Source organism: Zosterops lateralis (assembly GCF_965231275.1).
Source record: "Zosterops lateralis genome assembly, chromosome: 1".
Lineage (NCBI taxonomy): Eukaryota > Metazoa > Chordata > Aves > Passeriformes > Zosteropidae > Zosterops > Zosterops lateralis.
Genome location: NC_139762.1, coordinates 43,934,746 through 44,060,572, shown reverse-complemented (window position 1 = coordinate 44,060,572; position 125,827 = coordinate 43,934,746). Strand labels below are relative to the sequence as shown.

The window sequence follows — 125,827 nt, the reverse complement described above, 5'->3', positions numbered from 1 at the left end:
GCAAGGAGAGCTGTACTAATGGTATGGGACAGTGGGGCTGTCTCTGTTTGGTGCTGTTACAAATACTGCTGACCTGTGAGGACACAGTCTTATTTTTTTATTATTATTTTTATTTTGCCTCCTTCCTCTCTAATGGCACATTCACCTGAGGAGGTCAGCGAGTAGGTAAGTCCCAGATTCCCATAACAATTAATATCCTCCCCATGTCTGCATCCAGCAAACTAACAGAGCCCACTCACAACTTACCAAGACGGTCAATTTGCATTCCTTACCACCATCACTTGGGCTTTATCTGTTTCTCTTCAGTCATATCAGCACTATGTCTCTGTTGATGTTCCTATCAACCTTTGTGGTTTGTATCAGTTTGTGACTCACTGGCTAACTCTTTGCTAACACAACTATGTGGTTTAGGAGGGATTTGCTTTGGCTGAAGCAGTATCCACCTTTTCTTTCTTCTTGAAGCTCACTATCCTCCAGTCCAATCAATACTCTTTGCATTTCTCTAGCAAATAATATAACCTGTGGGTGTTTTTACATCCTTCTTTCAAATGCTGCATTATCTTGGCTAACAATGTTTGCCAAAGTCTCTACATCAGCACATTTTGAGTTCTGGCATGCCTTTCTGCATTTCTTGTAGTTTTTAGATTTAATTTTCTAGTACCTCCACAGTACTGGACAGTTGTTCAACCTTCTTAAGTTTCCTAAACCAGCCTGGGGGTTTCCCTCTGCCTTGCAAATTGTAATTGATCCATATAACTGGTCAGTTTTGTGTTGTCTAGTAATAATGTTCTCTGATGGCATTGTCTTGGACCCCAGTCAGTTCATAGCAATTCAGCAGGGACCATGTTAACTCCCTCAATGGAAAAAGCTGGTGTCTCTGTTTGCATTTTCAATTTATATTCACATACTAAAAACAGAACAAGAAAATGCACTCTTCACCCCTTATCTTTACTTGGTCACAATTCAAAAGTCTGAGACATATCAACTGATTCAGAATGAGAGGAAAGAAAAAGTCTCATGACTGTCTTCATCTTTTGCTGGTACCCACTGCCTGCATAAAAGGCTTTTTCAGTTGGCCTCTGCTTTTCCAGAGCAACGTCAGCTGTGGTGCCATTTTTAGTGGTGACATTTTCCCCACTCAGAATATTTTCTTAGTCCATTATGCCCCGCGTACCATCTGCCGTACAATAGTCACCCAGTGCCAAGAAGCTTGGTCACAGTTTGCTTTATTCAGTGGACAAGCCCTAATTGCTTAGCCTGGCACAATATGAGCCTCCACATAGCACAGCATCCCATTCCAACTGCTCGTGCCACGGTTTCTCCAGGGTACAACAACCCAGCAGAGCCTTGGCGGCAGCTGTGACCACCGATTAGTTCCAACACAGACCAGTCGTGCTTCCCTTCATCTGCTGTGAAGGCAGGAGGGAGCAGCCACGCTGCAGCCCTCCAGATGCCCTTTGTTCCCAGTTTCACGCTGAGAATGGGGCAGAAAGGAAGAGGCTGTGAGACTGGGAGCCGAGGAAAGCACTGCACATCCTGGATGCAAATTGTCCCGGTGATTCTACTGTCCTGCCTGCTGCTAAAGAGTGCTGGAGGGGTGGAGAGCAGGAAGGCTGGGGTTTTAATGTTGTTTCTAGCTTTGTATTGGATGCAGCCTCAGTAACGTGAGCCAGGATCATATAACCTGTTGAACAAAGGGCAGATGCCAGTTTTAGTACCTCCCTTGCAGGCTACACAGTTGTTGGCTCTGAACACCTTGGTGCCAGCACTGTAGGATGCAAATATCCAGTCTCATCCTACTCCCCTGTGAGCTGGCCATGGCTCCTCAAATCCACAGGCAGTGGACACAGACCAACCTGCCAAGAGAAACACCACAGGGTAACCCTCAATACTGCTGCTCCACCTCTGTTTCAGTGTTTAGTGGAAAAAGATGCCAAGGCTGAACACAATCCTGACATAACTAGGGAAACTTCACAGTCCCACAGCTGTAACATCCCATCAGCCTGTGTTAACCAAGGAGGGAAGAGTTCTTGTTCTGCCCACAATACACCAGTACACTCTGAGCTGCTGCTCTCTCTAGGCCTATTGCTTTCTCAGCCTGTACAGACAAATGAATGTCTGATACAAGAGTGACATATTTTCTTTTTGATCATTGGGTATTTAGAGAGGAAGCAGTAGGCCAGATGCATGGTGGAAATCAGGACAAGTTTAGGGGAAAGGGAAGGAAGAATAAATAATGTACCAGGAGTCCAATACCACGGTATTAATACTCACTTGTTAACCCCTACTGTAGTTCCCAATCAAAGTAACTTTTCTTGAAATGTCTCAAGGCCCAAATCTGTGGTATGGTGTGGTCCCTCCATGAAAGTCAGTAGAAACTGATGGCACAACTCAATATTTTCTTAGATCAGGCCCTTGATAACAAGTAAGATGGCTCTGAGCAAGAAAGCCCAGCAGGTGCATTAGTAGATAGGCATAGTGCTTGGAGAGGGGCCAGGAAAGAACTGTGCCTGAAGAGGAGGCAGGTCCCTTGTGACACTTCTCCTGGGCTAAACATACCTGCTAGTGTCACTCACCACTGTCTTGGGAAGAAGAAAAAGCAGCTGTCAGTCTGTTCTGCATCTGCCTATCATCCAGTTACTGGGAAGGAGCCATTTGGATACAGCCTCTGCACTTTGCTTGGTGATAGGTTTCATTCATAGTAGCCTTTCCGTGAAGTCACTTATTTTGGGGTTGGCAGATCCTACTCATTTGTACAAAAGGCAAGGAGAAGCCAGCGCTAAATAAAGAGAAAGGAAGGTGTAAGAAAGGCAAGGAGACGAGCTGTGTTCTTACAAATCAGTTTCTGCACTGGCAGCTAATTAGCATTTACACTAATTCAAATATTTAATATCCAAAAAGAATTACTGTTGCATAGAATGGAGTGGAGACAATTTTTCATGTAGCTTATTAGCAGTAATGGATTATACTGAACACACCATGCCTAAAGTGAGATATAAAGCCAACAATATGTAAATGTAATTTTTTTCTATTCTTCCTCTTTCCCTTGAAATGAGGGCTTGCCAGAGACAAAATGGGGGTTACTCAAGTAGGAGAAACTGTAAAATGGCAAACTAAACTGCAGCTGACTTCACACTGTAATTAATGAGAGAGATACTGCCTCTCTGGTCATGTGCATCCTATGCATCCCTGCTTGAATAGCTTGTCTATAAAACAAAAGAAGTGGGAAAAAATGGGAGCAGTTAATATAAACAGAGATTTGTCTAATATTCTTGTGGAATTAAAGAAATATTGTATTAAGGCACTGCATTTTGAAATTTGTATAAAGCACTGCAGTTTCTAAGGTGTCAATATAGTGGGACATAAATGAAACAGAAACAAACAGCAAGTTGTCAATGCAACAAATTATTGTCTCATGGGTAAAGACAATTAGAATCCCAGCTGCCATTAACAGTAACAGTATTTCTTCACCTTACTCTCCCTCACATTATGCTAAGAACACTCCCTCTATATAACAAGTATCTCTGAGGTGCAACTCTATTTTCTTAAAAAAAAAAAAAAGAAAAAGAAAAAAGAAAATCTTTCTTTGATATCCAAGTGCTATTTAAGTAGACAAAAAGAGGACTTGACAGTGTGTAAGAAAACACTCTTAGTTGTCTGGTCTATAGTTAATTATTACCAGTTCTTCCTACCACACTGTTAAAAGATTTAGACAATTCAGTGCTGGGACCAAAAGGAAGGTAGCACTGGTTAGTGACTAGTGCCACCTTGTGAACAAAATCCCAAATACTCTTTCTTCACCCTTTCTACCAAACTACTTATGCAGCAAAGTAGAGTAAAAAAATTCAACTTTTGCAGGAGTAAGTAACTTCATGGTAAGATCTCTATATTTAGGGATAAAACAAGAGGCTAAGCCTCCAACCAGGCCAGACAAGAGCTTGACAAAACTGAGACAGTCTAGAAAAAAGATAACTATTTTACAGTTCAGCTGATGGTAAAAGAAGCTATTCCTTTTTCACTGCATTTCAAACAATACGAACATAGGGATAACCAACCCTCCAACTTCCCGATGGACTCCAAAAGAGTGGGATTTGCAGTGTTCTGACCAGGAACAGATAGAAAAGACAGGAGAGATCAGGCAAAAGCAGCACTGACACTTCCCATAACGTACTAACAATTTTTCTTACAAGGTCCGCGCCTGGCACCATGCAATTCTAACTGAAACTGTGCCACTAAAACTAAAATTATTTTGTATTACTTAAGGCACTTCAATATACTTTTTTTTCTCTTCACCACTTCTCCTACACCCCCGCTCCATCACATGCATTTTGAGTACCTACTTCATCAGATTTTTTGATCAAGTTTGTCTGTATCAATGGTTCCTCTTTTCCCAACATTAAGGGTCAGCAAGGACAGGGATGCATTAGATCTCCTATCCTAAAGTGCAACCCCTTTGCCATCCCAGAGGTACAAGCTGCTCTCAAGAAAGTCAGATGAATTATCCCCTCAACTTTGACAGAAGGAGCCTTTTACTGTGCCCATTTCTAATTTGGGAATGTACTTCCAGTTTTGTCCTTTAACCCAAACTTTTCCTTTTCAAGGTTGTGGTTAACTCTTCATATCCTACACTTTTAAGACTTGCTGTTTATAGCAGTAGTAAAATAAAAATTAGAACTCACACCAGATGTAGCTCCTGGTTTCTTATGAACCATTTCCTGCAGGGGACTTCAACTTACCAGGTGTCTGCTGGAAAGACAACACAGCAGACAGGAAGCAGTGTAGGAGGTTCATGGAGTGTGTGGAAGGTAACTTCCTGACACAGGTGGTGAGGGAGCCAACTAGGGAAGACATTGGACCTGTTGTTTGTGAACAGAGAAGGAGGGATGGGTGATATGATGGTCCATTTTAGCTACAGTAATCACAAAAAATGATAGTTTTCTATTCTCAGAGAGGGATGGGGATCAGCAGAATAACTAACTTGGATTTCCAGAGGGTAGACTTTGGTCTGTTTAGGAGACTATGATTGAGTCCCTTGGGAAGCAGTCCTGAAGGGCAAAGGAGACCAGGGAGGTTGGACATGCTTCAAGAAGGAAATCATAAAGTTGCAGGTGCAGGCTGTCCCGAGATGCCTAAAGAAAAGCTGGAGTGGAAGAAGAGAAGCCTGGCTGAACAGACAGCTTTGGCTGGATCTCAAGGGGGTGGGGGGAGAAAGGGAGTTTTGGAAGAAGGGGCAAGCCTCTCAGGCAGACTACAAGGAGATCTTGGAGCTATACAGGGAGAAAATCAGAAGGGTCAAAGGCCAAGGAGAACTTATTCCAGACATTACCATAAAAGACAGTAATAAGATAGTAAACATCAAAATGTTCCTATAAATACATTAGCAACAAAAGGAGAGCTAAAAAGAATCTCCATTCTTAACTGGACGAAGGAGGAAACATAGTGACAAAGGATAAGGGCTGACATACTTAATGCTGCCTTTGCTCCAGTCTTTAAGGCTAAAATTAAGTTTGTCTCCAGGTACCCACTGAAGTGGAAGACAGGAACAGGGAGCAGAATGAAGATCCCATAATCCATGGGCAAATTGTCAATGACCCACTAGGCAAGTGACCATTCCCCTGTACTCAGCACTGGTGAGGTCACATCTTAAAACCTGTGTTCAGTTTTGGGCCCCTGAGAAAGACACTGAAGTGCTGGAGCATATCCAAAGAGGGGCAGCAAAGCTGGTGAAGGGTCTGGAGCACAAGTCTTGTGAGGAGCAGCTGGGGGAGCTGGGGGTATTTACCCTGGAGAAAAGGAGGTTCAGGGGACATCTTATCATTCTCTATCACTGCCTGAAAGCAGGGTGTAGCCAGGTGGGGATCAGTCCCTTCTCCCAAGTAAAAAATGGTAGTACAAGAGGAATTGGCCTCAAGTTGCACCAGGGGATGAGGAAAAAATATCTTCACCAATAGGATTGTCAAGCACTAGAGCAAGCTCCTCAGGAAAGCAATAGAGTCACCATGCCTAGTAATATTTTGGAGACTTGTAGATATGGCACTTAAGGACATGGTTTAGTGGTGGACTCGGCAGTGCTGGGTTAACATTTGGACTGAATGCCCTTAAGAGTTTTTTTTCAACATAAACAATTTTATGATTCTTCAGTTTTTCCTTACAAGGCAGAAAGTGAGAGTAAAGGCTTGAAGTCACCCAGGAAGACAACAGTAGGGCTGGTCTCATCATTTAAATTGCAGTGACAAGTCATTCAGGAATCAGGTTTTCCATCATTGGAGCCAGTATCTCTCATTAACAAAGGATCTGCTCTGCACTGAGATGGCTTCCTAGCTAGATACTGATCCAAGATATAGGAGATAATTTCTTCAGTCCCATTTTCACATTAACTTAAATTTGAAGTAGGGAAAATATCAATCTCTGTGTCTTACCACAAGGGGGATGTCTTTTCTTCCTCTTCTTACCCACCTTGCATTGACTGAATTATTTTATTTTTTAGGACAGAGATTGTCTCTTACTCTCTGAATCCACAGCATCTAGAAAAATGCTGTCCCATTCAAGGGTTCCCAGACATCACCACAACAAGCATGTAGTGAACATTTGTAAAGGGGTTTGTTCAATAGATTCCTTGTTGGAAGATGGCATGTGTTAAACTTGGCATTTGGGCTCCATTCACCCTGGTTTCTGAGACTCTCCTGTTGAACTGTACAGTCTATAATTCCCATAACTTCTATTTCTTTCCACGTCTTGTAATATTCAAGACAAGTGGCATAAAAATAAATAGCAATATAAAATTAGCTAAAGTAAGAATATATGAGATAAAAGGCTCCAGGAATTGTCAAATCAAACCACAAAAGAAAATATCTCATACTTTGCTTATATTTGTGCCTCATACTTTGCTCATATTTATGAATGTAATCAGCAATAACATATTCACAACTCTCTACAAGGCTACATGAAACAAACCCAATATCATCACAGTAACAGAGAGTTACACTACTGCTACCTATGCTGTAAAACCATTTGAGTGTTAATGGAGCAAAGATTAGCATTGCACATCTTCAGCTTTGTTTGGTATTTAAATATGAATAATGCCACTGTTGCAGTTTTACAGTTTTAGTTGCCAGGCACATTCAAGCTCCTCTCTTGAAATTTTTGAAAGATGCCCTTCTTTCTTTCTCTCTCTCTCTTTTTTTTTTTTTTTTTTTTTTTTTTTTTTTTTTAAGACAAGCATAGTAATTTTTGGATTTTTTTTAACAGTACTACAAAATACTGCCTGACACTGAATTTCCTGCCAAACAATAGGCTGGCCTGGCACATGAACAAACTATGTTGCTGCTAGCATTACCAAAACAGTCTTGCTCCTTCCTCAGTCATCCACAGGTAATCTTTTTTTTTTACAGAAGTACTAATATATCTTAAGATCTGTTCTACCTGCAAAATCATTTTATCTCACTGATCTACTGTTGGTGATTGAATCAGGCAAAAATCTCCCATAAAGAAGTCTGTGAAAATGAAGTACAAACTGTGTATTATGGAATTGAGGTTAAAGCTCTCCGTTGCTAAGCTTACCCTCTCTTCAGTGGGCTTTTGAGAACATCACTGCCCTACTTTAAGAGATGCATGTGGTTAATGCTGTAGAGTCTGACTGTGGTATTTTGTCTTCCTGTAAGGTTTCTGGGTTTTGGAACTTGGAAAGTAGCTTGGAAAGGAACTCTTAAGCCTAAGGGCAGGTTAGTATTTTGTATAGAGGAAAATTTGTACGAGGAAGATTTTTCGTTATTTCTAAAATACATTCTGGCTCTGTATTAGCTTGAATGTTTCAGTTTACTTTGAGGTGGGTTCTTGTCTTTTCTGAGTTTTATTTCTAACAGGCTTTTTCTAAATATTTCACATCATATATTTTTCAAGCATGCAAGTTAAGCCTGTGTCTTTGGCAAAGACCTTCAAAAGCAACCAAATTTTCCAAGTATGAGACCTAAAATTTGCTAGGAAAGAGTGTAAATGGTCAAAACCAGAATCATTTAAGTACAAATACACAAAATCACTATTCATTTAGAAGAATCATGTAGTCTTTTTCTTGTGCCTTTGTCTTCCCCGATTTCATGGCACCCTGCTGCAAACACAATGAATGGTGCACATCAGCCCAGGAAGTGGGAATGAAAAAGGCTCTCTAATGGAACATCTTACCTGGCTAATAGCTTCTATCTTTGCAAGCAATGCCTCTGTGTGCCTCCCCACAGTGCAGGCACACCATCTGCCTGTGCTCTAATAAATGAACTCACATTACAAACACAGAGCACAAACATACTCATATCCTGAGCCTACTGCACCCAAGGGTCAGATGTTTTTGCAGTATGCATAACTAGCAAATGTTTGCTCCCAAATGTTTGAAATTGCTCACAATCTTTCCTAATAATAACCATAACCAGTGAAAAAATCATCACAGCTTATTACCACATATTATGGTAAGGTAAAACTCCTTAAAAAAATACTTACCTGTTTTCACTAATTCTTTCAATATCTTTCCAATATAAAATTCTGCTTCCCACAGAGTCTTGCATGTATCACTAATACCACACACAATCAGACACCACCTTCCTGCCTCCCTGAAACACCAGTCTAATTTTGGAACCTGCAGGCTTTCATTTCCAAAATTTCACTTTTTAGATTAACCCTTTATTTAATTCTATGTAATCCCTGGTCTGTGAAACTCAGGATTTTTTTTCCCCAGAAACTTGAACATTATCTTGCCATTTTTCCTTCACACACTGATGCTCAACACTGATATCCTCTCCAAATATATACACATATATATATATATATATATATGTCATTCAACTAAATCTTCCATAAAGCACTTCCTAATTTGTATCTCTTAGTATATTCAGATGTATGAACCATTCAACAGATCAAGCAAAAAAATTATAACAGGTGAGCACATAGATGACCTTTTTTGACTTCATGTACCAGTTTTCTCCTAGGAGATCAAGGCTGTGTGTTTTACAGTTGACTGCTGATGCTTACAGCTGCTGGAGTTTCAGGTCCCACTTTTATAGCACTTGGCTTCATAGAAGTGATGCACAATCAACCATGGCTCTAATATTATATTAATTACTCAAATGTTCTGCCTTTAGAACCCAAGGAGCTTTCGGGTACTTGAAAGATGCACCTGAAATAGCTTTTTAGCTATCAAATGAACCACATAAAACCTGCTGTGATACCATCACCTTAAAGTTCAAGTACTTTTTTCTCAGTAGTGCATATTTCTAAGGAAAGAAAGATCACCCATCCATATAGTATAGACACAATACCTGTGTGGATTTCTGTCTAGTCATAGCTTGTTGTCAGACATCAGACAACATCAACCAAATTTGACAGAAGCTGTCCTTTGACAGAAAGCACACACAATGTCAGATAACTCAAAGACCTCATACTTCTGCAAACTTGATGAAAATAGATGACAGTCAGACCTTATCCATGTCCTCACTGAAGCACTGCTCATTAACATCATTCATAACATACATGATGTCCAATTCCAGAAGGAGACATCAGAGGATCCCACACTGGACAGTGGCATTTAGGATTCCCTGACTTCCAGAAAAGCCTTAATTCAAGTTCATACTTCATTAAACACCAGAAAATGTAAACACAGGGCACCAAATCATTTAAAAAAAAAAAAAAAAAAAAAAAAGTGTGGGGGAGGGCGGTTTCTCAGTCCCATTACTTCAACAATTATTTCCTTCTGTCCTAAGTATTGCTCAGAACAGGGTTTTGGCATAAAGGAACTTAATACTTATGCTTGCCAAATAGAGCAGCTAGCTCATCTTAAAGGGAAAAAAAAAAGTAGGTCTTCTTCTACAGACAATTGAGTCATCTCAGCAGCCTCCACTGATTGCAGACAACTTGAAGAACAATCAGGACATTTATTACAATCATGGCATAGAAGCTTGCTTGTGCAAGGTGAGCATGATTCAGTGCATATATGCTTTTTTCAAGTCATTTTAACACCATTATCCCTGATTACTACATCTCCCCAAGGACAGTTCTACACAGAATGGTTTGGGTTAAACATCATCTAATTCCAATCCCGCTGCCATGGCTGCTCAGAGCCTCATCCTGGCCTTGAACACTGCCAAGGATGGAGCATCCCCAGCTTCTCTGGGCAACCTCTTCTGGTGCTTCACCATCCTCATGGTAAAGAATTTCTTCCCAATATCTAACCTAAACTGCCCCTCTCTCAGTCTAAACCAGTAACTCCTTGTCCTATCACTGCAGTTTGTTCAAGGATACAAGGTGTAGGTATCCTTAGCATGTGCTGCTGGTGAGCTTACTTGAGCTTGGGAAGGCTGAAGAGTTGGGGGGAGTGGATCCACTTTACCCAGCACTACAACAACCACATGCACCCCATCAGTCACTGTGTCTCACATGATGAGGGCAAGAATTTCTTAAAGCTGACTCAACTTCCTCAAACTTTACCACAGTTAGAAAAAAAATGCCATGATTTAAAGTCCACAGAAGCAGAGTCATAGAAACCAAATTAACCTTTCTGACCATTCATCTCAAAATAACATCTGCTTTATGTGAACCAACGCTCTTTCTGGCAGGGACATTAATGCATGCTACTTCATTTTGCAGGTCTGACTGGAAATGAGACTGAACGAGATACAATAAAAAAGTTAGAAATACTGTTCTCCATTTAACATGCTGCTACATGAAAAGTGTACATGGAAATACTGAAGAAATATACACAAAAACATTTATTATTGTTCTGACAATAGTTCAGTGTAAAAAGGAACTTAGTGCCTCTCTGCCACTAAGACTGTAAGTGTACTGGGCTGACTCAGGTCTTCTGATTAATATTTTTGATTCTTGCCTACATCTCATTTCCTTTTGGGGATGAACACTTCATTGCACTTGCCTTTGCATATGATGACAAGCACACAGCACCATGATAAAGCATTCCTTCAGTCTCATTTATCTGCTGTTTACTCCAAAAAGACCAAGCCTCCAGTTCTGAAAGGCACTTGGAGTTACAGGCTGCAAACACCACTAAATATCAACAGAGCTCAAACTACATGTAGTCATTGCAAAACTGCTGTGCTAGAGATGAACATGTGCTGATGAAAGCCACCAAACAATGATAGCTCAGACTAGCACAGTGCTGTCATTGTTATATCCCTTTTTAGCATAGCTTTTCATTTACTGTAAGTGTTACTAGATATTTATTACTAGCATGGCAGAAAGAGCTAATGGGTTACACAGCAGGGGCCAGCAATGCATAAATCTCTGGGATAATACTTTCCATAAAAAAAGAAGATGACATGTAATAACCCTTCTTAAAGAGTCATTAGGAGAATTGTGAATGATTTAAGCATTTTTTCCTCTGAAGCTGAAGATTTGTGATCTGTTGCAAATTTATTTCTAACCATATCAACTCCATAAGGCCTTTGCATCTCCAATTTGTTAAAAAAATTTGACTGGTTAACTTTGTAACATTAAGCTTCAGGCTGAAAAATTGTTACTTCTCGCGTTTCATGTATATACACCCATGTGTTAAGAGCCTGGGGGAAAAAAAAATCATTTTTCTATCTTATGTCATAAACAGAGGGAAAAAGTCACCTCTGGTCCACATCAGATGTGTGTGACTGGGTCATCTAACAACACACAATTCCAGTGGAATGACAGCTTGAGTCATGAACTCCTACTCAGAACAGGGCCACCCTCAAAGTCACAGGATGCTCAAAGCCTTGGCCAGTCTTACTCCAAGTGTTCCAAAGAATGAAGGCTCCACAACTTCCCTGGGCCTTGCCCCAGTATTTGATCTCTTCTTAGTATTTCATTGGAATTTCCCCCGTTGCAAACTGTGTACATTACACAGGATCAGCACAGGCCATTGCACAACTCACCGGATGCTTCTGGGCTTCCTCTGCTGCAGTGCAGCTGTTCAAAATGCAGGTTAAAGACCCAGGCATGATTTTGAAACTATATCATCCAAGAACACAGAAAAGGTCCTGCAGTGCAAAGTGCCACAGTTGTAAGGAAAGGATGAAGTTCCTTCAAGCAGTTACATCTGCAGCAGCAACAGTACTGGGGCTTTTAGTGGCATGAAGAGCAAAGAGCAACAGAACTTTCCTGAGAATGATGGAAAGGAATTAAGACCTCTGCCCAAGGAAAGAAGCAGCTGACTATACTTCATATCAGAGAAAGTACTCCCAATTTGCTGATTTCAGTTTCAAACAGGAAACTGACTTGCTTCAAATATTTCTGCACATTAAATGAAAAATATCTTAAACTAATTAGGGATAAATATAACCTGATCCACTAACATGCTTCTACAAGCATGAAATCAGATAAATTAGGATCTTACTTAAACATTTGTTTACACGTCTAAATGCCAAGCCTATCAAAAAGATACTATTATTAAAATATTAAGGCAGTATACTTACACCATACTGCTCACTGGGTCTGCTTCATTCCTGTATCTGAGAAAGTACACTCAGAAGTCCTCAGAAGAAGTATTGAAAGTAAATTAAATACTCTAACTTTAACAAGCCTCAAAAATCACAAGTGACAGGAAACACAGAATACTTATTTAAAATAGTTTTTAATAAAAATGGAAGTTTATTTATATGCTTTACCTGATTCTCCAACAATGTTGCACAGGTTTTATTTTAGAAACAGGAATACAGATGCTCAACAGGTTGCCTGCATTACTAAACAGTCTTAAAATTGAATTAGAAATAGCATTCATGTTTTGTATCCTAGGATGGACACCAACCAGAGGTACTGCATGCTGTCACTTTTGGTTCACCAGAAAGATGAGCACACAGCTTATGTGCTAGCTTCCATTTCAATCAGGCAATGCTGTTGCTAATCAGCAAGAACTTATGTCTCACTGAAAGGCTTTTGAAATTTGCCTTGAAGAAAAACTCTTGGAACACGCAAGTCTTCTTTCCTATTCACAGTTTCTCGCTGCACATATTCATTGACCACTTGCTCATATCCCTCAGCCTTGAAAAGCTGAGATAAGAACTCTGGAAGAGAATAATAATAAAAAAAAAGATTAAATATTATGTTTAAGCTATTTTTAAAACACCAGACAGCATTTATATAAGCATATGCTCTTATGTGTTACAGTGTGAAAATCACACAGGCCTTCAGATTTCAAGCTGTTCTATGTGGGCAGACTGCTGAACAAAAATCAATAAAGATCTCCTTTAGAAACATCAACCTAAGCAAAACAGCTTGTAAAACTGGGGCTTAAGCTAGTTACTCAGTTGAATTTTCAAAAATTGCCACATCTCTTATTTTTATTAAGCCTTGTCATTCTTGTTGTGACTGACACCACCAATGCATCATCCCTTTGTGCAGCTGACCTTCACTACCTGAATACATCACTTACTGTAAATATTTCAAAGGTAATCCAGCTGTGCAGATGCACCTCTGCTCAGGAAAGAATAACACCCTATGTTTCATGCAATTGCTCAACAGAAAAACTGACAAAATACAAAGAGGATATGGTGGTACCAAGACTCCACTAAGCTGAATTGAAAGTATTTTCCATAAACAAAAACATTTTACTCAAAGCTTATCTCTCTTAAGGAAGGCAGAAGCACCTCACGAACAGGGTGACCTGTGCAGCAGGAAGGTCTGCTCATGCTATTGACTTGTCATGTTAATGAAAAATTATCATTTTTCCTTTCCTGCACCTCAATTCACTTACTCAGGCAGCAATTTCACAGTAAATTTAAGCCACTCTGAACTTGTGTTACTTGATAGAAAACAAAGACATTGCATTTTTCACTACTCAGGGGGATTAGCTTGATGAAACAGCAATCATGAGGGTATAGGAACCACCAGAAGAGATGAAGTGTTGAGAAAGATGGGACCACCCACTTTGGTGGCACTGCAGGATTGTATCAACCCAAGGCCACCGTGGCTGTAAACATCCTGTGTTCATGTAAAATGGGGGACCCACACCAATGAAACATAAATAAACTGCACTCAATTGTGGACCTACTGAAATCTTATTGTAAGGAAGTTGCACATATTTCATAATACAAAACTACAACCATGCATTCCTTCACAAATTTAGTATTATTTCAAACAGTAGAAGAATGGATTTGTTTTTCCCATGGAATAAGTTCCATGTTGTTATCTGAGGCCAGACATATTATAAATAAGTATCATTCAAATCACCCCATGCAGGAATTACTTGGTGTACTTGTACTTGTACCAATGTAGTGCTAAAGAAAAGAAAAATAGCAAGGGTTGCAACCTCTGTGGAAATAATGGGAGTCATGTTACCAGTTATAAAAGAATTCTCAAGCATGAAGCAATGTTTATATGAAAATCTGTGAAATGAATGAGATCATAATGATTAAAAATGGGATAGAAGTGATCTGTGAGACAATCACAGGCCAGCTCAAGGAAAAACTGGTGACATTAGCAATATAAAATAAATTCTCTCTTTTCTCCTTCTTTCCTCTTCCTCATCCCTACCTCAGTTCTTCTCCCAAGGGAAACATGCATACTAGCAAGGAACTTCTCATTCAGAAACTATTCTAAAACACAATAGAAATGAGATCTAAAATTCCACAGCTAGGTCAGTCTCTTATTTGTTCCATTTAGCATCCATTCTCTTTCTAAGAGCTAATTGTTTAAACAGAACTAAAAATCACTCAATAAATAACAGTTCTAGAAATGCTTCAATGAAGCTGTAGCAGTCTGCATTATCTTAGATTTCATCATTGTCCTATGAAGAATAGGGGGAGCTCAGACAAGATTAATGTTTTTTATATATCAGAAGCAATTAGGTAATATGTTATGGCATAAAATATGAATAACATTTACTTGGCTCCAAATTGGTCTCTTCAGCAGCTGTATTTTGCTTTAGACTAAGAACAAAGAGCCCCGTAGAAATAAATTCACAGGTCTTACTACACAATGCCCTACAAGTGATAGGGGGGAGTAATGAGTTTAGCATGAGGAACTGGGAGTTAGAAGCTATAGCCAAGCTATCATCCCAATTCATTGTGAGAGTCTAAGCAAATTCCTTCACGTCTCTGTGCTTCAAATTATCCACCAGTAAACTGCAATAACTACCTTCCTCCTAAACCATTATGGGCACTGAACAAAATCTGAATACTGCATCACATGGAAATGGTTTTTTGCATTGTCTTCACTAAAAAACAAACTCCAGAAGACAGTGACCACAGCTAGTCAGTGCTATCCCAGCAGGATTTGTGCATGAGTTTCTCAACGCTGCAGACATGGCTCTGCTTTTAGAATTCAACAGACCTCATCCTGCTCACCAGAAATAGCCCTGCACAAAGAATGATGCCAAAAGAACTGCTTACTTGCTTCATGAAGATCATCAATTCTCTTACTGAACATAGGTCTTTTCTTCTTAGATAACAAATCTGAGTAAAATTCAGCAAATTCAGAAACTGCTGCTCTTGGAGAATTACAGCACATACAACAAGCTTGTAAACAAGAAAGTGCTCTACCACGTTCTGCCAGTCTAAATAACTGATTCTTACCAAAAAGAATGGTAAACAAAATAAACCACAATTTAACAGTTCATCCACACAAAAAAAAACTTCCATGGGCATTTTGGCAGTTCCCTGGAGAAAGCTGAAACAGAAGATTCACAGAAAAGAAAGCACTCTACAGTATTGTCTTACCTACAGTAAAAAAATATGATCTTGTCCCATCTTGTCTGACATAGAAGTTTTCCCCAAGTTTGTTGCTGGATTTAAACCTGAGCATTGCATGATCATACAGGCCATAGTCTCGGAACAGGACACACTTGCCTGGTTTTAATACCTGTCACATAATACACACATGCTTTAATAAGCTAATCATAGATTAGATTTAGTCATATATAGGTATATTTATTTGTGCACACATACAGACATAGGTAACTAAGACAAGGTAGACTAATATAGTCAATACAACAGTGAGATAAATATCTACACCTGTAAATAGATACAACAATATAGATATAGATCTATAGATATATAGATACAATTCATTCCCTGTGCAACAAAAAGGTTGTGTAAAAACTGGATTGACTCTTAAAAATGTTTCCCCATGAACAAAAGACTACAAATAGTTTTAGAATACCTGTTTGGGTGCTGATCAGCTAAATCAGCAACACTCTTCAAAGACAGAAGAAAGAAGAAAACATACAGTTTAACAAAAATTCCCATCAGGGTAATTTTTCTGTTGGCTAGTATCCTGTTTAGCACCTGATTTTGTTCAATGGTTAACAATAAAATTTAGAATATCAGGACATTTCTTTTTTCACAAGAGAAAGAAAAATGTTGCAATATGTTGAGAAATTAATAAGGAACCATTTTAGGAAAATGCATTATGGATTTTTAAAATTGATTTTTGGTAAAGAAAGCAAGCTATAAAGAGTTTAAAATTTATACATGATCATTGCCTGTGCTGATTTTACATATCTAAATATCTAAATATTTATGTGAACTAATCCTGATTTTGGAAAACAGCTGGAGATATACAAAAAAAACCCCCTAATATCCCTTTTTCATACTACCGATAATAAGCCAAATAATATAAAAACATACAAGATCCTTAATACACACATATGCAAAAGTAAAAAAAAAAATGCTGTTTTCCTCTGCAGGAAATATGTCAATATATGACATCTCAGGAAAATTCAGAACAATCACAATTCAGGTTGTTTAAGCCACCCTTTGGATGGGCCTATCCTAGTCTATCAAATCACATAGACAGCTTAGGGGAGTGAGTCTCTCTAGAGAAATGTTGACTTCTAAACATTCCACTTTCAAGTCATCACAGGTCAAATATTTTTAATAATAACAGGAACATTCTAACTGCAGGTCATGGGATCTCTGGAAGTTAATTCTGGCTCACTATCCTTTGGCTCACACTTTATGAACACAGACATCTCTGCAATATATGAACATTATTCACAGCATAGAATCCAAGTCACAGCTTTAAAATCATAGAGTCATAGAGTGGCCTGGGATAGAAGGGGCCTGAAAGATCAACTGGTTCCAACCCCCTCTCATGGACAGGGACAACTTCCACCAGATCAGATTGCTCAAAGCCCCATCTATCCTGGAATTGAACACTTCCAGGTGTAGGCATCCACAACTTCTCTGGGCAACCCAATTCTTCTCCCTGAAGAATTCTTCCTACTATCTAATCTAAACCCACTCTCAGTTTGAATCCATTCCCCCTTCCCCTGTCACTACATGGTCTTTATTGTAAAAATTCCTTTCCATCTTTCCTGTAGGTCCCTTTCAGGTACATGGAGGCCATATTTTATATATCTTTTTGTTACACTCAATGGCATGAATTAAGCCTCAATCCAACCAATCTCACAAAACTAGGAGAAAAAAAAAAAGGACATTGTAAAACATATTTTAGTCCTGCATATTCAGCAAACTAATGAAATACATCCATGGAACATAATGTGAAAAATCACCATTGCAAGAGAGGAATTTTCTCAGAAAAGAAATGGACATTTGAGCTAAAAAGAAGGAAAATGCTTTAAAGGCTGTAAAATCAGCTGGTTTTACCTTGTAAATGTTCCTCAGGACAAGATGCATTTTGTCAGGATGAACAGCAGAAAGCACAAATATAAGTGTGACAACATCCACAGAATCTGCTGGTATATTGTCTAGAAGATCATCTTTGGTAAGGTCACACTGGAACACTTTACATCTTTCAGTACTATATAAGGCATTTTTCTAGGGAAATTAAAAGAGGAAGCTTTCACTGAAAATTAACAGCATTTGTTGCTACAATAAAGACCTTGTGAAATTAACCAGTAGAGAGACACAGTGGCAAGAGAATATTAACTTCCAACAGGCGGCTACTGCAATGAGAAATTCTTTGCTGCTAACTACAATAGTGAAACTACAACTAGTACAAGAGTCTCTTCCCATGAATTTGAGAAGCAATGTGCATTAAGACAATTCAGAAAACATACTATTTCTGTTTTACCCCTGCTTCTACTCTTTAAAGAATACATAAATACTACTGAAAGAAATTATGTATTACAGGGTGATGACAGTAAAGCTCTGGAGCTACAGGTAGGCTGCAAATGGTTGGGGTTTCTGTCACATAATCTGCAGCTGAGCTGCTCTAGCCCACAGTTTGCTGGGAAAAAAAATAACCCAAAACAAAAAAACCCTGGTCTTGGCAAAAAACAAATTCAGCAAGGGCTGTGGAGGCAGATGCCATTAAGTCATCCAAAATCCAGGGTACACACTCAGCCCAACCTCATCTTGGGGTGCAGCCACAGCATCCCAGGGAGCTGCTGTCCTCTTCTGTTTGCCACAGGTACTTCTTCCCATCTTTCCCATGACAAATGCTGGCTGTGTCTTGTGGTTCTTGGTCACAATGCTTTCAGTTAACAGATATATAGAAATTTACCTGTGATTACAAACTTAATAAGGACTTTTAAAGCCCCAAAGCCCCCACCAGCCCTGCTGCAAGGCTCGATTTTGGACTGCAGCACCCACGACTAAGTGTAAACACACCGACTCCTAATCAGGTTACAAATTTCTTTAACAATAACTTTCCCAGCCTTGTTTTCAAGGTTCTCCTTGGGATTCCCTCTATTAAGGGCAAGCTTCCATGATAAATAAATTTGGCTTGTTACTGCACAGTCAGCAGAGACATAGTAGTGCTCCCAAAAACCACTATCTTCACAAAATCATTCAAGTAATATACCATAATGCTCTAATTTGACACTGAAAAGCCAAGTCTTGAGCAATGATTTGGCTTCTTACATAGGATCTCCACTGAAATACATCACTCTCAATTTTTTTTGGCAAAGCATATTCTATCATTCTTACAAAAAGAAAGCCAAGAGAAGTCTGTTGTTACATTCATTTCGAATTTTAGAAGCTTCTAAAAACACTCTGGAAGAAGTTTCAGATATCACACCAACCTTCACATACTCAACAGCTCTAGGAGAGAAATCACAGGCATATGCAAAAATATTCAGATCTTCTTCTAAGAGTGGAAACAAGCAGTTCCCAACTCCGCAGCCTGCTTCCAGAATGGTCAGTTTTTGATCTGCAAACTGGGGAGGAAGCAATACAAGACAAAACATATAATTTTTGTTTTCTCATCATATGAGCAGAGGCACTGTTCAACCAGCATTTTAAAAGCTATAATCAATTTTAATTATGATTCTTCAAATAAACCAAAGTAGACAGCCACTGCATAATCTGACACTCAAACCCAGACATCCTGATTTCTGCAAAATTATAAATCATTTTAGAACATATTAATATTTCTTCAGTCATCTACCCCTTAAGTTATCAACAGATTTGTGCCATTTCTGTCTTGTCTTTTATTCAGCTATAAGGAACAACAGATGCATCTGGCTATTCCCCTTAACTGTGTTCAGCAATTAGCCTGCAATTCTGGATGCTTTTCTTTAAGGCAGTGTACTGAAGTGCACCAGCTTGCACACAGAGAGACAAGCTGTCTACTTTGGGACTCGAAAACCAAATATTCCAGACTTCATTCTCAGCATCCAGGATGCTATGAACAGCATCCCTACCTAGTAAGGGCCAATTATAAACTGAAACTGAACTGATCCATCTGATTCTGAGAAGTTATCTTTGATTTTAAAAGTAAATACACAGAGCACTGCAAACTTTACATAAGTCAGCTCTTACACAAATGGCTTTGTCCTAAGTAGTATTAACTCCCCTGGAAGCAACTGACTGGAAACAATCAATCCCATCTTTTACAGCAGAATTGCAGATCTCACCTCACGACATGCCTTTAACTCTTGAAACTCTCTGGTTGTCCAATGTCTGTCTTTGAAGAAGTTGGTGCTGTTTCTTTTGTAAAATAGATCCCAGTTCTTCTGTGCCTCTTTCTCCAGTTTTAGTTGTTTGAACTCAGACACCAAAACCTTATCATTTGCCAGTTTTTCTGCTTCTTCTGGGCTAAGGACTCGAGCACTGTGGCCTTTTCTTTGGAAAGCACTATCTTCAGTAGCTGTTGTTACTATATTTAAGCAATTGGCTGATGCTTCTTCTTGGAACATCCTAGATTCTTTCACACAAACATGAACACCAAAGACCCAAGGATGATTTCTTTTCTTTAGTGTATAGCTCCATCACTTAACAAGTAAAATAAGTGAGGATCTAAAAGAAGAATTAAAAATGAGAAATAATTACAGTATGCACTTACTACAACTTTAGTGATCTGTCCTACCTGATGGACTTACATGTCACCAGATTTCTCTTAATTTCAGAAAACCTTCATCTAAACTAAGTGTATACAACATCACACTGATGTCAAAGTTAAAGGAGATACTTCAGAGTCTCCTGGTCTTCCCTCTGCATCCTAGAAAGCTACCCAACAAGAAAAAGATGGTGTAGCTCTAACTTTACTTTCACTAAATGAGACCTGAGAGGCAAAGCAAGGGCTTTGTTTCTCATTAACCTCACTTAGAACACTTCAGAAAAACAGGTAACTGAAGAACAGATGACATTTAAATGTCACATTAAAATTAATGAAACAAAGTGTATTCGTGTTAGCATTTCTCCTTCCTGCTCTCAGCTCAGTGAGAAAACACTGCTGAAAACAACAGCATTTATAACACCACGTCGCCTAAAGAAGAGAACAAAACCACTCCTGTGGCTGAAATGCCCAGAGCTGGCCTGTGCCAACATTCCTCCCACTACCTCCTCCTGAGGATTCACAGGTGGTTTTATTTTCAGAAGTAAAAAGAGCTGTGCACAGGCTGGGAAGGGACTCAAGTATTTTCTCTGATGTTAAACTGGTTCTGACATCTGCCTTGTCATAAACGTGCAGATCCTGGAAGATGGAACATGTAAATTAAATCCTGCATGGCCCAGTAGCTCCCAGGGAAGCAAACACACACCACTCGTGTACATCAGTGCCCAGAGCCAGGCACTGGTGTCAATTTACCAAACAGGAATTGAGAAAAACACAACACACATCCTAAAACAAATAAAAAAAGAGTACTTCACTTATGTATTTTATCTTATGATACATACCATGGATTGTATGTACATGTTATATATGCTCTATATGACGCTATCATGATATATACGTGTTACGATACAAACACAAACGTAAAACAGAAAAGCGTGCAAATGAAAAAAAGAACTGTCAGAATTTCATCAACTGTCAGAATTTCATCGTGTCCCAAGCACACCACCCCCTTTTTCCTCCAAGAACAGCAGGAGAGGTTATGGAAAAGAGACGCCTTCGAAAGGATGTCTCTTCAAGAAGAGCATATTCTCAAAAGAAACAAAAACAAGCTTAATCAGCAACATTCCTGCCGCGTTTCTGCGCAGGCCCGTGCTGCGGGCAGCTCCATTATCCCCTCACAGAAGGCGCGGGGGACACCAACAATCGCAGGCCGCTCCCGCCAGTGACGCCTCTGCCGTGCTGGGAGGGCAGCGATTGCAAACCCAGCTGCAACAGCCCGTGCTTAGGCTAAAGAGCCTTTTAAATGTGTTTCATCCAGAGCTAAGGCCACAAGCATGTAACACCTCTGTGCGATCGCCCGCTCCCCCCACACGGAACCGGCTTCCCTCTTAGCAGCTCCTGCCCCAGCGCAGCCGGGCTTGGGCACCCCGGCGGGGAAGGGAAGGAAAGAGAAGGGAAGAAAAGCCCCTCCTGCCCTGCCCTGCCCTGCCCTGCTCTGCCGTGCCGAGGGCAGGGAGCGCTGGGCTCCCGCCTCCCCGGGACCCTCCCGGGGCAGCAGCCCCAGCCCGGCCCCGGCCCCGCCGTACCCGCCGCCGGCCCGGGAGGGCTCCCGGAAGGGAAAGCCAAGAGTTTCCGGGAGGACGCCGGGCGGCCGCGCACGGAGGAGAGGGACGGGAAGGGACGGGACCGGCCGGGCCGGGAGCGGGGCCATGAACGGCTCGGCGAACTCGCTGCTGGACAAGGAGGAGCACCCGCTGCAGCTGGGCGAGAGCTTCGAGCGGCGGCCCAAGGCCTCCTTCCACACCATCCGCTGTGAGCGCCTCCCCCGCCGCCGCCCCTTCCTCCCGCTCGCCTCCCGTCCCGTCCTGTCCCGTCCCGTCCTGTCCCGTCCCCGGCCGCTTCTGCCGCGCCCCCCTCGCCCCGCCACTGCCCCGCTCGCCCCCCTCGCTCCCCCAGCGCGGGGCTCCGTGCCCGCTCTGCGCTTTCCCTACCCGCTGCCCTCCTGCCCCCTTCCCGCCCATCTCCCCCATCCCCTGCAGCGCCCTTCTGCCCCCTGTCCCTGCTGCCTCTCCCGCTCCGCCTTTCCTCTCCACGAGTGTTTTCCCAACAGAGCGCTCCAGCCCGGGAAGAAGGGGAAGGGGGATGCTGGCAGGGAGGAGGTTTGAGCGGGGCAGGCCAGGGCGAAGGAACAGCTTTAGAAAGTTTGTCATTAATCGCTTGGGAGCATAAAGAGCTCCCTCCATAAGGGGGTGGCTTTGCCGTTTTGTTTTGTGCCCTTTATGGCAGTGGATTGCGGGGCTGGAGAGGCAGCGGGAGCACCCGGGGTTTGGGGTGTCACTGGATGCTCTCCTGATGAAGCGGCTGTAGCCCAGCAGAGCTGTCCCTGCTGTCATAAGTCAGTGTCCCAGGAAGACAAGCAGAGAGGACTCAGACACATACAGTAATGCCTAATAAATGCAAGATAAATCCTGAGGTAGATGGTTTTCAAGAGGAACTTGTTTTATTCCCATACTTGAGTTCTGTGGACAAGAAATCTGAGCAAAACAAGTCCAGGTTTATTTTACTATAATGACTGGTAAATCATCAAGAGCAAATGTAAAGAATACCAAACTTATAATTCAGTAGTTTTCTATAGAAGTGGGGAATTGATACAGAAAACAGTAGGGTATTTTGGTTCAGGATGCACGAATATAGGCCTGGACTCATTGCCCATGTTCATACACCACAAACAGTAGTTTCAGTGATGCTGGTCACCCGAGTGCCTGATCCTCTGTGAATTAAACCCAAGCCATATCCAGGTGGAAATATACTGGATTTCTAGAATGGAAAGTGCTTCAACAACCAATTTCCTAAGGGATTGCAAAGCCGAAGCTCTTCAGACAACAACTGGAAGAATGCAGTTTTATTTCAGAAGATCTTTCTGAATGCTCTGTTTTCCATCTGTGACTTTCAAACGAGATTTCTTCATTGTCTTGTTATATTTTTTCCCCTAACTCTTGTTCTGGAATGATTTATCTGGGATCCAAGCATTATATTATTTCCATAATCCTCTTCACACAAACTACAATGAGAGGATTTTGTAGGCTACATTTGTTTCGATCTTCTTAAAGTACTTCATTCCTTTACGTAATGTTTTTGAAATACTGAGAAATTGGATTATCCTTGGAAAACACATCTTAAAAACATTTGATTTTTGGGAAAAGAGCTGCGGGTGTATTTGGAGGGAAGTGCGTGCTCTTGATCTACATGTGGATTAGCCAAGCATGTACTAACAAAATGAAAACAATCAGTTGAGTGTTTGTTTAGAGTAACTCTATATTGCTATACCTAAGAAAGAAATCTGATATTCCTTTTAAGTTAGTTACTGTGCTGTTGAAACTCTTGATCCCGTTTTGGCAAAGACACCAGCTCTTGTACAGCTGGTTTGTTTTATTTAGCAAGCTTGCACATAAAGTAGGTGGGAAACAATAGCTAGAAACAGATTGCTCAGATGAAATTGAAGGCTATGATTTGATCTGGCAGTTAAGGCATGAGGATTAAGTCAAGTGTGTCTGATTCTGCTTGTTGTGCTGTCAGAGTAAAACTCAATTAAACATTAACATCCTCTTAATGAGAATTTATTACAAGCCAGGGTTTGGGGATTTTTCCTGCAAATGTGTTTTTCATAGTGGAATTATATTTTAAATTTGTTCTGAGGTGTTAATTTCATAACTAATGCAGTAATTAAAAACCTTGATTGTGAATATAATTGCACCTCTTCAGATGCAGGGATGCTAGAATTGAATGCAGGCTTCTGTTAAAAACAAACACAAAGCAAACTAGCCTATATCTGTGTAATTTTATTTCACTTTGTCTAGATCCTCTCTCAAGGTATTAGAGGTTCTGATAGGTTTTTTTCTGGTTTTTTATGGCTCACCAGCACAACAGACTACTGAGGGGAAAATACTTTTAACTTAAAATGTTCTCAGTTCAAATGAATACATTAAACAGAAGTGCCTTGGTTGGGAGACAAAGCATTCTGTGCAACAGAGCAAAAATACCTAAAACAAGTCTTAGTTTAAAGCCAGTCGAGTGCCTCGCCTTGCTGATGCTTTCTGTCCACAGTGGCTTTGGGGCAGCGGAGGTGGCTGAAGTAAGTGCAGCACCTCTTTCTTTCCTCATCAGTGAGATCTCCACCCTGTGGAGCTTTTAGCACTATTGTGGAGGCGAGATGGCTGTTAAAGAGCCTGAAATATCAGTAAGAGTCAATGAGTGGGTGTCACTGAATTAGTGTTTGTCACAGAGAGCTTCCTCAGGTTTGGAATTGGCAAGACCTAAGCAGAGTCCAGGGTTTTGGAAGTTGTTACTCTCTTGAGTGTGATTGGTATGGTCTTGAGTGTGATTGGTATACTTGCCTGTAAAACCAAGTGCCACTCAGTGCCTGGGGTTTGGAGAAGTCTGCTTTTGGTGTTCAAACACAAGATTTAGAACCTTATTTCCATTTTAAGAAGTTCAGAATATGGTACCACCACATGGCTGGGTTGCTAGGTATAGACACAACGTACTGGTGTGTTATTCCACCCCTGCTGTAAACACTAGTGTGTGTTTTGGCATTCCCTATAATCACAGTAAATGTATGGTGGCTCTTTGCAGGGCAGCTGATGCTTCTGGAGACTCTGACAAATGCAATCCCAATTGTTTTCCTCTTTAGATGATTTTAAGCCAGCATCGATTGATACGTCTTGTGAGGGGGACCTCCAAGTGGGTAAAGGAGATGATGTTACCATCACTTTGCCACATATTCCAGTAAGTCTGTTTTATATGTGCCCCTGTTTACTTACTCTCCAACAAATTTACAGTGTTGTTACAGTCTAATGTAAATGCTGTTTTCACTTTGTTCATTAACGCTGTGGGTTCAATATTTAACCAGATGAACTTGTAGTTTGTTACCTTAGGAAAGGACTGCACAGTTGGATCTTTGTAAAGGGCTGTAGCTGTAAGGTTGCCAAATTGTTCTTTACTTTTGATTCCTTCCTTCCTACTCTTCCTTGAAAGACAAGGAGACTTTTACTGTTAGCTGAAGCTGTACACCATCCATAACATTATTTTTGGTGCTATGGCTTGCTGAAGAAAGGCAATGTAACTCGGGCTTCAGTCAAGGTTGGGCAGACTTGTAAACATGTTCCTGCCCTTAATCAAACATGTACAGATAGGACATAGAGGGTTCCCTGCCTTTAGCTTTATCAGTGGAAGCAAGGAGGCAGTGCTGGTGAGTGGCCATGAAGTAGTTTTCCATCCACTTCCTTCCCTAATGATGCCATAAAGATGTACTGTGTGAGCATGATGGTCAAACAGCAATAAAACAAGTGATCAATCTATTTGTAGCTGCAGCTGGTTTGTAATTGAAGGTTCAGTGGTTCCCTTACCAAAACAAAAGAAAGTGATCATGTGCTGGAACTGGATTTGTTTATTATCTGAAGTTAATGCTATGTGTCAAGCCAATAAACCAGAATCCACAGACATCAAGGGGTCTGGTAGCTGCAGGGGGGCACCAGTCAGTTTGGAAACCATGTGTCAGATCCTTTTGGTGTTGTTCATCCCAGCAGGCCTGTGGTTTTAATTGGTAGGTGATAGTACTGTGATAATTCTCACTGAATGAGGCTGTAGCCTGCCTCACCCTGCTCCTGTTCTTCATATGGCTTTGGTCACCTTCAGTACTGCAGGAGGTCACATACTGTTTTTTGTCTGTAGAAATGATGAGCATGGTAGTGCTACTGCAGAGCAGATAACAACACAACTAACAGCAGCATTCAACTTGGGTTAGTTGGAAACAGCATTGCTCATTCATTTTTTGTGTTGAGCAGCATCACTTGTAATATTCCTTTCCGAATCTTTGTACGTAGGAACTTAATTTGATTCTCTTCCCCTCAGTATGAACAGCCTTGAGCTTATGGTGTGCTCCAAAGGCTGAGGCAGCCAAGCCACTCTGTGTATGTTGTTCCAAGGCAGTGCTGCCTGTGTTCTGGACAGAGAGCTAGAGAACACTTGGCAAAATGGAAAAGAATGAGAGATTTCATCCTGACAAGTTTCACTGAATTTCTTGGATGTTGCTTTGCTTCCCAGTTGTCCAACAATTGGATAGGATTCAATTTCTGAGTTGAGGTTTTCTTTTTGAAATTGCCTAATCCCCAAGAATATCTCTGATAATTTGTTTGGTGGAAATATTTTGGTGTCTCTTGCAGCTTGGATAAATTGAAGTACTATTTCTACATGTGGATTTAGTAGCTTTAATACTTGAAAAACAGTCTGGATTGGGGAAGGGAAAATTTCTGTTTGTTAGAGTACCACAGAAGAAGATCACAGACTATCATGAGTTGGAAAGGTCCTCAAAAGGATCATCAAAGTCCAGCTCCTAACTCTGAACAGAACAATCCTAAGAATTACACCATGTGCCTGAGAGCATTGTCCAAGTGCTTCTTGAATTCTGTCAGGCAAAAAACCCTCACAGATGAAAACAGTTCTGTCCTGTAATCAGCGAGATCTGTAAGCCACTGTTATTTGGGCACTAACATAAACCCTAAACATTTCATTTTAAGTAAAAGAGTGGGACTTAATTTGCTTTAGCACTTATATTTCTACTTATTGTTTAGCCAGAATCACAGTCTTTGTTGTGTTAGGAGGCTTCTGGGCAGCAGACTGGTTATCAATTTTCATTACATTTGTGCCTTACACTTTTCCTGGCTTAGTTGTCAACAGCAAGCAGGATTTGACTTTCAGCTTTCTTTTTACTCTCTTAAATGTTGCTTTCCTCTCTTAAAAGTAGGAATGATAAAAATGTAACATGCCTTTGAAGACTAGACTTTCTTGAGACATCCTTTCTGAATTGTATTTCTGAATCTCTCTTACTGTGTCTTTGTTAGGAACTCAGATTTTTCACACTGTTCAGAACTTATTTTAAATTCAAATATATTCTATTAGCAACATGGAGAATAGGAATTGCTTTCAGAGTAGTTAAAATGCGATTGTTCATTTTTGCTACTCAGAATAAAATACAGGAGAATGCTGGGTTTTTTCATTTGCTCCCTGATTTCAGTTGCTTTCCTACAGTATGTGCAAAGGCGAATAAATATTTATTTTTAAAAACAACATATGAATAAACATTTATTTTTAAAAACAAATTTTTAATACAGTATCTATATATTACAGAGAAGCCTGAGAATGTTTCATAGCTGAGAACATTACCCTTTGAGTAACACCTTTTTGACATGTCCAGGTGTGTATCCATGCTGTTAGACCATGGATTCAGCTGGCTGTAACCTCAAAACCAAGTGTATGAACCAGCCTGTGCATGGATCCAGTACAGCTGAGCATAATCTCAGCATTACCAGTTAGCCAGTGTGCACCACCACATGAGTTTGTTGCCTTTATTGCTTCTCAGTCTAAGCCTTCAGACTTTTAAGGCTCTATGCAGTATTGTGTGGACTTGGGGACTCCCTGGAAGGCATCAAAATACCCCGTTTGCCTTTGAGAAGACATTTCAATATAATTGTATGGGCATATGAATGCTAATCTGACTTTGAAGAAGGCAGCTGTTCTTACATAGTTTGTAAGTGACAGTTGCTTGTAATCCACTGTGAAAATACTGCCATATATATTTATGTAAAATATATGATGCAGTTTAAATTATTCTTCAATTGACCCCATATTTCCTTGGGCAATAGTTCTGCTACACAAATAATTAGAACTTTATTTCTTATCCAAACCCATGATTTCCAGGGCAGAAACATCAAGAAGATTTCTGATACTTGTCAGGGACAGCTATGCAAATTTAGTTACGCTGCCATTTTAGGAATGAGAACTGTAAATAAATGCAGCCACGGAGAAGATATTTTGTCACTGCAGAGACACTTAAAATGATGAAAGGCATAATATTGCTATGAGGAAATGTCTGATCTACTGCACATTTTCTCTATATTTCTCCCTTCATGAATGAATATTTTCTGTAGGAACTAAACATTAAGTGCTTAGCCTCTTTTTCAGAACAATACATATGTTCTTTTCTCTTAGTATTCATAAATTTTTGGACAGGGCAATATAACCAAACAAATGTGTGCTTTTTCTTTGTACCAGGGTTCAACTCCACCAATGACTGTCTTTAAAGGAAATAAAAGGCCATATCAGAAGGACTGTGTGCTTATTATCAATCATGACACTGGGGAATATGTGCTCGAAAAACTTAGTAGCAGCATTCAAGTCAAGAAAACAAGGTAAATCTGGGGATAGGGTTCTTGATAGGATTAATTACTGCTGAAGTTTCTTATGTCGACTGGGTTTTGAAACATAACTCTCTTATTTTGTAGTGATGTTTAATTACTAAGCATTAGCTTTACACAGCCAATTATCATGCCTAAAAATGCAAATAGGAGTGTGAATCTAAGAGTAAAGAATTTGTAAATTCTCCACTGCTGAAATGACATAATTATAGTTTGCAGCGAAACACCTGTGATGATTTGAGGCTCTAGAAGCTGGCTGAAGGATGAGATGTGTTTCAGGAATCTCTAGTTAGCCAAAAAATCCCATAAAAATATTAGACTGTCAAAAGGATTATTGGACCTTCTAAGTTTGTTCCCTACAGCTTCCTGTGGGAGTCATGATGTTCCAATAACATAATCTTAGGGAACAAGAAACACTCATTCCCATATTGGATAAGCAATATATTAAGTGGTACAAAGCCTCCAGCTGGTGAAGGTGGGCAGAGCTGTAGAAATAATGGTTATGGTGTTTTAACTAGAAGTATTGATGAAGCCAGAAATCCTTTTTGGCTCTTATTCTGCTCTTACTTTGCTGCTCAAATGCTACAAAGGATGCAGCTGGAATGTTTTTAGTAAGCCCTGCTGCTCTATAGGTACGTGAAGTGTCTGGATCTTTCAGCATCACTGGACCACAGGCTGAGATCTAAAGAGAAAGCAGTCATTCAAATGTCCCATGAAGAAGAAACTCTTAAATATGTTTAGAAGTTTTACATTAAAAAACATTTTATTGCAGTATAGAACCCTTAGCTTCTAAAACTACTAGAAATGTGGGTTGCAGCTCATCAGTAGTTGGCTGGATATTTGCCAAGAACACCTTGAGTTCAAGGTAAATGGACTGTAACACTCCTCTGAGTCAGTGATGTGGAAACTCATCCATGTAGCAATCATCTTGTCCAGTGGATATAAGCACATCAGAGATGAGATTTGAATTCCCAGTTTCAGTTCTGCTGGACTTTATCCCAGAAGCTTAAGTCAGAAGGGGGCAAGTAAGTACAGGAGGGCCTGAGTTCAGTGAAATGTTTGGTTACACTGAGTTCTGAGTCTGGTGTGTCAATTTTTCTCAGGCAGAGGGAGGGTAGTAAAAAATTTTGGGATCCCTGTTTTGATGAATAGTACTTTGCCAAGTCATTGATTTTTTAGATCAGAAGTGCCTTTTATTTTCCATGGGTACTCTGATCTTTAACGACCTGTTGACACTGTGGGAACAGGGCTTTTAGTGTTAACACGTTGATGAGATTCACAGGAGAGTAAATGAACTTACTCCACATAAAACCATCTGTAGTTCCAAGAGCATAATTAATACTGGAAATCTTTGGCTTTTACCTTCCACTTGATACAGTGAGTATCTTCCCAACTCCTCACTTACTGCTGTAGCTAGACTGTAAGCTGCATTAATGTGGTATCCAACAGCTGTATGTCACTGATGAGTGAAGAGGGGTTCTGTGTGAGGCTGAATCTAGAGTTCACTGAGGCATAGAGATAGCCCAGTAAATGCTCCATGTACCAGCTCTGGTAGCACAGGTGGTTTAGGTGATCCCAGGAAGTTTGACATGGGTTAGTTTAACTTACCTGGCAGTGGGATTGGATTCCAGACACAAAGTGTAACACGGCTGAGCTGGGACCCTCCTAGAACAGAAACTGAGCTCTAATATTCATAAGCTGCTTCTGTGCTGCACCGCATAAAGCCATAACCCCAAAGGCTTTGGTGTTATGCAATAAACACACCACACCCTTTAACCTTATGGTGTACTGTAAAGGAACCTATTTTGGGTTTGTGGTTGGTTTTTTGTGTTTCTTTTTCTGCCAAGGATATTGATTGTTCTGCAATCTCAATCACATCAGAAGTTCAGTAAAAGGCAGAAGTACCTGGTTTGAATTGAACAGGTTGGCATAGTGTTATTCTGGAGGCTGTTTTCCATTAAGGAAACAGCTTAAACTGTTTTGAAGGACTAACAGCAGATGGATAAAAACCACGAATTAAATGCTTGTATGCTGTATTTAGCAGTAAGAATGATTACTCTAGTCAAGCTGACCTCTAAGAGAGTTCAGTTTGAGATGATTTAATTACAAGTGAGAAAATTGTTTCTTTTGCTGTGATTGTTTTAAGCAGGATTTTGTTGTAAATGGATTTGTAGTTACTTTAAATTACTATGATTGGTTATTCTTTTTTAAGAAAACAAAAATACTAATTGCTAAATTAAAGCCTTCATTGTTGTTCAAGAAGAGAATTTGGCATCACTGAACCACATCTGGATTTGAAAATACATTTTGTAAAGGTGTTGCAGTGTAGTTGTATATGTTTCTTTGTTATTGAAAGTAAGTGTTGCATACAGAAAGCTGTAATTCACTCTTCATCTTTGTAAAACAAAGTAGAGATCTGCACAAAAGAAAGTCACAGATGATGCATTAGCACGAGGATATTGAAAAAGCTGGACATAGTTGCACAGTACCGCTGAATATCTCTGGTTGTTTCTTCAGAGCAGAGGGCAGCAGTAAGATCCAGGCCCGAATAGAGCAACAGTCTGCCCGAGCATCTCAGCCTCCTTCACAGTTCAGAGCCCCAACCAAGCCAGCAGTTGGACCTAAAACTTCTCCTTTGAAGGACAATCCTTCACCGGAGCCTCAGCTGGATGATATCAAGAGAGGTAAAGAAGAGTTTGTAGTTTCTAAAATTTTGTCTTTCTTCTTAATAATAAAAACTATAGCTGTGCAGTTTCTAAAAACATTCAGGGATTAAAAGATGGCACTTGACAACTGTGTTGTCTTAATATCTTGTTTCTTTATTCATCTTATTGATTATTTATTCTCTTCTACTAGAATAGATATTTATACTGTCGTCTTCTCTGGCATAAGAAAACTTCTTCTTTCTGGATAATTTTCTCTCTTCCAAATTATTTCTCTGTTCTGAAAAGAAGAAAAAAAGTTAATGTGAATTCAGAAACCTGTAGCTCAGTGCTGGACCAATTGCACAGGTGTCTTAGGCCACCACAACAGCAATAACAAAGCTCAATGGTCCAAGGTCTCGTTATGCAAGTCAAGTCACTTGGAGAAAGGTACCCTGCACTGAGTAAGGTTGGTGGGATGGAAGGGCTAGGCAGCTGTGTTCCCAGAACAAGACAAGCTTGCACCATGCCAAGCAGTGCCAGCAGGGGAGGAAGGAGAGTGTGAACAAACCTGCAGCTTATTCTCTTCCACTCTTTCACTCCTTTGCAGCTTTGACACATCTGCCATATGGCTGCTAAACTTGTATTATAATAGTACCTTAAAGGAATGATTGGCTCAACTCACTCTTCTGCTCAAGCAGCACTTTGTCTTAGTGTTCTGCTGTGAGTAGGACGCACTTTCTTTGCCCATGCCCTTCTTTTCCTACTGATGTGATACCTGTTTCTGCTGTGTCAGGATAAGGAAGACTTTAAATCTTTGTTTGGTTCTTCTCTGGCACTGGCACCAGACACAGTTATTTTATTTTAAGCTTGTTCTTTCTGTCTGGGTTTCTTTCTCTTTTTTCTCTGTCCCATATAGCTATTTTTGTCTGTAGACTTAGCCTATGTTAATTGCCCAGATGAAGTTAATTACTCAGCAGGGTATTTTTTTCAGTTCATGGTAATCACTAGGTGACATTTTTGCTGCTAAGCCATGTGTTTGCATAGGTGCTGACTGGTCTCACTTTTCTGCAGCAGTAGTGTTTTCAATACTTGGATGCTGGTCAGCAGCCAGAATCAACGTCTGAGAAATTCTGTTAGCTACAGTTCCCTTAGCTGCATTATTTTTATTATTATTTATTTTTATTTTCTGTGTAATAGGTAAGGAAAAAGATAATAGGTGATATATCAATTTTTTTAATTGAATCAGTTGTGGATTTTAAATGTCTTTTCATGTAGGATGTAATAAGTTACTTAACCTTACTCAATTCTTTTATATATGTACAGCAATTTGTAAAGGTTGTATTACAGTAAAATAATTACATTTGTCTGAGGTGACACCTATTCTAAAAGATAACTTTCTAGTTATCTAAAGTATGTCACATTGTTCAGAGCTGTTCTAATATTTTTTTTGTCACCTGATAATATTTTATAGGAAAGTACCTCCAAATACGTAACCTGTGGGGTTTTGTTTCCAAAATCAAGGATTAGAGCACCTGACTTGGATTAAAAATAGTACTTTAATTTGGTGCTTTATAGGGAGAGTTGTGCAAGGCCCCAGAAGAGTCAAAAGGCTGGGCAGGGGTGGTTTTTGCTTACAGTCTATAACTTTTTCCAGCACTGACTGTCAGCATTGCTAAACCATTTATATCATAAGAACCTGCTTTAAAAAGGTAGAATTAAAATGACACCATTCCACAATGAAATGTAAACAATGACCTGTAAAAACTGTAAGGTAGTCTGCAATTCTGTTACCTTCTCTTAATGTGTGTTTTTATGAGCACAGACTTGTAAGTTCTGAAGAGCTTGTGTTGTTTCCATTCAAGTAGTAGCTTTTGTTTTAGTTGAAGTACTTCCTCTGTAGGAAAAAAAGATAAACAGCTGAAATTCTGTGGTTTTTGTTTAATGAACACAGCACAGAACTTAAAATTCCCAAAGAAGGTGCTTGAAAGGATCTCTGGCACCTTGACACTCTCTTGCTTCCAGTATACCCTACTTAGGGGTGTGGTAAGACACATTTGCACACATATACCACAATACAGCCATTTATTTGCACAAAATAATTTACATTTATCAGACATATTTGACCACAGCAGAAATGTTTTCAACAGTGTTGACATAACTACAACATGCAACATATTGATATATGCCAGTAATAATGAAATATTACAGCATGCAACATATTGATATATGTCAGTAATATTGACATAATTACAACATTTGAGAAAAAAACCACAGAAATATATTTTGGGTTTCAAGACTCAGTGCTTAAAAATCTGAGCAGATTTTACTTATCTGGAATGTAGCTGAGGTGTGTGAAGATGATGCCATAGCACTGTGTTTGTCTCCCAAGAACATCTCAATCAAATTTTCTGTACATCAGTATAAAATACTGCCTCTTCTAGCTGCCATCTCCACATGCTCAGGGTGCCAGTATCAAGTTGATTTCTCTCTTGGATTCTGTTATTAAGTGTTCTGCTATAGGCATTCAAACTCAACCCTCCCTAAAGCTGAATGACTTTTTTCTGGAAGTCCTTGGTATTCTTGCAGCCTAAGATTAAGGCTTTAGTTAAAAAAATCTCCGTAACCTATTGGAGTTGAGAGAGGAAGTACGAACAGTTAAACACTGTTATGGTATTTGATACCAAATGTATACAGAAGACAGCCCTGTTGAGAAAGGTTGTTCTGTTTGGATAATGATTTCTGACCTTGAATTTTATTTTTTTTTACTCTAAAACTTTAATTGCCTGCCTGTGTAAAACAGTCATTTTGTCTTCTTGGAAGAAATTTTACAGCTGTAACATGAAATACAGAGAAGTTAAGGTTCCCAAACCAGTGACAGCCTTTTCAGATGACGTAGACTCAATTAAGGCGAGTGTTGGAAACTGTACTGTATGGAAAGTTTTTTTAAAAGTAACTGCTGCACATCCTGGCTCTTGTCACCTTTTAAACTGCAAAGGCACGTCGATGTGAGGTGTTTGATCTTACAGCGCAGAAAGATCTAGGAAAGGTCAAATTCTTTCATTGTTCAACTTAGAATATATGTACACATATACAAACAGCTATTTTTATTGGAAGCACCATAAGGAAATGTTTAACCCATGTCTTCAGTACCTATAACTGTACTAAGCATAGCAGTCAAATGGGAAAATGAAAAAACAAACCATCCTAAAGCAGCCGTGTTTTTCCTATAAGGCTTTGATGTCATCTTTGGCTTAGTCACTGGCAGTGTGAGACAAGAGTGGCTTGAACAGAATTCCTTAGTGGTCCTGCTGAATTTCTTTTGACAGACTTCTAGTGGTGCAGCAGCTGAGTGAAAACAATTGCATTTCTCTCATTGCTCAGATAGGATGTTTAGAATTCTAGGCTCAAGGAACAAGAGACAACAGAGATTCGAGGGAAGCTGTCAGCCTGTGAGGCAAAAGCCTGTGACTACAAGATGGGCTCTGACCAAGTTTCTACCCATGACCACTGTCACTGATAGCAGCACTAACTTCCCTGTCCTTGAAGCTTGTGATACTGGTTGTTTTGCTTTTTCTTGCCTCTGTTCAACATAATGGGCTTTAGCACTACTTCCAAGGCATTCTCTCAATCCCTCCTTGTAACCAAACCTCTTCTATGGGCTCTTAGTTTTCTGCTTCCTCAGCAAAAACCTCCCATTCTTCATTCTCACACTAATCTCCAATTCTGTTTAAAACTGGCCAGGCTAATCTTCCTTTCCCATTGGTCAGACAGCATCACTTTCTTCAGTTATGTCCTCACCTACTGTATCAAGTCCTCACTTCTTGCTTAGGGTTTGTTTTTTTTTTTCCTAGTTCTCTGCAGTGTGTTTTTGTTTTAACTTTTCCCTCTCATCACCAATGCTTAAGATCACTTCACCTTCTCCACTCTATTTTACATGTGGGCTCTATGTTCTCAGTCCCTGTGCCAACATTCCTCCATTTCAGCTGCAGACTCCAGCTCTGTAGGGAAACGTTAATTCCCAGGCACTTGTCCTGTATTAGACTTGTCTGTTGTATCTTTTTGCAGTATGGACTGTGAAAGGTGATGGTGCTTGCTGCAATCCAGGATATTCTAACAATGCATTATCATCACTGTAATTTGCAACTAACAACTCCATCACTAGAAGAATGTAGAAATTTTACATCATTAAGCTAGGGGGAAAAGGTTTAAACCTGAGCATTTTAAAGAGAAAGTACCCTTATTCCTGGTTACTTTCCTTTAGCTTTCCCCTAATAATTTCTTAGCCTTAAACACAAGGAACATTTCTGATTTGAAATCCTCCATATGGGTAGGCTGAGAACGGTGACTCACAGGTGCTCATTTGTTTGTGTATCAGACTCCAAACCTGAAATGTATTTTTAAAGCCTGCAAGACTGTGTTGAGAGGCAATAAGGGAGAAAGCTATTGCAGTGCAAAGTAGTATCTTCTGTTGGCCTGTTGGATCAATATATGATTCTGTTGAATCGTATTTTCTTTCTCTTCCAGTGGTCTCTTGTGCTAAGTCTTCAAGCTGAAAGAGTAGGTTTTACCTGGCATACTGGTAAACTACAGAGAGCACAGATGGTATAGGCAGGAATCTAGATTTATAAAAAAAATTGGAGAAACAGCACCGCTATCCTTAAATACCCAGCTGGGGTATAACTATAGCACTTGAAATTGAGCTCTAAACCTTGAAAGTGAAAAATAGTGATTTTAAATCTGGCAAAAGAAAACCCAATTCCTCAAACTAATACATGCTGAGGTAGAAGAATTCTCTCTAGCAAACATTGTGGAGGCTGAAAACTTAGCTGTTACTTTTATTTTAGGCAGCCCAAGGAAAATTAGTCTTATTAAAAAAGGGAGTCTTGACACACATCTGACCTAACATGAATTACTCTCAGCATCAGTTCTCCATTTTTTAGGTAGGGGTGACGATACCTCATCTCTCCCTCCTTTCCTCCTTTCATTCTTGTCCCTTTAGTCTGTGAGTTTCCAGGGCAAGCACTGAGTTCTAACCCTGTGGGTCTAGAACTGGTAGCTCAACAGAAGCCTAAATTTTGAGGGTTTTGCATCCCATGCTTAATATATGTGTGGATGTTGTTCTCTCATGGAAACCTGCCAAGATGAACTGAGTCATTAGATACTCAGCCTTGTGGGTGGATACAAAAGAATTGTCCTCTACTAGTGTTTAGGCCACTTATAATTATTACAAATGTAACAATATTTTATAATTTGGGGTGACATGTTTTAATAGCTCTTTAGTAACCAGTCATTCAGCCAACACTAGCTGCTGCTGATGAGGCTGTTGTCATGCTGTCATGGTGTTCCAGTGTTTCTTTGCACTGGAAACCCTAAAGTGGGCAGTGTCTTGAGTTGCATAACTTCCTAGTTTCAGAGTAGTTTCATTATGTCCTGGCTACTTGCAAGCTCTCTAGCAGGTTATTTGCCACTCGCCAGTATGTGAAAGTTCTCAGCTATTCTCATCTGTCCTGCTGCAAAGTTATTTGATGTCATCCATCTGCTTCTGAAGTTTGTTTACAATGGCTGTGTGACTGTGCTGAAGCAGTTCGATACATTATCTGAAGTGAAGGCAGTTTCTATAGTTATAATTTACCCATGTCTATGTACCCACCCTGCCACACACCATTTCTTGTGTTTTCCAAAAGCCCAAATGTCACCAGCATCTAACAATTCAGATTTAGATTTTCTCACCCAGCTAATGTGCTTACTTTGTATGCAGACAATATAGCCTGTCAAAAATAATGAAGCTGAAAGTGCTTTCAGAAGTGTGAAGTATATGAAAAATAATTGTGAAAGTGAAGGTTTTATGATACTAACCTATACTGTTGCTTCTTTAAATTTAGCTACAGCAATAAGTAAAAAAGTTTTCAGGATTTTTTGGTTTCCCTTCCCGTCTCGCTCTTTCATGTGAGATATTTTGGTGTGATAAACTGTACTTGACAAAATTATTGCATTTGCACATTCTTTTCCAAAATTCCATGGGGCCCTGTTTATGGTATCAACCAGATGAATTCCTTTTATTTCAGAGCTGAGAGCAGAGGTTGAAATTATTGAGCAGATGAGCAGCAGCAGTGGAAGCAGCTCATCAGATTCAGAAAGCTCATCTGGGAGTGAAGATGAAAGCTCCAGCAGCGAGGGGGAAGAGGCAGCACATGTTTCCCCTTCCCAGCCACCACACCAGCAGTATAACAACAGGAATGCTGTTGCTAATGGCACCAGCAGGCCACAAGGAAGCAATCAGCTCATGAACACGCTCCGTAAGTAAATGCTTGTGTCTTACCACTGGTGAAAGCTGAGTATGACCACTCATTTACTTAGCATGTTAGGCTAACTTTGTGAAATGCCTTTTGCCAAATAGTAGTCCCAGGGACTGAAATCCATGGGCAGATTTTATGAACAGGGGGCTGAGACTTGTCTGAAGGTGTGGAGACCCTGTGGGCATCAGTGCAATGACCCCCATTGGCCCTGTTGGGTCTTGATTCAGGCCTCCAAGTAGCCACTGGTGTGGGAGGATCTAGTGCACTGGAGGATGGGAATTATTTTCATGTGAATACACAGATTAAATGGAAATAGTGGGGTTGACACATGTCAGTTAGAAGTCTGTAAAGAGCTGTGAATGGCACAAGACTGTCCTGGGTTCCTAGGTCTGGTCTCCGTGGTCTTCAGTATTGCTTTGTCAGCATGTTTATTGTGTTGGTCTCAAGTATTTTCACAAATACCACATTTTAAGGGAAATTTATATTAAAATTTTGTTAAAATACTACAGCTGTGGTGTTGCAAACATTGAATCAGTACAAGCTCACTTCACCCTTTAAAAAGTGTCAAAAACATTTTTAAAGCATAGTTCTGTCCCATGAGACTCTCTCTGGGGACATGGTGTGCATCTGTGTTGCTCTTCTCTTATACATCAGGTATATCCTAACTCGGTGGAGTTAAAATATTGCATTTGCAATTACCATAAATTGGTCTTAATTCGTCCTGAGGAATGTTTGCCCATATCTCTTGGCACCCATTCATAGGGAGCTGGTGGAGTCTCAATACAGATATGTGTAGGGTTTCCAGCTTTGAGAAGATAAGCATATTGTACAGACCACACCAAAAAGCCCTGCTGGAAAACTTAGAGGCCTGTCAGTCTTCCTGCCAGTAATGAAGGACTAAGTGAAATCCAAAGTTCAGCAAAGTCATTAGGACTGTGTCCATTTCCCTGTTTCTGGTTGTGAGCAGCTTCCTCCCTGCTTCTCCATGACAGCAATACTGCATGGGTTTAATGATCTGAAGCCTGTGACTGCAGGAGAATCTGGGAACTACTAGGGTAGCCCCTTCCTTTGTGTAATGCTTTTTGCCTTTGGGTTTAAAATGCTTCAGCTGTGGGGAGAATCACCCCTAACACAAGTTCTTGTCTCTTAAAAGGGAAGAGGAGATGAAGAAATCCAGGGCATAGCTGTTGAATAGATGCCCTGCAACTGTTTTGAGGGGAGGGCCGTGGGAGAATGCTGGAAGAGTTAGGTTCAATTATCAGAATACAAACGTGATTCTTGCCCCTTTTTATCCCCTCCACCTCACCAAATCACAAGTGCTCTGCAAAACAGGATCAGAGCCAGTAGGTTTGATTCATATCCTGGCCTTTCATCCCATCTCTGCACTTCGGAGGGGAGCCACGTGTCAGCTTAGTTCAGCCTTGAGTTGTGATGGCTTTAACAGTCCTTTTGGTTTATTGACATGGGGAGGCCTTGCCTTGGCTACCCAAATGGCCTTTAGCCAAAAAGAAATCTATTTTTAAAGGGTAAAGAAAGCCAAAGAATTCCCCAATGCCTTGTCCCAGAGCCATATATGGGAGCCATATATGGGTGGGGGGAGGCTGTGGAATGCTTTCTGCAGCTGCTAGCATGGAGAGGGCTGTTGTCCCACCAGGGAGCACCTTTGGTGGCTCTGAAGACAGGGATGCTTGGTTTGGCCTGGATCCACCTGTGTATTAGCCCCACGCAGCTCTTGATGTTCTTGGGCAGTTTCATTAAATTACAGATGATATTTGCATTCATTTAATGGGTTATTCTTACTTAAATCTTCCAGTGTAAATGTGACTGTTCTTTGGTTTGATTGCCATGAAATGTGAATTAACACCTACTCACTTGTTGTGTTTTGTTGGTTTTTGTTTTCCATAGGAAATGACTTGCAGTTGAGTGAGTCTGGGAGTGACAGTGATGACTAGAAGCTGAGCTTTTGCTGTTTCTGTTACATATACATGAAGAACTAATTTACCTTGAAGTGATCCTATTGCTTATGAAGAGGAGTTGGCACAAAAATAGTTCCATGTGTGGAATTTTAATAGAAGAAATGCATAGCCCTACAAAATAGCAGATGTTGAGGACTGTTATACTGTGTGAATTACATGTATATATTGTGTATATTCTTACTCTGTTAAAGCTTTGAATAGATATGTACAGTGGGTGAGCCAATGTATGTTTCTGTCCACCATCTGTAAGTTTAACATGTAACTATATGAGGTCATCTAAAAATTTATTGTTTGTAGGAGATGTTCAGCGTATCATGACTTCGTCAGGGGACTTTTGTATATAGGGTGAGCATGTGCCTACAATGAGTTTGAAAAAACATGCAGGAGCTACTGTGTGCACTGAAGTGAGACTGCCATAAATTAAGTTTCAATACTAAATTGATTTCTTTGGTTTGGGACTTTTCTAATGCCTTTTTATTGCTATTTATGGTTGATTTAATAGACTGACTTTTAAACAGTTGGAAGATAGGAATGATTAAATCATGTTCATCACAAACCTTGCTGCACCAGTGCCTTATAAGCAGGTTTTTTAAATCGTGCTTCAATTCCTGCCACCTTCCCTGTAGGGAGCAATACCAAAACCTCCTCAGACTGCTCCTGCAAACAAGAGCTGTGTGTCATATACAGCCTGCTGTGCTCTGAGAGCAGTGACTCTAGGAAGATAAAGGATACACATCAATCACCTAAACTCATCCAAGTAAGAATCAGATCAGCATTCTCTTCAGAAACTGAAGAGTCTCGCTTAACTCAGACATTCAGGCCTAGTCTTCAGGAATACTTACAAACCAAACTACTAGTGACATTGTAATGCCACAAATGCAAAATATTTGACTTACTGAAATTCTAAGACTGGAGCCTTCTTTGCAGTTTCCTAGAGAATGCAGAAAGAAGAGGTGACTAAACAAGTAGCCATGAAACAGCAGAAGTCTCTCTCCCACCACAGTTGTCAAGGTAGACCTCAGTCTATATTGTTAATTGGACAAGACCTCTTTGTGCTTGGCAGGAGCACACAGCACAGGAAATATTTGCCTAGGGTGAAATTCGCCCCTGTTTAAATGGGGTTTAAAGGGTGCTTAGTTGGATTATCATTAACTTTTTTGCTCACATGGAAAATGAGTGCCATAGGCAGCCTCTTAGAGCTTGAACACCAGGGTGACTTTTTAAAATCAAAATTCTGCTGACATAGGACAAGTTGCACCGTAGTTGTGGTGTAATCCTGGGGAATGGGAAGCTGAATCAGATGCCTTTCTATTCTCAGGAGTCTGCTTTGCACTGCTCTCATCTGTTAGTTTGTGTTTTAACTCCTGTTTGTTTACTGAGCTCTCCTTTTTTTTAACGTGTTGAAGAGCAAGGGGACATTTGAAGGGAGATTTTATTAAATGGTTTATTTTTTTGCATTAGATACATATTTAGGCATATTTTTGCATTATTGTACATACATTCAGAAATACTTGGTTTTTTTTAAAGTGTTTTGTGATGTAGGTATGTATTTTAATGGACAATTATGAAATATACTTGATGAAAAGCCACAATTGCTCTTCTTTTTTTTTTTTTTTCTTTTCTCTTTCTTTTTACCTGTTCCTCCTCTAACAGTAAAAATGGTCTGTTTTAACAAACTTGTACCAATTTGGGAATTCACACAGTTATTATAAATGGGCGGAGATAATATTTTTCTCCTTAAAATGCCTTTATTAATCAGCTCTTACAATGGTAGCTCGAGGGGTTTTGGCAGCCCGGTGCGCCCTTGAGGAGGAGGGTCCTGCTCAGCTCTGCAGCAGGAAGTTCAGCAGGGCTGGAGAACTCTTTCCTCGTCGGGAGTCTCTGAAAAGTTCTGAATTCTGTTTGTTTGCCTCGGGGTCTTACTCCTGGTTTGGTACTTTTAAGTTACAGTGAGTTACAAAAACAGGACTAATCAATTCCACTGATACTCTAGGGTTCACACAGCCTAGTATTGGTTCTTGTGGGTTTAAATTTTACTTAGGTTTATTTTTATAAGGGGTTTTTGGTGTTAAAAAGGGTCCCGAGATGCACCTGGGATTTCTAATCTGCATGTACGGGGTCGCCCTGGGGCGCAGGGGCTGCAGAGGCTCTAACAACCTCATGGCAGTTTCGCAACAGTTATCGGTGAGCTGGTTGCACTTGGGGAGCAGGCGTTTTGGAGGTCTCGATGGTGGCGGGGCTGTGAGGTGGGGACGGAGCGCGGCGGGCCACTCTCATCGGCTGTGCCACGCCGGAACGGTGGCGGGAGCGGGTTCTTTTTGGAGCGGGGCGGGGTAGGGATATGCTGGCAGCGGTGGTCTGGCGGCCGCCCGGCTGGTTGCGCCACGTGGTGGTTTTGCGGGCTTTGGGGTTTTCCGTGCCGGGCTCAGGCCGAGGCGTGACGGGGCCGGCCGGCCCGTCAGTCCGTGGCGGCAGCTGGCCGCCCGGCGGTGGCAGCAGCAGCGGGGAGTCCGGGAGCGCGGCCCCAGCGGCGGTGGGGCAGCCCGGGGCAGACCTACGACGGCGGCCACCACGGGCAGGGACCGCGGGGGCGCCGGGAGCCAGACCCCGCGGCGGCGGCGAGCGGGGGTCGGGACCGGGGCAGCCCCGCTCACTCTCGGCTTCCTCGGCGGCTGGGGTCCCCGCGGTGGGCACGGAGGAGCGGCAGCGCCAGGGAGCCAAGTTGGAGCCGCGCGGCACGCCAGCAGCCACGGGGGCTCTCCCGCGGCCCTAGTGGCGGGTGGGCAAGCTTCCCCTCTCCCGGCCCTGGTGGCAGGCGGCCCGTTCTGGTGTCTGGGGTGGGTGGGGGCCGCAGGCGGTCTCCAGCGACCAAGCAGGCCCCCCCCACTGCCCCCCCAGGGGGACCACGCAGGTGGCTCTTTGTGTTACATTACAAAATAAACATTCAAGATATTAATACACTTATTACATAACAATCAAGGGTTTCAATTCTCCAAATTTCATTTCTTTCACTTTGGTACAAGAAATCTGCATGGTATGGTTTGCAGTCTAATAAACCGCTGCTCCTGACTCTCCCCCAGCTAAAGATCTGAATAAGCAGGGAGACATTTTTCTGATGCCATTTCCCCATTACTGGAGTGAACGCCTGAATTCTGTTGATATTATTTGCACTCAAATGGAAAAGCAGCAGAGTGCAGCATTTTCATTGCTTACCATCCACTGCCTTCTCATGTACTCTAAAATCCAGCACGTCATAGGAAGTTTATTAATTATGTGTAAATAAAAGATATGAAACTTCAGAGGGTAGGATAGCACCAGGCTACATTGATTTGAATCGCTGCTTTAATTGCTGATTAGATCAGCAGTTGGGAAAGCTTCATTCAGATAATCAATATCTGCCTTGTTTTTGTACTCTAGGCTATATTTTCCTGCTCATCCCTTCCTGGCAGATTTTTTTCCCCCTCTCTGTTTGTTGGTAACCAAATTAACATATTTTCACACAACTTGCACCACTTTTAAACTCCATTTGGCTGTGCTTTGCATCCCGCTCATACACATCATACCAAGGGTGCCCTGTTGTTAGTGAGCTGTTTATGTGGCCTTTTCCACACCCAGGTGAATAACCACAGGTGTTCAAGGGTGTGAGCCAGCCAGTCCCTGTGAGTGTGTGACCAGCCCCTCCCTGCCTGCCATTGTCCCAAGTGGCTCCTGGCATCTCCTGCCTGAGGAGCTCTCTGGCATCTCCACCCTTCCCTCATTTCTCAGGTACTGGGAATGTACTTTGTGAAGGTGAACCATGCAGTAGGCAACTGATAGTATCAGAAGAGGTGGCTGCCACCACCAGCAAAAATATGTTGATGTTTTCTGAACATATATGTGTTTTAAAGCTATTGCCAGACTGACATTTTGATTGAGGCCCTTGAAATTTTATGTTTCATGTATTAAGAGACACTAAACATTGTCTACCTGTTCCTATTAGATGCCTGTTCATAATTTGCAGTGAGTTTCATTTGGATGGAAAATGGAATCCAAACAATTATTTAGAATTCCCTTAATTAGTTAGCAATGTATTTAACATGCTGGAGAAATGTTGACTAAAATCTTTTGATTAAGCCTGTTAATGAAATAAAGTAGTCTTGATTATTCGTGGTAGGTTCTAATCCTGCAGGATTTTAGCACTAGCATATCTTACCACCACACAGTAATTTTTCCACATAAAGCAGGAATGTCTTTTATATGCCAGTTAGTTGAAATGTGGATTAACAGTGTACGTGGAGTACAATTATGAGGATGAACTGAAACTAAGGATTTCTTTGCATTCATGGAATGCTGCCTGCTGGCCACAGCAGGGTGAGCAGTTCAAGGCAGCTTTGGTTTCTTATGGTTTCTTCTGTTCGGTGACTTCATCCATTTCAGTGGTTTGGCTTTCCTTAAACTTCAGCAGCAAACATGGCCTGCTTGACTTCCCATAACTAGAATTGCTGTAGGAGTAATAAACAGTAATGATTTAAGTAGATTGTCACAATTTTAACTATTGTTACAATTTTTAATTTTTTTTTTCATAAAAGCACTTAATTTCCAAAGGGACAAATTCAGTCATCTGCTTGTCCGGGTGGGATGTCTTAAAATACAATTGCAGCAATGCCTAAGCTCATGTTTCAGATTTTAGTCACAGGCAGAAAAACTTCCACCCATCTCTGCCCTTGTTCCAGCCCCGAAGGCTGACCAGCCCTGCCAGCAGGCATGGCTTGAGTCACTCCAGCTAAACCACAGGAACAGCCTTCTCCGGCCAAAAGGTGTCCCAGCCCCCTGACAGAGCCACTTGTGTAAGAGTGGGTGGCACTGCCCTTTCTTGTTCCACCAAAGCATCCCCCTCCTCTCATAAGTCTTGGCTGAACTGATTTTGTGGAGAAGGCAGACTGATAGAAAAAGGTTTATTCTTCAGCATGTCTCGGAATAGCTCTGCATTTGACTGTGGGTAGTACATCTATTTTGAAGATGCTTTGCCTTAGTTGATTTGCACAGTTTCCTGTATTATAGACTAGATATAGGCCTGTTTATAGATATGTATAGAAAGAGTTTGATGTGCCAGGATTTACAGTCTTTTTTTCTCCTTCAAAGTCCATTTACTTGAGTTGTCAAAAAAACCCCAGAAAGTTCAACAATCTGTGCATATCTACTTTTTTTTTTTTTTTTTTTTTGAAAACTAATAGAAGCATAGCCTGGAAATACATGTGTTGGAGAACACTTATTTTCAGTAATTGCCTGTGCTTCATTATTCAGTGTCCTATCTGCTGAGTCAGAGGGATCCTGTAGAAAACACAGCTGCCCAGGAATGGGTATCTTGATGGGATGAAGGCTTCTGATGATAACTGTGGATTCACCTGCTGACAGTGAATGACGACATCTTGGGTCTGTCTGGTTATTTACAGTTTGTTATACCCACACAAATACGTGTGCCATCAAAAGGAAAAGAGTATTGCTGATGCTTGCCTCACAAACAAAAGCTGCCATGTTGGGGACAGACATGTGAACTGAAAGATGTTGATCGTACACCCAAACCCTGTTCTCAGAGGATAAGATGATTAACAAAACTAATAGTCAGTTAGGCAACAGCTGCCTCTGGTTTATGTGAGAAGGGTGTGTATATAAATGGAAAAGTCTCTATTTAGCTATTGCTTCCTATTCCCACTGCTTACACTCCCTTCCTTTCTTTCTTTTGTAATTCCATTACTTCTAGCATAGTTATGCTTTCTGCTGCCAAAAAATCCTGCAGGAATTTACAGGAAAAGGGGTAGGTGTTGAAACATTACAAATGCACTGGCTGTGTTCACCCTTGCTCTAAACTTACTATAAATGACAAACACCTTGTGAATGGACCCATCTTCCTCTCCCTCCTTGTCTTTGCATTTATTAAACTAAACAGTGTTCCTTTGGACAAGAGAAAGAAAGGGCAAGATGACAGAGGGTGAAAGACCTCAAGCTGATGCTGCATATGTTGAGGATGCTGTCATGGTGTCATGGATCAAACTAGCCTGACTTGATCTCACAGCGTTGTTGTAAACTGATCACAAAATTCATTGCTACTGTTGCCCTGTGGCTGGGAGGAGTGGAAATTGGAGAAAAATCAGGTTGAAAATACCTTGCTAAAGGGATTTGTTCAAGAGTTTTAAGGGGATGATTTGCCTTGTTTTGTTTAGCTCTGTCAGTGAGTTTTTGTGTGCCTTGTGTAGTGGGGGTACCCACACTTCCCTAACTTCTTAGGCAGATGCTGGTGGAAGGAGGGACTGGAGTGAGGCTGACTTGTTCTTCTGTGTGCTGCATCTTTTTAAATGGCATTGACAACTAAGTGAGACAACTGATGGGATATCTCAGAAGGAATTATATGAATCTGACTTGAAATCCCACAGAACCTATAGGTTCTGGTACCTCTGACTGAGATTTTAATTCTCATAATCTTTTGTAAAAATAGGGCTTTGTGAAGGGCAGAGTGTAAAAATGAACTAAATACCATGTTGAAGGTTTTGCATGAAAATTTTGAGCAGTGTCTCCTCTCTGACCAGCTAGCTTTGTTGTAGGATGTTGCATGAAAATCTTCGAGGCACACTTGTACAGGGTCAGCTCTGAAGGAAAGCTGTGTGCTGCCAGTAAGATATAATTGTCTGCTCCTTTGCCACCCCTGTCAGCCCATAAATTCTGCCATCACCCCTCCATAGCTTGGGAATTGACTTTTTCCTGCATAGCTCTGACATCTCCTTAACACTTTCCTACTGCAAGACATTAACAACACTAACAAAACTCAACAAGCACCTGCTCAGGAAAACAGCTACCAAATACTTCAGTGAGCATCATGGGTTTTACTCCAGTGCTTCAAATAAGTATCAAGATTGTGATAGTCTGCCAAGAACACAGAGCCTGTGATATGAGCCCTGCATGTTCACCACACATAACAAAGATGACAAAAAATTGTGTAAGTGTATGGGACATGTACCGAAATGGTCAATTACACCGGAGCCCCAGGCTGTGCCACGTGTGCATTGGGAAGCTGGATGGGAGGAGATGTTTGAGAGTGGTTTGCACAGAGGAGATGACAGCAGGGCCATTAATGGGACTGAGGTGGAGAGGACACAAAGGTGAGACACCATCCAGTGATGGCAGCCACAGTGTTCTGTCAGCTGAGTCTCATAGCAGCCCAGCACAACCAAGGCGAGAGGTGACCTATATGGTGGAGAAGCTTTGAATGCCCTGGGAGTTACTGGTTACTCTCCTTCACGATGTAAAAAGTGTTATATTTAGGTATGCAGTCATTGTAATTAGGGAAGAAAGTGGGTTATTTGGGTCTGGGATCGCTGGAGAGTGATGGCAGAAGGAAGGGTAGGGATGGGGTCACTCAGCAGCTGCAGGCTGTGGTGGTTTCCCACTCTTTTCAAAGTGGAGCTAGTGAATCTTAAGGGACATCACAAGTTCCCACTGGGACTAAAGATTCTGATTGAACCAGACCCCAAGAAGTGACTTCCAAAGCCAGCTAAGACACTAAGATGCTTTACCTCAGAAACAGAGCCAGAGTTTTCTTCCATGCTACTGAGGGTGGACTCAACATCATAAACAAATCGTGTAAACTAGAAAATAAAGCCCCTGATTAACCATTAGCCAGTAAAAATACCAGGCCTGGTGATTAATTAATCCAGCCAGTGAACTCACCTCCCAAATGCCATTGAGAGATTTTAAGGTGCAGTAAGCATACTGCAGCTGTGTCTGTGCTAGCAAGTAGTACAGCCTGGGAGCAGATCCATAATGCAGGAGAGTGCCGAGATTGAAATGTGCACACTGTCCGCCTTTCATCTGAGAGGAAGCCACCTCTTGTGCTCTCTTCATGATGCAAACCACAGCAGGTTAAGTAGGGATGATTGGGGCATTCACTTTCTAAGTGCTCTCCTGACCTGGGCTAACTACTAATGTGTAGGCACATTGCATGAACTGGCCCTATTCCAGCTTCTCTGCGAAAATACTGGGACAAGAAACACGTTAAGAAATACTGCTTAATCCCAGCAGCATAATATCAGGCCTTATGGAGACATTCTTGGTATTGCATTAATATATGAATCATACTGAATAATAATAACACAGGATCTAATACCTAAGACAACAATTTAAAAAAAAATAATTTTCCACATGAGAAACTCATATTTTCACAAGCTCTAAGGAAGGAACAGTATTCACATCAGCAAGGGCTTGCCCGTGCAGGAAGGCATCCCAAGAGACCGAGGCTGTTTGCTTTTAGAAGCTTAGGCTAACCTTGGAAAGGAGGGCAGCTTTCTTTCCCATGGGGTGTTGACCTGGCCAATGTCATTGCTGTCACTGCCTGTCCCCAGTTTTTCGCTACTCTTCCCCTAAAGCAAGTGACTGTGTCAGAAATAAGGGATGCTTCCAACATCAGTGTAGACTTACAGAGCAATAGCAGCAGAAGTTAGGGCAAGGTCTGGGCCACTGCTGTGCTTGGGAAAAGACCCTCAGGGTATGATGTGCCAGATATTGCCCTATCTGTGTCAGTTCACACCAGTACTTGTACCAGTATCTTTTTTTTTTCCTCTAGACAATACAGTCAATTTTCCTCTGCTTCTCCCCTCCTTCAGAGGGAAAGTAAATCGCTGCAGTTAAAATCGTAAGTCCTCATAAAAACCTGCTTGTGCCCAGAAAGCTAAGTATCAGAGCTTGCCTAAAGCTTAAGAAGAAGTGGCATCTTTTTCAATAAATTTACATCTCTAAATAGATGATAAGTGTTGAATCAATTTCCATATGTTAAAATAGCAGAGCATTAAGGATTCTGGCACTTCAAGCAATCAACTAATTTGCGACTATTATGAGAATATCTTTTACATTAGTGGAGCAATTCATCTGAAAATCAGGGACAGTCTGCAGCTCTGTGCCCTCTCAATATCATAAAGGATCACAAATCGACAAAAAAAATCCTGTTTGTTTGCCTGAAGAGATTATGGTGCCTTATGACATTCAAGTCTTTGCAAAGTCACCTTTCAGCTCTTAATAAGCCAATTCATAATGTCTCCCCCACCTGGCTTTCCTGGCTACACGGTCTGCTCATGTATACACAGATCCAGCAATAAACAAAAGTGTTGGCAGATACTTCCTGGTGAAAAAGGCAGGAACTGTGATGTACCAACTTCTGTGTCCAAAAAAGATGCAAGGGCAGAAGCTATCCAGTGCCTGCTTCCAATTTCTCCCACCCCTGTGTCCAGTCTGGGCTCACTAAGCCTGCTGTCTGGCCATGTTGGCTAGCTGCTTGCTGAGCCTCAGCTGACAAGCCCTAAACAAAGTTCACAACTCTTCATTCCTACCATTGTGTCTGTGTCTGAAACATACCATTTCCAAAAGGATGCAGAATGTTAAATGTGTATGCAGCCTGAGTTTCAGAAAGCTTCAAGGAAAATCAACTTCTCTCAAGATCAGCTGGTGCTGGTTTTACCAGCATGTGACAGGATGAGGGCTTTGAACCAGGCTTTGAGGGTCAGAATAAAGGGAAGATGGATGAAAAGCTTCAGGTGAAGGGACCCACAGTTAATCCAGCCTTGCCTCATCCTCAGCTTGCAGAGTCATCAAATATTTCCATCATATTTCAGTGCACCGTTCAGAAATGTAACGTGCCATTGCTAATAAGTGCATGGCACTATCAAACCAGTGGAGGGACACTGTGCTGTTCCTGCACCGCACCCAGCAATGTGGTGAGATACTGCTGGCCTGCATGTCAACAGCAATACAGACTTCAAAAGTGCCTGCCTAATGACCAGGAAGATGACAGTGCATCAGTATATTCTCCCTCACATTTAACACACTATCTTCCTATTGCTAAAAAGCAGGGAATAGGAGGAGGACTGATGCAGGGGTTGTAGAATGCCTTTTTACATTTTAGGTTCATATTTTGGAGCTGGCAATGCCACCAGGGAAAGCTGCTAATTAAGCAGGTGGATTTTTCATAGCCCAGATCTTCATCACTATTTATGTGTTTAATTCCTTACTGCCAAAGCAATAGGATGTTCAACCACTGACTTCAAAAGGAGGATTTGCGGGAGCAGCAGGATCTTTATTCTATATAGATTTTTAACTAACATTTTCATTTAATTGAGAAACTGTGCATTTCTAACTCACTTTCCCTTTACAACAGATTCTTGGCTTGGATGATTCCTTTTAAGTTTTCTTGCTCTTTCCCCAACTCCATTTACCATTACATTAAAAAAAAAAAAAAAAAAAAAAAAAAAAAAAAGAACCCAAAGCAAAGAGGACAGCCACAGCTGTGCTCCTCATTATAGATAAGATAAACACAGGCTGCTGTCTGGAAAGCTGAGTATCCTCCTAAGCAGGGAAGTAAGGTGGGGGAACAATTTGCAAGATACCAACATGTTGGCTCCTGGACTCCAGCCTAGAACGGATCTGTTGGCCAACAGTCACTCAGCTTGAGTCCCTGGAACAACACCCTGCTGCTCTGCTGCAGCAGGATATGTAATGGTGTTAAAGACTCAGTGGAATTGCTGTGAGGGTGCAAACACCACTGGAAGCCCTGCAAAAAACAGGCTTTTGCAGGGACAGCTCTTCCAGCACCTTACTCAAGCAAATGCAAGTGTCAGGGACACTCTGGATGTGTGAAAAACATGTTGTGAATGAACCAGTGGTGATAACAATAAGAAATATTTTCTTTTTAAAGGTCTGTGGTATAAAGGTCTATGAGGGGTTGTCCATGAAGGGATCAACCCCCCCTCACCTATTTTATTTCCCCAAGGACTTCTTGATGCTTTTGTTTTCTGGAAGAAAGGAACCAGTCTTTCCTTAAGAGACCAAACTGCGGATACAGTGTAGAGATGCAAGACAACAAGCTGACACAGCCCAGCAGCTAAGGGTGTATCTCTTATAATTTACTGGAGCTCACCCTCCTGACCTTTCTGTGTTTGGATCAGCAGGGAGGGTGCGTAATGAGGGCTGCAGGAGGGCAATCGGGTTCTTACAGCTGGTCAGGCGAATTAATGCGAATTGCTTGGCACTTCACCAAAAACAGACCAATGAGGGCACTTCATCGGAAAAAAAAGAGCAAAAAATAAATCTTGAAGGTGGCCAGTCCATTTCTAACCCGCTGTAGAGGAGAACAGTGGCTCAGTGTTTCAGGGAGACACCACAGCTGCAGGCAAAATGTGTTTCTCTGACATATTTCAGAAACCCTTCTGCTCCTCCATCTTCCGCAGCTTCTCACTTCACCTTCCCTAAATGTCTCTTCCCAGTGTCATTGTGTCCACAGAGAGAAGAGAAATAGCAAACACCTAGCAAGGTACTCTGCCCTTCTTTAGCCTTCTAGACCACACTCATCACCAGGCACTGCAGAGGCAAGGGCTTTTGTAAAGGTAACTCCTGGGAGCCAGGACTTTGAAAACCTTCCCCTCCACACCTCCTCCAGTCCATGCAAATGGCAGAAAATTGGTTTATCCACTCAGCCCTCATGTTGACACTCCCCTCTCACCTGACTCTTTAATTTCTGTGGAGGTGAAGAACCTGCAAAAACCAGGAGTCAGCTGTAAAATGCTGATATTTATATTTATGTTCCAACTAGCATGGCTATGGCAGTGCACGTGCTCTCTCTTCATAATGCTCTCCACATGCTCTTCAAAGTGAAATGTCTTTTCCAGCTGGTCATAGTTACTGGCTACTGGCATCCCTCTGAAATGATCTAGCAATGTTTCCCTGCCCTCTCTATGGCCTCAATCAGGGAAACAGAAAACATCAGAGCTGCTGTGTTCCAGAAGGAGATGGAGACAGAAGTGCATCCCCTCAAGATAGGGGAAACTACTTTCCCTCTGGTTTCTCTTCTGTAAACCATCTTTGCCACAGCAGAGAGCTCCTTGACCTCCTTCTTCTCTCCCAAGAAGGTACTTACTCCCCTTATGTGGCCATGCTTTGGGGCATGGATGCTCATGCTCATGTTCATGGGTACTTGAAACAAGTAGGAAGAAAAAATATGTGTGTGATTTCAACCAACACTATTCCAGAAAAACTCAGGCATTGTACAGCACTGTTGGCCATCTCTTCATCTCGTCAAAGAAGCAGCGGGTGCTTCTGACTGTGATTTGCAGAGAGGCATAAGGGTGTCACGAGCACTGCACCTGCCTCACATCCCCGTGTCCATCCCTCAGCCCCTGGCACCAGCACAACAGTCAGGGCCACTTGTGGAGTCTCTTCAGCCACTCAATGTAATACCCAGGGTCTGGCCTTGGCAAGACAGACCCCAGCTACCCCTCCTGCCTGAGGGGATACTTCCCTTGTGCTCTGTACACAATGGTTTGGTCGGTTCTGCCCCTCCCCAATGCCCTTGGCGTTGTGGTTCCTTCCCCCTCGGTGTGTCTCCATCGGCTCCAGGTCAATGCCCTCACCTGCCCTTTGCCTCGCCCCCAGACCCTCTACCTAAGGGGAGATGGGAGTAGGGTCCTCTCTCTCACCTCTTGGCCTTGGCTCTCTTTGCCTTCTCCTCCCTCCCCGGTTCGGGGTGGGGGGGAATATAATGGACTCTCGTGCTTAACAAAAGAGACTTGTCTCGTCTGTTTCCCTGCCGGTGCCTGCACCTCCCTGGACAGGATGAACACTTGTCACACAATGCAGCAGCCAGAGCCTGGCTTGCTCTGCCAGCAGCACTTCTGCATCACCAAAATCACTACCCTTCACCGGACTGTTTTTATAATCTGCTTTTGGGGTACAGGTGTTAGAGCAAAGAGACTCATCACATGTAAATAAACAAATAATCACATCTGTCTGATTTGAATGGCTGCACCCTCAAATGTGACAAAGGATTTTGCAGTGCATGCTGCAATAAGATATTTAAAATCTCATTTGAAACCTGTCAGCTTCCCTACTCCACGGAAGGGAGATAATGAACACGACATACTTCAAAGTGATGTTTTAAGGGCTAAAAAGATGTTCATGTGAGGCTTTGAAAATGCACATAAATCATAGGTGTTAACACTGAGACCCCATTTATTTGAAATGGTGCCTGTTTGCAATGCAGCCCTGACCTCCCCTTGCTGCTCTGGGCCAGGGCACTGCCAGAGAGGAGGGCAGGGCTGCCTGGCTGCCCACCTTGGGAGGCCCCACACCCAATGGCCCCAACAGTGACAGGAGAGGCCAAGGCTTCACTGCCACCACCACGCCCTCACCCAATGCCAGCAGGGTCTTTGGGGAGAATAGAAAACAAAGCCAGATCTCTGGGAAGCATGAAGAGACAGTTGGGATTGGGATTGACCTTGGTGGCTGAACCCTGTGGCAGAGAAGATCTCTGCCCAAGTGGTGGTTCCCTGCCCACTGGTTGCAGGCAAGCTGTAGATGTCACATATTTGGAGAAAATATTTCCCATGTCCTATTTTTATGCTAATTACTTAAATGTATTTGGAAAGGAAAACACCAAATACCCAATGATGAGAGAATATTAAAGTTGAAAAGTCCTGCACGGGACTCACAGCTCTGCCAACAGCCTGCAGTAACATTTGGTTTTCTGCAGGACCCCTGGCTCCTTCAGGAAGTGGCAGGAGGTTTAGGACTTCCTTTCCAGCTAGTCAGGACTCAGTGCTCCAGCCCCAGGCTGCCTGCAGAGCCATAGGTCTTCCACAGGTACTCAACACAGTGAGTGTTTTTCAGGTATTATTACTGCACTCACTAGACTTATGCAGCAGGTAGGGACTGATGGTGCCTCATTTTGCCCTGGAGAAGAGATGTGCCAGGACCAGGATAAGTACCTACAAGAGCACATCCACATTCTGAGATTTGAGGCACCTAGACCAGGAATTTTTGAACATTGGTAATTTTTACCATGTTTTGCACATTCAGAGCTTCAAGCGTAATGATGAGTGCTCAGCACTTGCCACTCTAAGAGCACCTCAGGAATGAGGGCATTATCCAAAATATCTGCGCAGAATAAATGAAAAATCCTTTGGTGGAAAAACCAGCCAGCATTCACATCCCTCCATGCATAAAGGCGCCGAGTTACAGTTGCACAAGCACTGATGTTGTTGGCCTTTCCTGATACCTCAGAGCTCGGCTGCAACGCCAGTGGAGGATTTTTCTCTGTGTTATCATTAGCACTGAGCTCTGCTGCACATCTGTGACAGGCCACAGCAGGAGACAGTGGCCGTGGGGCTGAGCACAGCGGTGTGAGTGCTCGGAGCGTGCCCCGGGTCAGCCGCAGGCAGCGGGAACGTGTCCCTGCCGCAGCTTTCCAGCCCTGTCACATTGTGTCTGCAGCTTGGAATCACAGGATCGTTATTGCCCCCGTGCTGTAACAGAGCCAGCCCCAGGGCCATCAAGGCTGGGAAAGACCTCTGGTGACCTCACCATTACTTTGGAGCGGTCCAATGATTGATGCACCAACTGAATGATAGATACGATGGGATGTTCGATGTGCGGCACCGACCCCGCCGGCTGGGCTTTGGTACCTCCATGGCAGTGCAGGGGAACACCACCCGGGAGACCAGACACAGCACTGGGCTGTTCCAGAGGCCACTGTTCTCTTTGTCTGTGCAAACTTTTCTGCCCTGCCGTGTATGGGCTCTGTGCTTCCTCTTCACCTCCGCGAATTCCTGGGCTTCCCACTGAAAACTCACCCTGCGAGGGTTTGTTTTCCTTTGCAGCACAGTGCACACCAATGCGAATCTCCGCGAGGCCCTTTATAAATGCAGACCAGCTCTCGTATCTCCTGTGCCTCGGCTGGACATACAGATAATCCCTTGGGATAAGCTTGGAAGAGTAGAGTGAACCTCATTCCAAACCCACCACAGGAACGGGACAGCGGGCCAGGGGGAACCTCTGTAAAGCTTCCCAGTGCCACGGGGCGATTCTGTCTGTATTGAGGCAGCTCAGCAGCCACATTTGGGCGGCTCGCAGGGAACGCAGCGAGGGGGTCCCGTGTGCTGGGCACAATGGGCGCTGCCGAGATTCCGGCCCACTCCTGGGAAGAGGGGTGGGAAGCGGCGATGCGAGGCGCGGTCTGGCCGACAGCGCGTTCATGCGTGGGGCTTTCCTTTCCCCGAAGTCGCCAGAAGGGGCCGGGCCAATTGTCCAGGGCCGATTCCCGCGGGGCCGGGGCCGCGCGCGGGTCGTGAGGGGCGGCGCGCGGGGCGCGCGGGGGGCGCGGGGCGGCGCGCGGGGGGCGGTGCGCGGGTCGTGAGGGGCGGCGCGCGGGTCGCGAGGGGCGGCGCGCGGGGGGCGAGGGGCGGCGCGCGGGGGGCGCGGGGCGGCGCGCGGGTCGCGAGGGGCGGCGCGCGGGGGGCGAGGGGCGGCGCGCGGGGGGCGGGGGGCGGTGCGCGGGGCGGGCGCGGGGCGGCGCGAGGCGCGGGGGCCGCGGGCGGGAGGCGGCGGCGGCGGCGGCGGCGGGGTCGGCGATGGCTTTCGAGGCGCTGGCGGAGGCGGCGGAGCGATGGTGCGCCCGCACGCCCTTCCAGCTCATCGCCGCCGAGGAGACCGAGCGGCGCATGGACTTCTACGCCGAGCCCGGCGTCTCCTTCTACGTGCTCTGCCCGGAGGCCGCCTGCGGAGACAATTTCGTGAGTGCCCCGTGAGGGGATCGGGGGTCACGGGCGTGCGGGGCACCCCCGGCCTGTGCCCGGACCCGCGGGGAGCCCCCGCGCCGCTCCGGGATGCCCCGTCCGTGCGGGTCCCCGGAGCCCGGGGAAGCCCCCGAGGGGAGCGCCGGGGGGGCGGAGGACGGAGCCGTGCCCGGGAGGAGGGATGCGGAGATGGAGGGCGGCGGGGCCGGGGGCCGGGGGGATCCTCCCACAGTCTGCAAAATGGAGTCCGCTGCCGGCGGGGGGCGGCCCCGCGGGCAGGGCTGCGGGCAGGGACACCCCATCCCCCGTTCCCCATCACCCGGCCCGGGGTGGCCGCGGGCTCCGGGCGGGCCGGGAGGAGCGGGGCGAGCCCACCCCTGCCCCTCGCCCCGGGGCCGCAGCCGCCGCTCCCCCCGCCGCCCCTCCGTCCTGCCGGGATGCCGGGGCCGGGGCACGGCGCGGGGACGGGAGGGCTGGCAGGGCTGTCACGGCAAATGGAGAATGGGCAGGAATAAAATGGAGTCAGGATGACAGGAGGGCCGCGCCCCCCCCCGCTCCCCCGGGCCCGCCGCGGGACACGAGCAGGTGCCGGCCCGCCGCCCCTCGCCCAGTCCCGCCCGAGTTCGTGCGGAAAGAGCCCCAGCACCGCAACCCTGTCTCCGGGAAGGGTCGAGGGGTGCTTTGCCCCTCGGCCAGACCCTCCCGGTGGTGAGCAGAAGTGCAGGAAGAGTCACGGAAAAGCGGCACCTCGCCACGGGATTTGAAGCTGCCGAGTGCCAGTTAACTTCAGTGAAAGGATTTTGGTTTGCTGGTTTTAACGAAACAGCTCCTAGCCCCATTATTGTAGGAATGTTGTAGGTTCTTCCTTTAGCGGAGCAAGTTTCGTCCCTCCACTTGCTTGACAAATGTTTGCTAATTCCCTTTCCAACAGGTAAGTGCAGAGTGAGCCCATTTGACAGATGGGTCAAGGAAACAAAGAGCAGTGGAGTGACTTCTCCAGGACCACAGAGCCCAGCGAGGAGGACATTTATTTATTTATTTGTTTATTTATTTGTTTGTTTGTTTATTTATTTATTTATTTATTTATTGTGTCGAATAGATGGTGGTGCTGAATTACGAGAGAAGTTATCTGGAGTTTAGTTATGCGTCTGTCCAGGGATTTGTGAGACCTTCAGATGCAGCAGTGGGGTATCTCAGGCTGTGGATTCTCTCAGTCCTCTGTGGGAATAGCTCTGCACATCTGTCTTCCCAGCACCTCTGAGCCTGCCAGACCCCAGTGCTCATTGCTCCCTGGAGATGTCTGTGCCCAGAAAGGGCCGTACCTGCTGCACTCCTAAACAGGAATATGTATGAATCCAGTGCTAGGCTAAAACTGTGGCTGGACACTAATGATATTGGAAATTTCAGACAAAGTCCATTTATTTTTTTTAGACATTTATTGTTTCTTTATGCACTGCTCAATAATTGAATGAACTCTTTCATACAAAGTCCAGTTCAAAAAAAATCTTAAACAGCTTCAGACCCTATTCCAGTGCTGGCCCTTTTTTTTTTTTTTTTTTTTTTTTTTTTTTTTGGGTTTGAAATCACATTTTCCCTTTTAGTTTGAAAATATTTTCATTCCAGGGTTGGTGTGGGAAGATCTCCCTGCCCAGAGTCACCACTAGTAAAGGGCCAACTCGTGTCAAATCTGCAATATAAACAGTGGAAAAACTAGAAGTGATGTTTTCTTCAGTGTTTTCTAGCCGTATTAGTTGAAGCACTTTTTGTAATGATAATACATTTAAGATAGGCAGATATGTGTCATTCTTAATTCTTTAAAGAGATCGCGTTTCTTTTAATATGATTAAGACCCACTAATGATTAGATTCTCCAGCATCCTGTTTCCTTCTCCCAGTGCACTGTGGGACTTAATTTCTGCTCCCAGCTTGATTATCTTGGTTTTTTGCAGTCACTTTCCTTTTTTTTACAATGTTCCAGATTATAACTTGGCTTTCTATGTGCAATTACAGGCTAAAGTTTATTTTAAGGAGGCTTAATACAAGCCAAGGGACTGATTATCATTTGTGCTTTAAGCCTTGTTGCATGACAGTGTGGAGTGTGAAAATGAGTAAATATAAACAGAATTCACAGTGACACACTTTACAGCCTTCTTGCACCCTGTGCCTCTTCTAGAGAAGCCTCACATTTAATAAGCATCTGATGCCTGGTATTCTTGTTCTTTCTTTACGTCGTCATTTCATAATGATGTGACTTAAAAAGCTATGTAGGAGGTGCCAGAGAATTCCATGATAACCCACTTGTAAGGAGGAAATGATGAGCATGATGAACTTAAAAGGAAAGAGAAGAGGAGAAAAACGTGGAAAGGTTGCCAAGATGCAGTCTGGGGGAGAAAAACACTGAATTTTGTCTAACATCAGAGATCCCAGATCACAACAATCTGATACTTCTCATTTCCGGAAAAGATATGTTTAGGCCAGGCTTTTAACATGCTAGGGATGCAGTTGACCCGTGCGGATGCTTATTGGCATTTTCAGTACCGCCTGGACACAGAAATTCCAAATCAGCATTTTAGATAGCTGAACAATGTATAATTCAGCTCCTGATGCTCCTGAGGTTCTCAAGAAATTAATTGGACTTGTGTAGCCATAATCAAGGAGAGTGAGGGCTGTGATGCTGTTCCTTACAGTCTGTTATTTGTTTTGTCACCATGTTATTACTGGTATTCAAAGTAACTGATAAAATAAATAAAAATATAATGTCATCTTGCTGCAAGATTTCCTGAAAATATTTCAGAAGAGAGTCAGCGGGTCTGAACATTTTATGCAAGTCAAATTATCCCCATAAATATAAAGTTTTGCTGTCATGCACAACAAGTGGGCTGCTTAGAAAAAGGTGGGCCAGCAAATGATTCTGTCATCCAGCAACACTGAGTCATCTAAAGGTGTGAGGGAAAGCAAACCCCTCCAGATACAGCCCTATTGATTTCCTCAGCTATGTGCTGTGTGTAGATGCTGAACTAAATAATTCAACCATGATCTTAGGTTAGCTGAGGTGGAAATTAGTTGCTGTGTGCTTTTGTAGTGACACAAAGCAACTGTGAGCAAAACTGGGCAAGCTTGGAAAACATATACTCTGATGATGAAGTTAATATTTTTTTAATTGCACAGCCAAGCACTGTGGTCCACCAGTTTGCCAGCAGCCAGCTTCTCCCACTGCAGAGAGATCCTCAGGCATCGAGTTTTCCAGGAAAAGCATCTCCATATATTCAGCCTTACTGAACTTTCTAAACAGGAGCTAAATCCTGAAATTATGTTTGTTTTTATTTTGAAAGGCCGAAATTCCTTTTGCAGGTTCCTCTGGAGATGGGTGAGTCAGTGCTGAGACAGTTCCTGCACTGCCTGGGTGCAGCACTGATCCACCACAGAGAGCTGTAGATGCAGCTGAGCCTACAGGCGTTACAACGCTGGTCTTTATTATGGCTGAGGTTTTTGAGGGAAAAGATTAAATCAGCCCGTTTCCGAATGAGATGTGTGCACTAGTGGCACGTGAAGCTTTTGTTGCTACAGTCAACATTTTAAATCCTCTGCAGATGGGGAGATTTTTGGAATTGTTTCTTGCTAATTTGTCCTATGATGCTATGCAAAAAATTCTCCTCAAAAACTCAGTGATCAGATTATTCTCTGAGGTTTTCTCTTGTGCTAAGTCATCTTATTCTGCCTACTGCTGATGAATTCACATTGGTGTCTAAAATGTGTGCAGCTTGAAAAGAGATTATAAAAAACACGATAGGAGAACATGGGGTTAACTTTCCCTGGGGAACAAACCAGCTATGATTTATTAAAGGGCAGGGCCTGATTTTCATTTATGTGGGAGCTCCTGTGTATAGCTCTGGTAGTCAAAAGAAGCCACAATGTAAACAAGAATGAGGATCTCAGTAGTAATAATTGTTTTATATATATAAACAATTGCAACAGGTTTAGCACGAGCCAGGAATTGCCAAGCTGCAACACTGAGCTCTGAAGTTTAGGAGTAACTAAACAGTTTGCTAACTCCAAGTATGAAGAAATCATGGACCAGACCTCCAAAAGCTTCTCCAAAGGCTGTTTTTAAAATGTGATTTGGAAGTGTTCATTTGATATTTTGAAGAGGGCTCATTTGGGTTCACTTCATGTACGTTCTGCCTTTTTAGGCCATAGAAATCACAAAGTCCCTTTTTTTGTTGTTCTTGTAAACAGAAGCTGAGATTTAGTTGTATATTTATAGGATTACAAGGCCCATGACTCTTAAGATGGCATGAAGTATCATGAGACTTGTGGTATGTGTGTTTGAGAGTTGGCAAGACTGTAAAGAACTTATTTTTATTGCCAGAATGGTTAAGACATGACTCTGGTTATATGGAAAGAGCAGAACCTACTCAGTAATGCAGGGCTCTTTTCATAACAGAACATTTCACTGTGTTTATGCTTGTAAAGTGCAACAAGCAGCAAGGAGAATGTAGGTCGAGTGAGGTTCATAGCAAAGCAGTTACAGGTTTTATCTTAAAGGTGCAGTTTAGGGGATGTTAAGTACTGTTTGCTTTTGTTAAGTGCAGAACTGCATTCCTGGCAGGTACCCACCACTGAAGAGGAAGGCAACATGCAAGCCTTATGCTAGGGATGGAAACATCTGTCATTTTGAGTCTTTCCCTGAATGTTAGTTAAGCTTTGGAGAGATCCTCTGCTTTCCTTGTTTAAGCATAACCTGCTGTTTATGGCAAGTAAAAAGGCACTTTGGGGAAAAGAGCTGCTGTGCAAAAAGAGAGGTACAAGAGTCTCAAACCAATTTGGCAGTATTGCACTTCTCTGTGTGGCAAGCTGCCTAAGGCAGTCCCATGCACCAAGTCTTCAAACAGAAGGTGTTTAAGATGATGCATTAGCTTGTGCCTTTGGGCGTAGGAAGCATTGTTGCCTGGGTGCTCCCTGCATCGATTGCCAGCTCTGTTTCAAACAACCTCCTAGCAGCAGAATAAACATCAGTTTTGAGAGAGGCTTCACAGTGTAAGGCTGGGGAATTAGCATCTCCAGAGCAGGAGTAAGACAGGAGGATCTCAAATGGGTTTAAATGTGCCTGCCTGGGAAGAGAAGAATGGGTTCCAGGAGGAATAAATCTCAAAACAGGGTGGGAGGTTTACAGTGTCAGAATGCTGAGAGTGCCCAAACATCTCTCCTTGGCTCTGTGTCTAGCCTGCAGGCAGATTTTGCATCTTTTCTTCTGCATCATCGAGAGAATTACACATCAAGTTCCACCTCCAGGGTCGCATCATATTTGCACTAATGCCAGGAAGACAAAGAGATGCTTTAGCTCTTCCTGAGGGCTTCACTGCAGCAGATGATGCATAAAAAGAGAAAACTCAACATGACTTCCAGGTCTGTGCAGGGCTGATGTTGAACAAAAGCACCTTTATAGGTAAAATGTTCATGTGCTGAATGCTTCGTGGCTGGTGCAACCATGAGGCATTTCCGCTTCTGGATCGATTTCCCTGTTTTCTGATGCATCATGTTCATAAAATCCAGGTTCCTCCTCAGAAACGTGGCTTCTGAAAGAGCCTGCAATGCCTGTCCCCACGGCGGGTCTGAACTGCAGGAGGCTCGGTGTACTTTGGCAGATGTTTACAACATGTCACCTTATAAAATCATATGGAAAGGTTGGCGTGAATTCCTGTTAATGCCTTTCCTTTCTTGTGTTGCTGTTGGCTTTCAGCATGTGTGGAGTGAAAGTGAGGACTGCCTACCTTTCCTGCAGCTTGCACAGGACTACATCTCCTCCTGTGGGAAAAAGACGCTCCATGAAATATTGGAAAAAGTCTTCAAATCCTTCAGACCCGTAAGTTTTTTTGCCTTCTAAACATTGACAGTTACCTGTGAATTTTAATGGGACAGCACTGGATAGAGCAGGGTGTTTTTTCTGCTTCAGAGATTTACATCTCCAGTTGGCTGCCTGGGTACAGGAGCCTTAGCACATAAGCTGCCATTGGGCAATTGGGAATTGTTTCCTGGAAGTCATCTGCCTTTTTATTTCCATCTCTGTGTTTGAGAGGACGAGATTCCCGTGCAGGGTGGGAGGCCAACTGGTGTGTCAGCCAGTGGCAGCGGGCAGGGGCTCATGTCCTGCTGATGCAGCGCTGACTCTGAGGAACAGGATTCGAGTCAGCGCCACAGGACTTTGTGGCAGAGTTGTTTCCTGGCACAGGAATTGGGGAGTTTTGCAAGGATATGAGCAGCAAGAGTAAACCTCTGGGAAACAGGAAGTACGGTCTCTCCTTAGAGTGGTTTATTTTATTTTATGGTTGGGGTTTTTTTCCCCCAGGTGATGCAGATTTTGCTATTAGGATGGTTGCCACTTGGTATTTGCACATACTTGTTTGGTCACTGCTTGGGAAGAAGTTGGAAGAGAAGCTGGGTTTTGTGGGGAGGGGGCCTGTGTTTTTCTGTTTTGCTGCTACTCAGCTTTCTCTGTCCCTGTTTAACACCAAGATTTGTGCCAAAGCCTGGATTTTATCAGGGTGAGGTGTCTTAGGCTGGCTGTTGTTCTTAATTTTTGCCAAATGTTCCCTTTACACAGCCTCTCCTTTTGAATGTTTGGGGCTGGCTAAGGGCTTGGTGCAAAGCAGGGCAAAGTTTGTCACCAGAGCCGTTCTCCCATGATGTCCATGAGAAAGTTGACCAATGGACCTTTTATACCCAGTTGAAAATGTAGACCTTTTCCCTCCTTTCTTTTTCTGGCTGACTAATTGAGAAGACTGGAAACTTATCCCAAGTATTTAGTGCGAAAGGGAGGGCCTGGAGCACCAATATGAAAACACTGGCCTTCACTGTGTTACACCCTTGCAATGGTTTGCACAGATTGCCACAGCTGGTTGACATAAAAGATCATAGTTTTAAAGAATCCTTTGAGAGGCTAGAAATAAATAGAACAGATGCACACTTCTCTTAGAAAGGACTGGAAATCTGATCTGTCACTACAGCTGCTTGTAATTGTGAAAACATGCAAAAAATATAAGTATGTTTCCCAGAACAATATTGGGCTCTAGGATCTTCATAGCTGTCTTCTCCTGCTCAGGAAAGCTGTGCCTTTGATGAGAAACTTACGTTGGTTTAACTAAGGAGAACTTCAGAAAGAGTTAAATTGGTGCAGATTATGTATTTCATTTTAACCACATTTATTACAGCATAAGTTACTGAGAAATTGACTTCAGTCAAACCAAGTTGAGCTACTCTTCAGAATAAAAGGGTTCAAAACAAGGAAAACCATTGCTTGTGTAGCCTGGGCCCTTCATTAATACATCACATTTCACCTCATGATTCCCACAGCCGACCATATAAATTGAGGCTGAACTAGAATGTGTCTTTTCTAAAGACACCCATTCTTGATGTTGTGTTCAGGTGACTTAAAGGATACAACACTGCTGGGCACTTTTTATTCTCATGGCTAGTTATGGTGGTCTGAATAATTCTTTTGTTTACAATCTGCATTTTTCTAGTTTTCCTTCCTTGCTGTTGAATTTCATTTTGCTTTTGTTTGCTCAAAAATGGTGTCCTCAATTGCCAGAGACCTCTTGCAGACTGTAATCAAGTACCTCTTCATTTTCTCGTGGTTATACCACAAATACAAAGTTTCTCGGATTCTCCTTTGACCCAGTATTGAAAGATTCGCATCAGCATAACAAAACTGGGCTTATCATTTGAGGTATGGTTGTGAGTAAACAAGTCTAATTAAGGAATGTATTGATATTTTTCCCTCATAGTAACTATTAAAAATACCACATGCATGGGAGGAAAGATTTAAAAAATTGAATGATGTTACGATAGATGTATAGAAACAGTTATTTTGCACCCTCAGGCTTTTGCCAGAACAAAACCACTTTTCTTCAGTATTGGGAAATTATTTAGTTGGCATCACTTTATACTGTCTTCTGTCCTTTCTCTGCTGGACCCGTTTTACTATTGAGACCACCTTGCTGTCAGCTTCAAGACAACAGTGCATTTGCAGGGCATTTTTTCTCCTCTGTCTCAGCAAATCAGCTGACAGAGACAAGTCTGGCAAACTCTAGTTTGAGAAATGGCAGTTTAGGAAAAAACTGCAACTGAAGGTCAGACTGGGCTTTGCTGAAGTGTCTGGTGGTCCTGGGGACCAGGTTTTTGGCAGGTGCTTGCTAAGCACCTTCTGAAAGTCTTCTCCATTTTGGTATTCCCAGTAGACTTCCATGATTATTAGACAGTTCTGAAATTCTTTGTTGGGGTCCTTTGAAGGGAAATATTTAGAATCTAGAGAACAGTGGCAGTGCATTTGCAGCTTTCTATGCCCTTGTGCCCAGCATGAGCATCTGCTTTCCCATAAGTGAGGGCTCCAAAACCAGCTTTTTCCGGTAACTCAGCTCAGCCCTGCTCTGCATGTTCATGATAACAGCCCAGCCATGTCTCCATGAGCTTGCCCTGGGTTTGTGAAGCAGGAAGGGACTGGCTTCTCATGCTGCTGGGCCCTGTGTTTTGGAGACAGTGAGAACATGAATGCCCAGCAGTTGACAGCCCTCTCAGTGAGATACAGAGAATTCCCTCTGCTCACCAGTCTTCCCTGGGCATAGAAGGCAATGAGAGTGGTCTTCTCACTGCTCTCAGGCATCTCTCCCTAATGTTTTATGGGCCTAAACACAGTGTCAAGCAGGATATTTGATAAGATGAGGCTTTTAAAAAGTGCTGATTTGCCTGCAACAACTAAACCACACCTCCAAGTCCTGCTGTAGACAAGGTGAAGGTGTTTCTTTACTGAAGGTGGTGAGGGGCATGTCGTCTCTACCCATTACTGCCTTCCTGGGTTGGTTTCCACAAAACTCTGTGATTTGCCTTATTATCCACTTCTTCAAGGAGCATCCAGAAGTGCCAGACACCACAAAGGTGGTGATACATGATACCACCAATAGCACTGGGCTCAAATACTGTTATTTGCCTCAGAGCATCCCATCTCCTCCTGTTCTTTTGTCTGGTGTTGGAAGTGCCATGCTCTGGGGCTAGGAGGTTCCCATGCTGGTGTTTTTAAGCATATCTGTTTGGAGACATAGCTCTTCCCACAGGGATTCAACAGAACTATGTTATTTCTTGTGTAGCATCACGTGGACTGCACAGTCTTGTACTTGGTTTATTTTACAGTGTCCTTGTGTGCCAGCTTTTAGTAGGAGAGGGTGCCACTCTGCTTCTGGGAGTTGGTGATTGTGAGGTTATTTATAAAATCAGGGTGCTTTGAAAGGGTTAAGAAAGACAAATATAAGAAATGCCTGAGGGACATCACACCAACTGGCTGAAGTTTGCAGGAAACCAAGGCATGAGTCATACAATTCAGCAGCAAATTCCAGGGGTCCTACACTGAGCTCATCTTCAGCCTGGAAAGCCTACATCTGAAGTGGGGAGTCTGCAGTGTAAAAGCCATTTATTCCATATTCACTGTATTCATACCTGTCCCAATGACCTCTCTCTTACCTCCAGATGGGTAGTTTGGCCAGCAGAAATAAACAGCTGTAGTTCAGGCACTACTGCTTGTTGTTATCCTCTGTCCTTCTCTCCTCACCATGCCCCTGACCTCCTCCTAGTCATGCATCCTTGCCTGGCAGTTTTGTTCCCCTTTTCTACTGATGGATCAGCTCTCTCTTTCTACAACAGTTTTCTGTTTTATGTCTTTTCTCTTTGTTTTCCTCTCCAGTTAAGTCCTTTCAAGTCTGCTGCATAGCTGATACTTTAATTTATGAAGCAGCTATGGACTAGAAGCAGAAACTAGAGTGTTGCAAAGGAGACAAAGGTGGGAGTCAATCTAGGATCAGCCCAGGCCATCTTCATCATCTCACTTTGTCCTTACCTTTTGTACACCCTCGTTCTGTTCTGTCCCAGCGTTTGTAGAGCTCCCTGTGCTTTGGACCCTGATCCTTGTGTTGAAGGTGTGGGCTGATTTGTCACTGCAGTCCAGAGAGCAGTAAGGGGTTAACAGCAGTGAGGGACCACCATAATCCTGTGGGAAGCAACAGGATGTGACACCTAAAATTGAGACCTGCATGATCAAGGCCCTTGGTGCCTTGGAGAGTCATAAAGTGTCTGTGAGAGTATAAAACTGCATCTGCTGTGGAGGAGCCTCCCATTCTATTCCATCCCATCCCACCCCCATTCTTCCTCTGTCAAACCACTAAAGTCTACAGCATCACTCTGATTTACACTGCTCCAGGGAAAGAGGAGCTGGATTTCCTGATGGCAAAGGGAGAGGGGATGTGTGAAAAGCAGGATGTACTCCCCATCCTTTGGGATTGTGTGTCTTTACCGTTCTTGTGGAGCATGTTGTGTTTTCCATGCTAATTTTGCAGTACAGCATCCCATAAAATGAAGATTCATGTGACTCATTTCCTTGCAAATCAAAGAGGAATTATGACCAGAGGTGGGAAAAAAAAATGCAGTCTTTCTGCCAGGTGATACAAACAGGAGTACAACATTCACATTTAATTTGAATATACCAGATCAGTTTAGCAAAAATAATACTGGTGTATAAGAAAGTCTAGAAGGAGTCCATGATTTTGCCTTTTGAAAACTGAGTATTTTAATTTTAGCTTCAACACGAAGTAAAACCCCCGCATCCTGAAAATGAACTGAGCACTCAGTTCATGTTCAGTTAAGCATTTGGTTTGAAAAATATGTATGCATAGGAACAATTACTTTGTTCTGCTCAGAAAACAAGAATGTTTTCCATTTGGGATCTCTCCGTAAGTATTTTTCAAATGCAAAGGAGGGGATTTAGTCAGCAAATTCTCCTTCCATTTCTCTGCCAAAGAAACCCTGTAACTAAAAATCTGATTTTCTCACAGTGACAGTGAGGAGTACAAGCTTCATTGCACCCAGAAGCTAATTCTATGCCTTGTATTTATGTCCACTGAATAATTTTGAATGTCAATCACAGACTGAATTAGTTTAGGTCCCTGAAAATCTGCCTCATTGCAGCCTTCTCATTTCCATTCTCTCACCTAAAGAGTGTCACCCTCCTCAAGATTTTTCTGGGCTTTGCCTCTTTCAAGAGCCAACAGCTGCATCACTCTCCAAAGAGGGTGTTAGAGGCATCTGTGCTGCTCTTCCAGCAAGCTAAATACTTGGTATTCTTAGTTATGCCTGGCCTATGATTTTGCTTTGTGGCTATTAATAGCTGTTAGTGTAGGATTCTAATATAAGATTTCCACAACAGATGCATTATTTTGACTGTTACATGGTGTATGTGTCTTCCTGACTTTTGTTGGCTTGCAACCTTTTGAGGGAGAGGGGAGAAGTTCAAGCGTGGCTGTTGGCTCCTTTTCCTGTAGTGAAGAGGTGACATTGATGGTCAGAGCCATCAGGTGGAGACACCCAAACATTGTCCAGGGAAGGGGGGCTGGCAGTTCTTTGCAAGCCCAAATCTAATTTGCAGGAGTTTAAAGGGACAGTTTTTCAGTGGAATACACAGTAATTTGTACCGCAAGGGCTTCACGCAGCATGCAAGACCTTGTTTGGTGTGATGGAGTGATGGGTTCAAGAGAAGCATTTGACATGGCAGGTTCTTTGGGTTTTTAGGGACTCCTTGCCCTAGGGACTCCACACTAGCCAGTCCTTCATGAGGATGTTTTCTTCTTTGGTTTTTATAGGGCTGACAAAAAACCAAACTTAAACCAAGACAACTACTGCTACAGTATTATCATGGTTCTTTCTGAAGTTAAACCACTGCCAAGTCTAAACACTCAACAATTCATAATGTGACCCCAGGGAAAAATGTGAAGCTTTTTGCAAGTGCTTTGTTTTAGTTTTATTTATCTTCCGGTCTCTTAATTTGGTGTGAGGATGCATTTTCAAATCTTTCTTTATCCCAGGAGGGAGAGAAAGAGAGTCAAGATCATTACGTAGTACTGTTATGCCAAGGGTTGAGGTTTTTAAGAAGTGCACGTAGGATTTGTGTGAAGATTTGCAGCAAAGCTGCAGTGAGTGGGTAATTCACTGTTACACAGTATTTTCTCTTCTTTGTAGTTACTTGGGCTTCCAGATGTTGATGATGATGCATTTGAAGAATATAACGCAGATGTGGAAGAAGAGGAACCAGAAGCCGATCACCAACAGATGGGTGTCAGTCAGCAGTGATTTTCTGAGAAGCTATAAAAAAATTCGGAAGCCTTTGGTACCAGGTGGGGTCAGGTGGTCCCACATTAGCCTGTTTGAATTAGCACATCACAAGGGGATATCTGGCTGCCAAGATAAAAGTTTTACAAAAAATGGTTCAAAAAAAAAATTATAATAATAATCCGTGATGAGCTTTGCTAAGAAGTGACCTGAATTTTGCTCCTGCTTCAGTGGGTTTTCTATGGAGTTGTCTTGGTAGCATTCTGCCGTTATCAGTCTAGAAGTAGTTTTGTCGCTGACTTGTCTCTTCGATTTGTGTTCAAGAGTAGCGTTTGCTGACATGAATGTAGAGTACTGAGAATGTAGGAGGTGTGTGGGAAGAGTGCCCAGTCCTCACCAGTGACCTTTCCAAGGAAACCAGTGCAGAGAGCAAACACATCCTGCGCTTCTCTTTTTAGTTCAACAGCTATAGGATTTTGACAAAGTACCAAACTTGGAGAGACTTCTCCTGAAAAACAGTAGTTTAGTAGTGGTTGGTGCTGCAGAAGTGCATATGAAGGCTTAACAAAAATAATGGGAAGTAGGAAATCCAGGAGGTGTCAGGCATATTGATGTCCTTTCACTGACACCTGAGTTTCCAAGTGCTGAATTAATAACTGGGAGTAACTTGCACCAGCAGCACACATTACAACCAACCCTGGTACTCCAGCACCATGTGATCCAAAGGCAAGTGCTGCTTTCTTACAAATCAAGTGAAAAATAGCCATTGCCTATCTCACTTCTGCACGACAACTAACTTCAAGCTTTGCTGGTTTTGATACAAATTACTCCAAATTATAACTCAAACCTTGTGGCATTGTGCATTAGAACCACAGAATTGTAGAATATGCTGAGTTGGAAGACACCCATCAGGATCCTTGAGTCCAGCTCCTGGCCCTGTGCAGGACACCCCAAGAGTCACACTATGTGCCTGAGAGCATTGTCCAAATGTGTCTTGAACTCTGTCAGGCTTGTGCTGTGACCACTTCCCTGGGGAGCCTCTTCCAGTGCCCAACCACCCTCCTGACTCAGCTTCAGGCCATTCTCAGGTCCTGGCACTGGTAATGAGAATGCAGAGATCTGTAGCTGCCCCTCTTCCCCTCCTGAGGATGCTGAAGACCACAATGAGGTCTCCCCTCAGTCTCCTCCAGGCTGAACAAACCAAGTGACCTCAGCCACTCCTTACCAGGTGTCCCTTCTCCCTTTCCATACCCTTCACTATCCTTGCTGCCCTCCTCTGGACACTCACTAATAGTTTAATGCCTTTTTTATGTGGTGGCTCCCAAACTGCCCCCAGCACTCGAGATGAGGCCACTCCAGAGCAGAGGGGACAATCCCATCCCTTGCCCGGCTGGCGATGCTGTCCCTGATGCCCCTCAGGACATGCTTGGCCCTCCTGGCTGCCAGGGCACTGCTGACTCATGTTCAACTTGCCATCAACCAGAACCCCCAGGTCCCTTTCCACAGTGCTGCTCTCCAGCCTCTCATTCCCTGGTCTTTACACACAACCAGGGTTGTCCTGTCCAAGTGCAGAATCCAGCACTTTTACCCCTGTTAAACTTCATAGAGTTGGTGATTGCCCATCTCTAATTTGTCAAGGTCTCTCTGCAGGGCCTCTCTGCCCTTGAGAGAGTTGACAGCTCCGCCCAATTTAGTGTCATCAGCAAAATTACTTAGTATTCCTTCAATTCCTGTGTCCTGGTTGTTGATGAGATGTTGAAGACCTCAGGGCCAAGGATGGAGCCTTGTGGAGCCCCACTGGTGACAAATTTTCAGTATGATGTCACCCTATTCACTGTAAGCCTTTGTGCCCAGCCTGTGAACCAGTTGCTCACCAATCCCAGAACACGGTTATCCAGCTTTGTGCTGGACATTCTAGTCAGAAGAATACTTTTGATACAGTATCAAAAGCTTTACTGAACTCCAGACATACTACATCAACTTGCTTCCCTTGATCAGCTAGGGGGAATACCTTGTCATAAAAGGAAATCAGGTTTGACAGGCAGGACTTTCTCTTCATGAAGCCATGCTGGCTGTGACCAATGACTGCATTGTACTCCAGGTGTTTTTATATACCTTTCAGAATAATATTTTCCATGATCTTACTGGGCACTGAAGTGAGATTGACAGGCCTGTAGTTTCCAGGATCTTCCTTGAGTGCAACTTGAATGCAACTTAACACTGAAGCCATAAGGGTATCAGCCAGCACCTGGCTCTTAAAAATTATGCTGGACCTCTTCCTGGGCCTTTGAGCTAGTCTGGGCATTTACACCTTATTGGAGGGGAGCTGAAATACTGCGTCAGCTGATGTAAAAACTAGTGAGGTTTTACTTATCAGGGGACTTGCTCCCTGAGAGGTTCGACAAGGGTCTTAGTATGAAGGAGAAGATGACCCCTCATATTTTTTACTTGTTTTATGTAGTTCCAAGTAACTTGGATGAGTGCCAGACTGTGAAGATGCAGGGTCTCTTTCTTTACTTGCCTTTTGTACTGAAAATATAAAAAGCAAAGGTAATTCTGTTGTAATACAGCTGTTTTCCACAATCAAGAAAGATGTTTCTAAATTTTCTCCTTTTTTTCCAATTTTTTAAAAATCGTGAAACGAAGGTCACACGCTTCAAAAGCCCTTTTATACACAATTAGCTTTCTAAAACCAAGAGTGAGTGAAGAGAAAATGCTTGGACAACTCCTATAAACAACTCGCATCATTTCGAAAACCCTGTTGTTAACGATGTCCTCTTTTCAATAGATTTTTTAGAGACTTTTTCCGGGGTTACTAAAGAGAGCAAGTTTTCTTGATGGTTTACATTTATGATGGTGGTTTGGGAGATGCACATGATTTTTTCTATCGGAGGCAAAGATCTTCCATAACTGGGACAATGTGTGTTACCTGAGTCTGCACAGAAGTGTCTGCAACACTGTAAAAGAGTTTAAGAATATAAAAAAAAAAAAAAAGGAAGAAAAACAGAGCTTAATGCAACTTTGTACATTCTTTCAGCATGCAGGCATAGACATGGTAGTTACAGCACCTTTTCTATGGACTAGTGATGTGAGAACTATGGCAGTTCACTGTATGACACTGTACAGCAGCAATAGGCTTTTTGCTTACTGAAATAAAGTGTAAGACCAGTGGTTTCCATCCCTGCTTTAAGCCCCTAAATTTTTCTTTCCTCTCCAGATAGGACAGATGCTATAACCATAAACAGAGCCTTCCTTCAGGAGAACCCTTCTCTTCATAGCATCCAACCCTTGTGTTGTGGCTCGCAGAAGTAGATCTTATGGTGCTGACTTTTCTCTGCTCTCGTGTAATGCAAGCGAGCAATTTACAGTGGTGCAAACTGGAGACAAAGTCCTGCTGTTCAGGTTTGCTGGACATTTGCACCCATTTGTTTGAGGGGCAGGTGGGTGGCGCCAGTGTGCAGGTGCAGGCACCCCCCACACACCTGCCCGGCGAGCTGGGCTGCGAGCCTGGCCGGACTGGGACACAGCCCTCTGCCTTTTACAGACAGACAGGCTTCCAGCTGGATCCGTCCCACCATCTGGCTCAGCGTGTGGCTGCACAGACAAGTGCTGGCACAGCAGAGGGGAGGGTGCAGGGTGGACATGGGCTGAGGACCTGCTGCTAAATGCACCTTGCACAGTGTCAGGGGCCTGTGGCAGAGGTGTGGACCGGTCTAAATGCTGTGAGGGATTGACTCCACAAGGCTCAGTGGGAACTGGGTGCTGGTGGCAGCGGGATAAGCAGGAATTCATGAAATAAGGAAAGACTAAGATCCCGTGCTTGTAATTGCATGCAGGAGGTTGTAATGTGTACTGCACTCTGCTGCCTTTCCCTGCATATTGATTGAATTGTTAATGAGTGGTTGGGCATTAATACAGTTGCAAGCAAACAACACTGTAAATTATGTAGATATATTATTATTATTTTCTGTATTCACGAACTCACCTTTTCTTTGGAATGTCATATGCCATTTGCGTGACCTCCACACAGACTTCAAGTGCTGCCCTTCTGCAGTGCTCTCCCCTGCAAAACTCCCACTGAAGCCAGTGAGATTTTGTTCAGACGAGACCTGCAGGACCAGGGGATGTGTGAGGCTTGGTCCTGCAGAAAGCTGAGTGCCCTCATTTCCTCCCACTTCACTAGGAGCCGAATGTGTTGAGCCCTGCTGCTGAACTGAAGCATGACCAGACATCACTGAGAATAAACTGGAATTTTATACATAGAAAATTTAATTTACATGTAATAAATGTGAATGAGCATTAATATAGAATGTATTTTATCAAAAATATTGATTCCTTACTTTGACCAAATAGATTTCTGTGTTACTGTGTGACCTTTCCATACTTGCCAAATGATGCAAGAGGTGTGGAACTGCTTTGGTTATACTAAGAAATGTTTTTGTATTTAATTTGTATTTTATTTTTCCCTCCTTCCTACCACATATTGCAGTTAGTAGCCATTCAATAATTAATCAGGGGTAGCATGACCCACTGACGAGGCTGCCAGACTGAGACACAAGATTTGTCAACACATGCATAAATGCTTGCAAACCTGGGTACTTGGTGAGACATGGGTTTGTATCTCTGCCATTGCCTTGCCCTGAGCTTTAGGTGGGTCTCTGTCTCTGAAAATTCAGTTCAGGCCTCCAGTTATGCACGCAGGCCTCTGGAAAATTTAGCAGGAGCAGGGTAACTCCTTTGAAAGTCCCACCTTAAGCCTTTTGTAAAAGGGACTGTTAGTATTATTTGTCCAGCAGTGTGTATAGTGCTTTAGGTCTGTGGGTGAGCAGAGATAGGCACTGTCATTGCCTATCCTCAGAGCAAACCAGTAATGAAAGGACACAGAAGGGTCTCCCTTTTCCCTTGGCCTTTCTCATAGGTATTTTGTGCTCTAACTAAATGTAAATATGGCAGAGCAGAACCTTTTGCAGAACTGGTGCTTCTGAATATGAGTTGCATGAATGCAGTCAGCAGGGTGCTGCTTGGACGATGAGAAATACATGGGATGCCAGATGGAAAAGCAGATTTCACAACTGTGATGAGTGCAGGGGCAAGAGTGAGCAAAGCCCCTTCAGAGAGAGAGATGCTGAGATTTCTGAGACAGCCAAAGCCATCCTGCCAAGTATCTGCATATTGAACCCATGCATTTTACAAAAAAGCCCCTGTTGACACTACTAAGGCCTTGAGCTCAGTTGTGTTTTCCTATTAATGTCCTGCCTAATCAATGCATTGAGATGGTTGAGGGAGGAAGGGATAGAGAAGGTAAACTGAAAAGCCTATTCTTCTTCTCCAGCATTATGATATTGCGTGAGTTGGCAGGAGCAGCAGTCAGGGTGCAGGAAGCTCCTTTTTTAGGTGCATAGTAACATCTCTTAAAAGGACTTGCTCATGAGAGAAAAAATAGTCAGGCTCTTATCTTGCAGAAATGGGGAGAATAGCTAGAATAGTTCTCTCCTGAGCATGATGACCTGAACCCTTACGAGACTTCAGCTCCACCTCCTGCCCTGCTCCTGGCTCTTTTCCAGGCAGTTTCCCTCCATGTTGTGCCTTTGAAAGTCTCGTGCTTGTAAGAATGCCACTTTTTCTGGGAATAACCATAGTTAGCCTTCCTGCATCAGTGGCATGCATGTCAGCTGCTGCATCTTGGAAGGTGTGCTGTGTGAGATGGTGGCTGAGGGCAACAGGGAGAAGTTTCTGCTGTAACACTGCTGAGTAGGTCCCTGCCTCTTAACCCTCTGCAAGGTGGGACATGAGACTGTGACAGTAAAAACTACTGCAATAACATTGTGCACATGGTTTTGGAAAACTGCCATTCAGGACATATTCCTAACCTCTTTCAGCATCTTTCCTGATCTTTGTCTGGGATCCAGGGCTGATGTCTATGGCTGCTTTACTCAGTGTTACCTTTAGCAGCGGCAGGAGGCAAGATTGCATCCTTACCCTGTGTCCATTCTTCCCTCCTGTCCATACTTACCATTCTGTTCTTAGAAGTTCTCACTCCCAGAAGGGAGGCATAGGAAGGATGAGAGAAACACCTCTTACTTCCCACAACTTGCAGCCAGGTGCATCAGTGGAGCTGCAGTTCAGCACAGTGTGAGTCACACTGTCCTTTCTGTACAGGGGCATGAGGTGGCATGAGAGATGTGTTATCCCTTGAGGACCCGTGAGTGTTCCATGCCAGACAGGAGTTGTGCAGAAGACAGCAGTCATTTTAGTATCTTTTCATATGCAGTTATGTCTAGTCAGATAATCCAGTCTCTGAAAATCATAATCCATTGAGGCTCTCCAGGTTGGGCATCCAGAAAATGAGACTTGTCTGGTTGCCTTGGTCACTGGGAGGTCTCTTTCCCAGTGCTGGCTGTTTTCAGTCTGGCCAGAGGACATGGGAAATTGGGAGTGATCCCTTCAGAGGCATTAGCTGGATGCCCCTTTCTCTGAATTGCTGAGCAGAGGCAAATGCTTTGTTTTATGTGTTTAATTCTGGCAGGACCTCCCCTCCTCCCCTGCAGTCTGTCTGTGCACACAGCTGCAGCTGGGAAGGCTTTGTGTGAGAGAGCCAGGCATGAGTGACTCAGAGCAGCAGCTCCTAGGCCCTGTAACAGGCTGGACTTGAGGTCATCCTTGCAGGGTAGCCACAGAGCTGAAGGCGCTGGGGACATCACTTCCAATGCAGATATTTAAATAGAGTCCTTAAATTTGGTCCTTAGGGGACAGACCCTCTCACTTTGGGTTTTCATTGGATTTCTGAGACTTAGTTGCACTGTTGGTGTCTGATGTCTGTGGCAGGTGGGCAGAGGAAACCTCTTCACTTAACCAACCACATTTACTTGTTCAGTGAGCCAAATTGTCTTTTACATGATCTGTGTTTGACTTTTTTCTCATTGCTGATTTTTTTTTAAAGAAAGACAGTCCTTAAAGGCACCATCTGCATTATTGCAAACCCCAGTCTGTAGAGAACTGCATAGCACTGCACTGTCAGTACGAGCTTGGACATAAAAAAAAATACAGATTAACAAAAAAGGCCTTCATTTGTCTACAAGGAAAGAACCCAAACTTCTTTGAACTAGTTATTGCTGACTATAATGACGCTTACTGGTTTCATGTAAAATACATTGAACTTTGAAATTCTCTTTCTGTACCAACATGCTGTTGCTCATGTAGGCAAAGATCTGTGGTAACAGTGCATGTAAAGGAAGCTTTCATCTTCAGGGGTGGTGGTGGTAGAAATATCAGCTCTGGATTTCAGTCAATGCAATTCTTTTGTCAAGTTTTCCTTTACTAATACAGGGACTAGTCAGCCCTCAACACAAGCAGAAATCATGTTGTGCCACGCCATGCCAAGGCTGTCTTTGGTGTGGTTTCCACCATTTTTCTGGCTGGAAGGCCTCTCTGTCTGGGACTATAAAGCTGTGAAAGGAGTCAACAAAAGAAGTTGCCCTTTTGTTCAGTATTTTCAAAGGTGTAAGCCTTCAGTGGAGCACTGCCTACCTTCTGATCCTCCTTCCTCGTCCACCACCAAGATGTCAAATCCAGCGGTGTCATTACACCATGAGCTTCCCATTAAAGAGCTTACCAAACTCTGATGACTGATGGTGTCTTTTCTCTGTGAGCAAAATCAACTCAGATGTGAATCTGAGGGGCTAAAACACAGCTACAATGCATGTGGCACAGGCTTGACTTTCATGGGTTCTACTGGTGCATGGTGGGATAACAGTGTTTACAGGTGTAAGGAAGAGAAAATGATGTCATCTGAGCTTTGGGCATGCAAAGCTACCCCTGATGGACCCAGAATCATCAGGTGGTTTAGTCTGGCACAGTCTGAGGCAGTGGATTTGCTGTCACAAGCCAGGACTTGGTGGTAGTATTTGTGTATGAGCCAGTATTTCAGACCTCCTTTTCTGTTTTGCACAGAATCGGGAGACATTTGTTGTAATTAAGAGACATGCAACAATGCTGAAATGAAAATGATGATTCTGTTTGAATAATTTGTCTTTTCTTTAAACACTTCACTCTTAATTGCTGCTTTGATGTCTTCTCACCCTATTTAGTTGAAAGAGTCAAGTCAGTCATTACCTGTTGTCGTTAGCCTCTGTGGTTTGACATTTTCCAGCCCATGGAAGAGGAAATGCTTTAACTTAGCACTTGCCTTGTATTTTTGGCACTTCCCAGGGCGTGAGCACTGTGTAGGAGCACACCAAGTACATGCCCTCTGGTGTGCCCAGAACCTCAAGCACTGCCTATAAAGTCATTCCTGTGGCCGGTGGAGTGCCTGCCAGGACTGCCTCCCTCGTGTTGGAGCATGTTCCTGACAGCACGGGCCCCACAGCCTCTTGACAGACCTTAGCATATGGTGGAAGCCACTGGGATAGTTAGGCTCTGGCTACAGATAGAGCTGCCCTTGCAGAAGCAGTGCTGTTCCCAAGCACCTCTTTAGCTGCTTGGAGCCTGCTGCCCTCTCAGGTCTGTTGGATGGGCTTCTTCCTGCATCAGAAGGACAAGTGAATTTAAATGGTTTAGACACCAGCTATATGCTAACATGGACCTCAGCCCAGGGACACCATCTGCCCTGCTGTGGTGGGGAACTGCCCTACAAGGTGGTGGCTGGACCTGGGGGCACTGCCATGTGGACAGGTTTTTTTCCCAGCTCAAGTTTGTCCCCATTCCAGCTCTCCAAAGTTATGTCACACCTTCCCCAGATTAAGAAATTCGGATACTCTAGGGGTATGATAGGCTCTGGCTTTGTATCAAGCACAGGTCCATTAGAGGCACACAGTGTGTGCTTGCCTCTGTTGACTCCTGCCCAATGCTCTGTTCCCCACCTCTGTCCTCAGTCAGCCAGCTGGGAAATGCTGTTACTGCCCCTTGGCAGCACCATGTGCTGTTTTAAGGAGCACATCAGATTTTACATTTTCTTCATGTTCCTTCTACTCCATGACAAGGTTCTTGCTTCTGCCATTTATTTACTGAGTGATGAAATGCTGTAAAAAAGCACATTGAATTTTATTTCCAGTGCCTAGGTATATGCATCCCGTGCTTTTCACTGAGTAGTGCTGTACTTGCAACAGCAAGGCAAGGCTTTTATACCTTTTATTAGACAAACTGACACTGAAAGCCACAAACTCCCAGCGTGCTTCTCCATGCTAAAAAGCAGCAATTACATGAGGCAGTCTGATAGCAGGTAATATCTCCCCAACAACCTAACCTTGCTTGTACACATTTCTTGAAGTATTGCTGCCATAAAGGTGAGATGGAAGAGGCAGTGTTGGAGCCAGGGTTTTATTTACAGCTCCTAGTAGTGCTAAAGAGACCAGGGGTGGATTGTGTCAGCTGTGTTATCCCCACCGCAGGGCTTCTGAGTAGCCTGTGAAGAAGGGCTGTGACATGCCATGAGATTTGAAGCCTTTATGATTTTGGGTTTGTAGCAGTCCCCTAGAGGTCAGCAGAGCCTACATTTTGAAACGCAAAAATGCTCTGGCTGATGGTAGCTTTGCAGGAATGATAAAAGCAAGTTTGCTGCTGGCCTGTGAGACCTGCTTTTTCTCTCTGCAATTTTGGCTGTTGCTGGAAAAGGGATCAGGCTGGAGAAGAAAAAAATCAGCTCATGGGGCAGGAAGTCCTATGTTGGAGACAGGCTTTTCCTTTGCAGACAGACAGACAGGTTGAGAACCTGAAGCAAGGGGAAGAAGCAGCTGGAAGGTGGGTTCCAGCATTGTCAAAGCTGCACGGGGGAGTGGCAGCACGTCTTGGCTCCGATGGTACCCATTCCTTCTGGGATCACGGCTAGACTGTACTGCATCAGATGCAACACCCCAGCAGAGCAAGCTCTGCCCCAGACATGTTTTGTGTGTGTGCATCAGCACTCCAGTGCTGCAGTGGTGTGGCTGCTGGTCACACTGCTCTGCTCTCAGCACTCACTTGTGTGCACCGTGCCACACTGGCCTCAGCCACGCTGCAACTGCTGATCAGATGTTACCTCTGCTTGCCCAGATCCTTACAATCCCAGCCTACTTCATGCAGGCACTTATTTTACCTGCCACCCTGGTCCAGGACTGAAGGTGGAACTGAGTTTTCCCTGGACTTTTTCAGCTTCTAGGGTTGGAACAGCAGTGTAAGGGAGCCAATCTCTGCCACACTGAAATTATTTTAGGCTGACAAGCAGGTCCACCCTGACATGCATTCCATCTTTGCCTTGGAGCAAGCAGCCCTGTCAGGGAGGAGACCTGAAACCAGTGCCTTCAGGACACTGCCAGTATGTGCATCACATTTCTCAGTAATGAGAAAATAAGTTACCTTGAATGGACATGAGCTTGCATTTGCCCTACAAACTGCTCACCCTCTCCCCAGCTACAGCTGCAGGCTAAATAAACTAGGAGTGCAGTTGGCAAAATATGCCTCTCTCTCCCCAGGTTTTCTCCTGGTCAGCATACTCAGGTCTATGGCTGCCCCTTTCCCTATTGATTAGCTGGAAACCATCCAAGCACAGTTCTCCATTTTCCTCTGCATCCTTAAAGATCATATGCTCAGCTCTAGCAAAGACCAGAGACTTGCAGTCTTGGGTCAGGAGGACACATAGTGTTAGAAATGCAGTGATTCACACAGACAAACAGTGCAAGTTTTTATGCCTTCACACTGTCTGGTTTGGTTAATAAAAGCTTGGAAATTTTTATTTTGGCTCTTCTTGAAGGTTTTTCTTTTTTTATTATCCTGTTGCTCCGTGTTTACTGTATTTCTTTTTGTTTCTGCAAACGCCTTATCAGGGAAGGTTTTGAGCTGCCTGTGAGTCATGTAGCAGCGATGGGGAGTGGCAGCTCTGGGAGCTGAGCATGTGAGTTTGTGCCCAGCTCACATCATCTCGTGAAAGAGGCTGCTGATGTGTCACCCAGCTGTCAATGGCCCTCTTGGCTGCCGTGCCCAGGGTGGTCAACCAGGTGCTGGTCACATATCTTCTCCTCCATGTGCCTCTGGCTAGGGAAAGTGAATGTCTTAACCTTGTTGAATTCAGCTCTGTTTTTTGAGCCTTCTCAAGTCAGTGTAGAAGGCTGAAATAAAATTATTTATGCAAAACCTAAATTACAAAGCACAGACCATGGACCCTTCCTTGCCATCACAAAATATCTGAGCCTGAGGGCATGGCAGTTTTATGGATTCAGCAATCTATGAGCTGCAGATATAAAGTGGAATAACGAAATGTTTTCTGAGACCTCTCCAACTGTGCATCAGGACCAGTGCATGAGTGTGTGTTTTTCCAGCTCTGCAGGATAGCAGGAGGCACCTTTCTGGGAATTACCAGAGCAAGGCTCTCGCTAAATTCTTTCAGGTTTTGTCAATGTACGGGTTTTTTGTTTGTCATCCCAAAAAAGAGAGGGCATTGCCTGCAGAACCAGTAATGTGATCACTAACCAGGGTTCATCATCACTCCCCAAACCCTCCCAGGCAGAGATGAGCAATCAAGTAGGTAACTGGCAGCATCCCTGCTAAAAGATAGATTGCATTGCAGCAGCAGATCAGCAAAGGCCCCTGGAACATGCTTTCATCTATCATCACATAAAAGAGCTCAAGAGGGAAACCGGGGATAGACTTGACATCTCTGAGTTAGAATCATTAGGGTTCAAAGGGCCTCTAATTAATCATTGAGTCCAGCCTTTTACCCAACACTGCCAGATCCACCACTAAACAGTCTTCAACATGTAAGAAGTGGTGGAGAAAACTTTTCAAAACAGGAGTGTTTCTGGAGAGAAGAAAAGTCTTCAGTGTGGAACCCAAGCAATGAATGGCAGCCATTGACCCTCTGGCCCCCTCCCTTGTCACTCAGCTTCGTCAACCTTTGCAAAAAGAGCATTGGCAGGACCCCAAATCCTTACAGCTATGTGCTATCCTGCTGCCACAGTGCCCCAACACCCAGCCAGCCACCACACTGAACAGACAGAGCTATTTGCTGCTCCGTGAGGGAGGCACTGCTGCACCTCTGAGGCTAAAGTCCTCTGCACCCTTTGCACAGCTTGTCACCACATCTGTTTGCATGAACATGCACATGTTATCACTCATTAGAGCTTTCACCACCAACTGTTCTTTCAGAACAATAAAAGTCATGTTTTCCTTCCTAATGACTTCCTTGACTTCCTGAGAATCTCCTTCCTCCCACTGGCCCTGCAACAGGGCTGTTTGTACACTGTATGGCGAGCCTTACCCATGGAGAAGGGACCTGTTCAGGCCTACAGGTTGCTTAATGGGATGATGATGCTGAGAGTTACTACAATCAAAGCAAAGTGACCAAGTTTAGCCATTCAGTCATCTGCAGTGGCCTGACACTTGCTGCTGCATATCAGACATTTAGACACGCAAGCAAATTAGACAGAAGATGTGAAGAGCATGCTTCTGACTACTGCCACTGAAGACAGAACATCTGATGGGCAGTTCACATGATCTTGCAGGTCCCTGAACCCTGATCTCCTTTGCCTTTGCAGCTGCTGTTTGGCAGAGTAAGCCTTCCAGTCAGTGCCTGTCACCTACATGTCATTTCTCAGAATGCATGCACTCTTTTCTGGCACTGATACTTAAATAGTCTCAATCTTCATTCCCAATATCCCATAAAAATGATTCATTAGCTGTGATAGCAGAGGAGTAGAGCTTCCGAGAAGAAGGAGAACACTGATGAAATAACCAATGTTTGTATTAGCTATCCTGGCAATGGAGATGGTGGGCATGTGCTACTGAATGGACAACCATGCTCAGAATTACATCTCTACTGACACCTCCACTGTCGCCTCCAAAATAGGTCACAGTTCACAGTCTCTCTGATAAACAGCCCCTCCTAGCTAAGGTAGGCATTTCTTTCAAGTGTCCTTTGAAAGGTCCTCTGTCCTCTTCCCTGCTCCTGTCTGCTGTTGCTGATACTACTACAGCAAATGGTATCCAATACAAGGAGTGTGGGAGCAAGGACATGGCTCACCAAACCACAGCAGCCAGAAGAGCAGGTCAAAGCATGGGCAGGAGCCACATGGGAGCTGCAGCCTTGCATGTAGAGCTGTCTTGACTACAACAGCACATCAGGACTTTGCCAAGTCCCCATCAGTCTTGGAGGGCAACAGAGGGTAGGGTAGCAAACAGGGTTTGCAGAGGCTGACCTGCCAGATCTGCAGTGTGGACATTTCTAGCTATTTTCTCTTTCATATCCTGTTGGTACCATATTAGAAACTCCATGTGAATCCAGACTGACTCATCCATGGAAGAAAACCCTATGTGGGGAGGAAACAACTTGATCTGATGACCTGCTGTATGTTTGAAGCAGCAAGTCTGATTTAATTCCCCCTCCTCTGCTATGATTGACTGCATTCCTTCAACTCCATGTGATATAATCTTGCATTAATGCCATGAGGGTTATCTCAGAAACCAAAGAATCACAGAATTACAGAATCACTAAAGTTGGAAAAGGCCTCTAAGATTCTCAATTCTAAAGGCAAGAATCTTCTTTATTTCTTAAAGAAATACATGTTTTCTGACAAAGTACAGGGAATGAAAGTAACCCAGGTCTGCAGGTAGGCCGTTACTGGGGACAGCCACTGGATTTTCATCTTATGGGAAAATAGACTGGGCAGGACCAGCTTAGTTCCTCTGCAGTGGCTCTGACCTCTAGGCAAGTTAGCACTCAAAATATTAAGTAATGCCGCTGGGTTTGTTTATTGATAAACTTGTTAAGTTGTGAAATCTGTGTGAAAATACACAGTTAAAGTGGATTTTACTGACGTAACTCAGTGTTTACAAGAGCCTCCTGAAAGAGTAAAATCCCAGTTTCCTCTTCCGCTTAATCAGTGAATCTTAGAGCTGGTTTTCATCCAGCTCCTGCTCTTTTTGTCCATCTAAACAATTTCTTTATGGCTGCATAGAGAACTCCAAAGGATGTTTTGGTGTTGCCTTCTCCATTCATCTTCAGGATTTTCTGGGTCATGGAGTCCCTGTCATGCTGCCCTGGCATGTGTCCATGACTTCTAGAGGTGCCTCAGAGGGCAGACAACTGGGATGGACCTTCAATAACCTGGCTGTGATCTGGGAGAACTAGACAGTCCACCTCAAGGCCTGGGAAAAGGCAACAGGTGGGAAGCCAAAGTTTGGTGCTGACCAAACTCTGCTGGAGTCATCAGCTGGGTGAGCCACAGCTCTGTGAGCCAGTGTTCCTGTGCAGAGGTGGCACAGCCATGCTCTGTGTGCCAAGGCAGGGACCCTGGCATAAGTCCACATCCTTTGGCTCGCCTGTTCTCTCCTATGTCAGTGTAGGAAGTTTTCTCCCCAACCCTTCCCTAATTGCTTGTTTCTGGACTCTGGCCACTGTTTGCTGCTCCCAGTGCCTCTGGTACAGCTGTCTGCAGAACTGTGAAATGAGCTGGGTTAAAGACCAACAAGGGCAACTGGGTTTCTAGTTTCTTCTGAAAGGGTGATTTAAACCTCAGTCCTGTTAGCAGCTCGTTTTTACAGTTGCTTCAACTCAGGGAGCAGGGGATGACAGGACAAGGGGACAGGGGTAGGGACAGGATGGATGGGAACATCTTCAGTTTGCTTTGCTGCCAAAGCTGGCAAAGCAACATCCCTACATTTCAGCTCTGCTAGAAGCTTTCTCTACCCTTCACAGGCTCCCATCACTTTGCTGGCAGATCCTACATTGCTTGAAGGATTTACTCCATTTTCCTTTAGGGATTAAATGGTTCACATAGTTTGACATTTATTCTGTCATGGCATATGTGGGACTATCATTAACATTTAAAGGAATGACACATCCATCCAGCAGAGAATAATCTGCTTAATGGCTAAATAGGAAAGCTGTGTACATGAAATTGCAGTCATCTTTGTGATGTAGTTTCGCCTATAAAATTGAGACTCATTTCAAAACAGGAAATTAATTTTCCCTCTTTTTATTCATTGGGTGCCATAAATACAAACTTGCCCCTTGACAACCTAAAGAAGTCTCCACTGTGATGAATTTATAGGACCAGATGTGCCATGGATGCCTTAATGTAAAATCAGCTTCTGGTTTTTTGGACTGATGGCTTTTGAAATGACAGCCTGGGACAACTCACAATTTGTCTCAACTCACACTCTGTGCCAACTCATGAAAAACTTTTACAGGCTGAACTCAAGCATTTGAAGTTTTCTCTTGTGGAAAGCAGGAGACAAAGTGATTTGAAAGAAGGCTGAAAAAATTTAGGTGGACAGTAAGTACTTGATTTGTAGAGGTGTGAGTTACCACTATGTATAAGTTACCACTATGTATTTAGTTATTCTCAAGAAGGGAGTAAAATCTGGACTAATTTAATCAGAAAATTCAGACCAATTGTACTTAAGCCTATGCTATTGTTTCAATACCTAAAGTTCCAGCTGCAAATTTGCATAAACAAGGACAGAAATTCTTTGTTATGTGTTTTAATGTATGAAATGGAAGTAGAGCTGGAAAAAATGGGAACTAGGGAAGAATCACTGAGGAACCAACAGCAGCAAGACTCGGGACTACCACTTGAACTACTGCCTTCTCCATTACACATTCAGCTCTTCAGTAGAAGTAACGCAGTTGCTGATACTCATATTTAGAGTGCATTTACCACTGTGCTGCCCACGCAAGTTCTGAAGAGTGTAAGCAATAGGCAGCCCCTGTGTGCACAGCAGCAGCAGCAGCAGCATGAGCAGGAGAGAGCATCTGGATGGCATGCACACTTCTGGAGGAGGTCTAGCTCAAATGAGACTTCATTCTGCATTTACCCACTCATTTCTTTCCAGCCCTGCTCTCTCGGTTGTGTCAGTGAGACTATTTGCCAGGACACACAATGAAGAGACTGAGGACTTGATTTGTGTTGAAAACAACCTCCATACAGATGAAGTTATTTCTCACCCAGGCTGGTTCACCTTTTGGCTCCAAATCTGGAGACAATGGAGTGACAAGTGCAGATTCTTATGGATGGGGAATAGCAAGAAAAGAAGCTACATCTGAAAGCAGTATGAGTCAAATGACTGCCTGAGGTGGTGGTGTGTCACTTCTTGTGTAGATGCTTCACAGCTGTTTGGCTATGGACCACGATGTTCATCCCAATCCTCAAGTACTGGTTGAAGTTACACCTAAACCACAAGTGTTCAAGTACTTAAATGCACTACTGTGTTAATTAACAACTATTAGAATATTAGAATATCATCAAAAGTGGAAGAACAGAACTGAAGCTCCTTTCACTCATCTCAAGGTTACAAAAGTACCTGGAGAAATCAGGACAAAGTGTGTTTCCTTCTCTACAAATTCCCACACCACCCTCCCCTTCATTCCCACTGGGTAAGTATTTCTCCTACTGCTGGACTCTGAGCAGCTCTCAGCTGCTAAAAACTGATTCCATCAAGCCAGATGTGTGGGACCTACACTTGGGTTAGAATGACCCCCTCAGCATCTTCCCTGAAGACAGGGGAAAGGTCTGAAGTGGAGTGGAACAAAACTGAGCTTCCTTGACCCCTCTCCCAGCCTATCTGCAAACCTGGGGGATGTCTCAGGCTTCTTCCCAGCTAAATTCTGGTTAACTGGAAATGTACCAGGCTTGTACTAAAGTACCAAGCAACATGCTCCATACAGGCAAACCAGAAGCCAAAGGAATATGACCCTTGATATTTTCCTTAAACCACAGTTTCCAGTATAAACCATGTATGCTACAGCTGTATGTGCTACAGTCTGGTAATTAACAGCTTGTTGTTTATGTCTGGGGTGAATAATAAATACATTGTGTCCTGTCTTATCCTCTTCCTCTCCCCATCCCAAATAAGTAGGTTCTGTGTGTGGTTTTCAGGGCTGCCATTGGCACTGAACATGAGCTATCCTCAGCAGAAAGTACACTGAAAGGGAATAAGCAAGCACCACAAGCAAGTACCTTAGTCCCCTCTCTGGCCCCTTGCCTCTATCTGCAGCCTCTGACACTCTGTGAGGAAAGAAGCTGCAGTGTAACTTCCTCTCTCCTTCCCCCCATCCTCACTGCTCCTGGGAGAGCAAGGAGAGGAGAAAGCTGGAGCCAGGGTGGTCCCATCCAGCCTCACGGCAGCTGCAGCAGCTGTAGCCCTTCACCCTACAGGGGCAAAGCTGCTGGATGCTGCAGTCTGAAACGAGGGGAATGGAGAAATTTATGCTTTGCAACATTTTGTATCAATATACAAACCCTGTCTTACTTGTTTCTCTGCAAATATAATTTCAGAAGCTACCTCTGTCATCATCACTTTTGAAATAAAATACACTTTTCTGTCTGGCATCAGGATGAGAAAGCTCAGCCACAAAGCAAATGCTCCTTAGGGCTTCAGACTTTGAAGTGATTGTTCTTAACACAAGCAACAGGCAGCATTCATTAAAAATCTTAGCACTAGAGCAGGGTCAAGCTGAGAAACTTAATATTCTGCTGCTTTACAAGTACTAACCTGGCATAAATTCATCCTGGCCTCTGCAGCTGCCCAGTATGATTTGAAGAGATAAAGAGTGAAAATCTAATGAAGAAGGAATGGAGTTTGGGCTAGTAGATGCACTGGATACAGAGGAGCTTCACAGATACTGCTTCTTGTTCCCAGAGGAGAAGGAGCTCAAATAGCTTTGGGCAGCTTGCAATTGCAAGGGATCATATTTTATTTTCACTTGTGGCCAAGTCAGCTGCTGTATTAAAAAATGACCATGGTCAAAATCAGTGCTGGACACGGCTACGATATGGGAGTAAAAACCATGCTGTAGTACATCTGCTCCCCTGGCACACAGCCCAGCACATTAACCAGAAGTGTTGGGGAAGAGGAGGAGAGAGAAGGAGCTACAGCCTCCAGAGGCTTCCGTGTTCTGGCAGCGAGTGTCTCTAGGGAAAAATCTTCCCAGTTTGGATGTGTTTGTGCATCCCTGTGCAGGACACTCTTAGACATGTGATTAGACATTTTCCTGAACAGGAGCAATCTCAAGTGCAGATTCACAAGCTTTTGTCCTGATCTCTGACTGGGACCCATGAAAGGACAGGGCATAAGATGCTTTGAGGGAGCGTGTGGGGGGATGCAATTAGCAGGCTTGCCAGCCTGGGCAGGCCTATGGGGAGGCAGCCAAGCAGGACTGGGAGGTCAGTCTGGGAGCTTCCCTGAGAATGCCCTGGGGTTGGCAGCCAGAGTAGCAGGACCCTATTACTCTTCTAAGAGCCTGTGCTTGCTGCAGGGAAGCAGATCCCTCTGTGTTGCCTCATCCTGCTCACCCTACCCAGCTGCTGGAGACTGCAGAAGAGGAAGTCCCAAAGGCAATGATTTGGGGTCAGAAACCTCCTGACCCCCATCTGCCTTTTGCTAGAGCTCTGCAAGCTCTCACACATGCCACCAGTGCCCAGAGGATGATAATTGTAGGATAGGGTCTTGCAGTATAAGTGCTTGGGGAACTACTTCTTTGTCTGGCTTTCTCTGCTGCCACCACAGAGGGGTACTGATCTCTGCCTGGGAGCCCTATGTGCAGTCACTGTGTCAATATTTAATCATGGTAATTAGTAACAGGCTGGGTGGCTCAGGAATTCACAGCTCAGCATTTACCTCATTCACTTCACCCCTCTTTTGAGCACGTAAGGGAGGTGTGTGTATGGCAGAGAGAAGCAGAGGCTTTTGGAAGTGCATCTGCCCCTTTTTTTTATTATTTTTTTAACGTTTTATTTATATTATTTATAGGCTTTTACAAATCCTTTTGCTCTGGTGGCACATGATGGTGTGAAACTAGGAAGAGAGGAACTTCATTCTAGGTCAAAAGCAGTTCTTTTTGTATCTAACCCATGGACAGCTGCGCTTTGCTAGCAGTGTTTTAAGCCTTTTAAAAACCACAGACCGGTGGCAGAACAGCAAACTGCCTCTTTCCTCTGAGAACAGGGTTAAAACAAGACCCTGCATGCCTCACCAAGCTCTATCCTTTCACTATAGCAGAGTAGAACATATATCCAGTTACATCAGTCAATGCCCTGCACCTCTCCCAAAGGTATCAGCTACCAGGGGTGGGTCCTCTCTGTTTCAAGGCATGAGATTCAGCCAGCAGAGTGGGGCTAACTGCTTCTGAAATCTTTAGGAATTTCTGTTCAGGAGTTACAAATTAAGCTCTCCTTGGAGACATCATAAATCAGATTCAAGGCTGCCTGCTTTGAAGAGCCCTTCCAATACAGCAGAAGGACACTCACTTGTGATGTGCATGAGCCATGGTTCCAGGACATACACATTCTTCATCTGTGAAAGTTCAAGTTAATAGCTGTAGGAAAATGAATTAATAGGTGCAATAAAATCAAAACCAAATGCAAAGAGTTGCAAGGGGGACGGGTGATGAAATGGCAGATAAAACTTAACATTGATAAATGTTTCTGGGACTCTTTTTCTTGTAAAAGAGAAAATTCAGAGGGAAGATGCTAAAGGTCTGAAGTCATAAGTGATGTGACCATAGAGAATAAAAAAAAGGTTTTAACTTTCTTCTCCAATACAGGAGGAGGAGAAAACTAAATAAAACTAGCAGAAGGCAGGTTCAATTAAGTTCTTCACCAAAACGTACTCAAGTGCTGGAATATGTTACTTAACACAGGATGTGGATGCCCAAAATTTCACTCAGTTAGTATTTGTGGAAGAACAGATATCTGAGGGGGACCAGAAATGGCTGTAGCAACCTTCTTCCCCTTTCCTTTTTAGCCTAATTTCTTTTTAGTAGCAGAGGACAAGTGGCATGTAGCCATCAGAATGGGAGCGGCATTGAGTCCTGAACAGGAGAGACCTGTCAGACAGGGAAACAAAATTCACAGTTCATATGAGAAAATATACATCTCCACCACATATTGAAACTTCTGATGTTAGCACTTACTACACAACAGAAGACAAGTCACTGGGTCAGCATCTCCTCCTTGTCCATCCTTATCCTTTCTGTCCTCATCAAGGCACTGATTACACCATATCAGGTGTATAGGATATATGACTGATAGGAGATGTAGGTTTAAGGTGGTCACACTATTCACCAGTCTCAGCACTCTGCAGAAATATGGATCAGTGGACCGAGTACTGATAACAGTGCTCCAAGACACTGGGTAAGCCTTTTTAGAGTGCAAATACTACAAAATATTGTAAATACAGAGTGATAAGCCTCTCTCCTGCTGCTGGCCTGTAGGACCACAAACTGGAAGAAGGTCTGTAACACTATGGTGTTGTAAAGGGAGCAGCAAGGCAGGGACTATCCATCGGGGCCAGTATGAAGGGACCCAGCTACTTGGCTCTCTCTCCTTACACAGCAGTACTGAGCTGTTATCTCTGTGATGCCTGGTGAGATCCACCTACCACCCTATCAGCTGCCCACTGCCTCACACAATGCAGGACATCTCAAGATGTCATGATCACCTCTCTCTAATTGTGCACATGCCAGTGTATATGCATTAACTACAGTCATGTGAACACCTATGCATGTATTTTTATAGAGATATAAATAGGGATTTTGGGTCCACCACTTTCCAAGCAGATGAGGATTTGGAACTTTCTTTCCCAGAGGAGGCAATTAGGTAGTCTGTTTTAATAAGGGCAGTATCCTGTTCCGCCAGTGATCAGTGAGGATGACTGCCACAATAGCCAAGTGGTGCAGCCAGCAAGCATTTGGCTTCATCACTTCTTGACAGGACCAGATCTCTGTGGAACATTCATAAATAATTAGGCTGGGGGCACAGGAGCTGGCTCATTGCTGCAGACCCACAACAAGACAGACAACAAAACCCCAACCAAATCCTGAATCTTTTCTAATTACTGCTGTGAGGCTTCCTACTAAACCGACTTCAGAACAGAGCTTCTTGTCCATGCTGCAGGGGAGAGGGATGGCATTAGCATCCCTGGGGACTCATGAGTGACAAATTGAAGGTGGGGGGAATATTTGGAGCCTCAACGAGCATGGATGGCAGGAGGCGAGTGAATAGGGAGCTTCACTCAGAGGATGACAGCTGCGAGGCTCCATGTCCCCTCTGCTCCTGACAGCAGTGCCTCCTGGAGCTTTTGTTTCTCTGCAGCCAGGATGACAGCCTTGTGCCACTCTTCACCAGAGAACGCCTTCCTTCCAGGCATGGATACTGTGCATGTGGCATCGAGCTGTTGTCAGTGCCTGACAAACAATAGGGCATCAAGGAAAAACAAAAATGTGGCTTTCTTCTAACACAGACTTTCTCATTTCCAAGCAATATAGTTTTCAATGAGAACATCTTACGTGACTGGACCACTCCAAATAGTCAGGAGATATGCTCTATGCTGGCAATGATTAGAAAAAAACCCTGCCTTCTCAATGCAAATGAAAATTGGTTACAAGAGAGCAAGCATAATGTGCTCAGAGCTTTCCAGGTTCTGTTTTCTCATTCCCCACCCTGCCACCTTGCTTGCATCAGTCATCCTTCCTGTGCTCTGACCCTGCCTTGATGCTGTCACCACACTGTGCTGTGACCTCTCTGAATGCAGCACTGTGCCCGCCTGACCCATTGCAGTGTCTGAGAGAGGGAGGGGCTGTGCTCAGCCCAGACATGCCACTGTGCTCTGGAGACTGCCGGTGAGCAGAAAATAAAGTTTCCTAACTCCAGCCATTGTGAGACACTGGAGGAGATTGCCTAGGTGTTTATTGGGTCTCTGTCACAAAAGGTTTCTAAGAGCAGAATAGAAAAACTCTTTGTCAAAAACCTAGTTTACTTCTAATTGATTCTATCATGGAGCAGAATGGTAGACTAGGTGGATACTAAAGGCCTCAGGCAGTCTTATTTCCTGAGGCACTTTTAGATATGCTAATGACCTAAAGAGTTCCTGAGAGCTAAGTATTTGTTTTTAATACTAAACATAGCTGGTATATTTGGCATGGTCTTAATCATGGTCTGGCTAAAAAGAGAGCCTTCCCTTTCAGTCAACTAGCAATGTTCCAAGCAAATTATCTGTATTAAAAATGCTATTCATGGCACATATTTTAAAAGCAGCATATTCTTCAGTTTGCCAGCCAGGCACCTTCTGGACACAGAGCACATGAAATCCTTAGGTAACACATTTATGAAACCTGTGTCCCCATGGCTCCTTAAGTTACCAAAGATCTGTGATTTATGACAAGAAGCAGCCTTGAGTGGCTTTGACCAGGGTTAGAAGTGCTTACACATGCAGGTAAGGTGCCAAGTCAGAGGGGTTGGGAATCCCCATCACAGGCTGGAACAAGCAGCAGGGACATTCCACTCCAGAGACTTCCAGTTACTGTCCAGTACAGTACAGAACTTTCCAGAAGAGCGTGAGCTAGCCTGAAGAGCATGGGAATGCAAGCCTTGGCTTACTGTGCTCACCAAAATCACGGGTTCAAATGAGGCAACATGCCAAAATCCACTGCTAAACTGATACCCATGGAAAAATTGAGAACAAAAAGATAGAAGAAAAAGGAGAAATAAGTACACGTGGGGCACTGCAAAGCCAGCCACCTCCTTGTGCTGCCAGCCCTCTCCCTTCATGTGTGGATCCTGCAGGAATGAGAGGCAGAGAAGCGTGCACAACCGTAGGGGAAATTATCTCCCATGCTGGTCATGCAGAATGAAGAAAACTCTATCTCCAAACCCATGTGGGGACTAGGATGGTGCTAAGCTCTGCCTTAAGTCTTCTTTTGTTGGGAAAGTCCTGGCAGGATGGATCAGGAATTCTGTGGCAACACGATTTAAATATGAAAACATACAGAGTACGCATGAAAATTAATGCACAATTCAGAGCCTTCTGTGCTGGGCTGAGGCTTGCTTCTGACAAGCTTACACTAAGAAGCAATTAATTTTGATAATGAGCTGATTGGACCGAGAAAGTGAGGCAAAAATTTTCAGTCTGACAGCCATTTCAGGCCAATTTCTGTTCTTCAACACTGTTTCAACAAATTCCATTTTTCATCTGCTGTTATTGTGGTTTTCCCCAGAACAGTGCACAACCTTGAATTCCCCAGGCCTTGGGGATTTTGGGAGAATATGGATAAACTCATTAGCAGGAGCAAAATGATCACTGAATGAATTAATTTGCATAGACATTTAAATGGCTGCTTGCAGACATTTCTTTCACTAAAAGGAGTAGAACAGTTTCCTCTCGAAGTTATGTGGTGGTGCTTAAATTCAATTCCAGTTGGGTTTTCACTGCTCCAGTTTGGTTTTATAATTTGTGTTTTATAATTTTGTAATTATTACTATTGTTTAAGATGGCCTCTCCTTCCCTCTCCTTCTCTCCTTCTCCCCTTCTCCCCTTCCCCCAGACTTTCCCGCCAAAACCTTGGTTGTCCTGGTAACCCTATCCCATAATAGTTGTTTACCACTTTTCTGTTAAGTGTCAATCTTTAAGTTATATAACTTCCCCACCCCCTCATCATGTATTCCTCCTCCCCAAGTTACTTATTATTGGTTCAAAAGTTGTGCATCCCCTCATTATACATTGGCAAAAGGTTGTGATTGGTCCCACGCAATCCCACCCCTGTAACCCACTCAATAAAGAGCCGTGCCATCTCGAGGCCAGCGTCTCTCCTCGGAGCGCTGCCTTGGGGACCACGCACCCCTTGGTTGCACATCCTGAGAGTCCCGCCTCTCTATTCTGTGCACTATCCGCACCGTGGTCGAGTTTGCCCACGCCTCTGGCAAAGTGGCCCCCGGATGTAGTGGCGGCAGGGCTGGCCGGAGCTGCACCCATTGGAGAAGCCGAACCACTGCAAAGTTACTGTCTGAAACAGTCTCATGCTTGGAGAACAATTTGCTGACAGTTCAGATTGAGTTTTCTTCATGTGATGACAGTTATTTGAAAATAACTGAGGAAAAACTTCACCTAATGTCTTGTTCCCAGTTACACTAGCTCCTGAGCTTGTCTCTTGCTGAAAGCTTTTTGCTTCTTTGTCTGTTTTGACATCCCAGATTTTCAGGAAGGTATGGAGACTTTGGCAGCTCTCAAGCATGGAGGTAAGGTAAGCGTAAGCCTTTGGTAAAAGGAAGGAGATAGATGCATTAACCACTTGCCAGAATGGAAATTTACTAGGGTTGTGTCTGTCTGACCCAGCTCAGCACCAGGTTGTTTTGCGCCACAGATGTGCAACGTCTGCCTTGGCACTCAAGACTGGCACACAGTGAGTTACTATGCAAAGGATGGAAATAATAGAAAAGGTGACAGCAGTTTTAGAACTCTTTGTCTTCTCGGAGACCTGGCTGCTACAGCAGATGAGCCCTTCTGTCTTGATGACAGCACGCTAGGATGAAGCCCTGTGAGCAGCTCCAGGTTCACTGGTGCTCCTACAGGGCAGTACCCACCCTACAGATTCACCAGTCACTGACAGCGATCTGGTCCAGCATGTGGATTGAGCTTTGAGGAGTCCCTTGGACAACATGCTCTAATGCCCTTACTAATGAAATTGCAGTTCCTGAATAGGTGTATGTGGTATTTCCAGTGGATAAGACATATACTCATCCCCATTGAATACACGAACATTGATTAATAACACCCTGCTATGTGTGAATTGTGGTTATCCTGTCAATGAGATACACCACGGTTAAGGAGCAAAGGCACAGCATCCTTGACACTGAGACATGTACCTGGATGGACAGTCGTGGGCTGGGGAGCAGTCACAGCCTGATCAGCATACATGGGAAAGCAGCAGACCTGCAGATTACACCCCATACAATAACCATAACCCTTGTACAACCATTTCCAGGTCCCACACAAGATGTACAGAAATAGCTAAGCAAGCAGTTGGTTCTCCATATGAAAATAAAGAAAGTAGAAGGAAAATAAAAATACAGCCACAGCATTCATAAAGCTCCACACGCTCAAGGGCACTGGGATCAGGCAGCTCTGCTGAAGCAAAAGGCCTTTCATGCCACTTCATGTGTGCGTGCGAACTGCACCCTGGTGAATTGCTAACTTGTCCTTTAGGAGCAAGTTAGATAAATGAGATTCCAATATCAGAGCTAATGCTCCTTTGAAGTGTCGCTTTGCCTTTGTGCACTTCTGTCTCTGCACTATCAAAATGTCTTCCATGAAGCTTTATTATCACTGATAATGTAGAACTAAGAGGCAAAATTTTCTATTCAAGGATTGAGTAGTTAAAAAAAAACAATACTTCCCTGGATACTGGAAAATCAAATAGAAGACTCCAGGGCAGAAGGGCTAATTTAAAAAAAAAAAAAAAAAAAGCCTGCTTTACTATGAAAACCCTTGAGGGGAGATAAAAGCTGAAGGGAGGTGCATGCTTGAATAATAAAGCCTTAATGAGTTTGGGTCCGTGTCTAATACAAAGAATTGATTTTGGCTGGTTGATGAAGTTAGCTATTTGATTAGAAAAATTTAATTTAAATGGACACTGCCCACTAAGATCACTCTATTGGAGAAGTCTCTATTGCTGTTATAAGTACCTACTTTAAAAAAAAGAAAATAAAAAAAAAGAAAGGGGACAGGAGTAAAGAAATCTTTTGGGCAATCACTTTTTTTTCATACAGCTGGCAGAATTAGTTGTATGACTTAGCTTCTCTTTTTGTGTGCTTTATTTGGTGTCTCAGTAGAGGAGCTCGCAGAGAGTAGAAGGTAGCTGGAGAAATATAATTTAAAAAATAACAGGAAGATGTGACTATAAAACATTAGCAAAATATAGCTGGCTATCAGCTGGCTTTATAGAAGCCAGGGACAGGAGATATTCCCATGATATTTGCACTTTGCATAAAACTGGGCTGTTTCTAGTTTGGGAGTGCCCACTTAACTAGGCATGAATTCAACACATCATTCTCAGGGAAAATGCTTTGTTTTATTTAGAAAGGACAGGCCAGGAGTTCACTGGGCCACTGACATACCTCAAGATATTAAGAATGAAGCTGGGCTAGTCTTAATATCTTATTTGAGCTTGGATTTGAGCTTCCTTTGTAGTAAATGGGAAGAGTGTGAGTCATCTCACCCCAATGCAGACATTTCAAAGAGGCCAGATGACTCATGTCTATAAGTACCTACTTCACTGATGATAAAGGCCAGCTCAGATGGAGACATCTGATGTCAGATGAGATGACTCCCACCTTGACTTGGGACATTACTGCTGCAAAACCTGAAGTCAGATAAAGAACAAGAGACACAGACTGCTTAGTATGGTATGTTACTCTAACTGGACTTGATGAGGAATCTTGTGCCTGATTGCTTTCTCACATCAGTGTACATCAGCTAGAGAAGAAAGTCACCATCCACTCAGATCTCTCCTACTATGCTTCTGCATTACAGGAGTGACTGCCTGGATCAGTTTAACAGGGGCAAGGTTATAGGTTAAATTCTGTGGCTCAGATAGTGCAATCGTTCAGATGCATAACAATCGGTGGTTGTAGTGCTTAATTTTAGTCTGAGCATCTGCGAGAACCATGCCAGACACATGCCAGAGAGCACATGGTGTAGGAATACGAATATCAGCAAGGCAGCAGGTTTTCAGAATTAAGACAGGACCAAGTAGTTCCCTTTTTCAACGCCCCCATCTTCAGTCCTCAGGCCTTCTCCTCCTCAGACTGTGACAAACGGTGACAGTGGTCACTGGTTCATCCACAGCAACTGAGATCCAACTGCAAGGGTCACTGAAGAGACCATCCAGAAATGCCTGTTTGTTGGTGAGTGCTAACACCATCACATGCTTAGGAGGCAACCTCTGTAGCATCACCCAGGAGCTCAACCTAATCTTAAGTATCTCCAAAGGCCATCTTCCCCCAGGGTCACACTCTCCCTGAGGGGACAGCTAAATAGGGGTTGTCAAGTTTATCAATTGTGGCACTATCCCTTCAAATCAGCAGTAAATGCTGCATTCCAAAAGCAAACTTGTCATTTAAGTAATCTCCAAAGTTGTCTTTGGAATGGATGAAGGATTCAGGACTCAGCCAAAATGACTGCATGTCTGATGTATGTTATTTCTGCTCTCCTCCCTGATGGTTATTTTGGGTTCTGTAGAGTTGCCCAACTCAGCTCCCCCAAATGCTGCCCATACGGGGTTCTGAGTATGTGTTGTATGGACATGTCGTTGACACTAAGACTCTGTCTCAGGCATCTAAAATTCAAGTGCCCATCTTGTAGCTCTGCACATTCCTTAGAGACTGGTGTGTTTTCACAACCAATGACTTTGTGACTGCACAAAGGGTTGGTGCATGTTGGCTAAAATTAGCTACAACACATCTAGGAAATGAGCAGTATATCAACATCCATTAATCATAATAATACTTCCTCTAGTTTCTGAAACAAATCCTGTTTAACCATTCAAACATCACAGGGAAATTCTGCTGGTAGGGTTCACCTGTTACAAAGCAGACCCTCGTGCTGAAGTTTGCTGCAAGTGTTGTCTTGTGCAAACACGTTGCTCTGTCAGAAGCAGAACAAATAGATATTGAATTCCTACAAATTTTTGTCCTATTTCCCCTCGTTTGCCTCCAGCTATGCCCTCCACAGCACTCCCATCTTCAACCCAGGTCATCTGATAAAGTAGCAAGGTCTGTGATGCTGTCCCTTCTGAGTCCATGCACTGAAGGAAACTAGGATTACAGAGAGCCGATGTCTAAATTCCTGTTTATCCATATAGTTTACATTTTCACCACTTGTGGAAGAAGGGCAGGACAAAAGGAAGGGTCAACACATGCAATTTTGTGCTACTGCAGAATCTGATATGGTACGAAACAACACTGCAGACACAAAGGCTTTGCCTCAGAGACCAGAGGAGGAAAGGAGTTGTGTGCCAAATTGTCCTTTCTGATATCAATGACAAGTGTTTTGAAATCCTCTAATTTAAAACTACTTTGGCATATTTTTTTTTCTCTCTCTCAGGCTTGTTGGTGACGTTCAGTGTTGAAACCAATTCTCAGTTTGCTCCATCCCTGGCAACTACTGAGTTCCACCTGCATGCCAGCAATTGCACCTACTATGGGCAAAAGAGTTTAGAGATCCAACTTGCCAGTCCTACATAGCTCTAGTTCAGGGATTATCTATTTTTATGAGCATTCATGGACTGTTTAGATTGTTTTTCTTGACTGTGAAAGTTCCCAAATAGAAATATTATTACTTATATCCATCAAGCCTCTCATTAATTCAAATTCTGCCCTCTAACAAAAAAAATCATAAAATGACTCCTAAGGGAGGAGGTTGCTTCTGAGTCACTGACAGAACAGCTTGTTCCCTGTTCTCATGGGCTTCCCAGCATATCTGGCCTTTATTACCCCCTCTTTCTGGTTTTATGAGTCCTCGCTTGGATTACGATCAGCTGCCAGAGTCCTGCAAGGTGGCAAGAAATTAACAGGAACATCTGGGTATTTCTCTTAGAGCTGCCAATCACTGTCACTGCTGAGTAAATGACCTGAATGGTGCTCATTCACACTGCTGAGTAGCACTGAACATGAGTTTGGGGCATCTTTCACCCAAGAAATGTTAAATTATGGATCTGTCCTTATTTTTGTGTTTTGGAGGCTTTTGGTCTGAAGTGATTAGGCATTGCAGTATGCATGTTATAACCTGGCACGATAGCTAGCCATTCAGTGACCTAGCTAATGAGGAAAGATGATCTCAGTCTGTTTATGAGAAGCAAAATGCTTCCTGCAGTGTCCAGATGGCAGAACAACTTGGTGTGTAGCATTTCACTTCCACATGGCTGGGTGAAATCCTGTGTGAGAAACAATGATGTTGAGCCTTAGTTCTGGAAATCCTCACACATGCTACACTCTCAGCACACAGCCAATGCCTTTTGAATCAAGATCAGAACTTTGGCCTCAGCTTTAAATGCAGTAGCCAGGCTTGTGATTGCCTACAAAGGCAAGTTACATCCAAAAGCTTCTTGCTGCTGGAAAATGTGGACCATGGTGGGCCACTACTGCTGTAGTGTGACTTGCCATTCTCTTGTGACAGTGATGAGTGTCTCTAATGAACATCAGAGTTGCTCCCCATCTTAGATGAAGGCAAGAGCAGGCCTGACTAGATGTTTTAGCATCACTGCTCACTTTCTGGCAAGCAGGATATTAACTGATTGTGACATGGGGAACAGCGAGATTGGATTTGTAGTTTCTGCTTGTTTGTTTTATTGTTTAAGTTAAGAGAACTGTAATGAGATAAAGTACCCTCTAGAAAAAGCTAATTGGATTTGAATAGCTTAATTAATGGAGACAGTCACCTACATAACCCCCCTTTTTTCCCCCCAAGTTATGGGGATCTGCAGTCTGCAAGGAGTAAAAATCAGCACAATTTATGATACTCGGATTAACAACAATATTATTAATGGTTGATGAGGAACTGGAAATAGCTTTTCTGTTCAGGTAGGATATATGTACATTCCAATGTCATGAACCATACAGCAAAATATTCACCACCAAGAACAGGAGAACTTTATATTCTGGGTTTTTTGTTTCTTTCCAAAAAAATACAACCCAGTTATAAATGAGAATTAAAATATAACAAAATGATGAGCAACTAGCAGACATCTACTTCATGGTTGAATTGCTGGTTGAAGATCTTCATCTGAAACGAAAACATTTCCCATTTAACCTGAAGAAATTTTCTTATGATTACTGTTAATATTGATTAAGCTGATGAACTTAGCATTCTTGGCCACAATTTAACAACAGTGAAGGGAGAACACTTGTGTTACATTCCTGCTGCCTGTTGGAGCAGGAAAAATATATAATCCAAATATGGTAGTAGAGCTGTTCTCTAAACTGTCATCTCCTATTGTCTTCAGGAATCACCTGAACCAGGCAATGCTTAGCTGATAGTAAATTTGATAATGTCTTTCTCAGAGGAAATGGGGGATTTACAGAGAAGGAGTAGAATTTACCCTCCCTCAAGCTCCACAGGAAAGAGGTATCAGAAAAGAAAGAGCTTTGTTTTAGGCAGATGGAAGGGACGGGAGAACAATGATGGGATGGGACACACAAATGACCACCGGCTTGGGAGGGACTTCAGAGATGCTGGGAGAAATAGTTTAAAATACACATTGATGGAAGCTACAGATTGTTTGAAATTTCCTTTCAGCCTGCCTAAAGTATGCCCTGCCTGACTGGTACTGTGATGGACCAAGGGACAGAGTTAAGGTTGTAACACTGATCATTCTGGTGTTCAGTCATGGTGCTCCATTCCATTTTCTCAATGTTAGGTGGGATGTTTCTATGAAACACAGCTCTTCTGTTAGGTTTCCATAGGGTTTTCCTTTAAAGCAGAACCCTGCTCTTAGAAGTCCAACATACCCAGGACTTTACTTTCTGAAGTCCCTGCTGGAACTTGAAGGATACTTCAAGCTGTTGAATCAACTGGAATTTTCCTACCTCCTGAGGGATGGCTTCCTTGAGACTCTTGTTTTGGCACTTACCTACTGCTGATTGTAGTGCTGACAGACTGGCTCTATCACCTTGTGATGAAATCAGGCATCTTAATTGTCTTGCAGGATTTAGAGTTTTTGAGTGCTCAGTGCTTATACCCTCTGTGTAGGTCTCTGGAGATCAGGTTTGCAGTGAAGATGTGTATCATGTCTCCTTTCAAGTGCAAAGTACAAAAAATTAGCTACTGTGCAGCAGTGTAACAGGACATATCTTCCCATTGTTTTGCCTTTGATTAAGGGACAGAAGAATCCATGGCTGAACCTCTGCCACTTGCCATATGTCCTTTTGGCTACCCTGCTAAACTGCAAAGAACACCAGGATTTGATTTGCCGCTTTTTTTTTTTTTTTTTTTTTTTTTTTTTTTTTTTTTTTTCTTTTTTTTCTTTTTTTCCCAGTCACAGTGGCCTAATCGTTAGAGGAAATATTTGAACCCTGTTATTCAGCAGATTTCTGGACATTCTAACAAATGGTTTGCAAAAAGTCATGTTGATATGGTGAGGTGTAATCTAGTGGTCTTAATGTCACTCTAATATTTCAGATTTCTGCAAGCCTATTGAAAGTGTATCCTTCTGCAAACAAGCTCAGAATCCCTTTAACTGATGTTACAGCTTTTTGAGTCAATAGGGACAGCTTCTAACATACATGAAATCTAAGCTTGGCTCCTACTTCTCCTTGTCTTTCCTTTTTTTTCAAACTTCCTTATTTGTTTTCACCAACACATTTAATGCATTGGTCCTGAATATCCTTATCAGAGTAAATATGTTAAAGGTCTTGTGCTCTTGAAGCATCGTGTCACAAAGGGGTTTTCCTTGGAATATAACTGACACCTTCAAATTTGTCTTCCTTACACCAATAAATATTCTAATGAGATAATTTTTGCCAAGAGCATTTTCTGTCCTCCTGTGTTAATCCCCTTGCAGGTCTCTTCAGGCCTTGGGAGTAATCAGGCCCATCATTGTTGATAATCATTCACAGCTTCCCTGAACAAACATGTGCCCTGCTGGTTCTCTGTCCACAAACCAATGCCAGGCTAATGAGGCAGCATGAGCAGGACTTTTTTCTTTGATTGAACTTTGGGAACGCAAATTCCCTTTGCACCCTCCTTAGGCAATTTGGGTTTTGACAGATATGGCAGAGAAAACTCTGGAGAGATACAGCTCTCTTTAAAACAGTGCTTTTACTTTATCATGAACCTTTGCCTACAAGAATGCCCAGGTTTAGTCCTGCAAAGTGTAGTCATAAAAATGGACAGTCCATGCTGGGACAAGAAACCCAATTGCACTGTACACAGAAAAGGGATTTAAGACATAAGTGGAGCATGAAGGGGCCAACCATCTGACCAGGAATTACAGACAGTTCCCAGGAGATGTCCATTTCCCAGAGTTAACAGAAAACCTTGGGAAGCAGAAGATAATGTAGTTAGGCCGTGAAGCCCTGTTGTCTTAGATGGCTGAAAAAGTTAAAAATAGAGCTTTTCCAACAGCTTCATTCCAATAAGAACAGAATCCAGTAGGAACAGAACCCATTTTTTTCCTTAGTGCAGGGCCTTATGTTTTGTCTGGCAAACAAATTTACACATCTTATTTTGCAAACCTACAGTCACAGAGATTAACAAAGCCTACAGGTAACAAAAGTAAATAAATAAAGTAAATAAAACTCTTCCTCAGCAGACACTAACTCTACTGCTTTTCAAATGAAAAGTATAAAAATATATACTTGACTATGTTTATGTACAAGAAGAGGTGCTATGTTTGCAAAATGTCCGTTTACATAACACCCAACTCTTTTTCTGGGAACTCATATAAGGAAACTATTAAAATAAATCACAAAGTAAATTAATGATTCAGAGATCTCATTTGTATGAATCTACTTCATAAAATACGTGTATGTGTGAATAGAAGTCAACTGACCATAAAACAAAGTGAAGAGATATGAGCTCACTGTGGAAGGAAAGCTATTTTTAGTCAAAATTTAAAGAAATTGATTCTATTCAAGGCTTCACATCATGCTCTATTAAATTATAAGAGTGAAAACAGGTTCTGATTTAAGAAGAGATAGCACAGCAAGATGCAACATGTCAGAAATGTAATTGTGTACTATGTGCTGATGTTCTGCTTGTCTTCCATTTGTTGGAGCTGACCAAACAGGGAAGATGATCACAGCCAGGAGAATCTTAACCCTCAAAACTCCAATCCCACAGCTCTTACATAGAGCAGCAATATTTCCCCCTTGTTTAATCAATAGAGTGATTATTTAAGAATTCACAGTAAGTAAATCCCCCAAAGTACAATTTTTGTCACTGGGGCTGGAGGAGACAGCTATTTTTAAAAATTAGGCTATAAAGATTAAACTCACAAATAATATAGGATAGGGTAGGGTACCTCTCAGTGGCAAATGAAGATCAGGTGTCATGCAACTAAATATATATTGCAAATCTGGGTCTAAGTGCTGGTAACACCCATCCCTGTCTTATTGTGTTCCAGCAGAATTGGTGAACCCAGTTACCTCCAAGGAGCTTGACTTGTCCCCGAGACACTCATGACTCCTCTTGTGGCACAGCAACCTCTTCTAGTCCCAGTCCCACACAGTTCTTTTCATGTCACGGCTGCCAAAATCTGACATACAGGCAGCCTGAGTGGAGGCAAAGAAATGTATGTTTAAATTAAAAAATGAAAACTATTTTGGGGTTAAAATGCTATCTCCAACACAAGATTTTACAGCCCTGGTCATTTGAAGGAGAGAAAGGAAAAACAGGTTTTGATTTCTGTAATCTAAAATGGCCAACCTTAGGCTTCTTACAATGTCATTGGAGAAAGGCAATGCCCAAGAAACGGAGGCTGCAATACCAAATAAGGGGTTACAATGACCAAGCTGGGTGCAATCTGTGGTGATCAAGTCCAAAGTACTAACAAAATCTTATCATGTAGGAGAACATTCATTTTACCCAAATTTAGTCTTCTAGATACCAAGTATCTACACAAACCATGACACAGAGTTTATTTCCATAACCTGTGGAGACCTGCCCACCACTGGGGGCAATTATTACATCCTAAAAATGGAGTTTAAGCTTGGTGGGCTGAAAGGCTTTTGGAAGACACCTATCAGCAACCACTGACTAAGTGGAGGATGCCAACCTTTTCCTTCTTAGTCTCAGGACTGATTTTCATTCAGAAGACTACCTTTCTGTCTAAGATTTATAATTCCAGCCTGTACCACAGGATAAATGCACATGTAGAGAAGAGAGAGTACATTGCAAAAGAGACTTCCTCACCCAGAACTTTTCAAAATCACTTGAAACACAGTTTCTTCTCAAACTTCCCAGTTTTGATGAGGTCCCCAAATACCTCTGGAGTGAGGAAGGAGAGCTGAACAGCCTGCTCAAGTCTATTCCTCTCTACAGGATCTGAAAAAGGACTTCCACAGTGACAGAAGAGTGACTTATTGAAACCCAGGTGCCTTCCATCCTTTTCTCGACGTTCCTTCTGGTGCAGCTGGCACAGGCAGGTGGCAAGAGGTTCAGGCTACAACTTGCCATCAGAGGCTCTTCTTCTCTACTCTCTGAGGTTAATAACTCCTTCTGCCCACAAGCCATTGCTACTGCTTTAGCCATTCCAGCACAAACATAAATGGGCATAGCTAACCTGAAGAGAACATTTAGGGCATACATCTATACTGCCCTAAAAAGTACAAAAAAAAAAAACCCTAAAATTGCTTTTGAGGTTATTCCTGTGTCTCTTTTCACTGCCAAGTCAGAGAAACAATCCATTGGTTCCCTAGTGACAGCAATATGTGATTTTCATTGGAAAATCAATGCTCCTGGTGACTTCTGAGAGTGTTGCAGAAAAATGTTGGAAAACTAACAGATCCTTAATATTTGTGCTCTTATGGTTATAATCACAGTGAGGAAGACCAGAGAGAGGCCCTCACTGTGCCAAAAGAGCTCAGCAACCATTCATAAATTAGGACATCTTGTATCTAGAGAGGAGTTGAATAATGAACTCATTAAACTTCAATTCATAATGCTTTGCTTCTGTACTGCAGTGCTCAGGAATGGAATAGTTCTGGAAAAGTCAGCCAGAAGAGCCAGCATGTGGATTTAAAGTACTCCTGTTTACCAAGACAACTATTCTAGATAGGTAGCAAATCCAAAGGCAACAGGAAAAATGGGAAAAGAAAGAAAGGAACTGAGCATTTAACTTGATAAACATCTCAGGTGGCTTGCCTGAGATTAGTTGATGAATACATGGGCTGCTTGGCAGTGTACTTGCGTCAACCCTTGCTTTTCTTCTAGGCTTTTCCTCTTAACCCACCATATGACAGGGTCATATTTATTTGGTGTTGCCCACACAGCTAAAGGTCATTTGATGATGGGTAAAAGATACAGAAAAAATCTCAATAAATGTCATTTGCAATCTGAGGGAGGGAATAACAAGAGTGACTCATTTTGAGAACAGTGAGCTTTCTGAGCTAAGGTTTACATTTACCTGGAGGTCTGATGTAGCTGATCTTCGCTCCAGCATTTTGTCTATGGTGGGTTCTGACCTGCAGAAGTCTGGGAAAATAAGTTGGAGGGAAAAATAAATCAGATGGTTTTCCTCTCTTGCATCTATGCTGCCAAAGGAAAATTTAAGCAGAAGCTGCAAAAACTTTCAGGGAGATCTGTTTGCCTTCAAATTACTCTGTGCTTAGCACTGATGATTTTCTGCAAGTTGTCTGTTGCTTATGACTAGGTCATTTCATCACAAGCATGTATTTTACATGCCATAAAATAAAATTTTTAGTTCCCTCAAAGTTCTTTCTTGTCAAAAGCTTTGCTTTTCCTTTAAAATTGCTCACGTGCTTTGAATGCAGAGTGCCCTGTGTCTGACTTCACTACCCCGTTAGACATAGAGAGGGCAGATCAAGGGACATAATGGGACAACAGATTGGCCAGCCTGTGTGCAGGTTTGTAAATGCCTGTTCCTGGCTCCTCTGGAAACAATGGAGGAGCAGAAGCAGCTGGTCTGCAGAGGAGATGAGGCGTGACATCTCCCTGGGAGTGCCGCCTGCCCAAGCACCCCTGGCCCTGCCAGTCCTGGGCTGTCCCGCCAGTCCTGGGCTGTCCCACCAGTCCTGGCAGGGGCAGGCCAGCTCAGAGGGCTGCTTTGAGGATCTAGTCTGTTCCTGTCTGGCTACCTTTTGTTACCATTGCCCAGCATGGGCATCTTGCTCCAGTCTGCTGCACTTCTCCATGTGCTGGTTCTGACAGGAGCAGCAATGATGCTGATAGGGTTGGGTGCTGAACAACCTTGGAAAATTAATTTGGCCCTTCGTGTGTTACAAGAGGAAAACAAACAGCATAGTGAGCACCAAAGTGTGACTTAAACAAAAAGACTTACTAAAGCCACATCTTTCTCCATGTCCCCAGCTGGACTTGCTGAGTTCATTGATTTTAATGAGATTACAGCCCATTAGATGATATATTGCCATGTAAAATTCCGGTGAGTGGTACAGTTTATTTTCTCATTTGTTGTTTCTGCCATCTGGCACAACTTTCTTTTATCCTTCTCCATTCACTATCCTCTGAAAATATATTTTCTGTTCTCTATAGACTGTCACTTTTCCCTTGCCAAATATTAGCTTCATGACTGAATACTTCTGATTCCTCTTGAAATCACGTCACAACATCAATTTCTTTCCCCCTGACAATACTCTCAGGTTTCTATTATGAGATGCTGGATTGTGTTGCCAGGTGCACCATGAGTTAAAAGAATACAGCTCCAGTTTGGCAAACATTTGTGCAGCTTCACAGCTTTAATGGGTCCTTGTGACTATAAATAATAAAGGGAAACTAAATAATATACTACTCCATTTTGGAATTCACCTCCTGAGAGAAGAAGGCTTGCCTCATTTTAAGAACAGACAGGTATCATCCTGCAATGGCACAGGATCATCTTGTTGTGGATGAAAAGTCATGGATGTCACATACACCAGAACGACACATTTAATCTGTAAACTCTTTGTGATTGATACAAAGCATGTTCTCCCAAAAAGGCTTGTGCTCACCTACTGAGGGGTGAGATTTGGAATTTTCCTGCAAATATTCCCACATTTAATTTCCTTTGACTGGATAGCTACAAGAGGTTGTTCTAAACATGAAAAAGTGCTGCTGAGCTCTTCTCTCTTTGAGACACACCTGAAGAAGTGCAACCACAGGTACTGGTTGGTGCCTGTCAGCTGATGCTTAGCAAACAGGAAAGGCGGGAAGCGGAAGAATCAGGATGAAGCCTCACAGTCCTGTTCTGCCAGAAGAGTTAAGGCACAGAACAGGGGGTTATATTTCAGTTCTCATGGAAATGGGAAGTGCTCAGCAATTCTTGGGTGGTCCTCAGAGTGTTTCAAGACCAGGTCTTTTTTTAGGACATTATGTATGGGTTGAACCATTTAGAACGGATAAACAGCAATTTTAAAATAAATTGTGAATATAATATTCAGGGTAGGTGACCTCTAAGAGCAAATGAAGCAAAACCTTTTATGCCCTGGAGGGTGTCCTTTGGTTGAGTTTGTGTTTGTAAAATGATTAGAGAAAATGAGGTATATTTAAAAAGACTGGGAGCAGCAAGAACCAAACACAAGAGAAAACATTTAAACACAAAGGCTGGGTGGCAGAAGGGCCCTACACAGAAGGAGAGCTCTTCTGCATTTCACTGCTGCTTCTTTCACACCTGCAAATACACCACTGAGAGATTACTTAAATGAAGTAAAAGCAAGGATAGAATGCAAAAAAGAGAAACTGTGATTCCCTAAAAACTGACTGGCAAGCTGGTGTAGTGGATCAGTGAATGCCATGAATCATGGCAGACCAAGATCAGAGAGTAAAGGGGACACAGTTCACCTAGCTGGGCATTTGTACTAACTGAGGCATTCAGAAAACCTTTGTTTTTTCTCTTCTCACTTATAATCTCTTTTCACCTCTGTTCCTTCCAGATTCAGCCATGTACTTGTTAGTCTACCTTGCCTAGTTCTTACTTTGTTTCATCATGTTAATGGAGAAGCTGAATTTCAGCTCATTTCAGTTGTTTTTTTACCAAGAGGAAATCACACCTAAGGATTTCTATCATATTTTGTTCCATTTCTTCCAAGTGCTGAACATTTTATTGGGTGAAATAGAAAAAAGAATTGCATTTTGGGAAAAATAAGTATTGACTGGTGCTGTGCCGGATCCTATTTCGTATACTGAACTCCATCTGATTGTAGCATCTTGTAATTGGAAGACCTATGGAACTTGCAATCAAATAATTCTGGTGTATATGGAGTTCGTATTCAAACAGTCAGATATGGGCATCCCATAAACATAAATCAAATAAATCTGTAGAGCAGGAGAAATTTGTTTTATCCAGATATCCAGAGCTGTCTGAGACCTCTCCTAAAATCAAAGTATGATGCATAGCAAACAGCTTGGAGGAAGAGTAGCAATCAATACATCAGAGACAAGGAATGAAAAACAGGGCGGTATATTGAAGCATCCCTAATGCCACAATGCTTCTGAAGCAAGTTTGACACACCTCTTGTGCTTTTATGGATACAGCAAAGTCATGCCTGAGATTTTCAAAATGCCCCTTGAATCTGCAGTTCTGTCAGAGTCTAAGCTGACCAAGGTTACTGTTACCTCTTGACTACCTGCCCCTCTGCCCCATGACACTGCTGACTGGATTTTTTTACCTCTCCCTCACACTGGCAAAACCCATACCTAATCCTGCAGTGAGTTGGAGAGCTAAACTGGAAGGAAATGCTTCTTTTCCCCTCTGCACACCTCATGAAATTATTTGCTCATTTCTCCCCCTTAACTGGCTCTCTGTGTGATCACACAAAGAGAAGAGAAGAATGGAGAAAGCATGTAAGGAAAGGTGGAGGGCAACCCCACTTTAGATCATACACTAAACTGCTGTGGAATTTCAGTTTTAAGAACACAACCCTACTCTACGTTATGCATATGTGTGTATGTGGATGTTCCAAATGGACTGCACATTCACTTCACTGCAGTGGCATTTGATACAGGATTCTTGAAATGCTGGGTCACCTTGATTCATGAATTAACCACAGGGAACCACCATATTTTTAGCATTTATACTTCCATTAAAGTACAAAAATTGCTCTTATCTATCATGGTTGTTGTTCAGGAAATCTTTCTAGTAGGTCCAAACTGTGCAGCATTTCCTTTCTTCAGTCCAAAAATAGTCTGAAATTATACTAATGAGATATAAACACTGTCCAATTTGCTTATTTCTATTCAGGCTTTGACTCAAAACCTTATTGACAACATTATAAATGTCAACATTTGATACATAATACATGAACACATTTTAGCAGATGGAGAGGAATAGAAATGAAGCCAAGATGCAGTTGAGGCTGGGCTTGGAATTGCTGGAAGGAGAAGGATGAAGGAAGGAGAGATGCCAAGAAGGAAGTAGAGCAGAAAGAGAGAAAGGAAGATGGGAAGGAAGGGAAATCACTCCTACTGAGTTTCACTGAATTAAATACCAAAAGAGTGAAGGGATAATAAACAATCCATTACTTTCTGCAGTTAAAGGTGAGGCTTTACCTTTGTTCATTGTATGAAGCTCTCTTTGAGAGAAAGAGGAGCTGTGCTATGGGCAGAAGACAATATGCTTGTCCATACTCATACCGCAGCCCATTCTCCGTATCCAGGGGTGGAGTTTGTTCTCTTCCACAGCACGAACAGGGTACCCCCTTGGTCAGAGAGCTCAACTGAAACAGCCTGTTAACCACCAATTTTAGATTAGCATGAGTAACCCACTGCTTACAACCAATAGCTTATACCAATACCACAAACTGCACTAAGCTTCTGGAAGGGTTTTGCCATAACTAAAAATTATGATCATTTTAGATTAAACAGATATGGGGTGCTACCATTCATCACTCAGTCCGTAAAAAAAATTCAAACTATTTTAAAAGGCTAATTGTTGTGCAGCAGAAACACATGGCATAGGGATGAACTGCCTGCAAAACAGTTGTTGAAATGTGCCAATGCTAACTATATTTTAGGGGCTAAGAAAAAGATGCCAGAGGACAAGATGAGAAACAAGGTGAAAATAAAAGATAAACTTATGATTTTGCATTATAGGGATCAGGTTACCAAGGACTACTATCACTACCTGTGCATCAAACAGGCACAGAATGTGATTTTCAGAAACCCCTTTACATATTCTAAAAAGGAGCCCCTATGAACCTTCTCTTTTCTTCTTTTTCCTATGTCGTTTTTGTGCTGAATATTCACACTTCTTTTCTTAGAAAGACAGCTGCTTTGCCCCAAAGTGTCTGTATTTAAAATATAAGGGTATTACTTATGATATTCACTATTCCCATGCTTTTCTTTCTCAAAATATAAAAGAACAGCAACAATGCAATACTAAGGGGAAATTTCCCTAGAAAAAACAAGGAATCTTTTCTATTTTAGATCCTTGGTAGCTCCATTTTCATAGAGCCTATCAGTTTGTCCGCTTTCGGTCTCAGAATTGCTTTTCTAGCCTTCAGCAAGTGCAATGCACAAGTGTAAGTCTGACAAACTTGATTTATGTTAAGAAATAACTTTTCTGTTGTCATAGAAACCACTGCAAGATGATCCAGGCATGAGTAAAAGCTAACAATGAAAAGCAGGTTGCTGGTTTCGCCAATGAAATTCCCTTCGTTGTTGATGTCCCATCAGTAATTTCCTTGCCCTCTAATGCAAAAAGGGCAAAAAGATGGTATCCAGAAGGTTGGCTGAGAGGAAAAACTTGCCTTGAGGGAGGCTTCATTGTCATGACACAGGCACATGTCTCAGCCTAGAAGAGGATGTGCAGCCAGCCCAGTTTCTCCTGCAAGGCTGCACCAGGGGAATGTTCTTTCCAGTAGGGAGCAAAGCCAGACTAGAAATCCCTCAAGCCTGTTATAGAGACGTCCATGCCATGGTGGAAAGAAACAGAATAATTTCCTTTGCTTATGCCATGGGTTTGCTTCCATCAGCAGGAATGAATCATATCCACATTCAGTGTTTGAACGGCTCTTGGCACTGTGCTACGCATAAACAATTTCTGCTTCAATAAGAGAAGCATTCACCTGGACAGCAACAAATACAAGGGAGTAAAAGAATCAATGAACTCTGAACATCATGACGTGTTTTCTGTACCCACCCCAGCATTGCCTGCCCACGAGTTCTGTGACACAGCACAGATAATTACACCCTGCCCAATATAAATGATCATTCACTGCCATTTTTGCACAGTGAGAGCACAGGAATGTACACTGTGTACTACAACACCTACCCTCTGCTCAGTCTCCACCATCAGTCATTGACATGTTAGGGATGTTTATCCCCAAGATTTACAAGGGCAATGAACATTGCTAGTACTTGCCACTACAGCTGTCAGACTGACTTGACATTATTTCCCAAGAGAAATCTGTTTCTGCATCTGCTACTGTTGGTTCAGTTTACAACAGGCTTTCAGCTAAAGGGCTGGTGCTGTGGATCCCTGGCCTCACAAAAAGGCAGAAGGACAAAAGTATTACTGCAAAAAAATCAGAAATCCTGCAATATTTTGTGCAGCCTTTGAGTTCCTTTAAGTAGAAAAGCCAGAGGATTTCAGTCCAGAACGCTCCTCTGCTGAAATTAGTACCGGGAACAGTCCAAAAAGAGGAGGACATGGATAGATTATAACTTATTTGTTTTACCTCTCATGCTGAGTAGCTGGAGTATGTCAATAGTAAGAAAATACTTTAGTGAACCAATATTGCCTCTTTTTCAGCTGGTACACTGTACAGAGAGTATTATTTCCCCTCTAATATTTATAATTTGAAAATATCTGTCAGACAATCTCTCAAAGTCCTTTCTGAGATGAAGCTTACTGGTATTAATTTTGCAGGTGTAAGAAAGAGAGGCTGGTCTGGCATTAGTTCTGATTCCTGATAAAGTGGAAGCAGCTTTTAGCACGGGGTGTGCTATAGATTATGAAATGGGAATTCTGAGTCGATATTTTCCAATATTCTCTGTAAAATGCATTCTTGTAGGCTTTCCATGCAGCATTCTCCTTTTTAATAAAGAAAAAAAAAGTACAGACTACAAGGGGCAGGAAGACAGATGAAATAGACTTGCTTGATCATATAAGTGGATATTAGTGGGCGTTTTTGACAGGGCTCACTGAACTCTAGTTACAAGAATCTGAACAGAAAGCCTCATTTGCTCTTGGTCATTTGCTCATTGCAAACGACCATTTGCAATTTGGTCATTTGCTTCTTTTCTCAAGAGACATAAAAGTGCATGGAGGATGGAAAATTAAACAGAACTCAGTTATTGCCATGATTATTGTTGCCAGATTATAAGAAAGTGCCTGTGTGTTGTAATTCTCTGGGGGAATGGTTCCACCTCCCCACCCCGGGACCCTTGGAATCTCCTACCATATAGTTTAACCCTTCCTTCCTTCCCTTCTTTCCCTAATTGGCTGGGGTCCAGCCATCCCTTCCTGTGAAGAAAATTATATAAACCCCCACTTTTCCTTGTTCTGTCTCTTTCCCTCTGGAAACCTTGAAGAATAATGTGCACATGTACATGTCTCTTTTTATGTTCACTGCCTGTCCACAGCTTGTCTCATACATGCATCTCGTTATGTTTCATTATCACATTTCCTTCCCATGCTCTTTACAGTGCAAAACAAGGTGTGTATTTGGTTATGAAAATGCTGGAGGGGGTTGAGGGCCATTTTGCGTGGGAGATGCTGTATTACCATGTCAATCATTGCTCCTTCTCTTTCTTAGTCTTTGCAGATGAATCCTGCATGAGCCTCAGCTGGGGTGCTTCTGGCACTGGGGAAGCTGAGATTTAGGTAGCAGGTTCCCAGCCCAGGTCCCCTGGCATGTGATCCACACACTGTTATCAAACTTGCACTGGGGGGCCTGAAGGTTTCCTCCCACCATGCTGTACTCCGGGTTTAGAGCTCAGCATAATTTATGGGTTGCTGGAAGATGGTCTTTCCCAGTTGAACTCTTTCACTCTAGGCCTACATATAATTTTTTTTTTTTTTTTTTTTTTTTTTTTTTCCCCAGAGGGAGGGCTGTTGCCTATTAACCTGCCTAGCTACCAATAGGGGAGTAGGGGAGGCAGATCACAGGCCACTGATGCTGGCTGGGTATGCCATTCCTACCAGCCATGCAGGCTCCTGCTGCAGTTTGTCCCCTGTGAATGTAAGTACTGATGAACGTTCTGCTGCTGCTGCTCTGCTTCCCACTTTCTCCTCATATGAGCTGTGTGTTCTGACCTGCGTTCAGCACGGGATGCCATTGAACATCAGGACCTGAAGGCGGCCACGGTCTCTTGGAGGAAGCTTTCTTTTCTTGGAGGCAGCAGGGCATGCAGAGGGACTATAGCAGGAAAGACTGTGGCACCTTCCCCACGGGAGGGGAGTAGGAATAGGTGGAGGCAGAACTGCAAAACAAAACCCATTCAACTGGAATAGCAAAGGCCACTGAGCAGGGGTGGTTGGGCATCGTGCTCGGCTGGATAACCTGCACTCTCCAGAAGAAAATGACCACTGAAAATGAGTGCTTAAGTCACTAGCCTGGGCTGCTTCATCCTGGGGCAACTGTAGATCCAGCACATTCATCAGCTCTTGGTACTTGGTAGAGACTCTTACGGAGAGATGGGACAGGAGAATGGTTGTGGAGACGTGGAAGAGGAGAATGCTTGCAGTAATAGAAGAGTAGCAGCAGGAAGCAGGTTGGTGGGAGAAAAGGTGTTACATTTGCTGGATTATGGATAAAAAATGCCCAGCTGCCAAATCAAACCGTCTGCCTTGTTTGTTTCCTCTTTTTTTTTTTTTTTTTTTTTTTTTTTTACGAATAATCAGTGACTTAAAGACAGAAAAAGATAATAGTATGTCCTCCTTTATATTCCAGAGCGTCCCCCTTCTCCCTGCTGTTTGGCATCGCGCCCATTTCCAGCAGGCACTTTGAGATGCAGATTTCTCCCTGAATAGGTATGGCGGGGCTCTTTGTCCCCATCTCCCCACCTTCATTAGCGGCTCTGCTGTGAGGGCCTTGCTCAGCTATCAGACGGACCAAGGCCGGGCAAGGAGCAGAGCAGAAAAGGCCCCCTTCACACTGATTCATTACCATACAAATGGAGCAACACCCCAGCCAGGCAGAGGGCGGTATCTTTGTAAAACATGCCGAAATAGCGCACAAAACAATGATTACACAGCGCTTATGCACCAGTTAAAATTCACCCTGGGCAGGCTGGATAACGCATATCCGTGTCTGCGATAAAATGGATTCGCTTTGGATCTGCAAATGGTTCATAGATGTCTCTAGAGATAGGGGCACTGCCTGGGGCATGGTGGACTATCTGGGTAGTAACCTACAGCAGGGCAGCAAGCCGTGACAAGAAGACAGATGAGGACAGGAGATGATGCCCCGTTGTCTGTTGCCCTGCTTCAGACTAAATGTTGAAAGATGAGACATCTGTGTATGAGACATCTGTGTGTGTGTGGCTCAAAGGCCAGTCATCCAACATTAACATCCAACCTCCAGGTGTTTGGAGGTTTGTGTCAACCAAGAAGACTCTCAGTTATCAAAATTTGCTTTGGGTAGGAGAGAAAAATGCTGGGTAACTTCATGTGTTCAAGAACTGAAAACCAAACCTGGTTTTAAAGTGCCTTTGGTGAAACATAATCTGACCTTTTGCTTAGTGAAAAGAGTATATAAGAAACACAGTGAAAAGTCCATTTTATATGAATATATGAATTCTGTAGCTTTATTGCTATGTGAATAGTAACAGCATATTTAAAAAAAGATTGGCTGGTGAGAACATGCTCCTGGATGAATACAAGATGGGATGTCACACATGCTAGACAAGGAATTGTAAAGAAGAAAGAGATTGATTTCCTCATTTGGCCATTTGGGATATGTTCCCTCTCTGCTGGAAGTTACATGCTTCTCTGTCAAGACTGGTAATCTCTAAATTTCCTGAAGTTACTTAAACTTACACTTCTGCAGTTATAAGTATCAGGGTCATGTTTGGGAGGAAATAAAAAGTGAAAGCAGATCTGAGAGCAAAGAGAGGTCACAAATGGGGTTAATTAAAGAGTTGTCCATACTCCAGAAACTGGGGAGCTGCTTCCCTGGGCTGTTTAAATCCAGCATTTCTGGACAGGGGCTTTCAGGAGGAAGAAGATACTGAGGCAAAGCCTGTGACCCTCCAACTGGCCTTACAGGTTTGCAGAAAACAGATCAGAGTGGGAAGAGCAACACGTGCCTTTGGGTTCAAACCCCTCATTCAGCTAAAAGACCATCACAGCCAGATGTTGATAAGTTAGTATTGCCAGTGTCAGTCTCTCTGTGGACATCTAACCTGTACTGAGGGCCCAACCACTCCAGAGGGTGGCTGGACACTGGAACAGGCTCCCCAGGACAGTGGTCATGTCCCCAAATCTGCCAGAGATCAAGGGGTGTTTGGACAGTGCTCTCAGGGACATGGTGGGATTGTTAGGGGACGATCTAACAACTGTGTGGGGACAGCAGTTGGTCTTGATGATCCTTGTGGGTCCCTCTAACTGAGCATATTCTGTGATTCTGTGATTCTGTGATCCCTGAGGATTCACCTAGCTGGATGCTATGCTCAAATGTGACAACAAATACAGACCAGCTCATCCAAATGTTTCCTTTGTACTGCACTAGGCTGGGTTATAACCCTAAATCCCTCTGCTGTCAGTGGTCACAGTGGCAACAGAGAGAGCACCATTTTGCAAGAAAACCATTTAAAATAAAGGTTTTTCAGTTTTGGCCCAAGATTCACGGGAAACAGATGACAGAACAGCTTGGGTTAGTGTAAGGCTGAGAACTGTGGGATATACCCACAGTAGCTCTGATACCCAACACAAATGATAAGCAAAGTGCTTGTGCAGCTCTTCCACCTCTGTTTTCCTGCCCTCCTCTCTCACAGGAAGGCACACTAGGATGGAGATGGGTGATGGCACTTGAATGCAGCCCTGCACCGTGGCTGCACAGGATCTGGCTGGTCTGCTGCTCACTTGAATTACATCTAGACTGGAGACAGATCCTAAGGGGCTAGAGCTGAACAATCTGGCCTGGGAAAACCTGGTTCATCAATTCCAATTCTTTTACTGAGTCTTTTATTGTTGTCTCTTAAACATTTTCTGGAAACATTTTATGATGTCTACCTATACCAACAGCCACACAGCATGCTGGATTTGTAACCAGATAATTACACCTTTCAAAATAATATATTCTTGCCTTCTGAGGACCTGAACAGGTAGGTAATAAACACTTTTTTGGCAAGTACTCTGGAAGGCCTTCAAAAGCACAGTCTGGTGTGGAGAAGAAGAGGAACAAAACACCCTTTCTGCAACCTCTTTGATTTATGGAGAGGAAAAAAAACCTTAAAATGCACCATGTTTCTTTGAAAACCAGCATAAGGCAATACTGCCTACAGAAATCTGCTTTATGTCCTCTCAGGTTCTCACTTTTCAGGCATAGTTGCTGGTATGTGAAACACATGTAAGCCTCTCAGTAACAGCTATGCTTTCAGATCTTTATTAACCAATAGAACTGGGAGACTGGCATATCCCTGATCTAGGAGAGAAGGATAGGGAAAAGATCTTCTGAGCCCTGTGAAAAATAAAATTTTGAATATAGTTCATTATTTCTTGCAAATGTTGATCAATTGACCTGCACTTGGATGTGAGCCAGGCTGTAGTCTCATTAAGAGATTCCAGATTAATCATATGCCTCTCAAAGAGGCACTTTAGTGAGATTTTTCTGCAAAGAATATTGATGTAACTCCAGTTATGTTCAATTCTGATAAATATCAAGGCAGGTTTTTTAGCATGTGTGTTACAGACAGAAGTGAAGAAATATATCAGGCTAATTTAACCACAATTTCAGCACCAGTCTGGTTAAATCTGTTTCTAAATCAATCTAGCTCTGCTACTTCTGTGACCAAACCACACACAGAAAGGCCTTAAAACCCAAAGTGATAAACCACCAAGGAACAGCAGTTTATAATGAAAACAACAGGGATGATAATTAAACTTCCACCAGTGGTCTGAATTGGCAGTCAGCTCAGTTAGCAAACTAATAAAGAGACAGACCAAATTCTTTACTGCCTGCCTGTGGGACACATCAGCCTAGACAATATTTCTCCCTACCCCTCTAAAATGGGGTGATACTGTTCAGGCAATAGGCAAAGCTGTTTCCATTTGGCTTCTTCCTCCTTTCTCATGAGTTTTCACCTACTGTTTATTAAGGAGCTGTGTAGTGGTTTGAAAGCAAAACCAGTGAGAGACTCCAAGTCAGAAATACAATTTAATAGAAGGTAAAATAAAAAGCAATAGTAAAGAAGACCCCCCCAACAGAGTCAGAATACAACCTGACACCCTGTTAGTTAGGGTGGTGGAAGCAGTCCAGGTGAGGTGGTCTTCCTGAAGCAGTGATCCCATAGAAAGGTCTGGTAGCTCTTGTCCTCTGGGAATCCAGTAGGCAAGGGCCGCCTGTACTGTCCCAAATCCCAGCTTATATCCAGGTGAGAATGCTTGGCTCCTCCCCCTGGGTGGAGCATCTCACAATGGGATGATGAGTCGTGAAGTGGGTCCTTGATGGCCCATTAAACAGAGGATAGCCCAGAGAGGGGGGGCCTGGGAAAACACTGCCCTACCTGGCTTCAACAGCTCATGGAGATAGTGATAGAATAAATACTTTGTGCACATCCTACACTACAACCCAGGACAAGCTGTTCTATTTAGACTTCCCCACTCCATTTGCCTCTGGACTCCCATCTAATTCTTGTCTCATTACTTCTGTTTTGATGTCCACAAGACATTTTAGTAAGAATTAATTTCTTACCTGACAAAGCCCTAATATGTACCATACAGCAATATTAGCAAAATCCAATAGATTCTCTACTGTCTGATTTCTGAGCTTTTGTGATTAATTGTGCAGCATTGACAGTAAATACATTTAGTTTATGTCAGCTGCTGATCAGAAAAAAATATTTATCTCTTTTCCTCTAGTACAGGTCATATCTACAAATCACCAGGTGAATTCAAAAGTGGCTTTTCAGGCTGCTACAATCTCTACACAACAATGTATTTCTCTGTTTCATTTTTTCAGAGCTATCCTGCTGTATATGAACTTACGAGGTATTTTTGCAGAAATATTTATTGCATGTTCTGTGCTTCATGGCTCTGCTTAGCAGGTGAGCATTAGTGACATGGGGTTTTTGTCACTGGTATCTGCATAATTTGGATACTGTGAGTTCCCTAAAAGTTCTGTGTTTCCAAAGCTCTTCCTATCATAAGGACACAGTATAAAATGTATTGAACTTCTGTGCCTATTAACATGCTTTTACTTACTGCTTGAGCTTCTTGCAATTTGTAATGTGTTTTATCCTGACAAAATGATAAAGAGGTAGGGAGTAGAAAGGGAGGAACAGAATCAGCTAGAGAATAGACTGACTTCTAAGTTGCCCAGATAATTAAGCCTGAGAGCTGAAAAACAAGGACAAGATTTCTTCTGACCTATGCTGCTGCTCTTCAAGCATTGTACCCTCTTTCCTTTTGTTCCTTTTCTTCTGGGAAAACACAGTGTCTTTCCAGATTTCTTCCACTGGGAATATATCCTTCATGTAAATAATTTTTGATTTAACAACGTATTTTTAATAATTTTCAGCATCCTCATTCAGTTTGACTTTTTCTCTTCCCTTAGAAAATGCCCTTCATAATAATGGAATTGCATTAACATCTCTCTTTCAGCCTCCACTGCAAATAGGGACTTGAATTGAAGCCCTGGTTTGAACACTATTAGTAGAGGCACATCAGTTCAAGTGGGTTACAGCTGTTGGAACCTGCACTGTAATATTGTCAGACAGAGCAAACTATCAGATCATCAAATATGATTTTAAATGAAGTCTGAAGTCTAAAAGGGTTCTGGAAAGAACCATTTTCAGAAAAAGGCAAGGAGAATTACTCCAAATATAATGAAGGAGCTAATTTTTTTTTAAAAAAATCAACAAAATGCTCCAAAGCTTCCTCAATTCTAAGGATTTTACTATGTATTTGTGAATTCTCTAAAGCATTCTTTTCCTCTGTTGTCACTGTCTAACACACCACACTGCATAACTGTCTTTGTGCATTTACATTTTTCTTTGTTGCTGAGGACAGCCAGCATGAATTAGAAGCTGTTCATAGCCAAATTGTGAAGTATCAGGATATTAACTTGGATGTGGCAATGGATTAAAGCAGGGCTGTCCCACCCCTTCTCCCAGCCTTGCAGGGGAGGGTGTTGATGGGTCACACAGCTGCTCCTGAACTGCCACTGTTCCTGACTGACATATTTTTTGCTTTACTCTAACACGTCAAGCTGTCTGTATCCTTCTGTCAGCTCCAGGCAAGGATGCCAGCCTCTCAGATAAGGGCAGCATGATGAGGCAAGGTTGGTACTCGTGTCAGCCACCCCAGCTTGATCTGCTGCTGCACGGGTCTGCACACTGCCAAAACTCTGTCATTCCTGTCTTCTGGGCAGCTACTCTTTGTAAAACCAATCTACTACTTTACAAAAGTTATTCTTTCACCCCAGACTGGGGATTTGTCGAACTCCTGAATCACCGGGAGGCCCCATGGAGGCTCTCTGGGCTGGGTTGTGGGTGTAGCCCCACCTCATGCTGTTAGTATGAACAGGAGGGTTCCCTTCACTGAACCCACTCCTAAGCAGAAGGCAAAGGATCAACCGGGAGATTTAATGTGAAGCACCGAATACTAAATTATTACCACTGAACCTAACTCGCTGCCTCCCCCCAAATGCTTGAAATTCAAACAGATGATTGCTCTGCATAAAGCAAGCCAGTGCTCTTAGCTGGGAATGTATCTATTATTGCCTAGCACCACACTGAAAAAACATTGATTTCCACACACTCTGAATGTTCTTAAAGGCTTAGGAACTAATGTCAGCTGACTATATTTGTACTGGGTGCTCAAACACTGCACCAAATATGCTCTGCAAACCAGTCACCTTTAAAATGATAGTGGCACCTTCTTGAATAAATCACTGCCACCAGATTTCATGGGTTTCCTTTGGGTTTTCTTGGGAGCAGAAAGGGAAAGGATGAATATGAACACGATATGATGACAGTGATGTTGAAGTGATTTAATTCAATGTTATTAACATACATTTGGATTTTTCCCCATGTTTTTAAATTTCCTCAGGGAAAGTTGCTGCATTCTTTTCTTGGCATTTCTTTCAGTCTTTCGTTCTCTTTCCCTCTTTATTCTTTCCATTGTCCCCTTCCTCTCCTTTTCCTTTTCCTTTTCCTTTTCCTGGTTTTTTTTTCCTTCTTTTTCTTTTCTACTCTAGTCTATTATACATTCTTGGCTTTACTATTCTATTACTTTTTATTTCAAGAAAATTCCAGACATGTGACACAGTTTTGCATGCTTTTGATCCTAATAATAATTATGGGTCGATTTCTGCACCCTATAAATTTGGATGGATAAACTTGGTGCAATTTTACTGATAGAATAATGGAATTTTAACTGACATTGGACTCTAACCTGACATTTTAATGATTGATTTGCATGGTCTCAGCTGCAAGACAATTTGTCTTAAGCCCCCATTAAATCAGAAAATGAGTGTTTCTGACTGAATATGCCAATCATTCTAGCTGATCTAGTGAGAGATGCCACATGCTTTCTCTTGCTTTAGCCTTATTTTTTGACAGCTACTTACGCTATTTGTTGTCTAATTGGGTCTGCCAATCCTCTGCTCATATCCAATCTGTCCAGCCCAGACACAAAAGTCTGAAAACATTTTTAAAATCTGCATACTCTTGTTGATGACAAGATACGGGGTGGGGGGCAAAAAAATGCAGCCTAGCTGTGACAACATGCTTATTTCTGTATCATTATTTCCCAGAAAAAAAAATTAAAATTGCAAAAATTGCAAATGGAATAAATTATGTCTGAGCACCTGGGCTGATTCTGGTTATGAGAGGAGGGAGGGTACTATGTATAGGACAAAAGGCACATTTTCTTCTGAGGCTTTCAGATGCACAAGGGAGTAAGGGCTGAATCCTGCCAGTTGTTGCTTGCTGTGCTATGAAGGAGGAGGAGGAAAGAGCTGCTCCCCAGGCAGTACCAGGAGATGCAGCTCACTGGTGTGCTCACCTCAGTGTGTGTCTGAAAGAAGAGGAAGCCCTCACACACAGCAACCACTGGTAGGGTAGGCCCAGCTTTGCCTCCATGCAGAGAAACAAGAACTCTCCTGTGCTGGGTCCCACTGTGAAATCCTGCTCCTCAACACCAGGATTCTCTCCATGAAGGATACATCTGCCAACCTCACAGCTGTGGCTTGCCAAACAGCACACCAGCATTTGGACTGCAGTTTCTCAGTGTGGTTGGCAGAGCTCTGACATCCGCCAGGACCTGATCCAAAGCTCATGGGATTTAATGGGGAAAAAAAAGTCCATTGATCTTAGTGGCTTTGGATCTGTCCTTTTGCTCGTCTTCTTTGATGATTTATACAACACTGACATGCGTATTTCACTTCTGAAGCACACAGAGCACATGGTTTTAATCTCACCACTTCCCTGGTGACAGGGAAGGAACTGTGCTGGTAGCCAAGACACTGAGAAACATTCATTATTCTGTATATTATTATTAATTTTTACTTCCCTTTGGAAGGTAGAAATTACAGTAAAAAAAATCACAAATATTTTGTTTTACAATCTTTGCCTGCTCTTAAAGGCAAAGGCACAGTCGAATATTGTAAAGTGCAAATTTGTGTGTGTGCATAAAAATGATGAGAGTGTTTTGGATTGAAATGAGAGGTAAGAGAACATCAAGAACAAAAAGTCCCAAGGGAAAAAAAAAAAAAAAAAAAAAAAAGAAACCAAACGCCCCCCCTCTTGCCTAGAAACAGCTCAGAGAGGGAATCTGTCCAAAGTACCAGGAAATTCTCTTCTCAAATTGGAAGGTGAGAACATTTTAATCTTGTGAAGTCTTTGTTTATAACATCAAGACTACTGGGCCATTGGCAGCAGTTCTCTAGTAGTTATGCTGATCTGGACCAAGTCCTACAGTAGCAGTAGCTACAAAACAAACTTAAAATAAGTCACAACTCAAGATTCCTCATGACCTCCAGAGCAGTTTTCAGGAGCAGCCAGGACTTGCTCTGTTGTCTGTCAGACCCAGTATCTGTGCATTTCTCCAAGGGATGCCCCCTCAGCACGCAAGTTCATGGAGGCAGAGCACCTCCTGTCCATAGGACAGACCCACAATCCACCAGGCATTTTCATAAAGCAGGAGGGATGCTTAGCTGTATTTTTAGATTTTTCATTCCTAATCCAACACCTTTTTCCTTCTTTGTTTCCTCGCTGGCTACTGCAATTTTTTCAGCACTAGATGTCAGTGTGGACTTGCAATACCAGATGCTCTGTAAATTTTATTTAACAACAGAGGAAGAATTGCTATCCAGAATTAATCCAAACCTCTGCAGCCTCATTATATGCTTTCAACAAAACAGATCTCTTTTTTTTTTCTGTTTAAACTCCACATGGAAAGTGTAGAACTGCTTTCTGTCCTTGACTGGAATTAATATGGCTGTAAAAGAACCCTATCTAAATTGTGATCATATCATGACTGAGTTAAAGAGGAGTTAGTTACCATGAGTCCAGAGGAAGAGCTTTGTTTAGAAAATAATGAAGAAAAAGAAATGGTTCTGAATTATCTTGATAATTTGTGACCCCGTAAAAAAAGCATTGCACAGGTGGTCCACGGGGATGGTTAATCCTGCAACTAAGAGTACTCATCTCAACAAGAACCTACGGACAAGATAGAGCCTTTGCATTCCTGCTGCCTAGAAAGATATTGCATTGTCTTGAAGTGCTTTGCTACACCAGGCAGTTACAAGGACTGTTCTAACTTGCACTTGACTTACTATTTGCCTGGCATTTTCTGAATATTGAACTGAAACCAGCTTGGGGCAGAGCAATCAGCCAGGAAGTGTATGTTGTCTTTCTGAACTGATGAAATTACTGGTTTCTACCACTTTCAGAAAATGTTTTGCTTCTTTAAGAAATTTAAGTCCCTCATTTCCTATCTTGTTATGGGAAGGCTGAGGAAGATGGATGAACCCTGATTCCCCTCATTTTGCAAGCAGCAATCTAGAACAAGACACAGCTCCTCTTGCTCCTGGAGAAGTACAAACTGGAGAAAGGCAAAGCAGAGAGAGGAGGAAGTGGGTTCACAATTCTGATTTCTCACCTCTTACGTTCATGGGTTTTGGCTTCTGTCGAGTGGATCTGAGCCAACACGACAGATGGAGCCTTTTACACCACCCTCATGCTTGGTTTACACCAGGCGTGATGCACAGAAGCCAAGGCAGAAAACGTTTCTGGCAGGGAGTGTGGAGCTCTCTGACATCCTTCCTACTCGGTAGTGTTGTAGCTGTGATCTAGGCCTTCAGAAAAATCCAGTTACATGCCTTTGTATTCTTCACTATGCATTGTCTAATAAAATATTATCCTGATACATACATTATTGTGCCTCGCCTTTATTATACCTTATGGTTGGTACTGTCCCTTTGACTCCTGCTGCACAAAGTCACTGTGACACATGTGACTGCCCAAGCAGCTGTGCTTAACATTCCTATGTGGTTTTGTTTCTCATTATTAGGCTTATCAGTAGCAGACTGCAAGTAGGGGGCTGTAGAATATAAATTAATAATTCATATAAAATATTAGAAAATATTGTGCAAAAATGAGGACAAAGACATTTATTCTTCTGGGCTCCGAGAAGTTAAGGTAATACTTGGTGGATAATAGAGAACCTGAGAAAATACAGATTGTACCTGGCAAATCTGATGTCACATGGCTCTACCACCTGCTCCCATTCCTATATTTTTCGCTGTTATTTTTCTGTAATACTGTTTTCCATTTACTTACCTCTTTCCATAGATGTCTGGCATTCAAAGAATTAGTATAAATAATGAAAGATATATCCTGTAAAAGAGCTTTGCCTGCAATCAGCTTCTAAAGACTGATTTACCTGTGCAATTCTCATTGTGTCACGACTTGAAGTGTCTTCCTTACTATTAACTATCACTAACTGCTCTAGATAAAGCTCTTTGTTAAGCCAGCTGTCTCTTTAGGTACAGAAGGGTTTTGTGGTCCCACCCTGCATTGAAAAACAAATTAGTGTAATGCAGGGATACACCTTGAAAAACTACCATTATTTCCCCCTGCCCAGTAAAGGGAGTTTAAGGTGATCAATCGTCCTCCCCCGACTCCCAAATCCACATTCAGCTGGCATTGACGGGCACTGACACAGGAGATCTAAAACAAGAGATAGTAAACGTGCTTCCCATCTGTTAGGTTTGTCCTCCACCCCATCTTGGAAGTCACAGAAAGAGAAAAACGAGTTGGATGGCACCTTTATATGTCAGTTTGTATGCCCCGGACCCGCATACCCACAGATGTGTGTGTCATGCCTTGCCGAGATAAACCTGCATTGATGTCACTTCATTAATGGAATAGTGCAGGTGCCTCCAGTGTAGAAATGGGCATAGCCTAAGCAGCTATTTCTCTTAACTGTTTCTCAAGTATGTAATAAAAATGAGGGTTGGAGGGGCTACAACTGCATGAAAGATCAGGAAACTACACAGAGAGGTGATAAATGCAAAGCTGATAACAAAAAAAAACCCCTACCAACACGTAAAACTAATACGTTTGTGGGAGAATCAGTAACACTACTGGGCTAATCATGGGCAAATTCATATGAATAGCATTTGCTATTGCCTCTGGTTACCTACATAGGTTCTCAGTGGCTCTGATAATACAACTGTGAGTGTAGGACAGCATAGAAATTATTAGGGTAAATACCGTCTCCTATGAGAAATCTTGGACTGAAGTATATTTCTTAAAGTACTACTTTATAGCATGTGGTAATGAAGTGCACAGCACAAATTGCCATTTCATCAAGTGTGTTATTTACAAGAATTTCTTCCTGTACAAAATGGTCAATCAATAAGTCCAGTCAAAATGTCAGTTTATTTTCAAGATTAAGTTACCTTCTTTGTGAACATCAGTTTTCTCTACAGGCAACTCTAGAGTACAAAATACAGCATATTGTTTGCAGTGTGATAGAAACTTCAGAAAAGCATAAACTTCAAACAAAAGATAGGAGGCTTTGAACAGAACTTTTATAAAGCAAGGGTGAACTTCCTTACCCTTGTGAGCATCACCACACATTTCCAAGACAATTTTAGAAACCAAACCTTGAGTTTCACAAGCAGCTCAGTTTTTTTATTCCATGGAGATTGATATAGACGTGCTGCAGAATTGTTTTTCATATGTCAGTGTCTAAATCTTCATATGATTAACATTAATATGTGTAAAGAGTTATTCAATGCAAATAAAAATCTAAATCTGGATAATGAGGTCTCCTACATCCATAAAAACACCAGACACCAGCTGGAGCATCACTGACACCAAAATCTATCTAAAGGGATTCCTACAATAGGTTTATGTATTCTTTGTAGTCACACTGAGAGGGATTATATGGGACCTGCTTCCCTCAGTGTACAGATGTGGACATAAAACAGCCTTGTCTGCTGGACAGCTTACTCTAGCTACAGATGTAAGGCATGTGCATTTTACACATCTTATTTCAGGGGGATAAAACAGTTCTGTTTTGCTTTCCCTACAAGCAACCAAACACATCAGAAGTCTCTATTTTCAGTTATCTGTGCAGAAATGGTGTGCAGAGCTATTTCTTCCAGACAGATGAAATACAGAGTAATGTAAAAACTGCACTGATTGACCTCTTCCAATCACAGTGTGCACTTCTAGCCTGGTACCTGCTCAGAAAAGCTATTTGGCTAAACCTTTTTTAGAAGGTTTTGGAAGCCCGCACTAGTTATTATAAAATTAAGCTGTACCTTAGGAGGGTATTTACTTTGTATATCTTTCTCCTTTAGAAAAGAGTATCTGATTGGTTCTGAACAGAATGAAACTCTGGCTAGCTTTATTAGTTCAGGATCAGATGCTTCTGTCAGTAATGAAACCTTGCTTAAATCCTTGTTTCAGTGCCCTTTAAAAGCCAGCAAAGATGGAGGCAAGAGGAGGGGAGAGGGGAGTTTGAGTTTGCATAGCTCACTGTCGAGCAAAATGCAGGCCCCTGTTCCATTTATCAGCACACATCTCCCAAAATGTGCAATATTATGAATTTACACCTAATTTTGCATGCTTAGGGCACACCTGTCACCTGGTATGTCCAAGGAAACTGGTCAAGAATCAAGTTTGTTATTTTCACTTGCTGATAGACAAGGTGGTATAACCAGAACTGAAATGGAGGTATGCAGCTTGTAACAAAGAACAGTGAGTATATTTGCCTGTCTAAACCAGTTTTTTCCCACTATCCTGGACAAGGAACAAGTAGTGCTTATTTAAGTACGACTGTGATTCCCTAGATACGTTTCTACAGGAATAAAAGCAGCATTCACCCATATAGACCTACAGAAGTTCATTTTTATAAAACTATCTGCTTTTACACTGGTTTCTTGAGATCTGTAGAAGTATGGTCAGCAGCAAGACACTCTACTTTCCCTCTGCAATGCTTCCTCTCATCACTAGTGACTTTCTTTTGTAACTTACAAAGTTTTTATGCAAACATGAACAAATGGGTGGAGGTTACAGTGCCAGGTACTTGCCTCTACAAGACAAGACAGCTAATAGACATTTGTTAGAAGAAATGTTAGCTTGAAAACCTAACTGTACTGTTACTGATATAAAGCAAATTTTCATATCCAGAAAAATTTCTATTCATTTTTCAGAGAGACCAGGAAGAATTGAGGGGAGAAAGCTGGCTCAAAGGCACAGCACTTTTTTTTTTTTCTGAATATGTAGGTGTTATTTGAGAGACGTGTTTTGTTTAGACTCACACTTGATAGTGAGAGAGCTGCAAATATGTCATAGATGCAAAACAAAAACTGAAGCCTATTAAAAAAAAAAAAGAAAAAAAGAAAATCACATTGCACTGGGAGCAGTCATGCTCTCTCTGAGAAGGGAACACAGGCTGTCCTGTTGTGATTTATTTTCTGTAAAATAACCTATGCTGTTAAATGTAACTTTCTGACTGTAAGACTGAGTAACTGGATGTCTTTTTTGTAGGGCCTTTTTTTCCACCATAAGCTTCATAATTTAATCCTAAATTGAATATTATTCACAGTCAAATATAATCTGTATTTAATACCTGCTCAATTCTTAAATCCAGTGTAAAAAATACAGAAAGTGCTGTAATACTGTGTAGCAATGTGCTATTTTAAAAATGCTGTTTATTCTAGCAGCTGAACAGCTCTACTAACACTCAGCAGTGGAAATTTTAAAAACTCCATAAAACTCTGAGCATGCTCCGTCTAACCCTGCTCCAATAGGGCTCAACATGCCACAGGCATTCTGTGAGCAGCAGAAATTATGAGTCATGTTTGCAACATCCTTTGCCCAAGCAGATTCCTGGAATCTAGCTGGATAGGAATTCCTACAGTAGCTTTCCTTTCTGTGGGAACATTAGAATCTCTATCTTCTACATAACCACTTTTTTTCTATACCTTTAATGTCTCTCAGCGATTTGGCTGAAGCTGGACAAGGATTTAAAAAGTAACCAGTGGCAGAGCAGACAGAATATCTGCACTAATTTTTTTCTTTCTGCAGGGAATTGAACGAGAAAGTGCTCATGATTGATCTACTTTGGAGTATCTACCAGTGCTAGCAGAGACTGCAGCTTATAATTCACAAGTGGGGATGACATAGCTTGGGACGGCAGATTATCGACCCCAGCTGTCTGCCCAACACCCAGCACACAAAAGACTCTTGATGAGACAGCTGTGGAATCACTGCCTCTTGCTGAAACAGGCAAACAGTTTACACCAGCATTCTCTAAATGGGGTTCAGAGTATTCACAGAGTGTCTCAGCTATCCAGAAAAGTGGTGTTGGAATGAAGAGTTAGTGCTAGTAACCTCCTGTGCCATCCCCAGCGATGGTACCTCTTCTTGCAGACCCAGCTGTGGGCTGCAGTGATGCCAGAATGTGATGCCACATGCAGTTTTAAGAGACACAGCAAAAGAAGGGGGAACAGGAGGCCTTTCACATGTGAGAAGGAGCTTTAAAGATGCCACAAGTGTAAATGTAATGCTCCGTAATAGCTTGTATTTTAATTAAGGTTTGGATCAGTTTTATGGTATTAATTATAACATAGCTTGGATACTGTGCCACTGTGACACAGGCAGGAATGTAGCTGGAATCCCTACTGAGACAGTCTGATGGAGAGTCCTGAAGCTCTGCTTCATGGTGACATAGTCTATTTCAGAGCAGACAATAACCCATAAAAACAAGCAGTTTTCCTCAGATGACCGATGTAGAAATCACGTTTATATTAATTCAGTGTATGTGACACTCAGTATCAAACACGGCACATAACTGTTTTATGTCTCATGAGCAACCTGAGCCTGCTATCCACATGGGTGTTATTCACTGGGATAAAATTTTCAGCCTAGTTAATCCTCGTGTAAGAAAATCGTGACTTTGAGTGAGAGACTGAGGTACACAGGATTTTCCTGCATCACCTGTGAACCAAAGATGTGAGAGATTTTCCTTCTTGTCTCGCTTCCCGGCATATCCAATGTGTCCTGGTACGTCCAGGCTCTCGGAGAGCAGAGACCCGCAGCGAACCGCCAGGGCTGGAAGTGTCGACCCGGGAGAGCTCCTGAGGGGACTGAGCGGGCCTGCCCCACGGCCCCACCGAGCCGGGCCCGGCCACCGGGGTCAGGCCTTTGCTGGGGCGGCGGGGCGGCCGGAGGGCCCAGGAAGGCACAGGAGGGCACGGGAGGGACAGGAGGGCACAGGAGGGCCCAGGAGGGCACCGCCGCCCCGCCGAGCCGCCCCGCGCTGCCGCCGCTCCTCTCCCTCACCTGCCGGGGCTCGAGCGGAGCGGGGCTCAGAGGTCGCCGCCGCCCGCCCTCAAGCACGGCCGCTCGCCTTCTGCCGGCGGCGGGGCTGCCCGCGGGACGCGCCTGCGGGCGAGGGGACAGCGAGCTCCCCTCCTCTGTGTGTGTGTGTGTGTGTGTGTGTGTGTGTGTGTGTCCCGGCGGCGGGCCTGTCGCGGGAACTCTCCCCCTGCCCTGGCGATCGCGGCCGGAGCCCCCGCGGGCCCCACCTGGCGCTGTCCCGCACCTTGCGGCGGGCGGAGCGGGGGCGGGGCGAGCCGGCGGGCCGGGCCCGTTGCGCCGCCGCCGCTGCCGGGGGGGCCGGTCTCCCGCCGGG

At 43.0% G+C, this 125,827-nt stretch overlaps 3 protein-coding genes across 9 annotated transcripts; 2 read left to right on the top strand and 1 right to left on the bottom strand.

The window, feature by feature from the left end:
* Positions 1-12,589: 12,589 nt before the first annotated feature.
* METTL6 (methyltransferase 6, tRNA N3-cytidine) lies at positions 12,590-21,879 on the bottom strand. Its single transcript, XM_083861424.1, has 6 exons — positions 21,786-21,879; positions 19,781-20,162; positions 18,947-19,081; positions 17,568-17,738; positions 15,678-15,819; positions 12,590-13,025 (listed from the first exon to the last, which is right to left on the bottom strand). The coding sequence occupies exons 2-6, from the start codon at positions 20,060-20,062 to the stop codon at positions 12,877-12,879; spliced, it is 879 nt and encodes a 292-aa protein (XP_083717550.1). The 5' UTR covers positions 20,063-20,162; positions 21,786-21,879; the 3' UTR covers positions 12,590-12,876.
* Positions 21,843-41,234, top strand: EAF1 (ELL associated factor 1). Of its 2 annotated transcripts, none has more exons than XM_083861438.1 (6): positions 21,843-22,011; positions 24,890-24,984; positions 28,309-28,445; positions 30,969-31,135; positions 37,162-37,392; positions 39,298-41,234. In XM_083861438.1, the coding sequence occupies exons 1-6, from the start codon at positions 21,909-21,911 to the stop codon at positions 39,342-39,344; spliced, it is 780 nt and encodes a 259-aa protein (XP_083717564.1). In that variant the 5' UTR covers positions 21,843-21,908; the 3' UTR covers positions 39,345-41,234. The 2 variants fall into 2 exon arrangements, with proteins under 2 accessions (XP_083717564.1, XP_083717565.1); XM_083861439.1 differs by having other exon boundaries at positions 21,936-22,011; positions 24,832-24,984.
* A 13,547-nt stretch (positions 41,235-54,781) lies between these two features.
* MTURN (maturin, neural progenitor differentiation regulator homolog) lies at positions 54,782-74,712 on the top strand. Of its 6 annotated transcripts, XR_014591357.1 has the most exons (5): positions 54,782-54,949; positions 60,692-60,814; positions 67,006-67,160; positions 70,313-70,497; positions 71,279-74,029. XR_014591357.1 is itself a non-coding variant. In XM_083874689.1 (4 exons), exons 1-3 carry the CDS (start codon positions 54,788-54,790, stop codon positions 67,114-67,116), a joined length of 396 nt encoding a protein of 131 aa, XP_083730815.1. In that variant the 5' UTR covers positions 54,782-54,787; the 3' UTR covers positions 67,117-67,160; positions 74,422-74,712. The 6 variants fall into 6 exon arrangements, 5 of the variants coding, with proteins under 5 accessions (XP_083730815.1, XP_083730814.1, XP_083730813.1 ...); XM_083874689.1 differs by lacking the exons at positions 70,313-70,497; positions 71,279-74,029 and adding an exon at positions 74,422-74,712; XM_083874688.1 differs by lacking the exon at positions 70,313-70,497.
* Positions 74,713-125,827: the final 51,115 nt, after the last annotated feature.

Coding starts and splice junctions, on each gene's coding strand:
- EAF1 (XM_083861438.1), top strand. CDS start 21,909: ATGAACGGCTCGGCGAACTCGCTGCTGGACAAGGAGGAGCACCCGCTG. Junction 22,012..24,889: donor CTCCTTCCACACCATCCGCT/GTGAGCGCCTCC, acceptor TTTCCTCTTTAG/ATGATTTTAAGCCAGCATCG. Junction 31,136..37,161: donor GCTGGATGATATCAAGAGAG/GTAAAGAAGAGT, acceptor CTTTTATTTCAG/AGCTGAGAGCAGAGGTTGAA.
- MTURN (XM_083874689.1), top strand. CDS start 54,788: ATGGCTTTCGAGGCGCTGGCGGAGGCGGCGGAGCGATGGTGCGCCCGC. Junction 54,950..60,691: donor CCGCCTGCGGAGACAATTTC/GTGAGTGCCCCG, acceptor GTTGGCTTTCAG/CATGTGTGGAGTGAAAGTGA. Junction 60,815..67,005: donor TCTTCAAATCCTTCAGACCC/GTAAGTTTTTTT, acceptor TCTTCTTTGTAG/TTACTTGGGCTTCCAGATGT.
- METTL6 (XM_083861424.1), bottom strand. CDS start 20,062: ATGTTCCAAGAAGAAGCATCAGCCAATTGCTTAAATATAGTAACAACA. Junction 19,082..19,780: donor AGTTAAAGGCATGTCGTGAG/GTGAGATCTGCA, acceptor CTTCCTCCCCAG/TTTGCAGATCAAAAACTGAC. Junction 13,026..15,677: donor ATCATATTTTTTTACTGTAG/GTAAGACAATAC, acceptor ATTCTCTTCCAG/AGTTCTTATCTCAGCTTTTC.